Source organism: Pelophylax lessonae (assembly GCF_965119305.1).
Source record: "Pelophylax lessonae genome assembly, chromosome: 4".
NCBI classification, from domain to species: Eukaryota; Metazoa; Chordata; class Amphibia; order Anura; family Ranidae; genus Pelophylax; species Pelophylax lessonae.
Window position 1 is genome coordinate 528148124 of NC_138771.1, and position 144179 is coordinate 528292302.

The 144179-nt window shown below is 46.2% G+C and overlaps 1 protein-coding gene across 1 annotated transcript; it reads left to right on the forward strand.

Moving 5' to 3' along the window:
* The first annotated feature begins 40446 nt into the window (after nt 1-40446).
* Nucleotides 40447-100580, forward strand: SULT4A1 (sulfotransferase family 4A member 1). Its single transcript, XM_082257003.1, has 7 exons — nt 40447-40746; nt 79365-79495; nt 82727-82807; nt 84480-84606; nt 86686-86780; nt 91547-91685; nt 100036-100580. Exons 1-7 carry the CDS (start codon nt 40578-40580, stop codon nt 100146-100148), a joined length of 855 nt encoding a protein of 284 aa, XP_082113129.1. The 5' UTR covers nt 40447-40577; the 3' UTR covers nt 100149-100580.
* Nucleotides 100581-144179: the final 43599 nt, after the last annotated feature.

The following is a 144179-nucleotide window of genomic DNA, read 5'->3' on the forward strand; positions in this document are numbered from 1 at the left end:
AAAGAGTGAAGTTTTTTGGATGGGAAAGGAAGGTGAGGGGTTTGATCTCCCGGACAACTTTCCAGTGCCCCAGGAAAATATTAAGATATTAGGCATTGAATTTGGACCTGGCGATTATGGCCTCAAAAACTGGGAAGGCAGGCTGGAAGTTGCCAATACTAAGGTGGTCAACTGGAAGAGATGGAAGTTATCTCTGAGGGAAAGGGTTGATCTGATTAAGACTTACCTGATACCGATCTTCTTGTATGTCAGCCCTGTCTGCATCTTGCCAGTGTCTCTCTATGCTAGGATCTATAGTGTGTTCTTCCAGATGCTGTGGGGGAACAGACTGAACCCCATCAAGAGGAATGTTACCTATCTATCCAGGAGGGAGGGTGGCTTGGGTATGGTCAACCCCGTTCTTTTCTTTTCACTGCTATTTCTCAAGTTTAACATTGGTAGTATGCTTACAGTGGAACCTCCTGGATGGGCAGGCATGTTTAGATCTTGGTTTAGGCCTTTTCTGCGACTTTGGGAAGAAGGTGGCCAAGTGAAGAATCTCAGGGGTCATCGTGGTCAGCTCCCAGCCTATGTCGCTCCGTGTCTGAAGTTACTGCGGCAGTGGCGACTGTCGGCTGAAGATCTCAGATCCGCTCCGAGGAAAGTCCTTATGAGCCGAGTCTTGAGCGAAGTCTTTCATGACCCACTGGCCTTAAGGGATTGCCCAGGCCCAATTTTGAGGGAAGGGTTAAGACTGATTAATTTGGCTAGAGTCCCCCTTAAATTCAGGGATCTGGCCTGGTTGTGCTTCCACGGGAGGCTCTATGTTCGGGGCAATTTGAAATTCCGCAGTGGGATGGATCGTGGTTGTCCTCGGGAGGAATGTACAGGTGAGGAGGAGACTATGGACCATTTTTTGCTTCGTTGCCCTTTTAACATAGAGGTATACAAACAGGTTGGGCGGGCCCTCGGTGTTCCTTTCCTCTCCAGGCTGGGTTATGCTGAGTGGGTGTACGGAGCATTCAATACTGGTGGGGGCTTTTGTTTGGATACACTTTTTTTAGTTAGTTTAGTAGTCCGTTATTACACCTGGAACGCACGGTGTCAGGTCACCCTTCGGCGTAAAATCCTTCCTGTTCAGGTGGTGGTGTGTGACATTCTGCATGAGGTGGGGAAGATTCGGGCGCTTGAGAGAGACAAGTGGGGTCAGAGGGCTTGGCTGAAGGCGTGGAGGGGTTTCAAGCCTCCCTGACTGCCAGGAGTCTCTTTCCCGGGTGTGGCTTTCTGTCTCTTATCACCCTAGATTTTTTCTTAATGCTCAGTTTTTGATAAATGGCTGCATACATAGGTGATGGGTTGTGCCTCTTAGGCCCTCTCTGCTGCTTTATGTAAATAGTTTTCTAAAAATGTTGGAAGTGGATTATGTATATATTGTATATATTCTGCACATGGATGTGTATTCCTTTGTTTTCTGTTGGAATATTGTACTATAGTTATGTTTTTTACTTTTGTATAAAATATGTTGCTTGATTCTTTTCAATAAAAGATCAATAGTGCCCCATCATTGGTATGAGTGGGAGGAATAGTGCCCCATCATTGGTGTCAGTGGGAGGAATAGTGCCCCATCATTGGTATGAGTGAGAGGAATAGTGCCCCATCATTGGTATGAATGGGAGGAATAGTGCCCCATCATTGGTGTCATTGGGAGGAATAGTGCCCCATCATTGGTATGAGTGGGAGGAATAGTGCCCCATCATTGGGTTCAGTGGGAGGAATAGTGTCCCGTCATTGGTTTCAGTGGGAGGAATAGTGCCCCATTGTTGGTGTCAGTGTGAGGAATAGTGCCCCATCATTGGTATAAATGGGAGAAATAGTGCCCCATCATTGGTGTCATTGGGAGGAATAGTCTCCCATCATTGGTTGTCAGTGGGAGGAATAGTGCCCCATCATTGGTTTCAGTGGGAGGAATAGTGCCCCATCGTTGGTGTCAGTGCGAGGAATAGTGCCCCATCATTGGTATGAGTGGGAGGAATAGTGCCCCATCATTGGTATGAGTGGGAGGAATAGTGTCCCATTGTTGGTGTCAGTGCAAGGAATAGTGCCCCATCATTGGTATGAGTGGGAGGAATAGTGCCCCATCATTGGTATGAGTGGGAGGAATAGTGTCCCATTGTTGGTGTCAGTGCGAGGAATAGTGCCCCATCATTGGTATGAGTGGGAGGAATAGTGCCCCATCATTGGTATGAGTGGGAGGAATAGTGCCCGATCATTGTTGTCGGTGGGAGGAGCAGTGCCCCATCATTGGTATGAGTGGGAGGAATAGTGCCCCATCATTGGTTGTCAGTGGGAGGAATAGTGCCCCATTGTTGGTGTCAGTGTGAGGAATAGTGCCCCATCATTGGTATAAATGGGAGAAATAGTGCCCCATCATTGGTGTCATTGGGAGGAATAGTCTCCCATCATTGGTTGTCAGTGGGAGGAATAGTGCCCCATCATTGGTTTCAGTGGGAGGAATAGTGCCCCATCGTTGGTGTCAGTGCGAGGAATAGTGCCCCATCATTGGTATGAGTGGGAGGAATAGTGCCCCATCATTGGTATGAGTGGGAGGAATAGTGTCCCATTGTTGGTGTCAGTGCAAGGAATAGTGCCCCATCATTGGTATGAGTGGGAGGAATAGTGCCCCATCATTGGTATGAGTGGGAGGAATAGTGTCCCATTGTTGGTGTCAGTGCGAGGAATAGTGCCCCATCATTGGTATGAGTGGGAGGAATAGTGCCCCATCATTGGTATGAGTGGGAGGAATAGTGCCCGATCATTGTTGTCGGTGGGAGGAGCAGTGCCCCATCATTGGTATGAGTGGGAGGAATAGTGCCCCATCATTGGTTGTCAGTGGGAGGAATAGTGTCCCATCGTTGGTGTCAGTGGGAGGAATAGTGCCCCAGTGTTGGTGTCAGTGGGAGGAGTAGTTTCCCATCATTCAGCTTCGGGCTCTTTGGCTGTGTGTCTGCTCCAGGTGATCTGTGTGAGAGGGGAGTCTGGTAAAATCTCTCCCAGCCCTGCTGGCCCCTATCTGGGGAGGCCATGCAGGCCAGCGGGGCCTCTCCTGCTGGAAGCTCTCAGCCATCCCCTGGGCGGATAGATGACATGCCTGCTCCTGGACAAGCCATGGCTGGGGATCTCTCTGCCCCTGGTGGGGATGAGGATGCCGAGTCCATTCGGGAGCGAGTAGTGGCCGGGATCAAGGTCCTGAATAGGGAGAGAGACCAGCTCTACAAACTCAGAGCGGAGTTGAAACGTCTGCAAAAGCAGCGGGAAGGTTTGTACAGCCGCAACCGTGGATCTATGGATTCGGAAATCCGGTTGGCAAAGGTGCGGGTTCAACACCAGGAAACCATTGTGGCTATGATGGAAGGCAGAGAGGGGCCCTTTAAGGAAAAGTTTTGCAATGACCGGAGATTTGCAAGGATGGCAAAGATGGAGGTGGAGGAGGAGACCCCCAGTTCTGACCCCCTGCCCCCCCAAGGTGAGGTAAGCAGCCCATTGCCTTCTCAGGGCTCAGGAGGCATGCTGAAAGTGATCCAGGCAGTGGAGTCTCCATTACGGGCGGATCAGCTGGTGTTTGGTGAGGAGAACTTACCTGATAATGTGCCTGATAAGGTAAAGCCTAGCAAGTCACAAGTGACTGATAAAACTATTTTTGTGCCATTTAACACCTTGACTAATACTGATGGTTTGCCCAATGACACCCAGACTGGTAATTCCATATCCAGCAATACTTTGGCTGCTGATGTTTCCTTGCAGGAAAAACTGCGTTTAAAAAATGACATTGCAGCAAAGGAACGGCAAGAGCCAGAGCAACCCATTAACCCCCCTTTTGCTGAGTCAAAGGCTGTTTGTCCAGTCACAGCTGCTGTCTCTACACTGCAGCATCAGGACACCTGTGGTACTACAGCAGAAACTGTGATAATGAACAATGCTTGTGACATTTCTTCTATTTCAGGTGTTCTTAATAATCCTGCCGATATGTGTGTAATGGACAATCCTGCTGGCTCAGTACAAGCAGTTAATAATAATGATAATAATAGTAATGTACCGGCTAAAGTTACATCGGTGTGGGGCCTTGGCTCAGATAAGCCCTCTTTTGCTCAGGTGGTATGCTCTGCACCTGGTAATATTATTAAGCCAGGGCTGCAGCCAATGAGGAACCCTGCTTCCAGGAAGAGTTTTACACCACAAACTGCCACTGGTTCTGGTCTTGGGTCTCTGGCTTCTGCTGGGGGTCCAAGACGTAATGTCGTTATTCTTAAATGGGAAGGTGGTGCAATCCCTCCAGCACGGCGTGTGGTGGTGGATATGATTTTGTAGAAGGGCTTTGGGACGAATGACCTTTATGCCCTAATACACGTAGCTGGGAGCCGGGAGTACACAATCAGCTTCACCAGGCCGGAGGGTTTTGACCTGTTCTGGGAATGATATGAGGCTCGGTGCAGGTCAAGACCCGAATGGGAAGGTCTGGCACCAGTTGCTGTTTCACAAAGATCCACTGTTAAAAAAATAACCATCATCCTCAATAACGAGAGTGTTCCTGCTCGAGACCTAGAGGTCTGGTTAAGGAACTATGGTGAGGTTTTGACAAGGCTAGAAAAAATCCTTGATGAACGTGACATCTGGACTGGGGGTTGGTCAGTAACGGTTAGGTTGGCCAGGGATGGGAATGTTGTCCTTCACCTGCCCTCCTCGGCTTTCATAGGGAGGGATAGGATGACTATTTTTTTATCCTGGTCAGCCAAAGCTGTGTCACCGCTGTGGAGAAAAGGGGCATTTTAGCTCCTCCTGTTCAGCTTTAATATGTTCAGTATGTCGGGGACAGGGTCATGTGGCCAGGGACTGCACCCAGGCCACCCCTACAGCCGATGTCCGGAGGCCTGGCACAATATGGAGAAGGAGGTAGTAGATGAACTTTTGAGGCTGGACAAGATGGAGGATGAGGCCCCTGGTGTACCATCCTCCTCTGCGGTGACTGACCCCCCTGGTCCTGTTCAGGATCCCTCCCCAGTTTCTGTGTCTGTAGGTATTCCTTCTGTGGCTGTCTCTGTGTCCCCCCAGCCTACTGTACCTGCTCCTCTTGTGTCAGAACCTTCTAAGTCTGTGCCCCCCGAGTCAGTCTTGCCCCATGGGTCTCCTAGGTCTGACTTAAAGGAAGGCCCCCCCCCCACCAGGAGTGGTGGGATGTGCCAAAAAGGGTGCTGCTGCTTCTTCTGTAAAGAAGTCTTCTGCAAAGACTTTGAAGAAAAAAACAAGAGATGAAAACATCTCGGAGTCTGACCAGCAGTACCTGGAGGAGAGAAGGAAGGTTGTGAGGCAGAAGAGACAGACGGTGAGGATGGAACAGGGACAGAATGCCCCAGTGTCTGTCCCCAACCGTTCTAGGGCTTCTACATGGGATATTTCCTCATCTGGAGCTTCTTCTGAGCAAAATTCTGATTCAGAAATGGAATTGGAAGAGGCCTCAAGAAAGAGAGAGGCTTCTGGTGATGAGCAGCAGAGGGGAGCTAAGAAGCAATCCACCCAATAACCCAAATGGCGATTCCCCCTCCGTTAAAAGTGGTGACAATAAATGTCGCCAGTATTATGTCAGTAAGAGCTCGTTCTATGGCCTTCTTTTTGTTCAGCCAATTTGATGCTGAAATTTTATTTTTGCAGGAGACTAGGCTCACCTCCTTGGCAGATATTCATATGGCCAAGAGAGAGTGGAGGTATGGTCCATCTTACTGGTCTCTTGCGGCCGAGCCTTACGGCGGGGTGGCAGTGTTGTTTAAAACCGGCATGGTAACTGTCCGGCGGGTTATTGAGGTGGAGATTGGGAGATGTATGGTCTTAGACGTCCTTGTGGAAGGGCAGGACCTGCGTCTAATTAATGTTTATGGGCCGCACACAAAGTGGGACAGGAAATGCCTTTTTACAAGGATCAAGCCATTTCTTTTTACATCCCGGCAAGTGGTTTTTGGAGGTGACTTTAATACTGTGACTAGGCCCAAAGACAGGAAGGACTTCAATGACAGGCTGGGATATGATAGCGTTTTTTTAAATAGTATGGTTAGGGATGCTGGTCTTGTGGATGTGCACATTAAGCACCTTCCGGATGACACAGGGTTCACCTTTCATCGAGGTAATAGTCAGAGTAGGATAGATAGGTTTTTTTGAAGGAGGCCTCTGCTTTCTCCCCCACAGTGGTTCAGGCAGTGGAGTTCTCTGATCACTGTATGCTATCTGTGGTCTTGAATGCTTCAGACTTCCCTCAGAGGGGCAAGGGCATCTGGCGATTAAATTCGACACTCCTTGAGGAAGAACATGTTAGACAATCCTTTGAGGAATTCTTTCAGGCACAGGTGACCATCCTGGACTTTTGTAGCAGCAAGGCTGAGTGGTGGGAGCTGACCAAAAAGAGGATTGCTGGATTCTTCAGGGGCCCAGTGGCGGGTGGTGCTCAAAATTTTTTTGGGGGGGGACGCAAAAAGAAAAATGTAATAGGTATTGCTTCGTGGCAAAAAACGCGGTAAAAAAACTGCATGACTTTGAGGTCATGGTACAGGCATGGCACAGGTGATGGTATAGGCATGGCACATGTGATGGCATAGGCATGGCACAGGTGATGGCATAGGCATGGCACAGGAGATGGTACAGGTGATGGCATAGGCATGGCACAGGTGATGGCATAGGCATGGCACAGGTGATGGCACAGGTGATGGCATAGGCATGGCACAGGTGATGGCATAGGCATGGCACAGGTGATGGCATAGGCATGGCACAGGTGATGGCACAGGTGATGGCATAGGCATGGCACAGGTGATGGCATAGGCATGGCACAGGTGATGGCACAGGTGATGGCATAGGCATGGCACAGGTGATGGCATAGGCATGGCACAGGTGATGGCATAGGCATGGCACAGGTGATAGCATAGGCATGGCACAGGTGATGGCACAGGTGATGGTACAGGCATGGCACAGGTGAGGGCACAGGTCGGCTTCAATCACTTACCTTCTGACGGCGGCGGGATGGTGGGATTCCGGGAACCGAGACGAGCAGCGCCGTGGATGTCCTCCTCTTCAGTCTTCTGTCTTCAGGTCCGGGCGGCGGGAAGGAGATCGGGCGGTGACGGTGCGTGACTGACGCACGCACCGGCACCGCCCCAATTGCGAGTCAGCGATGTCCTGGATGATGATTGGTCCAGGCTGGAGACTGGACCAATCACAGCCAGGATATCACGAAGGTGGGGGTGGCTCAGCGCTTTTTCCTGCGCCCAGGTTACGCCCCTAGAAGGCAGCCAATCGGCGCCTCTTCTGGGTCGTAAACCTTACCCCCCCCCCCCCCCCCCCCATAGCCACCAGGCCCAGCGCATAGGCCTGCGAACACGATTTTTTTTTTCAAAACTTTATTTGTTCTTTTTGTAATTTTTTTTTTCTATTTTTTTTTTCTTTTTTTTTAGGGGGGGCGTCGCTCTGGCGCCCCCTATGCACGGGCCGCCACTGCAGGGGCCTAGCCAATAAAAAACAGTTTAATAGATAAATGACCTACCAACGTTTGCGGAGGAAGCTGGATATTCTTGTCTCAAGAGGAGGAGATCCTGGGGCAATCTCTGAAGTGAAAATCCTCCTCAAGAAGTGTCAGTATGACCGGCATACCTCTTTGGTTCTGGAGCAGGACTATGGGAAATACCACTCACCTGACCCTAACCAGAACTGCAAACGGTGTAGCTGTTAAGATGGTCGTTGGCCTTAAAGATAGTACAGGTTTCTTGACAAAGTCCAGGTCCGGGATCCTGGAGGTCGTGAGGTCTTTTTATGCTGAACTTTTTGGGAGGAAAGAGCTTGACCGAGACAAGATGGAAAGCTTTTTGGACTCTACTCCAGGTCTAAATGGTGGAGATGTCCCTTTGATGAATTTGACAGAAGAGATCACAGTTGAAGAGGTGACGAGGGCAATTGAACAGCTTGCCATCAAAAAGTCACCTGGACCGGATGGTCTGACGGCTGAGTTTTACAAAGCCTTTAAGTCTATTCTGGCCCCACATTTGGTAGAGATTTTTAACAGTTGTCTTGCTGAGGGGGTGCTTCCCCCTTCCATGAGACTCTCAGCTGTGATTCTTCTTTCAAAAGGTAAAGATCCTTCGATGATTGAGAATTGAAGCCCCATAAGCCTTCTGAATATCGATAGAAAGGTGCTGGCGAAGATACTTTTCTGGCACCTATCGGCAGTAGCAGAGTCTTTGCTTTCTCGCCATCAGCACTGTTCGATCCAGGGTAGGAGCACCTTCACAGCAGTTTGATTAAAAGTCTTGTATAAGGGGGCAGAAAGCTTCCCTCTTGTTAATGGTTGGGTTGGACAGTCCTTTGAGGTTGGCTCTGGGGTGCACCAGGGTTGTCCCCTGAGTCCCCTGCTCTATGTGTTTGCAATCGACCCCTTCATCAGGAGGATAGAGAGCAGCATGTTGTGTGGGGTACCAGTGGGAATCCCGGGTGAGCCGCCTTTGAGGGTTGTTGCCTATGCGGATGATGTGTCAGTGATTGTCACTGGGACAGATGAAGCGGAGGAGGTGGTCTCTTTGACATCACGGTACTCTGAAGCATCAGGCTCCAAGATCAATCAGGAAAAGAGTGACGTTTTTTGGATGGGAAAGGAAGGTGAGGGGTTTTATCTCCCGGACACCTTTCCAGTGCCCCAGGAAAAAATTAAGATATTAGGCATTGAATTTGGACCTGGCGATTATGGCCTCAAAAACTGGGAAGGCAGGCTGGAAGTTGCCAATACTAAGGTGGTCAGCTGGAAGAGATGGAAGTTATCTCTGAGGGAAAGGGTTGATCTGATTAAGACTTACCTGATACCGATCTTCTTGTATGTCAGCCCTGTCTGCATCTTGCCAGTGTCTCTCTATGCTAGGATCTATAGTGTGTTCTTCCAGATGCTGTGGGGGAAAAGACTGAACCCCATCAAGAGGAATGTCACCTATCTATCCGGGAGGGAGGGTGGCTTAGGTATGGTCAACCCCGTTCTTTTCTTTTCACTGCTATTTCTCAAGTTTAACATTGGTAGTATGCTTGCAGTGGAACCTCCTGGATGGGCAGGTATGTTTAGATCTTGGTTTAGGCCCTTTCTGCCACTTTGGGAAGAAGGTGGCCAAGTGAAGAATCTCAGGGGTCATCGTGGTCAGCTTCCAGCCTATGTCGCTCTGTGTCTGAAGTTGCTGCGGCAGTGGCGACTGTCGGCTGAAGATCTCAGATCTGCTACGAGGAAAGTCCTTATGAGCCGAGTCTTGAGCGAAGTCTTTCATGACCCACTGGCCTTAAGGGATTGCCCAGGCCCAATTTTGAGGGAAGGGTTAAGACTGATTAATTTGGCTAGAGTCCCCATTAAATTCAGGGATCTGGCTTGGTTGTGCTTCCACGGGAGGCTCTATGTTCGGGGCAATTTGAAATTCCGCAGTGGGATGGATCGTGATTGTCCTCGGGAGGAATGTACAGGTGAGGAGGAGACTATGGACCATTTTCTGCTTCGTTGCCCTTTTAACATAGAGGTATACAAACAGGTTGGGCTGGCCCTCGGTGTTCCTTTCCTCTCCAGGCTGGGTTATGCTGAGTGGGTGTACGGATCATTCAATACTGGTGGGGTCTTTTGTTTGGATACACTTTTTTTAGTTAGTTTAGTAGTCCGTTATTACACATGGAACGCACGGTGTCAGGTCACCCTTCGGCGTAAAATCCTTCCTGTTCAGGTGGTGGTGTGTGACATTCTGCATGAGGTGGGGAAGATTCGGGTGCTTGAGAGAGACAAGTGGGGTCAGAGGGCTTGGCTGAAGGCATGGAGGGGTTTCAAGCCTCCCTGACTGCCAGGAGTCTCTTTCCCGGGTGTGGCTTTCTGTCTCTTATCACCCTAGATTTTTTTCTTAATGCTCAGTTTTTGATAAATGGCTGCGTACATAGGTGATGGGTTGTGCCTCTTAGGCCCTCTCTGCTGCTTTATGTAAATATTTTTCTAAGAATGTTGGAAGTGGATTATGTATATATTGTATATATTCTGCACATGGATGTGTATTCCTTTGTTTTCTGCTAGGATATTGCACTATAGTTCTGTTTTTTACTTTTGTATAAAATATGTTGCTTGATTCTTTTCAATAAAAGATCAATAGTGCCCCATCATTGGTTGTCAGTGGGAGGAATAGTGCCCCATCATTGGTTGTCAGTGGGAGGAATAGTGCCCCATCGTTGGTGTCAGTGGGAGGAATAGTGCCCCAGTGTTGGTGTCAGTGGGAGGAATAGTGCCCCATCATTGCTGTCAGTGGGAGGAGTAGTGTCCCATCATTCAGCTTCGGGTGTGGCTGCTGCAAGGTTCTCTGGCTGTGTGTCTGGAGCTGCTCCAGGTGATCTGTTTGAGAGGGGAGTGAGGTGAAATCCCTCCCAGGCCTGCTGGCTCCTTCCTGGGGAGGCCATGCAGGCCAGCGGGGCCTCTCCTGCTGGAGGCTCTCAGCCATCCCCTGGTCGGATGGATGGCACCCCTGCTCCTGGACAAGCCGTGGTTGGTGATCTCTCTGCACCTGGTGAGGATGAAGATGCTGGATCCATTCGGGAGCGAGTGGTGGCCGGGATCAAAGTCCTCAATAAGGAAAGAGACAAGCTCTACAAGCTTAGAGCGGATTTAAAGCGCCTGAGAAAGCAGCGTGAAGGCTTGTTCAGCAAGAACCGCGGATCCATGGATTCAGAGGTCCAATTAGCTAAGGTCCGTGTGGAACATCAGGAAACCATCGTGGCCATGATGGAAGGCAGGGATGGTCCCTTCAGGGAGAAGTTTAGCAACGACCGAAGGTTTGCAAAGATGGAGGTGGAGGAGGAGACCCCATGTTCTGACCCCCTTCCCCCTCAAGGTGAGGTAAGCAGCCCATTGCCATCTCAGGGCTCAGGAGGCATGCTAAAGGTAATCCAGGTAATGGAGTCTCCAGTACAGGGAGATAAGCTGGTGTTTGGTGATGTGGAGGACTTGCCGGATCATGTACCTGATAAGATAAAAGCTATCAAGTCTCAGGTAATAGACAAAACTGTTTTTGTGCCTTTTAGCACCTTGCCTAATAATGAGGGTTTTCCCAGTGACACCCAGGATGATACCCCTGTGCTCAGCAATGCTTTGCCTGCTGAGAAAATGTTACGTTTAAAAAATGACATTTCTGCTCAGGAACTACAAAACCCAGAAGAGCCGATTAACCCTGCTTCTGCTGAGCCCAAAACTGTCTCAGTAATAACTAACCAGGACTCTACAGCGCAGCAGCAGGAAGCATTTTGTACTGCATTAGAAACAGTAACTACACCTAATAACATTGCAGGTGTGGTGGGACCCACCATTGTATGTTTAACTGATAATGCTGCTGATTTAGGCCAAGCTGAAAATAATAATAGAAATGTACCTGATAATGTGACATCAGTGTGGGGTCTTGGCCCTAATAAGCCTACATTTGCACAGGTGGTAAGCTGTGCTCCTGGCAATATCATCAAGCCAGGAATACAATCAAGGAGGAGCTCCGCTTCCAATCGGGGTTTTCCCTTGCAGGCTGCCACTATGAGCACCATTGGATCTGGTCTTGGGTCTATGGCTCCTGCTGGGGGTCCAAGGCGGAACGTAGTCCTCCTTAAATGGGAAGGTGGTGCAGTCCCTGTAGCACGGCGTATGGTTGTGGACCTGATCTTGGATATGGGTTTTGGGGCTAATGACCTATATGCCTTGATACATGTGGCTGGAAGTCGGGAGTACACGGTTAGTTTCACCAGACCAGAGGGTCTTGACCTGTTCTGGGAACGATATATGGCTCGGTGCAGGTCAAGACCCGATTGGGAAGGTCTGGTGCCAGTGGCAGTTTCCCAAAGGTCAACAGTAAAGAAAATCACTATTATCCTCACAAATGAGAGTGTTCCTGCTCGGGACTTAGAGGTCTGGTTGAGAAATTATGGGGATGTTTTGACCAGGCCAGATAAAATTTATGATGAGCGTGGCATCTGGACCGGGGGTTGGTCGGTAACGGTCAGGTTGGCTAGGGATGGGAATGTTGTCCGTCACCTGCCCTCCTCTGCCTTTATAGGGAGGGATAGGATGACCATTTTTTATCCCGGTCAGCCAAAACTGTGTCACCGCTGTGGAGAAAAGGGGCATTTTAGCTCCTCTTGTTCAGCTCTGATCTGTTCAGTGTGTCGGGGGCAGGGTCATGTGGCCAGGGACTGCACCCAGGCGATAAGGTGCAACCTGTGCCTGCGCCTTGGCCACCCCTACAGCCGATGTCCTGAAGCCTTGCATAATATGGATAGAGAGGTGATAGATGACCTCTTAAGGCTGGACAGGATGGAGGATGAGGCCCCTGGTGTACCACCCTCCTCTGCGGTGACTGACCCCCCTGGTCTTGTTCAGGATCCCTCCCCAGTCCCTGTGCCCACCCCTCCTGTATCTGTAAGTATTCCTTCTGTGTCTGTCCCTGTGTCCCCCCAGCCTACTGTCCCTGCTCCTCTTGTGTCAGAACCTTCCAAGTCTGTGCCCCCCAAGTCAGTTATTCCCGATAAATCTTCCCTTCCTAAGTGTGACCTTAAAGAAGCCCCCCACCCACCAGGAGTGGTAGAGGGTACCAAAAAGGGTGCTGCTGCGGCTTCCTCTGTAAAGAAGTCTTCTGTGAATACTTCAAAGAAGAAGAAGAAAACAAGAGATGAAAGCATCTCTGAATCTGACCTGCAGTACCTGGAGGAGAGAAGGAAGGTTGTGAGGCAGAAGAGACAGACGGTGAGGACGGAACAGGGACAGGATGCCCCAGTGTCTGTCCCCAACCGTTCTAGGGCTTCTGCTTGGGATATCTCCTCATCTGGGGATTCTTCTGAGCAGAATTCAGAAATTGAAATGGAGTTGGAGGAGGCTTCAAGAAAGAGAGAGGCTTCTGGTGATGAGCAGCAGAGGGGAGCTAAGAAGCAATCCACTCAATAACCCAAATGGCGGTTCCCCCTCCGTTAAAAGTGGTGACAATAAATGTCGCCAGTATTAAGTCAGTAAGAGCTCGTTCTATGGCCTTCTTTTTGTTCAGCCAATTAGATGCTGAAATTTTATTTTTGCAGGAGACTAGGCTCACCTCCTTGGCAGATATTCATATGGCCAAGAGAGAGTGGAGGTATGGTCCATCTTACTGGTCTCTTGCGGCCGAGCCTTACGGCGGGGTGGCGGTGTTGTTTAAAACCGGCATGGTAACTGTCCGGCGGGTTATTGAGGTGGAGATTGGGAGATGTATGGTCTTAGACGTTCTTGTGGGAGGGCAGGACCTGCGCCTAATTAATATTTATGGGCCGCACACAAAGTGGGACAGGAAATGCCTTTTTACAAGGATCAAGCCATTTCTTTTTACATCCCGGCAAGTGGTTTTTGGAGGTGACTTTAATACTGTGACTAGGCCCAAGGACAGGAAGGACTTCAATGACCGGCTGGGATATGATAGCGTTTTTTTAAATAGTATGGTTAGGGATGCTGGTCTTGTGGATGTGCACATTAAGCACCTTCCGGATGACACAGGGTTCACATTTCATCGAGGTAATAGTCAGAGTAGAATAGATAGGGTTTTTTTTGAAGGAGGCCTCTGCTTTCTCACCCCCAGTGGTGCAGGCAGTGGAGTTCTCTGATCACTGTATGCTATCTGTGGTCTTGAATGCTTCAGACTTCCCTCAGAGGGGCAAAGGCATCTGGAGATTAAATTCGACTCTCCTTGAGGAAGAACATGTTAGACAATCCTTTGAGGAATTCTTTCAGGCACAGGTGACCATCCTGGACTTTTGTAGCAGCAAGGCTGAGTGGTGGGAGCTGACCAAAAAGAGGATTGCTGGATTCTTCAGGGGCCTAGCCAATAAAAAACAGTTTAATAGATACATGACCTACCAACGTTTGCGGAGGAAGCTGGATATTCTTGTCTCGAGAGGAGGAGATCCTGGGGCAATCTCTGAAGTGAAAATCCTCCTCAGGAAGTGTCAATATGACCGGCATACCTCTTTGGTTCTGGAGCGGGACTATGGGAAATACCACTCGCCTGACCCTTACCAGAACTGCAAACAGGGTGTAGCTGCTAAGATGGTCGTTGGCCTTAAGGATAGTACAGGTTCCTTGACAAAGTCCAGGTCAGGGATCCTGGAGGTCGTGAGGTCTTTTTATGCTGAACTTCTTGGGAGGAAAGAGCTTGATCGAGACAAGATGGAAAGCTTTTTGGACTCTACTCCAGGTCTAAATGGTGGAGATGTCCCTTTGATGAATTTGACAGAAGAGATCACAGTTGAAGAGGTGACGAGGGCAATTGAACAGCTTGCCATCAAAAAGTCACCTGGACCAGATGGTCTGACGGCTGAGTTTTACAAAGCCTTTAAGTCTATTCTGGCCCCACATTTGGTAGAGGTTTTTAACAGTTGTCTTGTGGAGGGGGTGCTTCCCCCTTCCATGAGACACTCAGCTGTGATTCTTCTTTCAAAAGGTAAAGATCCTTCGATGATTGAGAATTGGCGCCCCATCAGCCTTCTCAATGTCGATAGAAAGGTGCTGGCGAAGATACTTTTCTGGCGCCTATCGGCAGTAGCAGAGTCTTTGCTTTCTCGCCATCAGCACTGTTCGATCCCGGGTAGGAGCACCTTCACAGCGGTTTTAGCTGTCCGGGAGGCCTTGGAGCAGTGCAGGGCTGCAGGCTGGGGAAAGTATCTACTGGCATTGGATCAGGCAAAGGCTTTCGATCGTGTCAACCATGAGTACCTGTGGTTGCTCTTTAGTAAGTACGGTCTGCCGGGTGGTTTTGTCGATTGGTTAAAAGTTTTGTATAAGGGGGCAGAAAGCTTCCCTCTTGTTAATGGTTGGGTTGGACAGTCCTTTGAGGTTGGTTCTGGGGTGCGCCAGGGTTGTCCGCTGAGTCCCCTGCTCTATGTGTTTGCAATCGACCCCTTCATCAGGAGGCTAGAGAGCAGCATGTTGTGTGGGGTACCAGTGGGAATCCCGGGTGAGCCGCCTTTGAGGGTTGTTGCCTATGCGGATGATGTGTCAGTGATTGTCACTGGGACAGATGAAGCGGAGGAGGTGGTCTCTCTGACATCACGGTACTCTGAAGCATCAGGCTCCAAGATCAATCAGGAAAAGAGTGAAGTTTTTTGGATGGGAAAGGAAGGTGAGGGGTTTGATCTCCCGGACACCTTTCCAGTGCCCCAGGAAAAAATTAAGATATTAGGCATTGAATTTGGACCTGGCGATTATGGCCTCAAAAACTGGGAAGGCAGGCTGGAAGTTGCCAATACTAAGGTGGTCAGCTGGAAGAGATGGAAGTTATCTCTGAGGGAAAGGGTTGATCTGATTAAGACTTACCTGATACCGATCTTCTTGTATGTCAGCCCTGTCTGCATCTTGCCAGTGTCTCTCTATGCTAGGATCTATAGTGTGTTCTTCCAGATGCTGTGGGGGAACAGACTGAACCCCATTAAGAGGAATGTCACCTATCTATCCAGGAGGGAGGGTGGCTTAGGTATGGTCAACCCCGTTCTTTTCTTTTCACTGCTATTTCTCAAGTTTAACATTGGTAGTATGCTTGCAGTGGAACCTCCTGGATGGGCAGGCATGTTTAGATCTTGGTTTAGGCCTTTTCTGCGACTTTGGGAAGAAGGTGGCCAAGTGAAGAATCTCAGGGGTCATCGTGGTCAGCTCCCAGCCTATGTCGCTCCGTGTCTGAAGTTGCTGCGGCAGTGGCGACTGTCGGCTGAAGATCTCAGATCCGCTCCGAGGAAAGTCCTTATGAGCCGAGTCTTGAGTGAAGTCTTTCATGACCCACTGGCCTTAAGGGATTGCCCAGGCCCAATTTTGAGGGAAGGGTTAAGATTGATTAATTTGGCTAGAGTCCCCCTTAAATTCAGGGATCTGGCCTGGTTGTGCTTCCACGGGAGGCTCTATGTTCGGGGCAATTTGAAATTCCGCAGTGGGATGGATCGTGGTTGTCCTCGGGAGGAATGTGCAGGTGAGGAGGAGACTATGGACCATTTTCTGCTTCGTTGCCCTTTTAACATAGAGGTATACAAACAGGTTGGGCGGGCCCTCTGTGTTCCTTTCCTCTCCAGGCTGGGTTATGCTGAGTGGGTGTACGGAGCATTCAATACTGGTGGAGGCTTTTGTTTGGATACACTTTTTTTAGTTAGTTTAGTAGTCCGTTATTACACATGGAACGCACGGTGTCAGGTCACCCTTCGGCGTAAAATCCTTCCTGTTCAGGTGGTGGTGTGTGACATTCTGCATGAGGTGGGGAAGATTCGGGCGCTTGAGAGAGACAAGTGGGGTCACAGGGCTTGGCTGAAGGCGTGGAGGGGTTTCAAGCCTCCCTGACTGCCAGGAGTCTCTTTCCCGGGTGTGGCTTTCTGTCTCTTATCACCCTAGATTTTTTCTTAATGCTCAGTTTTTGATAAATGGCTGCATACATAGGTGATGGGTTGTGCCTCTTAGGCCCTCTCTGCTGCTTTATGTAAATAGTTTTCTAAGAATGTTGGAAGTGGATTATGTATATATTGTATATATTCTGCACATGGATGTGAATTCCTTTGTTTTTTTCTGTTGGAATATTGTACTATAGTTCTGTTTTTTACTTTTGTATAAAATATGTTGCTTGATTCTTTTCAATAAAAGATCAATAGTGCCCCATCATTGGTATCAGTGAGAGGAATAGTGCCCCATCATTGGTATTAGTGAGAGGAATAGTGCCCCATCATTGGTTGTCAGTGGGAGGAATAGTGCCCCATCATTGGTATCAGTGGGAGGAATAGTGCCCCATCATTGTTGTCAGTGGGAGGAATAGTGCCCCATCATTGGTATGAGTGAGAGGAATAGTGCCCCATCATTGGTATGAGTGAGAGGAATAGTGCCCCATCATTGGTATCAGTGGGGGGAATAGTGCCCCATCATTGGTATCAGTGGGAGGAATAGTGCCCCATCATTGGTATCAGTGGGAGGAATAGTGCCCCATCATTGGTATCAGTAGGAGGAATAGTGCCCCATCATTGGTTGTCAGTGGGAGGAATAGTGCCCCATTGTTGGTGTTAGTGGGAGGAATAGTGCCCCATCATTGGTTGTCAGTGGGAGGAATAGTGCCCCATCATTGGTATCAGTGGGAGGAATAGTGCCCCATTGTTGGTGTCAGTGGGAGGAATAGTGCCCCATCATTGTTGTCACTTGTCAGTGAGAGGAATTGTGCCCCATTATTGGTTGTCAGTGGGAGGAATAGTGCCCCATCATTGCTATGAGTGAGAGGAATAGTGCCCCATCATTGTTGTCAGTGGGAGGAATTGTGCCCCATCATTGGATGTCAGTGGGAGGAATAGTGCCCTATCGTAGGTGTCAGTGGGAGGATTAGGGCCCCATCGTTGGTGTCAGTGGGAGGAATAGTCCCCCACTGTCGGTTTCAGTGGCAGGAGTGGGAGAAATAGTGCCCCAAGGGCCTGATAACAGCAAGCAAAGGGCCGCATCTGGCCCCCAGGCCACAGTTTGGAGACCACTGATCTGTAGCATACAATACCATACTGTATGTCTGAAGGATGAATGTGCTCCTGTACCTCCTGCACATTCCACTGTTACCTTCTGGTAATTTTGAACTTCTGCTTGCAGGGTTGGATTGAGATATTGGAGATCTGGGCAGTGTTGCCAACCCCCCGGAGTGAAATTTACTGGCAGAACGCCAAAATTTACGGACGGCACCAATTTTTTACTGGCACTGCAAAAAATGTACATAAAATAGCCGTTTTCAGTGCTAAACCGTGCAAATATGAATAATTAAACTATAAACATGTATATAGTGCTATTAGCAATGTGTTTAGGTTAAACAAAAGTCATAAACCATATTTCTCCATTTACATGAAGGTCAGATTAATATAACCCAGCCAGCACAGCGTTCCCCCATATATCAGTGTGTGCAGGATTCCCTTACAGTGTAACTGACGTAAAGAGGAATGCTGCAGATTTTGATTTAAGGGGGAACTCTGATGTAAGCGGGTGCTCTGGTGACCAGAAACCACCTTATATCAGAGTCCACTGCATTCCCCTTTACATCAGAGTTCCCTTTTACATCAGGGTCTGCAGCATTGCCCTTTACATCAGAGCTCCCTTTTACATCAGGGTCCACAGAGTTCCCCCTTGCACTGTTGACTGCAGACATGGCACAGGAGGTGGTCAGAGAATGCGGTCATGGTACAGGAGGTGGTCAGAGAATGCGATCATGGTACAGGAGGTGGTCAGAGAATGCGGTCATGGTACAGGAGGTGGTCAGAGACTGCGGTCATGGCACAGGAGGTGGTCAGAGACTGCGGTCATGGCACAGGAGGTGGTCAGAGACTGCGGTCATGGCACAGGAGGTGGTCAGAGACTGCGGTCATGGCACAGGAGGTGGTCAGAGACTGCGGTCATGGCACAGGAGGTGGTCAGAGACTGCTGTCATGGCACAGGAGGTGGTCAGAGACTGCGGTCATGGCACAGGAGGTGGTCAGAGACTGCGGTCATGGCACAGGAGGTGGTCAGAGACTGCGGTCATGGCACAGGAGGTGGTCAGAGACTGCGGACATGGTACAGGGGGGTGGTCAGAGACTGCGGACATGGTACAGGGGGTGGTCAGAGACTGCGGACATGGTACAGGGGGTGGTCAGAGACTGCGGACATGGTACAGGGGGGTGGTCAGAGACTGCGGACGTGGAACAGGGGGTGGTCAGAGACTGCGGACATGGTACAGGGGGGTGGTCAGAGACTGGTCATGGCACAGGGGGGTGGTCAGAGCCTGCATGGACAATGGAAGTGCCCTCCTCACCCCCTCACAGTAGTTTCTTCCTCTGTCCCCCTTAGCTCTCCACATCAGTGTCCTCCTCCTAAGTCCCCTTCACCTCTCCATAGCCATATCAGCGACATTACTGCAGAGTGAAGCTGTGTGACTCTGCCTGTGGAGAGGTGAAGGGGGCACAGGAGCTGGACACTGATGTCCTCTGCCCCCTGACTCATCTCTCTACTACTTCAGTGACAGTCTGCGCTGCTACTGCTAGCTGAGTGTCTGAGCCTCGGTGGCTCAGAACCCCACTCACCAGACCAGTCCTCCTGCTCTTCTGTGTGCTCTCTCTGCCTCTGCTGTCACAGCCTGTCTGCTCTTTCCACTCCACTCCACCATCCGTCCGTCGCGTCCGTCCAGCAGCATCTTCTAGAGTTCTAGTTATTGTCCACAGCTGCGCTGCAGCACAGACTCCACTCCATACTGCTAGCACGGCGCCTGGCGGCCGGCGGGAAAATTTAAATGACGGCGGGGGCGGTGGCAGGGGCGGGCGCAGGCGGGCCGTGGCACTCGTCCGGCAACGATCATCATCCAGTGCGAGTCTGCATCTCTCTGCGAGTGCGAGAGAGCTCGGGGATCTCCGGAACTGCGCGTTGCGCACGCGCAGTTCTGACAGTGCCGCCGCCGCCGCCGCCGTAGATTTACAGGCACTTTTCTCCTGCTACGGGCATTTACGGGCAGGAGAAAAGTGCCCTGTTTTTACGGGCTGTCCGTAAATCTACGGGCGGTTGGCAACACTGGATCTGGGGTACTGCATGGTAATTGCACAGCTCTATCACATAGCACAGGGAGGGGCCTAAACGTTCTCCACTGCAAATTTCCTTTCACTTACAGGTCTCTCCACACTCTGTGATTGGACAGTGAAAGGAGAAGCAGCAGACTGATGAGCTCATCTCTTTGTCACTCTGCTCTCTCCTCCTATCAGTATGCACTTTGCACTGGAACACATCTGATTGGCTCCTTGTATTACTTCTTTCTTGCCTTCTCTGAGCTCGGCTGTGTAATACACCTGAATGTGACATACCAGGTCGTATTCAGGTACGTAGACGTCTTGTATCTATAACGAATGCATTTAATGATTCTTATACTAATATTACTGATTACAAAGCTGCATTGATTTGTGTCCTTTAAATCTGCCTGGAGTTGAGTGTAACCTGAATATATAGTGGAGTTATCTTTCACACGGAGTGATTTGGTGACTTATCATTGTCACTTATGATTGTATGGGTTATCATTGTAATGAATTGTAATTATCATCGTCTCTGTATGTACAAAGTACAGCAGTAACTACCTAAAATAAACAAAACACTCTTTAATTGCTCAATCCTGGGGGGGGGTTATCATCTGTAGGTGACCCAGAAGATAGACAAGTCATGGCACCACCCTTACCTGGTTTTCAGTGTCGCGCCAGTCAGGGATGATTTAGTAATTAGCATTCATTTTGCAGCACTTCTGAGTTCTGAGATGATTTCCAACTATTTGTATGGGATTTTTTAATTCTCCCCATCCCTGCTGGATTTTACTTCTACAATCTAAAATAGTACTAATAGGTTAAAGCAGTATTAAACCCAAAGCCATCATTTGTTACATTGCAGCTTTCCATTTTTTAGATGTGATGGCTGGATTATTTTCCTTATTTTAGGCTTTCTTTCTTTTTTTCTCATCTGGTAATCTGGCCAGTATGTCTGTTGTTTTTCAACAGAAAAGCTCTCTTGCAGATACAGAAATAATACAAATTATTTACCACTGACAGGGGTGCTTACAATGGTCAGCTTTTATTTATTTATGTAAAACCTTTATCCCATAAGAAAAGAACTGTTTGCTGTATCTGAATTTAAAGTGCAAGCTAGAGTTCATCTTTAATTTGTTAGTGTGTTTAAATCTGCTAAAATGTCTAACACTCCCCTCCCCTCCCCCCAAGACTGACAATGCTGCTGACCAAAGGTGCCCCCTGTGCTCCTTCATCCAGAGTGGGGGGCACTCTAATACAGAAGGTGTGTTACTGGCCAGATCACCAGGTGAAAACAGAAGGGAAAAAGCCTAAAAAAAGAAAACAAATGCAGCCACTACATCTAAAGATTGGTGAGTTGCAATATATTACATTTTTGGTTTTGGGTTTAACTCCATCATGACCATGCTATACCTGAATGACAGCTACAGCACGGGCACACATTGCCGGGAGGGCGACATATGACATCCTTACATACTCGCGCTTCCTACGCATTCCCTGGGGTGCGCATCAACAGTGATCTGTGGTCGCTGCATCCTTCAGGCACAGAGCTAAGTAAAGAGCCAATCACAGCTGCTCTTTACCATTCAAGCAGCTGTGTCCAGTCATAGCCGACTACAGTGTAAACCAAATTTGCCGTTTATCGGCAATCCTCTCCTCACGCTGACAGCGTGTAAGGAGAAGAGAGCCAATAAACATAAATCCACACAGGGAATATCTACACTGATAATCAGGAGCACCGATTAGCAGTGTCTTGATGATCAGTGCAGCTGGAAAGTGCCCATCAGTGCCCATCAGTGCTGCCAATCAGTGCCCATCAGTGCTGTTATTCAATGCCCATCAGTGCTGCACTGATAATCAGGGGCACTGAATATCAGTGTCCTGATGATCAGTGCCCAGCAGTGCTGCCAATCAGTGCCCAGCAGCGTTGCCAATCAGTGTCCATCAGTGCTTTTATTCAGTGCCCATCAGTGCTGCCTGTCAGTGCTTATAAGTGAGGCCTATCAGTGCTGCCTATCATTGTCGCCTATCAGCACCCATCAGTGCCACCTATTATTGTCTATCAGTGCCATCAGTGCAGCCTCATCTGTGCCTATCAGTGCAGCTTATCAGTTCCATCAGTGCAGCCTCATCAGCACTCATCAGTGAAGGAGAAAAGCTACTCATTTACAAAAGTTTATAACAGAAACTAAGAAAAGCTTTTTCTTCCTTCACAATTTTCAGGGAGGGGAGTCTGTGCACACATTGGGAAGGGCTCCTCATCATGACGTTGTCCTTTGAGCTGCAGCCATCTAAGGTCTGAGGAATAAAGAGCACAGGTGTTTATTGGGCGCAAATCAATGGCGGCATACACGCATACACGCTGCTTGGTGTTGCCCTTGCACACAGGCACACTGCAGAGTAAACACCCCTGCATGGATATCAAAGGGAAAAAAACAGTTTCTAAAAAAAGGGGGGAATGGTAACCCCTATACAAGTATATGTGCACCCAAAGAAACTTGATAAAGTGCTTAGTGCAAGAGGTGAATATTAACAAACACCCCCCAAGGGGAAAAAAAGTGCACAGTGACAAATAAATAATGTACTTAAACGTGACTGCTCATATGTTTAAAATATTATATAAAAACTGATAACATATAAAGTGCCAGTGAAAAATGTGCAAAAAATGCAATATCAATAACAATATGCCAATTATTTTATTTTTTAGCAACACACCCTACAAGTGTAATAGGTAATGGTGAATAAGTGAAAGTTCAAACACAAAGTGTATTGTGAGTGAGGTGCCCAAAGATAGCAACCTATTGGTAACACTCTCACCCAATATTCCTCTTCTGGGCCAGAGAACTGGATATGTAGCCACAGAGGAAAAAATCCAAAGCCAGGGGTTCCTTCAGCCCTTCAGCCCGGCGAACCACGTTGGGAGCTGCCTCCCTCAAGATGTATTAATCTGTGGTGCTCAAGCAAAAAGATACGGGACCCCAATAGCATAGCAATCCATAAGAAATACAGTAGCAAGTGCAGAGAAACTTACACTTTGGACCAATCACATCAGCCGTAGATAGGACGCCGGGACGCTTCCACTTCCGCGTTCCACGGCTCCGAAACACTCAGACCGGAAGTGACGTGTGGCGTATGTAGCTCCGCCCTACGCGTTTCATCATCAGACGTCTACTGGAGCGGCGCCATCTAACGTATTCCCGGCTCTCTTATAGCCCGTAGTGTCCTAGCAACCGGTAAACAAATAGCGGCCATCTTAGTACTCTCGCAAGCAACTCGGCAGACATGTTTATCCACCCAAAAGCCACGGATTTGGTTTGCTAAGGACACAGCCTTTCTGAATTGGCTAAATTACATCATATGTGATCAGTCCGAACAACATATATAATGTAAACAGTAATATTAGAACAAAAATATGAATAAAAAGTTAAAAATTAAAAAATTGTTTTGTATGTAGATCAACGTTATTAGCGACATAAAAGGTGAAAAAAATGTGTGAATCTTCTGTTGCAAAAACAAAGATGGGAATGGGCAAAAACTTGCTGCGGTCTTATGAGGAAGGGCATTTTTATTTATAAGCCCCGGTTCACACTTGTGCGAGTGCGGGGTTCGCATGTAATGTCGGAGCGCACTGCTCCTTCATTACATGCGATCGGCTGTGCGGTGCGAGTTTAGCCATACACTTTGTATGGCTAAATTCGCACCCGCACCCGCAGCAAACTCGCACAGGACCCTTTTTGGCAGCCGCATCAGGATCGGATCGCACAGCGGTTCACACTTGTGCGATCCGATCCTGTGCGAACTGCAAGATCGCACTTCGATATGCGATCAAACTGGGGGTGTCGTTAAGATTACATTGACACCCCCAGCGTATCGCATATGGCAGTGTGAACTGCCGGGGGTGCGTGTGCGATGCGGGAACAGGCTGCGGATTCGCAGCCTTCCCGCATCGCATAAGTGTGAACCGGACCTTACTGAGCATGTAAGGTTATTGTTACGAATACATTGCAACCCAAAAAGGGGAGTGTATATATAGGATGGAAGGGTCCTGTAGATCATGCATGAGGGGAGAATGCCTGTGCATGTGGACACAAAAACGCGGATGGATGGAATAAATATGTAAAATAAATATAAAAATATATCGGGCGATTATAAATTGTACCACATATGAATAAATATAAATATAAATAAAATTTAAATATGACATGGGTTAAAATTACCTCCCAAAGGAAGGGCCCATTTTATAAATAACCACTAACAGGACCTTGGTAATGAGAGACCACTGAGAATATTAGATTTATTGTTTATTTACCCCTACATGGAGCACTCTTTTTCCTTTTTATTGGTAGCCTAGGTTATGAATCCTGCCAGAAGTGATTTGAAATGAGCTCATAGATAATATATTGTTCCAGGTTTGTCATGGTAAGCTATCTTACTTCCAACAAGTCCAGTTGGCAGATTGGCTAAAGTCCGCAAAACCTGAAAATACTGGTTGCCTAATTATACGGTCCTATAAAACCTCCTCGGCTTATAAGGAGTCTTTTTAGTAGTGATGTGTTTTTCTCTCATGTGTCATTCATTTTATTATCAATTAATAAATCATATCAAGGCAGGGCCCTCGGATTCCTGCTGTATTGAATCGTATTGTAACTGTACTGTTTGCCCTAACGTTGTAAAGTTCTGCGCAAACTGTTGGCGTTATACACTGCCTGGCCAAAAAAAAAAAGTCGCACACTCTAAAATTTCCGTTGGCTTTGATTACGGCACGCATTCACTGTGGCATTGTTTCGATAAGCTTCTGCAATGTCACAAGAGTTATTTCCGTTCAGTGTTGCATTCATTTTTCACCAAGATTTTGTATTGATGATGGGAGAGTCAGACTATGCAAAGCCTTCTCCAGCACATCCCAAAGACTCTCAATGGGGTTTAGTTCTGGACTCTATGGTGGCCAATCCATGTGTGAAAATGATGTCCGATGCTCCCTGAACCACTCTTTCACAATTTGAGCCCAATGAATCCTGGCATTGTCAGCTTAGAATTTGCCCGTGCCATCAGGGAAGAAAAAATCCATTGATGGAATAACCTGGTTCAGTATGTTCAGGTAGTCAGCTGACCTCATTCTTTGGGCACATGCAGTATTTAACTGTAGCACCTTCCTAGGTAGGTGCTAGGTAGAGAGCATAGTTTTTGGCTCTGTCTGCTTATCAAAGGAGCAGCAGGCAAATCTATATTGTTCTCTGCTTATCGGAGAGCAGGATCTGTTAGTGAGGTCTGCTCATTGTGCTCAGTATGCGATTCATTATGACTAGAGTGTGTTTTACACTGGTCCAATAGGGAGGCATGCTGGACAGTGGGAGGAAACCTGACGAATGGATGCATAGGCTTTGGTACAGTCCTGGTGATTGGCAGGGGCAGGTCGCCTCGGTGCATTCTGGGATACTGTATAAAAGCCAGGAGCATGTGCTGCGGGGTCTTTGGCTGGAGAGCAGAGTACCGGAGTCCTCCTCTGTAGCAGTGGCACATGGCCACAAGAGGTCATCCTGAGGGCCAGAGGAATGGAGCTGAACCCAGAGGTCCAGGGGAGCTGACTGAGGGGAAGACACTGCAGACCCTGGAAAAGCAGTATCATGAGTACAGGGGATCGTGTCAAGGGGCCTGACCTGAGGGGGAGCCACCCCAGGAGTAGGATAGTCAGTGTACGGGTGTAAGCACGCAAGAAGGAGGATACTAAGGAGAGTGTCCTGAAGATAAAATCAGTTCATCAAGTCATCTGGGAAAGAGACTTAAAACTAAATTCACCTCAATGGCAAGGTGGATCAACAGCCTGGCTGTACCAAGCAATAGAAGTCCTCAAATCTTGTGCATAGTTAATTCGGAGTATCCCACTATTCCCTTCTCCCAGCCCTAAATCCCAGTTCACAATGGGGCAACTTTTCAGGCAACTTAGCCGCCTGACAAGTCACGCTCCATTCAGTGCAATGTAACCGTTCTAATCAGAGAAAATCAAGTCGCTCCGACTTAGAAAAAGGTTCCTGCACTACTTTGGGGGCGACTTGCATTAGCTTCTATTAGAGAAGTCATATGCAAGCCCCACTGAAGTTGCGCTGCACAGGGCGGCTTCAGAGTCGGGCGAGTTTGAAGCCGCCCCAGTGTGAGCCCAGGCTAATTTATTAATAAAACACAAAAACAACTACATACCCCTGGATTGTTTATTGAATAGGCCAAGAAGAAAAGTGGGAGACTGTTAATGTTAAGGTTGCTAATGGTAACCCAGGGGGACCCATAAGTGTGAAATCCAGCAGTCCTCAAGGGGGCAGTGCTACATAACCAATAGGATAGTTACTGCATGCTTAATTTAGTTAGTTGCTTAGTTAATTCCAGGTGGCGACTTTTTTTTTTTTGGCCAGGCAGTGTATAATTCCTGTATAATAATTAAAATATAAGAAATATAGTTTATTTTTATGTCATATTCAATGTTAGACCCTCCATTGTATGCAAGCAATGCAGCTATTGCGATAAATATTCAGAAAAGTCTCGTCTGTGCCCCTCTCTGATTTAGTTTCACAATATTACTGGGGCCTGGCTCTGATTCTGTGACTAAACCCTGCCAAGCGTCATTCCGCTTTTCAATAACACTGTCTCAATTACCAGAGAAGAGCGGAATGGTAGTGAGCAGAAGCATTCTGACAGGAGGAGAGAGCAGAGCGGCAGAGAGATAAAGTAGTCACGGTGCTGCTTCTCATTTCACTGTCCAGTTACAGGCTGGGGGTGGGTGCAGGACAGCTGTACAAAAAAGTGGAAAGCACCCCAACCTATAACTGGCCTTTGCAGCAAGGTGCACATGGAAGGGCAATGCACATTACTGACAAACAAAAGATTTCCCAGCACATTTACCAGCCAGCCTGCAAAACAACCAAATTGGCCCTGAATAACAGTTTATGTTAAAAACAGAGGGTTTTGTTTGCATACATTTGCAAATATATGCGTAAGCAGCTGTGCCCACGTCAAGGGACCTCTGTATATACTGCCACCCTAACTAAATTTCCAGAGCCACTATAATAGGAGCACATATAAGAATGGATAGATTAAGGGCAGGAATGCCTGGAGAGAGCCCCCCTTCCTAAAGGCACAGGGACACAGGTGACAGCCAGCAAGAGTACAATGACAGCAAAGGCATCCTGCAGTCCCTGCACACAATTTGTCCAACTGTACAAAAAAGTGGCAACCACCAAAACCAATATCTGGCCTTTGCAGCAAGGAGCACATGGAAGGGCAATGCACATCACAGACAAACAAATGATTTCCCAACACACTTACTGACCAACCAGCCCTTAAAGTGATTGTAAATTTTTTTTTTTTGCAAACATGTTATACTTACCTACTCTGTGCAAGGGGTTTGCACAGAGCAGCCCTGATCCTCCTCTTGTGGGGTGCCCAGCAGCAATCCTGGCTCCTCCTTTTCATCCGGTGTCCCCACGGAGAGCCGATTTCCATAGGGGCACCTGTGTGGGCATACTCACGAGTCCCGCTTCTGCGTCCATTGACACAGACAGCGGGACTCGGCCCCGTCTCCCACTCCCATGTCACTAGATTTGATTGACAGCAGTGGGAGCCAAAGGCTGCTGCTGCTATCAGTCTATCCAATGAGGACCCAAAGCAGCGGCTCGTCGCTGGAACAATCAGGCACAGGTAAGAATAAAGGGGGGAGGGGGGGGGGTGTCTGGGAGACAGCTGCAGCACCAAAGGCTTTTCACCTTCTATGCATTAAGGCGAAAAACCTTGAGACTTTACAACTCCTTTATCTCTCTATTTTTCTATGTGCTCCTACTATGGAGGCTCTAGAATTTTAGGGTTAGGAACGCAGTATATACAGAGGTCCCTTGGCGTGGGCACTACAGAAAATGTGTGCAAACAAAACCCTCTGTTTTTCATTTAAACTGTTAGACAGGAGCAATTTGGTTGTTTTGCAGGTTGGCTGGTAAATATGCTGGGAAATGTTTTGTTTGTTTGTGGGTGCAGGGCAACCTTGGCTCAAAGGAAGGGGGATGATACATACTGGCCATCAGACTGAAGACATCTAGAGGCAAAAAATATAAATCTGTAGGGGATCTCTGCAAAATCTGTTTTTGTTGTTACATTTTTTAATGGGCCATTGTATTATTGGTTGGAATTCTGCTTTAAAGTCAAGCACAAAGTGACTGTCAGATTTCAGCTGCATTAATGTAAATCAAGCCTCAGCAAAGAAGTGAAACTAAATCAGAGAGGCACAGAAGATACTTTTAGCCCTAATAAGGCTGGGAAGAAATGCTGAGTCTGAGAGGCTGACTATCATTTTCTGAGCCATGATATGATAGTGAACTTGGATTGTGAATCTTTTATTGCGGTTATATCATTTCAGTTGATATCGCATATTGCAAGAGATTGCACTGTTTATGAGCAAACAAACAAACAACAAATCCTTGATAAATAACAGTTCTAGTTATGAAGCAATAAAACCCCTTACAGGAAAACCTCACCCTTTGCCTAGTTACCTCTCAAGACGTTCATCAGTAAATGTTTTTCCTACCTTTCAGGGTGTTCCACAGACTGTACTGCCCCTGAGAAGCATTTAGATCTGCTAATAAAGGGGATTTATCATTCCTATGTATGTAGTTATTATGCTCACAGCTGAATGAGTCAGAGGAGAACCCTACCCCCTCTTACCTCTCTGCTCTGTGCAAACAGCACTGCCTGGATTTTCAGTTAGACAGAGATGTGTATAAAGTGAGCAGCTAGTCTTAAGCTGCCCCACTCAGAGTCATAGGTATTAGAGAGGAAATAAACTCAAAGGCATAATTTGTACCTATAGGCAAGCCTATAATAAGGCATACTATAGGCAGGGCTTTTTTCAGAAGGAACATGAGGGAACGCAGTTCCGGCACCTTCAGCACTGAATGTATGTAATAGCAAGGGGTGCTGGGGTGTGCTGGAGGGTTTATTGATGCTGATTGCTGTAGGATCTATTGTCACTGGATGGGATATTTTGTTTGCCTTGGGGCTCTCTTGCTGCTGTTGGAATACTATTGTTGTTGGTGGGGGGGGGGGGGGGGGCCTTATGTTGCTGGGGGTCAATGCTCAATTGTTGCTGGGAGGTATCTATTGTTTAGGGAAAGGTCTATTGGTGCTGACTGATGGGAGATCTGTTGTTGCTGCTAAGGGTCTATTGTTGCTGGGGTAGTATTGCTTGGAAGGTTTATTGTTGTAAGGAGGATTATTGTTGTAAGGATCTGCTGTTGCTGGGGGGGGGGGGTACTATTGTTGCTGGGGGTTGTATTGGTGTTGGCTGCAGGGAATCCATTTTACTGCTTTTCTTGCTATCATAAATAAATTCCATACAAATGACTTAGCACCAAAAAATGATTATAATGGGTTCTGTATTCTCTAAAAGGGACAGTTCTGGGAGGTGGGTAGGGAGTGGAACCAAGTGACGGTGCTCAGAGGTAGGTAAAGGGGTGGAGACAAGGGGTGATTTAGAAGGGGGTAGTTTCTGCACCTATTCTCTGAGAAAAAAAAGCCCTGCCTATAGGTTCTGTAAACATCTTCTAAACATGCACTGTTTAGGAGATATTTACATTACATGCAGCCAATGATGTCATCAGCGCATGTACTCTGAAGGAATGGCCACCCAGGCCATTCCTTCAGAAACCTGTGCCATAAATGACAGCTCCCCCATACATGCATGATTGCGTGGGAGTGACGTCATCGCACCTTCAGCCAGTCACACACCTGGAGTCCACGTGTCCAGAAGGAAGACGGGTGAAGATCAACGCTGCCTCCAGCTATTACATCACATTGCTGGAGGGCTTCGTTTTCAGGTAAGTTTCACAATATGTGCTAGTATGCGATGCATACTAGCACACTATGCCTTTACCTTGCAGGTCCAAAAATAAAAAACACCAGCGGTTTACAACCACTTTAACCACTTCAATTCCGGACACTTCCACACTTTTACCAACCAGGGCAATTTTCATCTTTCACCGCTGTCGCACTTTGAATGACAATTGCGCAGTCATGCAGCACTGTACCCATATAAATTGTTGCAATTTTTTTGAGATAGATAGAGCTTTCTTTCGGTGGTATTTATTCACCACTGGGTTTTTTATTTTTTGCTAAACCAAGGAAAAAAGACCGAATATTTGGGAAAAAAAAGTTTTTCTTCGTTGCTGTTGTAAAATTTTGCAAATAAGTAATTTTTCTTCTTCACTCTGATGAGGCTGTACTAATGGGGAATAACAGGCTGCACTGATGAGCACTGATAGGCGTCACTGATGGACACTGATGAGGCGGCACTGATAAGCTGCACTGATAATGAGGGCAGGAGCGTACCAAATGGTTGGCCAAACTGGCGCCCGGCAGGGGCGCGGGCCAGGGGGGCGCAAAAAAATTTTCAGTGTTAGCGGTGCTTGTTGCGGCCTCCGCTCAGCCTGTGCCCCCGGCGCCCCAGGCAGCGTGCGGCTCCAATCCCAGAGCCCTTTGTCCACTCCAAGCGGTGTCAGTCCGGTGTTCCGTGAGAATTACCTACCCATGAGTAAAACCTACCCCACGTCACTTCCGGTTGCACGGCACTGTGTGTAATGCGGCGTTTCCATTAAAACAGCTGTGCTGCAACACGAGTGATCTCCACTCCTATCCCTGTGACTTCCCTGATCTCAGCTAGTAAATATAAAAGAGGCGGCGGGTGTATGAAAAGATAAATCACGGAGCCGCCAGCCGCTTTTATATTTACTAGCCGAGTTGAGGGAAGTCACAGGGACAGGAGCGGAGATGACTCGTATTGCAGCCGAGATGTTTTATGTAACCGCCGCATGGGTAGGTTTTTTTCACGGAACACAGTAATAATTTCATACTAGTGCGCATGCGCACTAGTCTGCTCCTCAGCTGATACATTACGTATCCGGGGCTGGGAGCATGTGCACTGCTGCGCTGCTCAGCTGTTCCTGGCCGGAAGTGACGAGGGTAGGTTTTTCTCACGGGGTAGGTAATTCTCACGTTACACCGGGCTCTCCGAATCTCTGTCTCAGCCCACACGAGGCTGGACAGCGGTCACATGACCGTGACATCATCAATCGGCTCCAGGATTGTACTGACTCAGGCTGTCAGAGGAGAGTGTACCGCCGCTCAGCACCTTCAACCTCCTCTGCGATCCTAGGACAAGTTGATCAGGGGACCCCTCTCTCTCCCTGTCACCCCCTCTCTCTCCCTGTCACCCCACCTCTCTCTCCCTGTCACCCCACCTCTCTCCTCCTGCCACCCCCTCTCTCTCCCTGTCACCCCCCCTCTCTCTGTCACCCCCCTCTCTCTCTCTGTCACCCCCCTCTCTCTCTCTGTCACCCCCCTCTCTCCCTGTCACCCCCTCTCTCTCCCTGTCACCCCATCTCTCTCTCTGTCACCCCCCTCTCTTCCTGTCACCCCCCTCTCTCTCACTGTCACCCCCTCTCTCTCCCTATTACCCCCTCTCTACCTGTCACCCCCCTCTCTCTCTGTCAACCCCCCTCTCTCTGTGTCACCCCCCTCTGTCACCCCCTCTCTCTCACTGTCACCCCCTCTCTCTCCCTGTCACCCCCTCTCTCTCCCTGTCACCCCCCCTCTCTCTGTGTCACCCCCTCTGTCACCCACCCTCTCTCTCTCTCTCTCTCTCTCTCTCACCCCCCTCTCTCTTTGTCACCCCCTCTCTCTCTCTCACCCCCTCTCTCTCTCTCTCTCTCTCTCTCTCTCTCTCTGTCACCCCCTCTCTCTGTCACCCCCTTCTCTCCCTCTGTCACCCCCCCCCTCTCTCTCTCTCTCTCTGCCACCCCCTCTCTCTCTCTCTATTACCTCCTCTCTTTGTCACCCCCTCTCTCTGTCAACCCCCCCTATCTCTCTATCAAACCCCCTCTCTCTCGCTGTCACCCCCTCTTTCTCTCTTGGGGGGGGGGGGTGGCGCCAATAAAGCTCCTTGCCAAGGGCATTGGAGACCCTAGGTACGCCTCTGAATGAAGGCACTCATTATCAGTGTAAAGAATGTACTAACTGTGCCCTGTCAGCCTTGCTGGTTACCGGCTCTCCTTTCCTCACACAAACACAGCGAAGAAAGGACTGCCGATAACCAGAAAGTCTGTTTACATGTGATCAGCTGCGATTGGACACAGCTGATTACATGGTAGATGGTCACTGTGATTGGTCCTTTACTGTGATCTGTGATCAGCTGTGTCCAAGGGATACTTTGGTCACAGAGCATGCCCGATGTGCACCCCAGGGGTAGACCAGTCTTCAGATATAATTTTCCATTGTAGCTGCATTCTTATTAAGCATTGTAAAAGCGTAATACGTCCAGGTATTTATTACCTCTTCAAGAGATCACAGTACTCTCCCTGACAATGCCTTCATCTACTTTTCTCTCCAGAAGGACAGAGCCATCTTTGTTCAGACATCCAGGGTCAACACCTACTTCCTGTGCTGAAATGCAGGCTCAAAAATTACACAATCATGTGAATCCTGATTTCTGTACATTTTGTGTTCACATAGATCAGCTCCTACTGCAGCCTCTCACCAGGTGATTTGCGATAAAGTTAAAATGTTGCAGTCTGATCGCAGGGAGAGAAGAGACTGAGGACATGTTTTTTCCTGCCTGCAGCAGACTGATGAGATCATCTCAGTTTAGGTAAAGTCTATGGACTGGAGATCATTCTGGTGTTTATTTATAAAAAAATGTGTAACTTCCTTGAAAAATAATACTGTTGTATATTGTGACATATTAGGAATTCATTCATGTAAACTTGTTACAACAGAACTAAACCCTTCTATCCTCTAGCCAAGGAAGCTGCAATTGTAGCCTCTGTTTGACCTGCAACTGCCATTGGTGCTGCACATGTGATCAGTTATGACTTCAGTTATGACTTCAACCATTTAAAGATTTGACAGTTAGGTTGACAGCACAAGCAAATGTGACAGTTAGCAGAAATTTATCTGTTTTTGAAACTGTTAAATTGATGGTTTTAGTTGCGCTTTAAAGCAGGGTTCCACCCACATTTCAAACTTTGCACTCCCCCCCCCCCCACCCTGTTCTTGATTGCTTTACAATTCCTCATTGGACACTTTTTTTTTTCCAGTAATCTATGTACCTTATTTGCACAGGGGAATGCCCGCTTCTGCTGCATGTCACAACGGCGAGGTACATCATGTCAGGCCTGCGCGTTGGCTCCTGAGATATGAGTTTCATTAACTCCAGGAGTCAATGAGCACCCTCCGCTTGTAGTATTGCGGTATTTCCTAACAGGTTAAGATAAGTGCCAGTTTTAAAAAGGGCATCCAGTCAGTTGTTGCCATTGTTAGCAGCGTCTGTGGAGAAGGGATCAGCGATGGCGGCGGCGGTAGGAGCAGCATTGGGATTTCCAGATTATAGCAGGATTGCGGCACCTGCAACAATATTCGTGCGCCACGATTTTTACAATATGCACATGCGCAAGGTCAGGAGGTGCATTCTGGGTAGCCAGCAGCGTTTTTTCCCGGAAGAAACAACTGGGCTTCAGATGCCCCCACGAAGATTAGAGCGCTCTGGCTGGGGAGAGCCGAGTATGTTTTTTAAAAAAGAAAATGAATGCTAACACATACATTTAGTAATCATACCGCAATGTATATAATTCAGTGAAAACATCACATAGGTGTTTAAAAAAAAAAGCTAAAAGATCCACTTATGTTTTACAAGTAATTCAATTGATATACAGTATCTCTCAAAAGTGAGTACACCCCTCACATTTTTGTAAATATTTTTTTATATGTTTTCATGTGACAACACTGAAGAAATGACACTTTGCTACAATGTAAAGTAATGAGTGTACAGCTTGTATAACAGTGTAAATTTGCTGTCCCCTCAAAATAACTCAACACACAGCCATTAATGTCTAAACCACTGGCAACAAAAGTGAGTACACCCCTAAGTCAAAATGTCCAAATTGGGCCCAAAGTGTCAATATTTTGTGTGGCCACCATTATTTTCCAGCATTGCCTTAACCCTCTTCGGCATGGAGTTCACCAGAGCTTCACAGGTTGCCACTGGGGTCCTCTTCCACTCCTCCATGACGACATCACCGAGCTGGTGGATGTCAGAGACCTTGCGCTCCTCCACTTTCTGTTTGAGGATGCCCCCCACATGCCTAATAGGGTTTAGGTCTGGAGATCTGCTTGGCTGTCCATCACCTTTACCCTCAGCTTCTTTAGCAAGGCAGTGATTGTCTTGGAGGTGTGTTTGGGGTAGTTATCATGTTGGAATACTGTCCTCGGGCCCAGTCTTCTAAGGGAGAGTATCATGCTCTGCATCAGTATGTCACAGTACATGTTGGCATTCATGGTTCTCTGAATGAACTGTACCTCCCCAGTGCCAGCAGCACTCGTGCAGCCCCAGACCATGACACTCCCACCACCATGCTTGACTGTAGCCAAGACACACTTGTCATTGAACTCTTCACCTGGTTGCCGCCACACACGCTTGACACCATCTAAACCAAATACGTTTATCTTGGTCTCGTCAGACCACGGGAGATGGTTCCAGTAATCCATGTCCTCAGTCTGCTTGTCTTCAGCAAACTGTTTGCAGGCTTTCTTGTGCATCATCTTTAGAAGAGGTTTCCTTCTGGGACGACAGCCATGCAGACCAATTTGAAGCAGTGTGCAGCGTATGGTCTGAGCACAGAGAGGCTGACCCCCCACCCCTTCAACTGCTGCAGCAATGCTGACAGCACTCATACGTCTATTTCCCAAATACAACCTATGGATTTGATGCTAAAAACGTGCATTCAACTTCTTTGGTCGACCATGGCGAGGCCTGTTCTAAGTGGAACCTGTCCTGTTAAACCGCTGTATTGTCTTGGCCACCGTGCTGCAGCTCAGTTTCAGGGTCTTGGCAATCTTCTTATAGCCTAGACCATGGGTGTCCAACCTTTTGGCTTCTTTGGGCCACATTGAGTGTAGAGAAATTTTCTCGGGCCGCATATAAAATATATACTATTAGTTAAGGCATATAAGTAATAAAACACCGCTGCACCCTTCCCGTGCTGCCGTGCCCCCCCCCCCCCCAGCACTAATATACCACAACTAGTGGATGATCCCCTCCGAGGCTGCCTCTGTGGCCATGCCCCCGACTCGACTTCCTTTCTCCCCAGCAAAAAATAAATAAAAATTGTCAGGGGGCAGTGGGCCGCATTGCCTGCGGTTCCGGGCCGCATGCGGCCCCCGGGCTGCAGGTTGGACATGTCTGGCCTAGACCATCTTTATGTAGAGCAACAATTCTTTTTTTTCAGATCCCCAGAGAGTTCTTTGCCATGAGGTGCCATGTTGAACTTTCAGTGACCAGTATGAGAGAATGAGAGCGATAACACCAAATTTAACACACCTGCTCCCCATTCACACCTAAGACCTTGTAACACTAACGAGTCACATGACACCGGGGGAGGGAAGATGGCTAATTGGGCCCAACTTTACATTGTAGCAAAGTGTCATTTCTTCAGTGGTGTCACGTGAAAAGATATAATAAAATATTTACAAAAATGTGAGGGGTGTACTCATTTTCGTGAGATACTGTAAGTATCACTTCATGGGCGTCCGCAGAACTTTTTTCAGGGGGCATCATTTTAAGGTCCCCCATGCTCCCCCTCTTTTCAACAATGTCATGAAGGGGAGGGGCTTAGTCATAATACTTATTTTGAGTATTTATTTTTAAAGAGCAAACAGCAGCATTTATTTTTAAAGCATTTAATAATTGATCCTGTTCCTTTAAAGCATGTTATACAGCACAGTGGTTTGCTGTGTAATTTGGCCCCTTCTATCACCTAAAATACCTGGCTGATCCTTCCTGGCTATGTCCTCCCCACTGTAAACTGACCACGGTATACCATGGCTGCTGAGCCCTGACACTGTGGTCAGTTTACGTGCCTTCATTATCCGCAGCCCTCCTGTCCTCCTCTGTCCTCTCTCCCCCCTCCTTCCCTGCCTGTCTGCTCCTGTGTCAGTGCCTGCCCCCCCCCCCTCCTGCTGCTGTAGTTTCATTTAAAGTTTAATAATCCTGTGTGCCCCTGTGTCTGTGTTTTATAAAAATAAGCCATTCTTTACAAGTTTTCAGAGTGCCACTCGTCGCTCACGTTACCTGCTGCCTCTCTCCTCCTCTCCTCTGCCCTTCCCCTCCTCCTCCCCTCCCGACATCAGTGAGGAATCCTCACCCCCCGCCCACTGCAGGCAGCTGTCAGACGGGGAGAGGAGAGAGCCGACGGGTCACATGAGCAGCGCTCAGCCCTCTGAAAACTGGTAAAGAACGGCTTATTTTTTTAAAACACAGGCACACAGGATGATAAAAAAAAAAAAACAGACAGGATAGTATAAAATGGCTTAACAACCACTTGAAAGGGAAAGTTGAGATTCCGGAGGAGGGGGGGGGGGGGGCAAATGCCCCCCCTTGCGCCTACCTGCGGACGTCCATGTATCACTTTATAAACTGTGTTATCACTTTATAAAATGATCACCTGTGCGATTTTTTATTTTTGCGCTATAAACAAAAGAAGAGCGACAATTTTGAAAAAAAAAAACAATATTTTTCATATTCTGATATATAACATTTCCAAAAAAGAAAAAAAATGTAAAAATCTAAATTTTTTTAACATTTTAAGACAGTTTGTTTCCTGCTACACATTTTTGGTAAAAAAAAAATGCAATAAGCGTATTTTGATTGGTTTGCGCAAAAGTTATTGCGTCTAAAAACTACGGGATCAGGATCTCCTGATGACGTCAGTGTTGATGACGAAACGCGTAGAGCGTAGGTACGTCAGTTCCGCCCGAGTGTATTCGTGAGACGCATATCCGGTTGGTGAGGCGCACGGCGTCCCGGAAGTGCCGCTAAACGAGGGTTTTGCGGCCCCTACTCACCTACGGTCACTACAATTTGGTTTTAAATGTGAGTACTTCTGATATTTGTTAATAAATGCAACGATTTCAAACGGTACATCACTATATAGAGTTTTTTTTCTTCATACCATCGGACATCTATATACCATTTGGAGTGTTGCCTGAGATGACATATCGTTGGTAAACATATCTATGGGAGAGAGAAAGTAGGATTAATCCCAGGAGGAGTGGAGACTGTAACCGGGTTTGGCTGAGGGATCCACCCTAAGGTTCCAACGCTGGTTACCCCTGTAGGGGTGCCACTCTCTGGTGAGTGCGGGAATTATTGAGAGGGGAGCACCGATTTCCTCACCCAGCACCCACGTTCTGAAGCCACCTCTGGGATTCACTTTTCTCCTTTAAGAAGGACTTTTTTTATCTCTGCAATCTATTATAGTTATTTCACTTATGGACTTTTTCGGATACTAAATTAACTCATATGGACTTTTTTACTGGATCACATATATTGATTTAATTATATACACATATTAATTTTTCGATTCACTATATATCACTTGTTTATTGATATTTGTTTTTTTTTGGATTTTATATCACTATTTGATTATTATCTTACACACCTCTATTTTAATTAAGTATTTTATTCACGTGGTATCAAATAATCTATATTTATTTATATATATTTATCTATTTTCCACACTTGAGATATTTCTAATTTCCAATTTTTATTAGTCACATAGCACAGAGGCGTAACTAGAACCTTCAGGGCCCCGATGCAAGAAACCATGAAGGGCCCCCCAGACCCCTGGCCGGGGGCCCTTCCCTTCAAGCCTGGGGCTCTTCCCACTAATCCTGGGGCTCTTTACTCTCATTGCATGGCCTTTTATTATGGTCCCGCATCAGGATCCTTTCACAAGTTCTGCAGTGGGCCCCCTTCCTGCAATCTTGGGGCCTCCCCACAGTGGTGAAATGCCAGGGCCCGGTCGCAAATGTGACCTTTGAGATCCTAGAAGTTCACCCACTGGTTTGCTACCGGGCCCCCTGGAGCATGGGGCCCGGTAGCGATTGCAACCCCTGCAACCCCTGTAGTTACGCCCCTGACATAGCACCACCACTGCCACGTATAGCTGCATTTTAGTTTTATGCTCTTTTAACTGTCACCAGTCACTTTAATCTTGCACTAACCCACTTATATGTATTTTTATCACAGTTGATTTCATCACTGTATGAATTTTTACCTATTTATTGATCTAGTGCAATTATCCTTATTTATTTGGTGTTTATCAACAACACCATCTGTCTATTAGCCTCGGTTCACACTAGGGCGACCTGTGAGGCGACCTGGTCGCCTCACAGGTCGCCGCAGGTCGCCTCCCATAGGGAAGCTGCGGACCCGTTCTAATAGGAGCGACACAAGTCGCTCCGACCTAGAAAAAGGGTCCGGAGCTTCTTTGGGGCGACCAGGAGGCGACCGCCATAGACTTCAATGTTATGAAGTCCGTGGCGGCCGCTCCGAGGTCGCGGCGCGCTGCTCGCACCGCGACCTCGGAGGTCGCCAGCCGAAGTAGCATCGCGGTAGTGTGAACCGGTGCTGAATTGCATTGAATTGTCTGCATTTATTTGGTGTTTATAGAGAACACATTTCTCCCATTGATTTATTTACTGAGATACTTTGTTCATGAATACAATTGTATTATCAGAATATGAGATTTCATGATGTAAAGAGCATACCTCCCAACTTTTTGAGATGGGAACGAGGGACATCCGCTAGCAAAGGTATGTAGGCGTAGGACACACCCCCTGCCACACCCCCTTAAAGGAGAATTGTAAAAAAAAAAAAAGATTGGTTAAAAACCAACAAGTGCTTTTTTTTACCACTAATAGTGGAATTTACAAATACAGCAATTTAATAATTGGATGAAAAGTTTAGCTCTGGGAAACACGTTTTGATAGGTAAATAGTGCATTTTATATACAATTATATAGATTAGACAAAAATGAGGGACAAATATGAAGGAGAGAGGGACAGAGGGAATATGTTTCATATGAGGGACAGTCCCTCTAAATCAGGGACAGCTGGGAGCTTTGCATGAGAAGTGATCATTAACTTATGATTGTGTAATGTTAAATCTAATTTTAGCGATTGATTTCAATCTACTTCCCGTGTGCGGCATATCAATCAAATGAACTGTTGACTATAGATCAATTCTAGCTATCGGGAGAGATTGATTTGAAAGGAAATTAATTATTTACCAAAGCATGTATTGCCACCATTAGAAGGGAGGCTATAGGGGGCGCTAGCAGGGACTTAGGGAGTCTGCCAAAGTCATGATCAAGGCAAGTATTTCTTCTTATCTGTGCACCCTCAGACCAGGACGGAGTACTGTTTTTAACCCTTTCAGCCTTCTTCACCACTTTAGGCTGGGTTCACACTTATGCGAATTACATTTGGGTTTCCTCGCATCCAATTTGCATGACATTAGAGTGTGACCGGCTCTTAATGGAGACAGTTCACACATCTCCGGGGCAGCTGCGTTCTGCATTTGGAAAGGGTCCTCCGAATCAGGTGCGAATTCAGGCAGAAATTCAGACCCGATTTGCACCTGAATATGTGAACAGGGACGCACCTGACCCCCTGCTGTGATCCGAGGCGGCAGCAGTGTGAACCCAGCTTTATACATATACCAAAATTCAGAGGCGTAACTAGAACCTTCAGGGCCCCGATGCAAGAAACCATGAAGGGCCCCCCAGACCCCTGGCCAGGGCCCTTCCCTTCAAGCCCGGGGCTCTTCCCACTAATCCTGGGGCTCTTTACTCTCGTTGCATGGCATTTTATTACGGTCCCGCAGCAGGATCCTTTCACAAGTTCTGCAGTGGGCCCCCTTCCTGCAATCTTGGGGCCTCCCCACAGTGGTGCAATGCCAGGGCCCGGTCGCAAGTGTGACCTTTGAGATCCTGGAAGTTCACCCACTGGTTTGCTCCTGGGCCCCCTGGAGCATGGGGCCCGGTAGCAATTGCAACCCCTGCAACCCCTGTAGTTACGCCCCTGCCAAAATTATACAGTACAGGGTCAGGACAAGGGGTGGGCGGGAGGCTGCCCTGGGCACTGTGGTATTATGTGAGGTGGGGGGCGCCACAAGGAGATTGAGTCAAGGGGATTTGTGTTGGAAGCTGGAATTTGGGGGTGCAGCATTGGGGAAGTATTGTTCTAGGAAGGGAAATTTGGGGGCTGCTAAGAGTGCTAACTTATTTGGGGTATTCGTGTTGGGAGGGGGGGTGGGGGCAAAGATCTGTGCTAGTAAGGAGGATTTTGATTTTGGGAGAGCATTTCAACTAGGGGGATTTGGGGGATGAGGGTACCAAAGATTTGTGGTGGTAGGGGTAATTTCAGCATGGGGGCAGATTTGTACTGGGAGGAGGGGGGGTTTATACTTAGGGGGTAAGCATGTAGATTATTGCTCAGCATTTTTGTGGGGGGATTTTTACTGACACATAATGTTCATACATCTTGGGGGGGCGCAGTTTGGCATGTTTGCCCTGGGATCTAGGTGACCTTGTCCCAGCATTGATACAGTATATACAGTGTGTTTGTATGTATATATATATATATATATATATATATGTATATATATGTGTATAATAACATTTTAAAGCCAGCAAAGGGAAATAAAAATAATGTATTAATAATAAATATAATAATATAATTTTATCTACATTTTATCAGTTATTTGTTTTTATTTATTTTTTTAAGATTTTTTTTTCAACAACAATAAAAAAGAAAACACACACAACATAGAGTACAGCTAGTGATTGTAGGCAGATTCAGACACATCCCATTCAGAGAAGTGAAGTCAGCTCCTAGGAGAATTCCCCAGTCTTTAATGGCACAGCAGGGAGGGGTACACATGCGCTCTGCAAGGCTGCTGGTCCCCTGTACTGCCTCTTACTGAACACTAGGGGGAGTTCGCTAGCACCGTTTACTGCATCTTCAGCATCGCATTACATCACCGTATCCAGCTCAGCCATCCAGCCCAGCATCTCCTCCACACTGGACCCCAACCTGCTGCTGTTGCTCGCCCACCAGCACCCCTGAGCATGGCAGAGAGCGAGGCAGAGACCCCCAGCACCCCCGGGGAGTTTGAAAGCAAATACTTTGAGTACAATGGAATCAGGCTGCCCCCATTCTGCAGGGGGAAGATGGAGGAAATTGCTGACTATCCAGTAAGGGAAAATGACATTTGGATTGTCACTTACCCCAAATCAGGTAAGTGCAGAAAAGAGCATCATTGGCATGTGTTGTGTGTGATGCACAGGGAGATCTGCCTGCCATGAATGCACCAGTCCTGTCTTGGTGTCTGTCTGCAGGATCTGCTTCTTGGAAACTTTAATTGCCTGGGATGTAATGAGATGTGATGTCATGTGATAAGATGTGATGTATAATGAGGATGCAGAGGGGGCACTATGTCCAGCGGGCACAGCCTATATAATCAGTAGCCCTCTCCCCCCAGACTTGGGCTTTCCATCCTGTGCACTGTAGACAGTATATTAGAATTAACCCTTACAAGTCTTCAGGAGGTTGATGAGTCAGAGCTCAGTATGATGTCATTGTTTTCTCTCTCCCTCTTGTATCTCTAATATCCATTTCTGCATGTTCAGGATCCTATAAACCAATAGGATTCTGTCTTTTAAATCTATCGTTTTTTAAATGATGGCATTATTAGATCATATTTGATTCAGCATGCATTTGTTTTATGTATTTCTGCAGTTACTAAATATTTAGGAATTTTGCAAAATTCCTAGAATCAGCTTCCTTGGCAATACAGCAGATTTGCGCCTGCAGTTCCTGGAGTGATATTAGCTGTGATTCACACATTTTCCATTACTGGGCTTCCTTCATTTGGTATACATGGACTTTTTCTGACTTGCGTTTGTGTCATTTTGAATTTTAAATTGGATCATATAGGGCGGAGTTTACTGGCATTTAGTCTATGTTTCAACCCTTGCATGTCAGGAAAGCGCGCAAATTGACACACTTTCCCGACATGCAGGGGAACACGCTGTCCTGTAGCAGATGTGCAGTGGTGCCATTAATTGTTAATGCCCCCCCCCCCCACACGCATCTGCAAACGTGCGTGTTTTAGTGCGCACCAAACTGCGTTTTTAGAAAAGAGCCAGAGACTTCTTTTCTTCTTGTGCGTAGGGCAGCCCAATGAAATGGATGAGATGAGCTACACGCAACGCGCAGTAACGCATGAAACACACCTGCGCTTGGTCACTATAGTTATAAAAAAGGCTTAACTGTTGCTTTTGGCATATCACATTGCATTTTGTCTTTGCATCTTTGTGAATGTTGCATGTCCTATTTTGCTGCATTATTACAGTTTTTATTATTCTGTGCAGGTCAATGGGAATGTAGCTTGAACTTGGGCTGGACGTATTTTAGATGCGTCTTAAATGCAAGCCCCCCAAGCTATGTGTTGTTTCTGAGTCTAGCATCCATGTACACCCATCCATAAGGTTATTTATGTATTTTAGGGAAAAATGCATCCTATTGGGTGTCCCTACATCACCCCCTTTTCATCTAAATGTGAATCTAGAAAGGTGATCAGATAAACATATTAAAGGGGTTACAACGAGTTTTGTCAGTTTACTTTTTTATAGATTGTTGTTTTGGGAGCCCTGGACATTTAACTGGTGGTAGAAAAAAAGTATTTTTTTATTTAAAGCTGGTAGATATAAATGACCATGTAATCATTAATACAATATTAATTATATTTTCTAAATGCAAGCAGTGTAAGGACCCGGTATCAGCCTATCACAGTCTCTGTACAGCAGAGCTGGAGTGTAAGAGGAGAAGAAGCACAAGGATCTTATCAGTTCATGTACTGACAAAAGCATGCTGATAGGAGGCAGTACATTTACTTCGGCAGGGCGGCTGCTCTGTGCCTGATCACAAACCGAGTACGGGATCTGACACTTCTGAGTCTAGAGCGCCTGCGCGCAGCTGCCGGTCCCGCACCTGCTGTGATTATACACAGCGGGAGCCCAGCGGCGGGTACTGTGGACTCGATGGCTGCCCTCGTCCGCCAATTAGACAGTACAGAGGTAGAACGACAATCTGCCTATATAAACAAGGCAGATTGTCATTCTGTCAGAGGGGAAGGCACTGATCCTGTGTTTCTGCTAAGCAGGAACACAGATCTTTGCCTTCCCCCAGTCAAAGCACCTCCCCCACAGTTAGTAAGCACAATTTAGGCATACATTTAATTCTAAAAAAATGTGCAGCGCTAATATAATAACGGCGGATTAAATGGTTTTGGGAACACCCCACTGAATAGTCCCAATGCTATTCAAAAAACAAAAATTAGTATGAATAAATAAATATGCATACATTACAAAGGCCTGTAAATAAAAAATAAAAAATTGAATTGTGGACAGTGTTGAAAACACATATACAGTATCTCACAAAGGTGAGTACACCCCTCACATTTTTGTAAATATTTTATTATATCTTTTCATGTGACAACACTGAAGAAATTACACTTTGTTACAATGTGTAAATTTTGTATAACAGTGTAAATTTGCTGTCCCCTCAAAATAACTCAACACGCAGCCATTAATGTCTAAACTGCTGGCAAAAAAAGTGAGTACACCCCTAGGTTAAAATGTCCAAATTAGGCCCAAAGTGTCAATATTTTGTGTGGCCACCATTATTTTACAGCACTGCCTTAACCCTCTTGGGCATGGAGTTCACCAGAGCTTCACAGGTTGCCACTGGAGTCCTCTTCCACTCCTCCATGACGACATCACAGAGCTGGTGGATGTTAGAGACCTTGCGCTCCTCCACCTTCCTTTTGAGGATGACCCACAAATGCTCAATAGGGTTTAGGTCAAGAGACATACTTGGCCAGTCCATCACCATTACCCTCAGGCTCTTTAGCAAGGCAGTGGTCATCTTGGAGGTGTGTTTGGGGTCATTATTATGTTGGAATACTGCCCTGCTGCCCATTTACCGAAGGGTGGGGATCATGCTCTGCTTCAGTATGTCATTCAGTATGGCATTCATGGTTCCCTCAATGAACTGTAGCTCCCCAGTGCCGGCAGCACTCATGCAGCCCCAGATCATGACACTCCCACCACTATGCTTGACAGTAGGCAAGACACACTTTTCTTTGTACTCCTCATCTGGTTTCCACTACACCACTTGACACCATCTGAACCCATTAAGTTTATCTTGGTCTCATCAGACCACAGGACATGGTTCCAGTAATCCATGTCCTTAGTCTTCTTGTCTTCAGCAAACTGTTTGCAGGCTTTCTTGTGCATCATCTTTAGAAGGGGCTTCCTTCTGGGACAACAGCCATGCAGACTAATCTGATGCAGTGTGCGGCATATGGTCTGAGCACTGACAGGCTGACCCCCCACCACTTCAACCTCTGCAGCAATGCTGGAAGCACTCATACCTCTATTTCCCAAAGACAACCTCTGGATATGACGCTGAGCACGTGCACTCAAATTCTTTGGTCAACCATGGCGAGGCCTGTTCTGAGTGGAACCTGTCCTGTTAAACCACTGTATGGTCTGGGCTGCTGTGCTGCAGCTCAGTTTCAGGGTCTTGGCAATCTTCATATAGCCTAGGCCATATTTATGTAGAGCAACAGTTCTTTTTTCAGATCCTTAGAGAGTTCTTTGCTATGAGGTGCCATGTTGAACTTCCAGTGACCAGTATGGGAGAGTGAGAGCGATAACACCAAATTTAACACACCTGCTCCCCATTCACACCTGAGACCTTGTAACACTAAGGAGTCACATGACACAGAGGAGGGAAAATGGCTAATTGGGCCCAATTTGGACATTATCACTTAGGGGTGTACTCAATTTTGTTGCCAGTGGTCAGGGCCGGTGCAAGGATTTTTGACACCCTAGGCAAAACCTCATTTTGCCGCCCCCTTGGCTCCGCCCTGACTCCACCTCCTTTGCACTGCATATGTATACCCCACCTTTTTAATGGTTGCTACCATTTTGCATTGCTAGACCAGCTAAGGAGGGGGAGGAGAGGAGGAGGGGAGAGAAGGAGAGAGGGGAAGGGGAGGAGGAGGAGGCAAGAGGAGAGAGAGGGAGGGGGAGAGGGTAAGGAGGAGAGGAGGGGAAGGAGAGGGGGGCGGGTAAGGAGGGGGAGGGGAAGAGGGGGAGGAGAAGGAGGGGGAAAAGGAGGCAGAGGAGGGGTCGGGGGGTGAGGAGGAAGGGGAGGGGGGAGAGGGTAAGGAGGGGGGGAGAAGGAGAGGTGGGGGTGGGGGGAGAGGATAAAGAGGAGGGGGGAGAGGGAGGGGAGGGGAGAGGGAAAGGAGGGGGGAGAGGGTAAGGAAGAGGGGGACAGGAGGGGGGTGGGGAGAGGAGAAGGGGATATGGGGTAAGGATGAGGGAGGGGGGAGAGGAGGAGGGGGGTGGTTGGAGGGGAAAAGGGGTAAGGAGATAGGGGTAGGGAGAGAGGAGGAAGGGGGTGAGGAGGAGGGGGGAAAGGAGGCGGAGGGAGGGGGAGAGGGGAAGGAGAGGTGGGGTGGGGGAGAGGAGTAGGGGGTTGGGGGGAGAGGGTAAGGAGGAGGGGGGAGAGGAGGAGGGGGGTGGGTGGAGGGGAAAGGGGGTAAGGAGGAAGGGGTAGGGAGAGAGGAGGAAGGGGGGTAAGGAGGAGGGGAGGGGAAGGAAAAGGAGGCGGAGGAGGTTCGGGGGTGAGGTAAGGAGAAGGAGTGGTGGGGGTGGGAGAGGGTAAGGAGGGGGGAGAGGGAAAGGAGGGGGGAGAGGGTAATGAAGAGGGGGACAGGAGGGGGGGTGGGGGGAGGAGAAGGGGATATGGGGTAAGGATGAGGGAGGGGGGAGAGGAAAGGGGGTAAGGAGGAGGGGAGGGGAAGAGGGGGAGGAGAAGGAGGGGGGAAAGGAGGCGAAGGAGGGGTCGGGGGTGAGGAGGAAGGGGAGGGGAGAGAGGGTAAGGAGAGGTGGGGGTGGGGGGAGAGGAGTAGGGGGGTGGGGGCATGGGGGGAGAGGGTAAGGAGGAAGGGGGAGAGGGTAAGGAAGAGGGGGACAGGAGGGGGGTGGGGGGAGGAGAAGGGGATATGGGGTAAGGATGAGGGAGGGGGGAGAGGAGGAGGAGGGGGGTGGGTGGAGGGGAAAGGGGGTAAGGAGGAAGGGGTGGGGAGAGAGGAGGAAGGGGGTAAGGGGGTGGAAGAGGGAGTAACGTGAGGAGGAGGAGGGGAGGGTGGGGGTAAGAAGGTGGAGGAGGGGATGCCATCACACATTTCAGGAATTTAGGGACAAGTACAGTACACAGACAGTTAAAAAACTCAATGTTTTTTTCTTTTTTTCAGGATTTCAAAGTTTTATTTAAATCATTTACAGAAAAGTAGAAAGAAGTCCAAAAAAAAAAAAAAAACACTCAATATGTTCTTTACTGATTACTTACCACCAAGGCTCTGCTCCCAACGGCTCTCTCTCTGTCTCCAGGGCAGACACAACAAAGCCTGCCTCTGCGGTGTCTCCAGTCCAGGCTGTGTCAGTGACACTGTCACACACACCACACTGAACCGACCCCCGGAGCGCCAGTGCCACTGTCACTGATCAGATTTTTCTCTGCAGCTCTTCAGTGCTGGCTGTTGAGTGTGGAGTGTCTGGTCTTATGGAGGATGAAGATTCGTGCTGGGAGGAGGGAGGAACGGACGATCACCGCTTCTAAAGGTTCAATCTAAGGGCACCAGAGAGTCTCTGAGAGATACAGACAGGTCACAGACTGTGACCTGTCTGTCACTCACTGTGATCATAGAGGCGCGGCGCAGGCAGCCTCTGTTCTGTCCCTCACTGCATCTCAGACTGTCAGGGACTCGGAGGGAGACCCTGACAGATCGCCAGGTCAGTTTTTAAGCATTGCCACGGCACGGACGGCTGGGCTGGCGCCTTGACAGAGACCAGAGCGGCTGCACAGGCGGCGGGGGGACTCAGGAGAGGGAGAGACTAAGAAGAAAAGCAGCGGCCAGGCGCTCCAACAGGCAGTGCGCTCTAGGCGATCGCCTAACTTGCCTAGTGGTAGCGCCGGCCCTGCCAGTGGTTTAGACATTAATAGCTGTGTGTTGAGTTATTTTGAGAGGAGGGCAAATTTACACTGTTATATAAGCTGTACACTCACTACTTTACATTGTAGCAAAGTGTCATTTCTTCAGTGTTGTCACATGAAAAGATATAATAAAATATTTACAAAAATTTGAAGGGTGTACTCACTTTTGTCAGATACTGTACATAAAGAAAATTTTCCATGTAAACAAGATCCACACTCTTCAAAATAAATTCTCATCTGTGCTCCATGATATGAAACAGACAGGTGAAGGAAAACCGTGATGCTGGACCAAGTTAGCAGCAAGAAAAGATCGTGCTCCACAACCAAGGTGAGTAATGCAAGCTACTTACCAAATAGGATTGACCACTGAATTACAGATGGTCAAACAAGGGACAAGGAAATAGGTATCCCCCAAATTATATGTGGCTCACTCTGCTCACACTGCTCCAGAAATACTCAAAAGCAAAAGCAAGAAAGGTGGTTCAATAGTGCAATACAAAGAGACCCTTTTAATAGGTAAAAGTAAAAGATTGCACTTACAAGGATTCAAAGTAAAATCAGCATAAAGTCAATCGAGACAAAAGATTTGTGGCATTCTTACGGGCTTCCTTCCAGGCACAAACATACGCAGACTAATCGGGGATGAATCACGGGATGACGTCACCGTTGCAGGCCCCAGCCTACGTGTTTCGTCACATATAACTTTGTCTGGGGATAGGCCGGATTGCAATACATTAGGCATATATTTATCTCTTTGATCAGCCTGATGTTAACCCCTTCCCTGCCAGTGTCATTAGTACAGTGACAGTGCATATTTTTTAGCATTGATCACTGTATTAGTGTCACTGGTCCCCAAAAAGTGTCAAAAGTTTCAGTTAGGTGTCTGATTTGTCCACCGCAATATCAATATAAAGACCCGCTATAAGTCGTTGATGACCGCCATTACTATTAAAAAAAAAAAAAAATCCCATAGTTTGTCAATGCTATAACTTTTGCGCAAAATCAGACTACGCTTATTGGGATTTTGTTTTTACCATAAATATGAAGCAGAATACATATTGGCCAAACCTGATGAAGAAATTCGAGTTTTTACATTTTTATTGGGTATGAATTATTGCAGAAATTAAAAATTATTGTTTTTTTTTTTCTCAAAATTGTTCGATCTTTTTTTTTGTTTAAAGCGAAAAAAATAAAAACTGCAGAGGTGATCAAATACCACCAAAAGAAAGCTCTATTTGTGTGAAAAAAGGGCAAAAAATTTATTTGGGTATAGTGTCGTACGACCACGCAATTGTCAGTTAAAGTAACACAGTGCTGTATCTCAAAAAATGGACTGGTCAGGAAGAGGGGTAAACCTTATTTTGTTATTTTTGGCTGGAGTTATGCCGCAAATCATTCGCCTAGGAGTAGTATCATCAAAGCAGCCACTACTGATTTTTTTTTTTTTTTTGGCATCTTTCATGTAAGAGGATGCTAAACAAAATGTAAGCACTGAGCTCCTAGGATTCATTGGTGGTGGTCAGTCTTTGGTAAGAAAAGAGGTGGAGAGGAGGAATAAAATAGCCATTTATTCAAAGTGATCACAGGCTGAGCCAAAGTCTTTCATACAGGACACCTAAAGGGCATAGCCAAAATGTATTTTCTTAAAAGATTGGATAGAATAGGGAATGATTAGAACTCATCAGGAACTTTTTGTTGTTAGTATTCCTGCTAAACAGATCCACCCTGTTCTGGTCTCCATTGCCTTGGAGGCAGAGAGTGATGGGAAATCCAAAATAAATTTCCTCTCACCTACTGTTGCATCATCAGGACAGGAAGTAAACAGAAACCTGCCTAACAAGAAATGGACAGGGGTGTAACCAGGGCTTTTTTTCTCAGAGAATAGGTTCAGGAACTCTTCTCTTTTAAGTCACCCTTCGCCTCTGCCCCTTACCCACCTCCAAGAACCGTTCCTTGGTTCCACCCCTTACCCACCTCCCAATACCGCCCCTTTTAGAGAATTCAGACCCAAGTATTATTTTGTGGTGCTAAGTATTTTGTATAGAATTTGTTAATGATAACAAGAAAGACAGTAAAATAGATCTAGCAACAATGGACACTCCAACGACAATAGATCCACCCCAGCAACAATAGACTCCCAACAGCCAACATTAATAGACCCTCCAGCAACCAGCAACAAATACCCCTCCCTCAACAGTACATCCCTTCCAGCAACAATTGACCCCCTGCAACATAAGATTTACCCCCAGCAACAATAGATCCCTACCAGCAACAATGGACCCCCCCCTGCAAAAATAGATCCCTTCCAGCAACAAAAGTTTCCTCAGTAGCCAGCATCAATAGACCCCTTCCTCTACAGTACCACCCTCCCAGCAACAACTTATCCCCAGCAACATACATTACATACATACATTCAGTTCTGGAGGTGCTGGAACTGCGTTCCCCCGCATTCCCGCTGAAAAAAAGTCCTGGGTGTAACTATACCCTACTCTGTTAAAAAAACAAAAACAAAAAACAGTTGTGGCTATACATACACTTTTACACTGGGCATCTGGCGCATCTTACACCAGGCCAGATCACTCCAGTGGTCCAATTTGCGCACTCAGTAATCCATGGGTTCATAACCACTAAATTGATGTCGTGAAACAGTTCTGAGTTTGTTTGTCACTGTGGCCAGAGAGAGAGACCATATTCTGGCCATTGCCACTTTGGCAATTAACCAGATTACCGGCAGTTTGCTGGTCAATTATGCCAGAAAGTCCCTTGCTGTGTGCCTGCTATTCCTCACAACCACACTGGTGTGGACTGCCATGGTTCCAGCGTCACCTTCCAAATACATAGCTCCCAACTGTCCCTGATTTCGAGGAACTGCCCCTGATTTGGAATAAAATCCACCTGCCCCCCTTTCCTCCTCATTTGTCCCTCATTTTGGTCTAATCTATATAGTTGTATATAAAACACACTATTTACCTTTCAAAACATGTTTCCCAGTGCTAAACCTTTCATCCAGTTTCTAAATCGCTGCATTTGTAAACTTCAAAAGCCAATATAAAGGAATAGTAAAGTTAAAAAAAAAGCTTTTTTGGGTTTAACTAATCACTTTTTTTGGTATAATTCGCAGGGTGTGCCCTATGCCCTCATACTTTTGCTAACAGACGTCCTTCATTTCCATCTCAAAAAGTTGGGAGGTATGCAAATAAGACAGTCCTGGCCATGTTGGAGATAAGCTGTTCTGCAGTGTATGTAGAAAAGAAGAAAAATCTTTCAATCCATCCGTGTTGTAGCCTGCTGTTCTGGAGGATGTTTGCAGACAGTTCAAAAGCGGACTTAATAGGCTTTGGAAGATAGGTGCTATCACTAGCTGTAGATATTGACCCATATAGCTGTAATGTTTTGCTCCTGGCTATAAAATGAAAAGTACAGAGCCCACTCCGTATTACTGACAACGTGTGGCTAGCAAGTAGCAGTTAGCAGTGGCGTAGCGTGGGTTGTCAGCACCCGGGGCAGGGCAAGTAATTTGCGCTCCCTAACTCGCGGGATTTTAGCACTCGAGTCTATTCCACTAGATTAGTTAAAGAAACCCTTACCCCCTAAGCACATCTATTGTTTGTTATGAAAATACTGATGTAATTAAAGTAAAATGCATCTAAATACAAGTTTGAATGACCAGCGTGCCCCCTTTCAATGCAGAGAGACCAGCGTGCCCCCTTTCAATGCAGAGAGACCAGCGTGCCCCCTTTCAATGCAGAGAGACCAGCGTGCCCCCTTTCAATGCAGAATGACCAGCATGCCCCCTTTCAATGCAGAGAGACCAGCATGCCCCCTTTCAATGCAGAATGACCAGCGTGCCCCCTTTCAATGCAGAATGACCAGCATGCCCCCTTTCAATGCAGAGAGACCAGCATGCCCCCTTTCAATGCAGAATGACCAGCGTGCCCCCTTTCAATGCAGAATGACCAGCGTGCCCCCTTTTAATGCATAATGACCAGCATGCCCCCCTTCAATGCAGAGAGATCATCGTGCCCCCTTTCAATGCAGACAGACCAGCGCCAGGCTGCTGACTCACTCGCTGCTAAACTGACTGAGCAGTGAGGAGAGGCGGCATAGGCGGGGCTTGGCTTGCAACGCCACCCCACCCTACACCAATGGACAGGTGAGGCACAGTCCAGCCCCGCCCCAACCCGCCATTTTCAGCCATAGGGCGGCCGCGCTGGACATCTCCCAGCCTACAGATGGAGGCAGCCGCAGACAGTGTGTGAACTGTGTATGTCAAAGTCAGACAGACAGAGTGACACTGCACATGCGCCCCCCCAGATGTTGCGCCCGGTGCGGCCGGCCCCCCCTGCACCCCCCACGCTACGCCACTGGCAGTTAGTAACATTCAATTGGACTTGTTCAGTAATGTCAAAGATGTTTTGCTGCTCATCCAAGCCACTTCATCAGTTCTAATGAGTCTGGGGAACATATCCCAGCATTTATTGCCACACGGCTATATATTCCTAACCAGAGGCGTAACTAGAACCTTCAGGGCCCCGATGCAAGAAACCATGAAGGGCCCCCCAGACCCCTGGCCGGGGCCCTTCCCTTCAAGCCCAGGGCTCTTCCCACTAATCCTGGGGCTCTTTAATCTCATTGCATGGCCTTTTATTATGGTCCCGCATCAGGATCCTTTCACAAGTTCTGCAGTGGGCCCCCTTCCTGCAATCTTGGGGCCTCCCCACAGTGGTGAAATGCCAGGGCCCGGTCGCAAGTGTGACCTTTGAGATCCTAGAAGTTCACCCACTGGTTTGCTACCGGGCCCCCTGGAGCATGGGGCCCGGTAGCGATTGCAACCCCTGCAACCCCTGTAGTTACGCCCCTGTTCCTAACCCTTTTTAGAGCCAAGGAAGCCACTTAGATGAGCAGTGAAACGTTCATCCAGAACAAGTCCAGTTAACCGCTTGCCGACTGCCTAACAACGATTTACGTCGGCAGTCAGCCCCTCACAGGCAAAGTGACGTAGTACTACGTTGCTAGCCTGCGAGGCTCTAGGGAGCGAGCGCGCGCCGCTGGAGGCAAGCTCACGGACCCCCCACGCGAGTGGCTGGCAGACCCGATGTCCGCCGATCACTCGCGATCGTCGGTTACAGCGGGAGAAAGGCAGGCGGCTAATGTAAACAAAGCCGCCTGTCATTCTCCCCTGTGTAACAGCACAGATCATACGGTCCTGCTATGTAGGACTGTTGATCTCTGCTGTTACATCACAAGCCACATCCAATCACAGTTGGAAGCACGCCCCTAGGGACACACTTAACCCCTCCTTCTCAAATAAAGTTAACCCCTTCCCTGCCAGTGTCATTTTTACAGTAACAGTGCATATGTATAGCACTGATTACTGTAGTAATGTTACTGGTACCCCCAAAAGTGTCAAAAATGTCAGTCAAGGGTCCGATCTGTCAGCCGCAATGTCGCAGTCCCGCAAAAAAAATCGCAGATCGCCACCATTACTCGTTAAAAAAAAAACAATAAAAATGGACAAAAATCTTTCTCTTAGTTAGTAAACGCAATAACTTTTGCGCAAACCAATCAAAATACGCTTTTTGCGATTTTTTTTTACCAAACATATGTAGCACAAAATAAATTGTCCTAAAATGTTAAAAAATTTAGATTTTTACATTTTTTGGGGGGAATTTCATATAAAAAATGTGAAAAATATTGTTATTTTTGCAAAATTGGCGCTCTTTTTTTTGTTTATAGCGCATGATCAAAAAAGCGCACAGGTGATCAAATACCACCAAAAGAAAGCTCTGTTTGTGGGAAAAATAGGACATCAATTTCATTTGGGTACAGCGTCGCAAGACCGTGCAATTGTCCGTTAAATTCACGCAGTGCCGAATCGCAAAATAGGCCCTGGTCAGGAAGGGGGTAAAATCTTCCGGGGCTTAAGTGGTTAAACTACTGTGACCAACTACTACTAGCTATACCATGATTTGGATAACTAAGAACCCTCAGAGACATACATGGGTATTTCAGAAATTGAAGTGGCTCAGTTGGCCCTATTGGGTCTGAGTGCAGGTCATATGTTTCTGAAAGCATTTAAAGAGCCTGAATTGACTTAGTATGACAGTGGTTGCATCATCAGAATCTTGGCCTGTGAGTGTTTTATTGGTAGACAATGGGTCATATTTCTGTTCTGTTTCCTGCTCTGACCCTGTGGGATTTGTATGGGAGACTAGGAAAGGAGGTATAGTGTTTCAGTGCTTTAGAAGAAAGGGTGATCATGCCTGTATAGGAACAACTGTGCTCCTGCGGTTATTTCTTCCACCTATCCCTCCCTCTTCACCATCAATGTGACAAATTATTGGTCTTTTGTTAAGAGCAGTGGGTAATATGGATAACAGAAGTAGATAATGATAAACATTCAGCAGAACAGGATGGTGATGTAGAGTCAAAGAAAAGTGCATTGCTCCAACCATCCAAGAGCTCTTTGCATTGCCTGGAATTGGGTCTTGGCTTGGAGTCTGTCACTCCACATATATTTTAGCATAAGCCAAAAGAAAAGCCGCACACTGCAATTGTGTATTCAGCTAACAAACCTCAGCACATCGTTCCTCTTCCAGAACCACTTATTTTACATATTTCAAGCAATGTGCTTAATCATAGAGGATAGAGTGTCCATCGAGTGAAACATGTCAAAGGAGTGGTCCTGGGAGAGGGGCCATGTGCTGAAGCTTGTTGACTGATTCAAGTTTTGCCAGTGAGCATATCCTCAGCGTGTGGCTTTTCCTTTGGATTATTATACTGGGTATGATGATGACGTTTGGGATTTGGAGAAAGAAGAAGGAAATAACTATATTCGTATTTTAGGACAAAGGAACGTGTTATGACATATTACAGTATATGCTGTATAAGTGCTGAGATTCCCAAATGTATGCATGGTCAGCTATGGATTAGTTCTGCTTATACATGTTGCTCATAGTGATGGGTAATAGGAAAATTTCCTGGCTGGAGACGGCACAACTTTGCCACAGATGCCACTACTGTTCTGCAGCCGGTCCTGATAACCTGTATTTAGGGTGGTGGAACTCTTGGATAAACCAGCTGTCCAGATATTTCTTGCACAATAGAACCAAGCCCTGATGAATGGAGATTTATGTATAACTCCCGAAACGCACTGGATGTCAACTTCTATATACAAGTTGAATTCTTACTGGGATGCTGTGGATGTTCAGGTAGGATCAACAAAACCAATACCCATTAATCAAGAGATCATGTCTATTGCTTCTGTGGTGATTAAAAGCGAGGTTGCTGGGACGTATCACAGGAAACGATAAGCATGCTTTGTGCACCAAAGTCTTCTGGCGAAAGGATGAAACACCTAGCATGTTGTCTGTGCCTTGGCAGACCCTTTTATAGTGACAAATAAAGATTAATATCTGAACTAATCCCTATGGCTTGGCATTCTCACATTTGCTCTTCATACAAAATGTCCTGGTAGTGTAAGACAAGATCATCATCACCTGTACCATAACTGCCCACTCTCATGCTATTGGTCAATTTCTTGCTCCATCATCCAGCCTCTTCCTTTACCTGTGTTGTTACTTCTGCAGTGGTAAAGCTTGGGGTGTGCTGATAAGAGGTGGCGTGACAGAGTTTTACGGCTTGCTGATGGCCACCCTTCTCAAGGCTGCAGTTGACAACTGGGGCTGCCTTTAAGCAATACATCTGTTAAGTGTGGCTGCAGAAATAGGAAAAATGGCAGGCAACAGCACCTCAGCATCCATGGAATCAGGCAATGGTTTCGGATCACAAGCCTTGGTTGCCCTGCGCTAGTGACGCCTATGGTTACTGCTACTTCATAACTATCATCTGACCCAAAGTCAGATGCATCATTAATAGTGGCTCTAAAGAAGATAATAAGTGTTGTTAAAGCTGATCTCTTAGGGAGAACAATTTCCCCTTTATTGCTCCATCCATTATACCTAATCTGTATTTTCTATTTTAAATAATCCACCCAAAAGCCCCAAATTACTTGCATAGAACTTAGATCACATGACAGGACAGGGTCAGGTCTTCTGTATTTGCTTCCTGGTGACATGGACGACTGTCAAAAATTCATCACTGGGTCCTTACTGGAGTCTTCCCAGGATCCTCACGGCTGTCTTCAAGCGTGATGTCACAATGCGAGGGGGCGGAGCAGTGGAGATAACTGAAAGCAGATTCCAATCGCCAGTCACAACTACCAGAAGAGGTGCTGCGGAGGATCACATAGATTTACTTACGCTGTTATGGGTTTAAGACTGGGTAGCTGCGGGAAGGGAATGAACTGGGTGTTTTTCTTCTCAGAGTTGTGGTTTAAAGAATATCTAAATCCAATCACTAAATATTCATTTAAACTTTAGCATGGTAATGTGATTTCAAAAGGTGTTTCCTATCTTTTTAAATATCTGACTTTAATGAAAATAAAACCTGATGATCCTATCACTAAGTTCTTTGCTCCAGCATTTCCTGCTATAGGTGACAACAGTTTAAATGCTCTCCTGTCATATGCACCCATAGTCACATACTTTCCTCTCAGCCACAGTGAATTTTGCTGTTTCCTGGCAAAATCAAACCCACCCCATTCAACCTTCCATACATTCACAATTTGTTTTATTTTAACCCTTCAGCTGTTTTTCTTTTAACTTACCTGAGTTCTTTGCCACTTGACCCTCCTTGGCATCTCCTCCAGTAGTGGAGAATATTCAACCCCCAGTGCAGTCCAGGCTCATAACGTCATGAAGCCACTACTTGAAGTCTTCAGCACTTGTGAGAACCCCATCTCGATGGACCCCTCTCAACCTCAGTAGAAAGCTTCCATGTCAGCAGCAGGCAATGTGGGCACTCATAAAAAGACCCTCCCAGTCCCACACTGCAGTCCAGAAGAAAGAAGACATATCACATGACCAAGGATTTAGATTAAAAAAAATTGGGGTACCAAGTTTAGTTTATTTAAATTTAATTTGGCTTTAAGTTAGCAGGGGGTGAAGTGGGTAACATTTAGTGGGGGTGAAGGTAGTTAACCAAAGATCAGCTTTATATTTATTATTGAAATACTATATCATTTTTTATTTTACCTTGCATAGAAGATTCCTTTATTCTCTGTTTGAAGCGTATAATAAAATCTAATTTGTCAGTTTTCTCCCATTTCCTGCTGCTGTCAGTAGTATTTTCAGTAAATAATTTAGTATTCTGCATGAGTTGTGCATTATAAATTCTTTCTGTTCTCTGTCAGTAAAAATACTTTAAATATGGGTGGTTTGAGCAGAGTGTGTACATAGAATAAGGAGTTTACGTATCAGGATAAAAAACTTCTTTCTTCCAGGTACCTGATGCCATAAAGTGCTGTTAATGTGTAGCACCCCTCTAGTCAGGTGCTAGGTAGAGAGTATAGTTTTGGCTCTGTCTGCCTATCAGAGGAGCAGCAGGCAAAATCTATATTAGGGAGAGACTGATTATCGGCGAGGGCCGATATGCACTTTCCCCAATATATCGGAATAGGCCCCGGAAGTTACCGATATTGCCGATATTTTCGTGACATCATTCTGCCTTCTTAGGCCGCCTCCCTTGCCTTGGACAGCCTCGTCTGGAGTCGGGACTAGTCTCGCAGGAGTGTATCACAGCCATACACCAACCCACAGCAGCCCGGTGCCAGCCAGCCACCCACATCCACAGGCCCTGTACCAGCCAGCCACAAGGCACTGTACCAGCAAGCCAGCCAGCTACCCACAGACCCTGTACCAGCCAGCCAGCCACCCACAGGCCCTGTTCCAGCTAGCCACAGGCACTGTACCAGCCAGCCAGCCACCCACAGGTCCTGTACCAGCCAGCCACCCACATCCCCTGTGCCAGCCAGCCACCCACCACAGGGTTCCAGCCAGCCAGCCACTACAGGGTGCCAGACAGCCAGCCACCCACAGGCCCTGTACCAGCCAGCCAGCCACCCACAGACCCTGTACCAGCCAGCCACAGGCACTGTACCAGCCAGCACCCCACCGGCCCTGTGCCAGCAAGCCACCCACAGCCCCTGTGCCAGCCACCCACCCACCACAGTGTGCCAGCTAGCAAGCCACCCACCACAGTGTGCCAGACAGCCAGCCACCCACCACCACAGGGTGCCAGACAGCCAACCACCCACCACAGGGTGCCAGCAAGCCAGCCACCCACCACAGGGTGCCAGACAGCCAGCCACCCACCACAGGGTGCCAGCCAGACACCCACCCACCCACCACAGGGTGCCAGGCAGCCAGCCAGCCACCACAGGGTGCCAGACAGCCAGCCACCCACCACCGCATGCCAGACAGCCAGCCACCCACCACAGGGTGCCAGCCACCCACCCACCAACCACAGGGTGCCAGACAGCCAGCCACCCACCACAGGGCGCCAGCCAGCCAGTCATCCACCACAGGGTGCCAGCAAGTCAGCCATCCACCACAGGGTGCCAGACAGCCAGCCACCCACCACAGGGTGCCAGACAGCCAGCCACACACCACAGGGTGCCAGACAGCAAGCTATTCACCACAGGGTGCCAGACAGCCAGCCACCCACCACAGGTTGCCAGTCAGTCATCCACCACAGGGTGCCAGCAAGCCAGCCACCCACCACAGGGTGCCAGACAGCCAGCCACCCACCACAGGGTGCCAGCAAGCCAGCAATTAAGCATTAAAGAAAAATAACATGTTCAGTACCAGATTTGTGTAAAAAATTGTCTTTATTGTTCAAAACTTTAAATGTACAAATTATCGGCTCATTTTGGCCGATACCGATATGCGATGCCCTAAATATCGGTATCGTCAACGAAAAATTGATATTGGTCGATCCCTAATCTATGTTGTTCTCTGCTTAACAGAGAGCAGGATCTGTGAGTCAGGTCTGCTCAGTTCGCCAAGTGTGTGATTTATCTGATCTTAGGGAGTGTCCCCAGCTGATCCAATGGGGAGGCACACAGGATGCTGGAAGGAAACCTAACCAATGATACACAGGCTTTTGGTACTGCCCCAGGGATTGGCACAGACAGTTGGTCTCAGTGCATTATGGGGCACGGTATAAAAAGCCACGGGCACATGAGGTAAGGGTCTTTTGGCAGGAAGCAGAGTCCCAGAAGGAGGGTGGAGGCTGCTTCCTCTTCTGAAGTGGATGGTGATGGTCACAGGCAGTCGGCCTGGTGAACCTACAGTGTGGAGCTGAACCCAGAAGTCCAGGAGAACTGACTGAGGAGCTGGAGCACTGCAAGACTCTGGAAAAACAGTATCGTGAGTACAGATGATCTTGCCCAGGGGTCTGCCCAGGAAGGGGACCACTCCGGGTAGTGCAGTCAGTGAACGGGTGTCGGTTAGTACAGAGAAAGGGGGTACTGGGGGAGTGCCCTGAAGAGAAACACAAAAAGGAACATTTACCTCAGCTTCATTCAAGTGCCGCATTCTCAAGATTAAAGTCCTCTGAAATGTGAATAGTTAACAGTTGAAGTATCCCACTCATCCCTACTCCCATCCCAATATAAATAAACAACAAAAACAACAACCCTTAGATTGATCATTGACTGAACCAAGAACTTAAAATATTAAGATTTCTGCAAGCAGTTGCTACAGGTAACCCAGGGGAATCCAAAAGTGTCATTCTCCAGCAGTCCTTTAGGGGGCAGTGTTACAAATGTATTTGGAAACAAAGCACATACAGTTTTGAAAGTATAGTGGCTGCAAAAAAAAAAACTGATTTAGGATATAAATATATAAAGCTTTGTGTATACTGTATTATAACAAAGAAACTGAAAACTAAGCTAACTGGTTCCTATGCATAATTCAGGTAGTTTTTCTTGTAGATATACAACTAATTGGCCCGGTGTTATCTACTATATAAAATCGGGCCAATTAGTAGTGTATCTACAATGCAAGAAAAACTTCGTGAATTATGCATAGGAACCAGTTAGCTTAGTTTTTCCAGGTCATTGTTGGGAAAAAAAAAAACAATCCCCTCTGAGTGATCAATGTACAGTGCAGGAATTAAAAAAAACTAGTAGATTCTGATTGTAGCACCCTCCTACAATAGTTTACTAGAGAGAGGCTCTGGTAACTCTAGATTTTGGCTCCTCTGGAAACATTGGAGCAGCGTGTGATTATTTTTGACTGTTCTGGATTTCACTGACTGCAGGCTCAACTACTTCTCCCTGCCTTCTTGTAGATTCTAGAATGTAATAAGTTGGAAAAGGTGGCCTGAATATTTATGTGGGTTCAGCCAATCCCTGGGTGGGAATCCCCACAAGGTGGCTGAGGAGGACATAAATCGTTTTAGGCCTGGAACAGCAGGGTTTTTGTCCAGTGGGAGAATATTCCACCCTGATGGGCTGCTGCTCTTCTGGGCAGTATAGTTGAAGTTGCAGGAGTTCATAGTGGGAGCTGGGGACCTATTTCCTGGAACCAGTTGGAGCCAAATCAAGGGGGTTCACTGAGGATCTGGCCTGGAGATACAGGAGAAGTGTCTGGCTAATATTTGAATGAGGCATCGAAGTATCCAGGAACATTGTGAGTAGAGGTCTGGATATAAGATCCAAGTGACTGTCTGCTGCTTTAACCTCTTCAGTAACTGCTCCAATGTTGCTGAGCTGGGACTTGCCCTTGCTTGGAGTTGCTTGTGATCCCAGTATCTACCAAGAGGGAGATTATCCTAAAGAGAGAAGACAGGGCAAAGAGTGTCCTCTTGTTGCTCTTCTGCACTAAATTCGCAGTATCCCAAAGCCCACCCTGCATTAAAGCATAGAAATACATCACTTGCCTAGTCAATGAGTAGTGAGACTGTCTGAATATTTATGTGCCTGGCTTCCTGTACACCCGAACAGAAAGTGAACCAAAGTCAAATCAGCGGAGCCCGAACAGAATCTGCGCCACACTACCTGTTCTTGCTCTAAAGAAATAGCTGTTTGTTTCACTGTGAATTTTTGTATACTTAACCTGAATAGGAGAGGCTGGTTCATTATAACACCTGGCACACTCTCAGTGTTCTGATGAGAAAAGTCTGCATTCCATAAGAAGTAAATTAATCCTTGTAGAGTATTTCACCAAAGCTAGAATTTCTATTGCAGGGGGTGCCTAAACTTTGACTTGAATCTTGGTGTAGACTTCCGATAAAATCAGTGAGACAATCATACAAGCAGGAAATTATTTTTGGGGATATTCTGTATAGTGTATACCAACGGTGTACAGAACACTCAGGCTTCCATATTGCATTACATTTACAGTACATTACAGCAGCTGCAGCTTGAAAAGTGGAGTTACCCTTTTTAGCAATTACATGACAGGTTTATTTGAAAAGCCAAGCTTATGGACAGAGTGGTGAACAGATACAAATTTCTATCAGGTTTTTCTTGTTTCTTGTGACCTAGTTTTGGGGAGGTTTTACATCACTTCCTGTTCCTGTGACACCTGCACAAGAAATGATTGTCAGCACAGGAAAGAACAAACTGCAATAAAAAAACACTGTCAAAAGTTTGATCTTTTCCTCACACTTTGTGCTTGGTTTTTACCCTGTGTCGATCCCTAGTGTAGATATATTGTCCTTGGAGCTTCTATTCATCCTGACTAGCACTGAAATTAAAGGATAATTTGATATTTGGGAACATGTTACATGTTTCACCCGTTTTTAGGATGAAACATGTAACATGTTCCCAATACTGTAGCCACTGCGTTTTTGAAAAGAGTCAGGGACTTTTTTTCCTGCAAAATGCAGAATTTTGCATGTAATAGTCTTCAATGGACCTGCATCCAAAACGCAAGTATTGCGTTTTTACTGCTATTTTGCCCAACAACAAATTTTCCCCCAAAAAAAAAAAAAAAACATAAAAAAAGGAAAACGTGAAATCACGGTAAAATCGCGGCAAATTGCAGCAAAATCGCTGTTAAAAACAGTGGAAAACACAGCAACAAGCATTACAGAAATAGTCAAAAGCAACATGCATATGTGTGAATCGAGCCTCTGGGTATTTAGAGGAATTGTGTGCAGGAATACTAACAATTATGTTATCATCCAAAATATTGTGGTGCTTGTTAATATTGTTACTACAGTGAGTTTGACCACTTACAAAAATCTTTTTTTTTGCTTGCTGTAGTAGTGGAAGGAGTAGGAGAGTTAAAGTTTACACTGAAGCCCTGAGATCTGAGATGCTGAAGAAGATTGGGGAGCTGCTAAGGACAGTGAAGTTAAAGGTTAAGGCCCCTTTCACATAGGCGGACCGTTCAGATCCGCCTGTCCGTTTTTTTGGCGGATCTGAACGGTCCCACCATGCATCTCTATGGGGGATCGGATGTCAGCAGAGACATCTCCGCTGACATCCGATCCGATCCGATCCGTCAAATCTGGACGGATGGAAACCCTATTTTCCATCCGTCAAGCGGATCGGATGGGACCGGATGAGAACGGACCGACGGTCCGTTCCTATCCGATTTCCTCCATAGAGATGCATGGGGAACTGACAGCTGTGTCTCCGCACACAGCGCGGAGACACAGCTGTCATCCTCGTGTTCAGCGGGGGATCGGCGGCTCGATCCCCCGCTGAGAAAAACGAAATCCATCCGACGGACGGATAGTGTGAAAGGAGCCTAAAAGGGAATTCCTTACAGTGATGTCACCCTCTTCCCTGACAACTTCTGTCCTTAGATCTGCTCCCTAGTAGTGTACAGACTGACTGACAGCTATCCTCATCCTGTTATAGACATACATTAGGTTGAGATCTAAACAGTAAGGAGGTCACCAGAGGCCCGCATTTTGCTATAGTGCCCCATAATCTGTAGTTACACCCCTGCTGTGTCCCCATCAGGAAGGTATTTATAACCTCTTACCCTAACTGAAAGTGAAGGGAAATCTCCCAAAAGGAACACTATGTGCCGTTTCACACTAATCTGACTCAAAGTCGCCCCGACTTTGGGCGACTTTGAAGTCGCCCGTGCAGCGCGACTTCATCGCGGCTTGCACACGACTTCTTATAATAGAAGTCAATGCAAGTCGCTCCGACTTCACCAAAAAATAGTGCAGGAACCTTTTTCTTAGTCGGAGCGACTTGAGTCGCTCTGATTAGAACGGTTCCATTGAACAGCATTGGGAGCTACTTGTCAGGCGACTAAGTCGCCTGGCAAGTCGGAGTAGTGTGAACCGGCTCTAAGGCTATTTCCAGAAGGGAACGTGGTCAGGAGTGTAGTAAGGTGTAGTAGGACATGGGTAGCATGAGCTCCCCACTTACTGTATTCAGTACTCGATTATGCAAAATTTAAACGATCCCTTGCAAAGTTTCCTGCAGCTGGAGATCTACTTTCTCCCCATTTCTCCACCAAAACGAGCATTGTGGGTGAGTGCAAAACTCAATAAATTCTGATGCCAATACAAAGATGGTGGCCCTCCAGCAGCGGCAGAGGTTGATCCTGCCACCCTGACTCAGAAAAATACTGCAGAGGCTAATAAAGTCTTGGAAGCTTTCTTGCTTTGTCAATGCACCCTGACCAACAAACTAGAAAAAGTGCAAGTGGATTTTTCCTTTACTAGACAGGACCGGCAGAAGTTACATGACGTGGTTACTGAAACTGAAATGTGCACTGTGGAGGATCAGTTGCCACCCTTATAATGAACCTCCCAGCAACAACGCTCTCAACTTTAAACCCTTTTGTAATGCCAAGATGACCTTGAGAATAGGATGTGTAATGGTGCCACTTCAGGTTCGTAGGCCTCCCAGAAAGGGCAGAAGGCTCAGATCCTATAGGCTTCACCGAAACTCTTCTACCCCATTGGGAAGGGAAAATGATTTCTATGAAAACCTTGTATCTGGAACAAACTTGACCCCAGCACGTTATGGTAATTCATAATAAAACGCACACTTTACTTCAGGACATGGCAACACAGTATATTTTTATTGGCATTCCAGTGCACAACCAGAACACATTGCAACAATCTGCATTGTGTTGCGAAATATGTAGCATACTCTAAACTAGTCTTTCTCAACCTTTTTAACACAGATGAACCCTTTAAATAACTTTTCAGTCTCAATGATACATAGTGTGATGGTCAGTGGATAGAATGCTCCTTAGGGCCCTTTCACACGGGCGCTCCGTATGTCCGCAAATCATCCTATTCTTTTTCGGATGATTTACGGACATAATGTAAGTCAATGGCATTGCGGATGTCAGCGGAATACCATCCGCTGACATCCGATTTTCTTCCTGTCAGTTCTGTTCCGTTTTTTGGAACGGAACAGAACCCTATTTTTGTTCCGTTCAAAAAACAGAAAGGAAGGAAAATCGGATGTCAGCGGTGTCATCCGCTGACATCCGCAATCCCCATAGACTTACATTATGTCCGCATATCATCCGCAAACGGATGGGATGATATGCGGGCACACGGAGCGGATGACACGGAGCGGATGAAGCGGCCGTGTGAAAGAGCCCTTAGACTTGTGGTAATTGAGAAGAAATACTCCCTTACAGATAGCTAAAAAGATCAATATTGTCAGTGGAAACTTATGTGAGAGGCAGAAAGTTCTCATTGCTCAAGGAACCCCTAGCAACCTCTGGGGGAACCCTGGCTAAGAAACCCTACTCTATAGCCGAATTTAAACATGTCCCTCTGTGAGTTTGTGTGCGTCCCTGTTCACTGGTTGAATCGGACCAGAAGACGCACAGGACCCTTTTTCAAACCGGACTGCGGCCGCCCCAGACCTGTGTAAACCGGCTCCATTGAGAAACCCACATCTATTTCGCACATGTGTGAACCCAGCCTTAATGTTTGTGCAATGAGGTGTGTTACAGCCCATTTATTTTCAATGCAGTTCATTGGGATCAGAAGTAAATGGTAGTCAAACTGCAGGCTCAGATGGATGTCATTCAACCCATGGACCAGAGTTGTATCAGAGGTGAGTCTCAAGCCCCGTACACACGTACCGATCGTCGGCCGTCTTTTGTCCAGGGCTGTCGGTGTCTGTTGAAAAGTGCAAAAGACTGCACAAGAATTTTGTCTGCCGACTACAGCCGACTGCAGAAGTGATGTCATGTAATGGTTAACTTTCCCTGTGTTTTTTCTTTTCTGAGCATGCCCAGTCTTGCAAATCTGCTGTCTGTCGGCCGAATTCTGTACTGACTGGCGAACAATCGGCCGCTCTGGTGTCGGCATACAAAAATTTTGCATGCTTGCAAGACAGATTCTTTTCGGCCGAAAGTGCGCTGTCGGCTGTCGGAAGCATCATACTAACAAGCCGAAAATCGGCCGATCGTTCGGCGGCCGAACATTTTCGGCCGACAATCGGTACGTGTGTACGGGCCTTCAGGGAAAAGTGATGGGTAGGAGGCAAGCTAACTTTAACCTGCAAGGTTCTGCTGTTAGATTTTATCCCACAAGACTTGTGTTCAAGGCTGATTATCCACCTGCTACTGATTCAGTTAGCTATACGCCCAGCCTAGGCAGGCCATCTCCTTTCTATTAAGGCCCCTTTCACACTGGTGTGCTTTTGCCACGCTTTTCAAGGGCAATAAAAATGAAAACTATTCCTCATTAAATCCCTTGTAACTCTTCACACTGCAGGTGCACTGCACTTCGAAAACTCCTGCATGCTGCATTGTTGGTGCAGTTTTTCAAAAGCATACCAAAAAGGCACCTTCCATTGTAAGCCAATGGGAATCCAAGTAACAGTTAGTATTCCTAGTGCCAGGGGCCCCCAGTGATTTTGCATTTTCAAGAAAATCCCTAGTGTTCCCAGTGTTTGTTAGGGGAGACGTTTCCTAGTGTACCTGATGGGCTGAGTGACCCTATAATGCTTAGTTTTCTTGTAGATGGATCCTCCTTGTTCCTAGAATCTGTCTGCAAGGCAGCACCTCCCAGTATGATCTCAGCATCCCCAGTGTTTCTAGTGTTATCCAGCCTCTCCCCAGTGACTGTGTTTCTGCTTGCAACCTGTATTCTTGCACCTGTTGTGTCCTTTGAGCATTCCAGTGTTCTTATTCTCAGTTTCCCTTGGATGCCTTGCCAGCTTTCAGCCGCCCTTCACCTTTGTTATCCCCTGTGAGTTTCAGCCTGCTATTTTTTAGTATCACCTGTGTCTGAAGTCCGCTTCATTGTCTCCCTGTGTATTACTACTAGTCTGCTTTCTGCTCAAAGTCCCTGTGGACTTTAAACTGCTCCTAATCTTTCTTCTTTGTCTATGTGCTTTGTTACTTAAGCCTCGTACACACGCAACGAATTTCCGACGACCGGTCATCTGTCTTTTTTCCAGAGTGGTGTCTGTTGGTTGGAATGTGCTCTAGACTGCACACAAATTTTCCCGCACGACAGAATTCTACTTCAGATGTGATGTCATGTGTTGGATTGCTTTCTTTGTGTTCTTTCATCTCTGAGCATGCCTAGTCTTGCTCATAAGATTTTTCCCCATCGAAATCTGTACTAATGAGACGAAAATCGGACATGTTTTGATGGTCGACAAAAACTATATAGCCTGCACACCAGGATTTTTTCGGCCGAAAAGTTTGAGTCGTTTGCCGGAAGCACCATACTAACATGCCGAAAATCGGCAGATCGGTCGTCGGACGAAAATTCCCTGCCGAATTTCGACTCATGTGTACGGGGCTTTAGTCCTTGTCTCTTTGCATTGCTATCTGTTCCCTGTGTCTGTGTTTCCATGCCATAGTTGCCAACATTTAAAAAACAATTTCCAGGGACACTTTGCAGCACAGCTGTCAATTACCCACCACTACCACTTCCCTAAAGCTCCGCCCACTCAGCATAATTAATCTCCGCCTATTTATCATCAGATTATAGGGTCTACTCAATAATGAGAGAAGTACAGAAACTACTGTTGGGAATCGGTGCAACGTTGCACAGATGCAGACGGTTCCATTGCATTGCATGTCAAATCAGACCAATGTGAACGTGGGCTAATAGAGGGGTGCTCAACTATTTGAAAACAAAACAAGTCACATCTGGGTCAGCCAAGATGGTTTTTATAGAGAAAAAGGTATTTATTCAAAATTACCCCATTAAATACATGGCAGTTAGGGGGATAGAATTGTTGCCAAACTTCACAACTTCATTACAAACTTTGCAGATGATTGTTTAGTAAATAAATATCTGACCCGAATAAGAAGCTGTTTGAGAAAGCAGCTAATTTCAGCAGTCAAATAAGAAGCTGGCCGAATAAGGAGCCAACTTCAGCATCCTAAACAAAACATGAGGCCTCTGCATTGTAAGATCAGTGATGAGAGAGATGACTTACCTGAACTACTTACCCATCACCCCAGCCCTGACCTGTGACCCCTCCAGTCACCCCAAACCTAACCCCCCCTCAATCACCCCAACCCTGACCTGTACCCCTCCATTGCTCATCCTTGACCTGTGACCCCCTCCATCACCCCAACCCTAACCTATAACCTCTCCATCGCCCCATCCTTTACCTGTGATTTCTCCATCACCCCAGCCCTGTGACCCCCCTCTGTCACCCCAGCCCTGAACTACCCTTACCTGAACAGTGTGGGGTGATCTCTCTGAGTCGCATATATACGGAATTTGGGACCCTTTCACACTGAACACCATTGACTGCATTTTGAACTGCACTTAAACTGTAAAGATAGCCCAAAACCAAAGTAATCCTATGGGCATAGTTCAGGAGGACATGATAGAAGAGATGATCAGAGACTGAGGACATGATACAAGAGATGGTCACAGACTGCAGACATGATGGAAGAGATGATCAGAGACTGAGGACATGATAGAAGAGATGATCAGAGACTGAGGACATGATAGAAGAGATGGTCAGAGACTGAGGACATGATAGAAGAGATGATCAGAGACTGAGGACATGATAGAAGAGATGATCAGAGACTGAGGACATGATACAGGAGATGGTCAGAGACTGTGGACATGATACAAGAGATGGTCAGAGACTGCAAACATGATACAGGAGATGGTCAGAGACTGTGGACATGATACAAGAGATGGTCAGACACTGAGGACATGATACAGGAGATGGTCAGAGACAGAGGACATGATACAGGAGATGGTCAGAGACTGCAAACATGATACAGGAGATGGTCAGAGACTGCAGACATGATACAAGAGATGGTCAGAGACTGCAGACATGATACAAGAGATGGTCAGAGACTGCGGACATGATACAGGAGATGGTCAGAGACTGAGGACATGATACAAGAGATGGTCAGACACTGAGGACATGATACAGCAGATGGTCAGAGACTGCAAACATGATACAGGAGATGGTCAGAGACTGCAGACATGATACAAGAGATGGTCAGAGACTGCAGACATGATACAAGAGATGGTCAGAGACTGCAGACATGATACAGGAGATGGTCAGAGACTGCAGACATGATACAAGAGATGGTCAGAGACTGTAGACATGATACAGGAGATGGTCAGAGACTGCAGACATGATACATGAGATGGTCAGAGACTGCAGACATGATACATGAGATGGTCAGAGACTGCAGACATGATACAGGAGATGGTCAGAGACTGCAGACATGATACAAGAGATGGTCAGAGACTGAGGACATGATACAGGAGATGGTCAGAGACTGCAGAAGAGCACAGGGCAAGCAGAGAGCAAGGGCACGGGGGGGGGGGGACTGAAGAGAATTAAGGTGGGGTTGCAAAGCATTGCAGGGGGGTTAGAAGGCGCAGGAGATGGAGAGCACTGGGGGGAGGGGGGGGGACAGGTAGCACTGGGGGGGGGGGGCAGGCAGGGAAAACCAGGTGGATGAAGAGCAGGGGGGAAACTAGAAATCACAGAGGGTGGAGCCAGGGAGCACAGGGGGGATTAAAAGCACTGGGGGGGCTAAAGACCACTGGCGGGGGGCTACGGGCATTGAGGGGAGGTTAAGAGCATTGAGGGGGGGGGGCTGGAGAGCACTGGGGGGGGCAGCAAAAGAAGTTGTACAGGAGGGGGATGGGGCAGCTGCATATGGAGGAATTGATCTTTCCCTATTCTTCCTGCAGCCACAGAATACTGCAGGAAGGATAGGGAAAGATCAATTCCTCCATATGCAGCTGCCCCATCCCCCTCCTATACAACACACACACTGACTCGGGCACTCATCTTGCTTGTTCTCGCTGCGGCTCCACCCATCACCCCCCCCCCCCGACTGAAGGAGCTGTCACTGCAGCCGAGCTGCCTTCACACTGAGAGATGCCGGGATCTGACAGCGCTCCCCCGCATTGGCCCTTACTATGCAGAGGGACAGATAGACACACAGGAGAGAGAACTCCTCACACAGCTCCTTACCCAGGGGGACAATAGCAGACTTTGGGCGGAAAGAAGGGGCGCATTCTCGGCTCACAAACTTTCATTCAAATTAGACTGTAGCCTGAATCTCACGATACTACACTGCAGCACCGCCCCCATGAGAGCTATAATTGGTTGTGATTAGTCCTGCCTTATGCCCATTTTCTGTGTCCAATGAGGTTTAGCAAACTACGGGCAGCCCGAGGCAACACTGATATCCCGGGACTAGTCGGACTAGTAGGACTAGACTAAATTACACGGGACAGGGTCCTACTTGCCGGGACTGTCCCGCCAAAAACGGGACAGTTGGCAAGTATGCCATGCACATCTGCCAGCTTGGCCTGTACTTCCTACTGTTATGTGACCCTTAGAGCTGTAAGCGATTCTTATCTGCTTATCAGCCCCTGGTTCCCAGTAGCTGTTTGCTTGGGTGAGTCTGAGAACCACAACCTGGAAATAGCCTGCAAAACAAGCCATCTCCATCTTCAAGAACTCTGGAGAAGACAAGGAGGTTTCATAAGGAAGGCTTTGCATTAGGAAATTTTATTTTCTTCCACAGGTGGAAGAAAAGAAAATTGCTCGATTCCCTCTTGCACTGCTATCGTGTTATTCCAGTGGGAAGCCTATGATAGATCAACTTTAGTACAAACAGCCGCTCACAGTTGCATCAAAATGCATCCAGTTCCTGCTGAACTGCCTGAATGGCCGGCTTTAGACTTTGTGCCTTGGCCCTTCCAAGAGCTCTAATTGTGATGTGTGGACAAGTTGAGTTTCCCCCTGACAGTAACAATAGGTATCTTTCCTGACCTAGACTTCTCGTTTACCACAACTGTATTCCTGCATTTCCTGGGATCCCTGTGCACCTTGGTGTTCCACATGCATATTGTTACTCCTGTGTCCCTGTAAGCTCAGCATCCTACTAATGTAAAATATACCTGTACCCTTGTCTTTCTGTGAGCCCTGCGCACCAGTGCTGTAAATGTCTCTTACTTGTATTCCATGCCCAGCCTGCCTATAAGACCACAACCCGTTTTTTTTTCTGCATTATACTCCTGCCATTCCTGTGAGTTCAGTTTTCCATACTTTCCAAGATCCTCATCTCTGTGCTTCCCTGTACCAGGTCAGCTGTAGCCTGCATGGGTACACTGTCCTAGCACACCGCTATACAGTTTGAAGGTTGTATAGAGGGTCCATGATTCCCCACCATATGTGAGAGCCCTGACAAGCTACTCATGTTTTATTTTTATATTAAAAGTTTAAACAACAAAGGCTAAAACAAAAACTGTAACATTCCAGAAGCCATAAAATACATTATATATAGTGACAATCAGGGACAATCCCAGAAATAAAAAATCCTGGGGAAATAAATGTGAGAATTTAGGACACTAAACATAAAGGTTTTTTTGTTTAGTTGCTGTCTTTTCTTTTTTTTACAATGGGGGAAATTTACAATTTTTAGATTGCCTGTGGAGGGTAGGGCACATGAGTGCCCGAGTAATTCCCCAGGGTGATAACCATGTTTTGCCATAGTTAGCCTTTAAAGTATGATCAGGGACCCCCTTTTAGTGAGTAGACAGTGTAGTACCATAGTATTTGTAGGATGTGACGATATAGGAAGGTAGTGCCAGCTCTGCCCATGCCAGTGTGCGACATGTTGGGAAGTTGGGCCCTGTTATAAATAGTCTGATGAGAGTCTGCATGGGGTCATTAATAGGGATGATCGAACGGTTCGGGTCGACCATCGGTTCGACCCGAACATTGACTGTTCGAGGTATCAGCCGAATTCCGAACTTTTTGCTGAAAAAGTTCGGAATTCGGCAACCAGAACCGACCAAAATGCAATGGGACAGGAACTGGGCTTTAAAAGCCCGTGATTGGACCAGAACCATCAGTAAAAGCCAATTGAGGGGGGCTTGAGAATGCTAGGAATGTGATTGGAGTGACTAGGGGGTCCAGAGGCCAATCATTAGTGCATACGCCCCCCAGTATATAAGATAGCCCCGCCAAATCTCTACCATTTTAATACAGGGCTGTGGAAGAGAGTGGAAGCAGTTCTGTTACTTCTGCTTCAAAGTGTCATTTAGCAATTATTAGTGTGAGGAAAGGGATATCTAGTGTACTTAGGGTGCTATTTTCCACTATAGTTAGATTAAAAAATCTCGTTTCTGTAGGGAAAGTGTTAAGTGTCAGGGTGACCATAGTGTAGTGTAGGGTTAACTGACTCTGACTGCTATGGCAGGGTGACAAAACCCTTCCATGTCAGGGTGACCGCTATAGAGAAAAGATCGTTTCTCTTAGAACACTAATAGAACCGGATAGTGGCTTCGCCCCTGTCACCCGGCTTTTTGTTGCAGGCGTTTATAGGGCTTTTTTGAGGACATGTTTGGAGTCAGGCATGACATCTAAACTTCTGTGTAGGGGTATATATACACACACACATGTATGTATATATACACATACACATATATAGGTGTGAAAGTAGCAGAAACCTATGCTTGCGCTAATGAAATAATTAACACCCATATGGCTTCTCTGCTATAACACCTATATATGTGTATATATACATACATGTGTGTGTGTATATATACCCCTACACAGAAGTTCTGATGTTATGCCTGCCTCCAAAGACCCCCAAAAAATGCCCAAAAAAACGCCTGCTACAAAACCGGCAAGGTGTGAAAATAGCGGAGCCACTATCTTGTTCTATTGCAATTCTAATACAAACAAACTTTTTTATTCTGGTTCTGGGCATGCTACAGAGCTGAAACTTCAAATGTACACTTTTTAGACCCCCTAGACACTAAATCCAAAGAAATCTCATTTTTTTTTTAATAATTTTTTCAATAATTGGCTCTCTATCAAAATGACAATTTTTAAGAACTTTTTTTTGTGTGATTAATAGTCCCTGGGGCATGACCCAGAACCCTAGGCACTTTTTAGTTTACCGAAGTTCGGGTCCCATTGATTTCAATGGGGTTCTGAAATCCGGGCCGAACTTTCGGGAAGTTTGGGTGTTCCGGTCGAACCGAACTTTTGAAAAGTTTGATCATCCCTAGTCATTAAGTGTCTTCAAGCTACAGCAGAGACTTAAGCTGTGAGACTATATATGTGAGCCTCCCTTAGTGGGGAAGCAGGGAAGGAAAGGTGTAAGACTACTGGGATGTAGTCCCAATAGTCCTACACCTTTCCTTCCTGGGATTTCCTACATGGGATTTAGGAACATCTTAAAAGGTACAGACCACTTGAGTCAGCCCTGTTTGCAACCTTAAAAAATTTACCATAACCATTGGAATGACTGAAGTATATAAAATATGAAAATCAACTGGTTCAGTAAACAGTTGAAAGGTTTTCATTATTTTTTTTTTTTTTCCAACAGAGAGTTTATTGAAAAAACAAATGCAGTACAAATAGGATAGCATATAGAAAAAAAAACAGTACGGTGAACAGCGAACAGCATCAATCAGGTACAACAATACAGACATTTCACGTTAAACAATTGTCGTGACATGTGAGGGATATATACATCTAGTATGTCAGGTACAGTCCACTTTTGCCCAGCAGCAAATACCAATACAATGACAGGAGAACGTGTAAAATCAGAACCCAGCGTGGCGAGGGCCGTAACCAATGCAATTCTATATATTCGTGTCCGGGCAACTTACCCACCTGTCCCAGATCTTATCGAACTTGGCAGGGTTCCCCCTATGCTTATAAAGTAGTTTGTGGAAGGGGACTATGGAGTTAACCTCACGTAGCCATGCACTAAAGGTTGGTGGGTCACTACGCATCCATGTCCTGGCTATTAATTTCCTGGCCACAAACAGCGTCTGCTGCAGGAAAATATTCATGAATTTATTCATTTCCCCATCTGGATAAATACCAAGGAGACACTGCTTGGGGTCCAATTGTACAGGGGAGCCCATCTTATCATGAAGAAAGGCTACCACTTGTTGCCAGTACCCCCCAAGACGAGGACAGCTCCAGAGTAAGTGAAAAAATGTACCCGCATCCGCTCTGCAAAGAGGACAGTCTGGGTTCGGTGCAGATTGGAACCTGGACAGTTTGATAGGTGTGAGGTAGGCCTGATGGATAATAAACGTTTGGGTAAGTCTATCAGACAATTTCGGTGACACCTGCTGACAGGTCTCCAGCGCCTCTCCCCATTCCTCATCTTCTATAGGCCCTACCTCCCTAGTCCATCGGTCCTTTAGACCATAAGCTATCACGGTAGATGAGGGTTTGTGCAGCTCGGTGTAAAAAAGGGAAATTAAGTGAGAAGGTTCTTGGCATTTGATCAGTTCTAGTAGCAACACAGGCTCCAGGCTCGGCGAAGCCCCGGGGAACTGGGCGCGGAACGCATGGGACAGTTGTAAATACCTATAGTACATATGGGCAGGGAGGGAGAACTGTTCTCGCAGGTCGGTGAAAGATCTCAGGGCTCCCCCCGTCATTATATGTCTCAACAGGAACACACCCCGTCCGCTCCACAGAGAGGAGTCAGGCAGTGAGCAGAATTCCTGAAGTGACCTATTGTGCCACAGTGGGGTGTAGTCATGAAGGGAAGGGCCCTGGAGCCTGTGCACCACCACCTCCCAAACCCGGCTGTAATGGAAGAGCAAGGACGCAGGGTCCATTCGCTCCACCGCTCCCCGTGTACCTCGCAGTATGGCAGTCAGTGGGTCCTGGGAGTGATGAGTCCACGCCGGGCATAACAAAATCAGAAACCGTTCTCTATCAGTCTTGTCAATATGGAACATCTGGGATAGCTGCGATGCCAAATAGTACAGGTTGAAATCCGGGAGCGCCAGGCCCCCCAGATCTGTTGGATTTTTAAGCTTCCTCCAGGAAATCTTATGCCTACTCGATCCCCAGACAAAGGCCTTGAGGAGCGACTCCAGTTGTTTAAAGTGTTTCAGGGCTAAGTATACTGGGGAGTGCCACACAGCGTATAACACTTTAGGGAGGAGAACCATTTTAACCAGATTTACTCGACCCACCATCCCCAGGGGTAACTTGGACCACACCTGAATTCTAGATTTGATCAAAGGGAACAGAGGTTGGATGTTGTCCGCAACATAGTCCCGCGGGTTCTTTGTCACCTGTACCCCAAGATATTTAAAACAGGGGACGCATTTAAGAACTGGGTTCGCAGGGGTCACCGCGGAAGGGGCAACGTCCATAGGGAGTACCTGTGTTTTATCCCAGTTGATCTGGAGGCCGGAGAATCTCCCAAAGCGTTCAATAAGGGAAAGAGCCGACAGCAGGGAGTTCTCCGGGTCCTCCAGGTAAAGCAGGGTATCATCAGCATACATACTGATTTTTTCCGTGAGGGAGCCTCTACGGAAGCCACGGATATCAGGGTGGTCCCTAATGGCTATCGCCAGAGGCTCCGCCGCCAGGGCATAGAGCAGGGGGGACAAGGGACACCCCTGGCGGGTGCCCCTGGAAAGGGAAAACTCAGACGAGGTCCAGCCATTGGCCAGGACCTTCGCGACTGGCGCACTGTAGAGTAGCTGTACCCATCTCGTAAATTTAGGTCCAAAGCCGTACCTCCCGAGACATGCCCACAAGAAGGGCCACTCAACTGAATCGAAAGCCTTGGCCGTGTCCAGTGTCACCACAACCCTCCTCCCTGAATTGTCATGTTCGGCTTGAAGGTTCATGAAGAGGCGACGCAAATTAAAAGAAGTATTCCTACCCGGCATGAAACCTGCCTGATCGGGGTGGATGAGGGTCAGTATAACCTGATTGAGGCGGATAGATAGAATTTTAGCGAGAATTTTTACATCCACCTGGAGGAGGGAGATGGGGCGATATGACTCTGGGAGGTGGGGATCTTTACCTGGCTTAGGGATTAGGACTATCAGCGCCTCTCTCATTGTCAGGGGAAGCTCTCGATCTTCAAAAAGTTGGTTAAAGAGTGCTAGAAGTCTGGGTAAAAGGAGCTCAGAGTATTGGGCATAAAATTCCACTGGGAGTCCATCAAGCCCTGGGGATTTCGATCTAGGGAACCTGGACACAGCCTCCGCAATCTCATGCTCGGTGAGCGGCGCCTCCAGCAATGCCACCTGTTCAGGTGACAACTGCGGGAAATCGACTGTCCGTAGAAAAGAGTGCATGTCCGAGTGGTCAGCAGGGGCACGGGAGGTATAGAGGTCACTGAAAAAAGTGCGGAACCTGTCTGCAACCTGCGGGGGGTCAGTCAGGGGGGCGCCGCCATCCGTCGTCAGGGAGATTACAACCGGGGGGCGATCCTCACAGTGAACTAAATAAGCAAGAAGCTTTCCCGCCCGTTCGCCATGGGCGAACAGTCGTTGTTTCTGAAAGAATAACTTCGTCTTCGCTCGTTCATACTCTAACTGGGCCACTATCTTGGATGTCAGTTTGTATTGTGATTCATTGGCCTGAGACGGGTCCGCCAAGAACGTGCTCTCAGCCGAGGCAAGGTTGGCAGTTGCCCGGGAGTAGGCCGCCGCTGAGTCTGCTTTAATAGCCTTGACTCGGGATTGTAGGGTGGTTCTGGCGTGCAACTTGAAGGCTTCCCACACTGCCCCCGGGGAGGCAGTGTGGTCATTGTCAGCGAAAAACTGGTGCCAGGAGTCCGTGAGCCCGTCATCCTCAGCCAGCAGGGTCAACCACGCCGGGTTGAGCCTCCATGTCAGCGGCGGCCGACTGTGGGGCATAGACAACACCACCCAATAAGGACAGTGATCCGACAGAGATCTAGGGGCGAACCCCGCCTTGAGTAATCTAGGGAGCAAGGGCCGGGACACCAATATCAGGTCAATTCTGGACATGGTGTGATGGGAGGCCGAGAAGCAGGAGAACGACCGCTGGGAAGGGTACAGTGCACGCCACGTGTCCTGGAGACCAAAACTATCCATCATCCTAGCAAATCTAGTGCCACCCACCGGGGCCTGCGGCTGGAGCGCGGCACCCAATCTATCCAGCGTCGGATCCAGGACATTGTTGAAGTCTCCGATCCACACAGCCGGCAAGGCCGGGTGCTGAGCCATAAAGGTAAAGCCCTCCAGCAAGACAGAGCCACGGAACGGGGGCGGTATATAGTAAGCCAATATGAGCATAGGTTCACCAAATATAGAGACCCTTAGAAAAACGTATCTCCCAAAAGGATCGACATGAGACTCCAGGAGCTGAAAGTGAACGGGTTTCGCCACCAACACAGCCACTCCTCGGGAATGAGAGGTGTAAGCCGAATGGTAAACCCACCCCACCCATGGGCGTTTGAGTGACAACTGCATGCTCCCATCCAAATGTGTCTCGACCAATACCAATATGTCCGCCCGCAGCTGCTTGAGGGTGTTAAATACAGCCGTCCGCTTAATCCTATCCCTCATACCCCTCACGTTCCACGTTGAAATTTTCAAGGTGGCCGTACCCATTTAACCAGACAGAAAAATATTTGAGCTCCCGGGGTCTCAGTCATACCCTCGTCACACATAAAAGAATCGCTGTAGTCTAAGAGCCACAGAGGGCACATCTCGATTATGACAAAATACATAAGTGGTACCTTAGCAAAAACATTAATAACATGTCCGTACTGGCATATAGAAAATTGTTGTACTAACTGCAAAACTTCAGCCCCCCACCCTGCCCTGCACCATCCCCAACTCGTGCGAGCTTGGATCCCCAAAAAACCCAACAAAAATAGAGTCCCTGAGACAATCTTAGCACAGCATAAGAACAAAAAAAAGGAGGAGAGTTGCAGAGTCCAGCCGCCCGTCAAACATAGTCCCCCAGGAGGCGCTGTGCACAGAGGGACGGCACGACCAATTACAAAAAGGGGCACACTAGAGAGTAAAGAAAAATGAAACAGGGAACATACACCTGAAACAACAGGTGCTAGGGGCGAAAAAAAATTCGCTGGGCAGCACAGTCCGTGAGAGATGTCCACTCCGCAGGAAACGGAAATGATAAAAATAAAAAGAAAAAGCAAATGGAGCATAGGAGGGGTGAAAAGAAAAAAAAAAAAAAAAAAAAAAAAAGGTGAAGGGGAGAGAGAAAACCAAAAAAAAGGGCAAACTTGGTGTTGCAGTGCTCCGCCGGAACATGCGACTAATCATGGGTCCGCAGGCAATAACTGGAGAAGTACCGGGCGGCAATGTTGGACCTCGTCAGCAAGCCGGTGGCTCGCCGAAAGGGGCCAGATAGTAGGCCTGGTTCACAGGAAAAAGTTGACATGATGAGGGTATGCAGTTCCAAGGATGCGATGCAGGATACTCCGTACAGGAAGGTGCCAGGCAAGAGATAGGGCAGTTTACATCAACCGAACAACATCCCAGGGGAAATTCGGGTGGAGAAGGCAGCGACCCCCTCATCCGCGAGCTTCAAGGTGCTCCAGCCAGGTGATGACAGACTCCGGATCCTCAAAAAAGTGCACCCTGTCTTCTCCTTCCACCCTGAGGCGAGCTGGGAACATCATGGCATATTTCAAATTCTTAATACGCAGTCTGCGTTTGGCCTCCTGGAAGCTTTTACGCCGCCTCTGAACCTCCGCAGAGAAATCCGGGAAAATCGCGACCCTGCCATTTCCAATCGGGATGTTACCCTTCACCCGTGCCAGTCGCAGGATAACGTCTCTGTCCTTAAAGTTGAGGAACTTCGCTATGAATGTGCGAGGCGGTGCTCCCTGGGGCGGCGGGCGACCCGACAGACGGTGGGCACGCTCCACCACAAAGGTGGGCGAGAGAGAGTCCCTACCGTAGGTTTGGATCAGCAGGTTTTCCAGGTAGGAGGTTGGATCAGCGCCCTCCGATCCCTCAGGCAAGCCGATAAACCGTAGGTTACAGCGCCGCAGCCTGTTCTCCATATCGTCTTGCTTCTGGAGGATTTGATGCACTTGCTGCTGCAGCCTGTCTGTGGAGTTCTGTAGGGGGGGGGAGGGAGTCTTCAAGCCCGCTGACCCTGTGCTCAGTTTCAGTGACACGCTCCCTTAGTTTCTGCATGTCTTGCCTAATTAGGGATATGTCAATCTTGACCTCCTCAATCCTAGCGGTGAGGGTAGTCTGGCAGACCGAGATTGCTTCAAGCACCCTGGCTGTGTCTTGTCCCGCCGCCGCTCCCGCCTCGAGTTCCTGGGCAGCGCCATTTTGGGATGCAGTGTCCTTCTCCTGGCGGCGGAATTTATCAAGTTTTGCCACAGTGTCCATAGGTTTTTTCGGCGGGGACATGTCGCCGCGGGTGCCCGGAAGGTAGGTAAGTAGAATCGGGGTGTTCAACGGCCGTGGGACCCCAGGATATTCAAATTAGGATATCGATCCGGCGGAGCTCGCTTCACCAGCGTCTCACTTCATGCTGCGCCAGGCCACGCCCCAGGTTTTCATTATTTAGACTCTTCCTTCTCCTAACCTCAAGACAAGGTGCTGGTCAGACTGGGCCGAGAGCCTCACAGACCATGCTTGTGTATTGACAGGTTCTAAGGGATAATCTGAGGAGAATCCCATGCCCAAAGTGCCATGGTAGGCCTAGGATACCATTCTATGTCTGGGCAGGCATGTGCTCCCCCACCACTTGGTTAGATGTACACTTGGACAACATTCTGCTCCCATTACACGACACTTGTAACACCATCTTACATATGGCCTGCACAATTATGGCCACATTCAGTGTGCAAGCAGGTCCAGGTGCCTTATATTTGTAGGTAGGTTTAGATTGTAAGCTCCTGTGGTGGACAAGGACTAATGTAATGGAATCTAAGAACACTGTAAAGAGATGCGTAATATCTTGATGGAATAAAATAATGGTAAATAAATAATAAGGAATCACGGAGCTCAGTTCACTTCAGCTTTGCCTCTAATAATGTTACAAACAGACACAGACGAGGGGAGGAGGGAGATGTCTGCAAATCAGTATCTGTAATCTATAACAGACTAATGAGTGACATAAGAATCAGCCAATGCTGCATGACACAAAGGACAAAACTCATCTTTGTCTGCTTCTCCCTTCTATATGGAAGAGCACTGGGGCCATCCTAAAAGAAATTTATGAAACAAAATTCTGTTTTTCAAGGTCAAAAGTCGAACTTTAAAATTCTGAATTCTGAATCCTACGCAAGAATGTTTAAATTTAAGCCTCCTACACACGCGTCGAAAATTGGCAGGGAATTTTCGGCTTGTTAGTATGATGCTTCCGACAACCAACTCCGACTTTTTGGCCGAAAAAAATCTGGTGTGCAGACTATAAAATTTTTGTTGGCCGTCAACACAACGGCCGCTTTTCGTGCAGTCAGTACAGATTTCGACAGGGAAAAATCTGATGAGCAAGTCTGGGCATGCTCAGTGAAGAAAGAACACAAAGAAAGCAAGAAGGTTGGGCGAGAAAATTTGTGTGCAGTCTAGGCACATTCCAACCAACAAAATACAACTCTGGACAAAAGATAATTGTTGCGTGTGTACGGGGCTTAAGTCTCAGAATTATGACTTTAGTTAAAGGATTTCGAGTTTTCATCAAGTCAGAATTCTGAGGTAATAAAGCTGGGATTCTAAATTTTAGGCCTTGTGCACATGGACGGAGGTGTAAAATTCCTGACACTTTCTAGTCCCCGGGAAACTGCATGTGCCCCGTACAGCCATCAATACAAGCGAATGTCTGTACGTAGCCATGCTAGGGTAGACATTGATGTTTCTGCATTGGCGTCTACTCATGTGTACAGTACTTCTCCCTAAAGTGCGCCACTTTGGCATTTGTGGAGAAGCGACATAGGCACATGTGCAGGTAGATGTCCATAGAGAAGCAATCAGTTTTCACCCAAGCATGACTGAATACAGTCAGTCACTTGAATTGATGGCTGTCTATGGCACATGCGGCTCCCCCATGTGCCAAAGATTTCACACCTCAGCACACAGGGGCTACTAAGCATTTATGCGTATGAGACCTTAGTCTCAGAGTTTTAACTTTCAAATTAAGGCCGGGTTCACATATATGCGGCCGCAGGTTCGTACCTCGGGTCCATCTGTATACCAATTCAGGTGTGAATAAGGTCTGAATTTTTGCCTGAATTCGAACCTGAACCGGACCCAAAAACGCACAGGACCCTTCTGCAATCTGGACCGTGGCAGCCCCGGGCCTGTATGAAACGGCTCCCCTGAGAGCCAGCCAAACTTGCCTGTCACGCAAATTAGATGCAGTGAATCTTGCATCCAATTCGCATATATGTGAACCCGGCCTAAGAGTTTTTACTTTTTATCACAGAATTCTAACTTTTAAAAACAAAATTCTGACTTCAATGTTTAATAAATTTCTTTTAGTATAGCTCCATTCTAGATCAGGAAAAATGTGTATAAATATCAAGGTGAAAACCTGTAACAAAAAACTCGTGCTGGCGATAATGAGCCGTCTTCCAATACTCTCAGACAGAACCACAAGTCAAATTGATCGTCCTTCCTGGTAGAGCTTTTTAATACCTCAAAATTCATCTCTGACAACTTCATCTGCTTGCCAATGTACAATACATGTCATTTGTGTTTGGGGGAATTTTATTTTGCAGGGACAAGCTTGCTGCAGGAGATCGTGTATCTAGTGAGCCAGGGAGCCGATCCTGATGAGATAGGACTGATGAACATTGATGAACAGCTGCCTGTCTTGGAGTATCCTCAGCCTGGACTGGATATCATCAAGGTATTGTTCAGAGTATTTATAGAAAGGAAAAGCCTTGTCCATAGCATTTAATCAATTTCAGCTAAAAGCAAGCATCTGATTGGGATTGGTTCTTAGACATGATTACAAATGGCTAACAAAGAGGGTACTATGGTCATGATTATGCTATGAGTAAGGCTCATGCCGAAATGCGTCAGCATTTTACCATGTTGTACACTGCTGTCATGCTGGAATAAATCGCATCAAAAGGAAGCATTCGTATGCCGGCTTTTCTTGTTATTATGGTCATGATTTTGGTCAAATTAAGGATAAATGGTGGGACTACAATTTCAAGAATGCCCAATCAAGGATCAAGCTATACTTGTATGACTATACTATAGGTTAAAGCGGAACTTCGCTTTCTCAATCAACATCGACTATATTTAATCCTTATGCTGCTAGTATTAGTAAATTGATAGGAACGTATATCATAGTTACTTGTTTTAAACTTCTTTTTTACATTTCGTCAGTTACTTCCTGGTTTCCAGGACTAGGCAAATGATGTCATACATCCCAGGAGTCTTCAGGAGGGGAGGAGGGGTTTCTTAGCTGAGCACACCCTCCTGCCTGTGTTCTATCAGAATGCCATTACCCATCAGATTGTGCAACGGAAGTGACGCTCGGACCAAAAAACACTTTCTGCGCATGCGTGATGACAAGTCTGATAGAACACCCAATATAGTATATTGATATCTGTGATGCTGTTTGGATGTTTTATTTTGAAAGCAGGAAGTGTTAGCGATGACCAGTGCGGGGTGTACCAACATGTTCTCCACTACCTTCCTACTGCTGCCGTCAGGCGTCTTTAAAAATGTGACTTTATCTCTGGTTTCGGTACCAGGAAAAAAAAAAATTAACATCAAAACAGCATCACAGATATCAATATACAATATATATATTCATATACGCTCAGTTTATTGGTAAAAATACTCAGAAATTAAAGACACAGCTGAGTGTAGTAAGATGTCCGCATGAGTGTTCTGTCAGATTACCGCTACCCGTCAGATCATGAAGTGTTTGGAACGCAAAGGACCATGGAATGCATGGTGGAACGCATCGTGCATACGCAGTAAGTGTTTTTTGGTCTGAACGTCACTTCCGTTGCACAATCTGATAGGTAGCATCGTTCTGATAGAACACCTGCATGCCTGAGCTAAGAGCAGAGGGATTCCAAGAAGTAAATACTACATGAATCATCTGCCCTTAGTCAAGATGGTCACGTCCAGAAATGCTGGGAGGGTGTTTTTCAAAGTGATTTCTTAGCAAAATAAAACATGGAGACAAGGACGGATGAACGATTTTGCTTTGAATATGTAAAATTAATTAAGTAGCGTTTTTGGTTTTTGATGCTCAGCACTTCTTCTTTAACCAACCTTAACCAGATGATTTAATTTTTCTTTATGTCAAGTACCACATGACAATCTTTAGGGTAGTGAAGTGCCTTTGCTTGGTTATCGTGTGTTTTGTTTTTTAGTTTTATTTTCCTGACAAATTAAAATTATTTTTTTTTTCTTCTGAACATAGAAAAATAGGTAAATGGCATTTGTAAAAAAAAAAAAAAAAAAAAAAAACCTAATACATTTACTTCAAAGTTTTTTTTTTTTTTTACATCAGGCAGGTGACACAGGAAGCTGCAGAGTGAAACAGGAAATTGAGATGTTACTTGCCTAGCTGTGGAGTGTAAAAGCAGTATGTAAATCACAGGACCAGCTGAACAGAATTGGAACTGTATTTATTAATACTTTTAGGCTGTGCCTAGCTTATCGTCACAAATTCATCATCAAGAGGCAGTTGGCGAACCGTCAGCAGGCCAAGGAGTAGTAGCAGAAAAGCTTGACTCAAATTGTTTAAAAAAGTTGTATGGCAAAAACGACATGTATTGAATCCTTCTAATGCTAATAATATACACCGGTCAGCCATAACATTATGACCACCCACTATAACCCATGGAGGCATGGACCTCTGAAGGTATGCTGTGGTATCTGGCACCAAGCCACCAGTAGCAGATCCTTAAACTGCTTCCAGGCCGCCCGCCGCCTTTTTACTGACGTAGACCTACAACGGTCGTGCAGAGGCAGCTAGGGGGCGAGTGCGCGCTGCCAGTGGGGCGCTCCCGCCCCCACTCAGCAGCAGGGAAGCTGATGCACGGGCAGATGGCCCTGATTGCTGCCTGAAACCCGTGATCGCTCCCCGCTGAGAGAGAAGAACGGTCAGCTGTTGTAAACACAGCTGACCGTTCTTCTCCCTGAAATGATCATAGAGCTCATGTGATCCTTCTATATAGGATCACAGGTCTCTATGATCATTTCACAAGCAACGCCCCCCACACTCCCCTAGGCTCACATTTAACCCCTTGATCACCCACAATGTTAACCCCTTCCCTGCCAGTGTCATTATTACAGTAACAGTGCATATTTTTAGCACTGATTACTGTAGTAATGTCACTGGTCCGCCCAAAAGTGTAAAAAATGTCAGTCAGGGGTCCGATCTGTCCGCCGCAATGTCGCAGTCCCGCAAACAAATCGCAATCGCCGCCATTACTAGTAAAAAAAAAACAATAAAAATTACATAAATCTTTCTCATAGTTAGTAGACGTGATAACTTTTAGGCAAACCAATCAAAATACGCTTATTACCTGTCAGCAGTCATAATGTCATGGCAAATTGTTGAAATTATTGTACAGTATTAGAACTCACTTGGTACAGAAGGTGTAGCTGCTGTTTATTAAGAAGTGGTACAGTGAAGTGCAGAAATGTTTAGGCTACGTTCACATCACCGCGATTCTGCCCGCGATCCGGAAATCATTGCAAATCACGGGACGCCTGTGCGTTGCCATTGATTTGCAATGGCACCCCAAACGCTGTGCGATGTTGCAGCGATTTCCGCCTGCCGAATGGCGGTAACGTCGCGCAAACAAAATCGCGGGTTGCATGATGCCCTTTGCTTCTTTGGGGCGTCATGCAACCCGCGATTTTGTTTGCGTGATGTTACCGCGATTCGGCAGGCGGAAATCGCGGCAATATCGCACATCGTTTGGGGTGCCATTGCAAATCAACGGCAACGCACAGGCGTCCCGCGATTTGCAATGATTTCCAGATCGCGGGCAGAATCGCTGTGATATTGCCGCAGTCTGCTACGCTAACATGTGAACGTAGCCTAAGTGTTACATTTCTTATTATATAAATCATTTGACAGCGTATGTTTTTGTTGCAGGAACTGACTTCTCCACGACTAATCAAAAGTCACCTACCCTACCAATTCCTGCCAACCGACCTGCACAATGGAGAGTCCAAGGTAACTTTGAAGAACAAACAAGTAAAGTTGGCCATACATGTTGCAAGCTTCCAGATATTTCAACCTATTTCGATGGAGCTAAAATTCAATTTCTAAGCAATTGAACACGGAAATGAGTGGTTTTGATCAAGCACAAGATGGTATGGAAAATGCCTTGATTGAATCCAACACAAAAATCCAGTCTCTATCAACAAAATTCAGGCTCCTTGCTCTGCAGCCTAATAACTGGCTCCTTGTGCTACTTCTCCCTCTCCCAGTCTTAGCACTTTAAAGGGACTGCGAGAAGCTACTACCAATTAAGATTTGGCAACGTACACTGCTTACATTCAAAAAAATATAGTGAGGATGTATTAATAAGTACATTAATACACTTACATTAATAAGTATAATAATCAAAATAAGAAGAATAATTCATTACATATGCTGATACATTAACGCTAAGGTCAGAAGTGATTTTTAAAATATATCCTACCCTTCTATATGAAAAAGGACAGTGTTATGAATTTGCAGACAGCGTGAGTTGGGGGACTCACACCCACAACCACACAGATATGAGTAGTGGTTGAGGCGCTGTTAAGAATGGATTTATATCAACCATGAACTCCTAATATGCTAAGTATTGGCGCAAGAAAAAATTAGGTGAACTCAAAAAATGAATATACAAACTCAAAATAATTCCCAAAAAACATAATAATGTACAAAGTTTCAATGTTCAACATTGTCCATAGAAGCTCAATCACCACGTGTGATATGTGCTCTGTATTCCTCTTATATATAGGTGCTCCTCCACCTGTTTACAAAAGGGCCGCTCACCAGATAGCTGAGGGCCACCAGGACCCGCACCACATTTAATAGACTCCCTTTTCTCCAAGGCCAACTTAAATGCCTTTCAGTGTGAATCATCTAGAAACACTATATTGCCTCCTAGGTTTGATGATAGGATGGAAGGATGTCCAATCAGCAGCAATATCATTTTTATTAAGATAAAAGTTAAAAACGATTAGTAAAAAAACTCACATATGGTTGTGCCTACAAGCGGCACCCACTAGAATTGCCTATTTTGTTTGGAACTGCCGCTCCGTGCCCCGAGTCCCGAGTAACATATACAAACAACACTTTGCAATAAAGTGATTGTGGCTGCCCCAGCATACCTACATAGAGAAGAGTCCATGGATGACATCAAACTCCGACTTTGGTATGGCACTGGAAATCCAGATTTGGGCAACAGTGACAAGTCTTAGTAAGACAGAATGGGCCAGACCAGAACTGTGCTAGGCAGAGAGTGTGCTGGGATTCAGGCCTCTGTCTTTTTTATAGTACACAGGACTGGGGGATCAGACCCAAGATAGCCCGCCAAGAAAAACCTGGGAAACACAATTAACTCCAACCTTCCCAGCTGGGGCACCCTTAACCACTACCTGCCTACAGACTGACAGGATGGAAAGCATGCGATACTAATGACAGCACTGGTATTGCAAGAACTGGTATTCACATACACAGACTTTCATTATAAGCCCATACCTCCTGGTTACAAGTGCAGGTGCTCAGATCTGGAGCGGTTGTTTTGAGATATTGCTGTCCTTCTTATGTCTTAGGGTGGAAAGGCTGGAGGCCTGGAGGCTGGAAAGTCATTAGTATGATCAGCTCATTGTAAACTTATCTTCTACTGCAGGTCATCTACATGGCACGAAACCCAAAAGACCTGGTGGTGTCCTACTATCAGTTCCACCGATCCCTGCGGACTATGAGTTACCGAGGAACATTCCAGGAGTTCTGCAGGAGGTTTATGAATGACAAATGTAAGAAAAAGGTTGACAACTTTCAGCTGAAGGTCATCTGAAATGTCTCAAGCATTCACCCTGCTGTGACAAATTTTCCCTGTGTTTTTGTCTAATAGGTAATTTTCCTATTTTGTCTAATAGGTTCATCAAGCTCCATTTATCTGATTGAAGTATTTCAAGAAAATGCTGCATTATAGCCACTAGATGGAGCCAATATGCATAGGAATTAAACCTATTAGACAAAATATGGGAAAAATCATGTTATGGCTGGGTGAATGCTTGTGACATTTGGGCAGCAATCTTTTTTTTAAATAAATAGACCACTTTAAATTCGTCTTAAACACATCCACTTCCTATGTTGATTTGTTTGTCTGCTCTTATACCCACACATACCTACAGACTGCCATTTTTATAAAGGGAACTTGTCACAGTTAAAGCTTCCATCCAGTGCTAGTAAAAATAGACAGGTTCACTTTAATGTGATACAACTTGATATGTATCTTCCAAGGCCTTTTAACAAAAATATGGCTTTCAGAAATGTTTTCTTTATCTCAAAGCCCGTCTTATAATTTTCTGTAACCAGTAATATAAAAAGACAGGACAGACAGAAGACATGGTGTAGATAGTATACTAATCTATTGCATTCAATCAGATACAACCCTTCCATAGTTTAGGAGTAGCACCCTATATTGTGCTAAAAGTATAGATATATATTTTTTTCTGTAAGTGTAGGTAAATTAGTGCAGGCTTGTCTGTGTTATTTTCCTGGGTTGGGCAGTGATCCAGGGAGAGCTGGATGACTCACAGGCAGCATCACTAAGACCTCCCCCCTACTTCTCAAACTTACTGGAAACTTCCAGAAGAATGGGTGGGGAGGTAAGGTGGAGCTGCCTGGAGTATTCTGAGGGCCCTGACCAATCCCCAACCTGGGTTGGCAGGGGGCAGGCCCCCTCAAATATTCTGGGTCAGCCCAGCTGAGGAGTAGTATGTTCGGGTGGAAGATGGAGATGGAGTGTTAGTCTGTCAATGGCCTTTGAGGGAGCTTCCCAGTTTCAGGGTGATGAACTTGGGCCTGGGCTTGGGTGTGGACAGGACCCTCTTCAAGATACACAGAGGTGCAAGGTGAGGACAATGTGAAAACACTGCCAGACAAGTCTCCAGGAGGACAAGGAACAGCCAATAGGGCTGGTGAGTGACACACAGTCAGGGGGACTGGGAGCATGCCTGAGAGGACTGGGAGGGAGTAGTCTTGGATGGGTGCAGAGCCAGTCAGGAGGACTGTAGTGGCACAGGCAGTGGAAAGGGGCAGCTGCAGCCATGGAGGGCTGGCAGTGCCTGAAGTAGTGGTTCTGGGAGCAGTAGCCACAGATAGGACAGCTAGCACTAAAGTCTTCCATTTTGCTATACCATAGGGGTCCACGGTCCCTGCATGCAAAGGGCATTTCTCAAGACTCATCTTAGATTGTGCTAAGTCTGAAACCTGTGGTAGCCGGTCCTGGGAGTCATAGTCTGCAAGTGTGTGCTGGAGGTAGGAGAGGAGAGCATGTATATACTGGAGTGTATATAGTTCAAACCCCTACAGAGTTTCATTGATTAAATGGGCGACCCATATGCACCCTTTCCCATCCAAGTTCAATTCCCCTAAATAAAACAAAAACAAACAAATCTACAAGGACTGCTTGTCTCTGAGTGACTGGAAATTTGTGTGCCTGGCTGTGCAGGGTGGGAGACGACCCCATTCACCAGCAGCCCTTACGGGGGTAGCGCTACATAGAATTTCCAGAACATTTACACTGTGTTTGGTTGCTATGTGTTGTTGGGTTCAGCATTTTGCTCTGTGGCTTGCTTGACTCATCGGGGGAGATTTACTAAAACTGAAACGCTAGCCAATCAGCTTCTAACTTCAGCTTGTTCAATTAACCTTTGACAATAAAGCCTGGAATCTGATTGGTTTCTATGCAGAGCTGCACTAGCTTTTGTACTCTCCAATTTTAGTAAAACTTCCTCACTACATTCCTTATGAAGACACAAAATGTTGCAAACTGTTTCTGTTGGATATGTAAAATCTCTTCTCATCCTTACTTTTTGTGATGGCAGTGGGCTACGGTTCATGGTTTGACCACATCCTGGAATTCTGGGATCACCATTTGGATTCTAATGTACTTTTTCTGAAATATGAAGATATGCACAAGGTGAGGCCACTTTCTGTCCATATTCAGAACCATTTATATAAGTTCCTGTCCCAGAAGAGCTCAGGGTCCACCTATTGCCCATGCTGTAAATTGGACCTAAACAGAAGTGTCAACACAACATCTTGCTAAATAAAGAGTCGGACTGGGTTCACATATACGAATATAGAAAAAGGGAGGAGGGACTGGAGGATTTTCTTGGTACCAATAGACACATAAGGGGTTGGAGGATTTTCTTGGTACCAATAGACACATAAGCCACATAAAATCAATATAATTTTATTACAAACATAACAACATAACAAAAATATTTGTACAAAATAAGAATGTGCTTTAAAAGATTACACCCATTACAATGACTCAAATGTGCTTTAGTCTATTGTGTCCAGACAGTATAAGATGATACTATATACCAATAGGAGCACAGCTGGCCAATACTCAACATGTTTCGCGGTTGCCCGCTTCTTCAGGAGTTTCAGGGGTGAGACAACAAGACATTTTTCTATAATCAAAAATATATAGTCATTAGTATGGAAACCTATACACATATAATAAGATATATATATATATGCAGTTTAAGGTACACAAAAGACACTTGGCACTTACCCCTGTGTGTGTGAGCAAGATGGTGTAGAGGCAAAAAGTATAGGGGCACCGGTACCAGTCTCCGGGCGAGAGTGAGAGCAGACAGGGGCTACAACTGCAGATATATCTATGTATAATCCATATATGGGGAAAGGCAAAATCAGAAACGTTAAATTAGGCTCTGTCACTAAGAGTGAACGTCTCATAAAAACAGACATAGCACACATAGGTGGAGTTGCACACACCCCTCTATGGTCGTCAGACATATGTATTATAGAGGATTTGTTAGTAAAGTATTCAGCCTTTTAACTGGTTCCAATATGTGGAGGTACAGCTTATTGAATATGCCCCCCCCCCAACACAGGGGATACCTGTAACCAATGCATAAGAAATATTAAAAAGATTTGCGAATAGAATAAATTAGGATGCACCAAGGGTTTAATACATGCCACGATTGGTGTCCACTATCCCAGAGCAGGCAGTGCCATTAGATCAGTATGGTATAGTGGATGGTAAGTAGTAATTGGATATAGTGTGATTTACTGTGTATCAGGGGCTTTGAATGCTGTTCTGGGGTATTTTGTCCTATGAAAAGTGTATATAGACTTATTATTATAGTAAGCCTATAGAGCTGTAAGTTAGTAAACATGTACGCTAGTTCCTAATGATAGAACGAGTACAAACACATAGCATACCAATATTCAGAAGTTGTAAACTAAGCTGGCTTCAATGCTCATGGATGTGAAAGGACAAGGTGTAGTAAACCTACAAACAAACAAACTATCATCCAATAGCCAGTGACAAATGTGAGCTTTATCCAAAAATAGAAGGTTTGGTATTTTAAATTCAAGGCACAGTACCTGTTTTAGAGGACTCCATCAGCATGGCCCATCATATCTCAGGGCCATCTGTGGAGAAGCAGCCCCTTATTACTGCTCAAATCCGGCGTGTCATCATGGTGCGACGACCAGAAATAACATCAGCCAGACCCTGTCCTTAACTGCACATGCGTGGAAGTTTTGGCGCATGCGCAGTGCCGCTTGGAAGCTAATAATGAGCCTGGCAACCCAGGCTCCCGGGCTAAGAAGCAGCAATTGGATACCAAAAGCTGTGACTACTTCTCGTCCAACATTAGTGCCTGACCTCATAAATGAACTTCTGGAAGAATGGTCAAACATTCCCATAGACACACTCCTAAACCCTGTGGACAGCCTTCCCAGAAGAGTTGAAGCTGTTATAGCTGCAAAGGGTGGATCAACTCAATATTGATCCCTACGGACTAAAGGGCCATACACACTATAAGATTTTCTGAAGACTTTTTCCTTCAGATTTACCTTTTCTATGTAGTGCAAGGGCCTGCTAGATTCAATACTAATTGAAAGTGTTTAAGTTTGACCTCATATTATCTGGTTTTGGTAAATCTAAAGGAAAAAGTCTTCAGAAAATCTTATAGTGTGTGTGGCTCATAACACTGGGATGTCATTAAAGTTCATGTGCATGTAAAGGAAGGTGTCCCAATACTTTTGATAATGTAGTGTATCTTAAAAGTGGAACTTAGTCATAGCTTTTTGGTTAAATTCCCCATTGGGGATATTTCCTAGTATTCCTTGTCCCATTGACAATATTGCAAGGACACAAACCATCAAAACCTTTTATTAGAAGATTACTTCCTGACTCAGTGACAATGTTGTCACTGGAATAGAAAGTAAAGAAGAAAATAAAATTGGCAATTGACAATTACAGTTGACATTGGTAGCACTTAAAAGCTGAGAGATGCTCTGTAACCATTCCCTGTATATGCTCATCCAGCGTCTGGCTGTAAATATTAATGTTGGATCTCTGTGATCGCTCATTATCCATTGTCACAGTTTTTCTTGTTTCTTTTTTATTTTTTCCTGTGTTGGAGAGTCTTCTCTTTCACTACTGCTGCATTGATTTTTATTTAAATTTGAATGTGCAAATGTTTTTCAGAAAAAAAAAAAAAAAATATATATATATATATATATATATATATATATATATATATATATATATATATATATATATATATATATATATATATATATATATATATATATATTTAGCTTTTTTGCATGATCTGCTAAATCAAATAAAAAAGTTAGATTACACCATGCACTGCAACTCATTATAACAAACTGAAGATTTTCCAAATGTATAAATTAAAAAAAACTAGAAGCTAAAAATATATTTATTTGATTAGTTCACATATCTGTTTTAATGTAAGAAAGCAATGCAAAGGCAATTGCACCCCCTAGTGGTATTTGGGCAGACATGTACACACAATTCTAAATATTTTGATGGTAAAATAAATTTCTATGTAATCTTGATAATAGATTACATTTTGTATTTATTATGTGTACACTGATATACTTGCAAATCAGACTCTCCCTTTCACTGTCTAACCTGCACTAAAAAAAAAGGTTAACTATAGTTTTTCTTTTTGAAGATGAACAGCTTATTGCAAATAATTGCTTTTACTCTATATTAATGTTTTAAAGGTACATTTTTTGTAGTTTATTGCACAACTTCGTATACAGTAGTACTGAACAATGGTTGTGGCTTGCTGAGCCTCTTGTATCTCTGCAAGGTTAAAAATTGACTGCAGTCTCTAATATCATGAAACACCCTCAAAGCTGCCTGTACACTATGGAGTTGAATTACTAAAACTGGAGATGGCAAAATCTGGTACAGCTGTGCATAGAAACCAATCAGCTTCCATTGTCAAAGCTTAATTGAAGAAGCTAAAGTTGTAAGCTGATTGGCTACCACGAGCAGCTGCACCAGATTTTGCAGTCTCCAGTTTTAGTAAATTAACTCCTATGTGAGCTAGGCAGGCAGCTGGGGAAGAGCAGTTTTCCTACTTTCTTGGCAATATTAATAAGATATTCCAATCAGAAACTAAACTGGTAATGGACCTTGTTGTTGTGTATTGAAACAACCAAAGAAAGGCAGCATGTTTATTAGGAAAACATAGGGCACCAGCTCCCCAGTTTCTAGTGTGCATACAAATACAAGAACACCATACTTTCTGGAGGCAGTCTTGCCTATTATTCCTGAACTGCAAGGCAAACAGGATAATGTGGTGGAAATTAATGGGGTTTGGAGCATAGAAATTAGCTTGGTGCGCTGACAAGCGCACTTGCGGATATTAATACGCACCGAGTGCCGTTAATCCCTTGTACCGAAAATTACAATGTACAGCTCTTTTATATAAAGAAATCCTAGCGCGCTCAGCGACAAAGAGAGAAACAGACAAAAAGCTATATCACGGTCAATGTCCATAGAAGCAGTCCTGCCCAAGGCAGCACTCTTGTTTATTTTATAGTCAGAGAACAAAAAGGGTTTTCAAGGGGAGGTGGCGTCAACACAACCAATCATAGACATACTTTCAAAAGTACAGTAGGAAAGGGGAGTGTATGCTTATGGACAAGCCCGACCGTGTGCAAGAGTCCCCAACTGTCAAGTGAAAGCGAACAATGCACTATTGCTAAAACGGCTGCCAAACACTAACGTGGATTCTTATGGACTCGGCCACGCTAATTCATAAGCAGGCACTCCCGTCATAACCTGCTAGAGTAAATCCTATATAATATAGTTCATAAAAACCATATTTGACAGTGATTATGCTATTTTTCCAGTAAATGAGACTATATCTGCAAAAGGAAAATAGCAGCAGTATTTCAATCATGCGGATCAAGCATAACAGAACGCTACCAGCCATTACTCCAGCAAAAGGGCAGATATTTATCAAAACGAAAATAATTCCACATCACAAACATATCTTCACCAGTGAATACCAGGGCCCCGAGTGGCTGATATACATTTGTGCGGTGGAGCTCGCATCGCACTGCCATAGATCTGGTCCGGAGTTCTCTCCAGCGGTAGCCGCTCAGAGCGCCCACCGTTCGGGAGATCAGGCGAGTGGTATGTAGTCTCCATTTAATGGAAGGTTTCCACAACTAGCAGTCTGTCCTCAATGCCAGTTAAAGTCCTATTCGCTGTGCATAGTGGATACCGGTAAACCGACACTGAGATAATGGCAATTTAAAAAAAAAAACACTTCCTGAAAAATGTCCACACAAATATTAATACAATTTCCACAACTCTAACCACTGAGCTGATATACTAAGCACTAGAGATATACTGCTTTTGTCTCCCTTCAGGACCTTGGCACAATGGTGGAACAGCTGGTGAGGTTTCTGGGAGTGTCTTACGATAAGGCCCAACTGGAGTGCACAATAGAACATTGCCATCAACTTATTGACCAGTGTTGTAACGCAGAGGCCCTTCCTGTGGGTAGAGGTATGTGTAAGATAGATCTCAAACTGTTCCTTATGGTAGTCCAAGGAAGTATCCATTATTACTCTAAGCAGGAGCATTCAACAAATATAGAGGACTTTTTTGTTGATTGTGAGAAAGAGCAACTTTGAGCAACAAATAGTCAACCAAAGGGCTAGAGATGCTGCCCAGTAACAATACAGCTATGCTAAAGTCACAAAGGCCATTACATTAGCTTTTCCTATTGCACTTCCACTTTAAGGTTGAGTGTCTTCATCAGGATTCATTTTGTCTCCTCCATGGAGCCCACACAGCACAAGTTTATAGGAAAAGGCCCTCCTGTTGTGTAGCTTGGGCTGTCATTTATATTTAGTAATTGAAGAGCAGTATGAGGTACTGGCAGACACTAACCTCCACACTGGAAAAATATTGATTGGAGGGGGTTTCTAACGTACCAAATTATTTTTACTTACCAAGAACAGTCATGTTCAGGATGCCTATGGTGGCCATACACGTAACAACTAGGGATTAGTCTGGGTATGAGCAATCCCAGACCAACTTTTTTACAGGTGTGGCTTTTTTTTTGTTTATTTTATCTTTATGTTAACCTTTATTTTATTTTCTCGCCAGATATTTGAGTTTGATACATGTTTTTTGTTCTGTTGACTCTTTTTCTTTTTCTTTGAATGTCATGTATGTTTTCAGTTTTATTTTTGTTTCCTTTTAGTGTATTGGTTGTTTTCATTCTGAAGATGTGAGCAGGCAGTTCATTAGCTTGTAATTCATGTGCCCCAGTTACAGGATCGCAGCAGGGGGCATCAGGTGGGTGTCTCATTCATAATGCAAGGTTGTCTCATATAAAATACAGCAAGCTGCAGTGCTGCCCGCAAGACGATGGCTATCGGAGGTTATCTTTGTTGATGATTTAGCTTTCACAAATTGTTTAACAAGGTTCTTGCTATGTATTAGGGGAGATTTACGAAAACTGGTGCAGCAGTGCACAGTGACCAATCAGCTTCTAGGTTTTAGGCCCCTTTCACATGAGCGCCTCCGCTAAGCGGAATCCTCTTGCTCAGCAGGGGATCTCTCCATGGATCCCCGCTGAGCAGACGGATGACAGGTCCGTGTCTGCTCCGCTATGCAGAGCAGACATGGACACAGTCCCGCTCTCCTGTATGAGACAAGCAGATGTAAATGGACCGCTTGTCTGTTTCCATCCAATGGCATCTGATCTGCCAGTGTGAATGAGGCCTTTTGGTCCTTTTACACGAGCGGTGTGCCCGATGGACTCCATTTTGCTCAGGGGGGGGGGGGGGGGAGAGATTTATCCGCTGATCCCCGCTGAGCAGCTCCGTATCCGCTTACTTTGCAGAGACAGAGCTGTCAGAGCCCCGCTCTCCTCTATGGGAGATCAGATGAAAGCGGATCCTCCAGACGGAGGGAAAATAGGGTTTCCATCCATCTGGATTTCACGGACAGGACAGGATCAGATAGCAGTGGGTGTCAGTGGAGATGTCACCGCTGACATTCGCTGCTCCATAGGTCTGCATGGAGCATCCAATCAGGTCTACCTGAAAAACTGAAAGGCGGACCGGATCAGAAAGCCTGTGTGAAAGGGGCTTTATTGTCAAAACTTAATTGAACAAGTTGAAGTTAAGTTGGGTACTATGCATGGCTGCACCAGATTCTGAGTGCTCTAGTTTTAGTAAATCCCCCCCCCCCCCCATTGGGTCATTGTGGGTGTTTTCAAGTTCATGTAAGACATGAAGCACTCCAATGGCACAAGCGTCACCTCTTCTTTCTCTTCTTTTCCATGCTTTGGTCCAGCAGTACCCATTTCATGTGCTGATTAGCTTATAGTGGTTGAAAGGAGCTCCGAATACATTTTATGATTAAAGTCAGGCATTGACACCTCACATTTTAGCCATTCAACTTGTAAGAGATTGAGAGGAAACCACTTGATAACCCCATTCGTGCTAAACAGCATGGATGGATGGATCTCCATTGTTTTCAGGAAGCTGTGGCTCTCGTGGCTGCTGGCACTGCTGAACATGAACTGCATCTGATAGAATGATACATCTAATAGGACACAGTCACTGCTGGGCTGCTAATGCTCCTCCTGGCTCAGTTGATTTTTGAATCAACTTTGGTTGAGTCCAGTGGTGCTTGCAAAGATACCCATGGCTCAAATGTCCTCTGATTCAGAAGGAATTGGTGGGAAGCCCACAATGATTACTGCTGATGGCTATAGCTTCTGGTAGTGATCAAATGTAAAAAAATCAGACAGGCTGGTTGTACCCAGGTCCCTGCTGAACCAGCCGAATTTCGATCTATGTATGGCCAGCTTTATGCAGACTGTCACCCTATTCTTCTAGCATTTTGTTTTACGTGTAAAATAGGGGTGAGCAGGTAATACACAGTACGACTAACAAAAATGCACAAAACAAACTATTAAAATGATGCTTGAGACAATTTTTTTTTTGTTAAATTAAAAAAGAGTTTGTACTTACAGTGCATCCGGAAAGTATTCACAGCATTACACTTTTTCCCCATTTTGTTATGTTACAGCCTTATTCCAAAACAGTGGCGGCTGGTGCTCAAAATTTTTGGGGGGCGCAAACAGAAAAATGTAATAGGCATTGCTTTGCAGCAAAAAACGCTGTAAAAATTGCGTGACTTTGAGGTCACAAAAGTGTGAAAGGGGCCTTCAGTAATCAGGTATAGTGTGCCCCCTTCAATGCAGAGTGACCACAGCGTGCCCACTTTCAATGCAGAGAGACCAGCGTGCCCCCCTTTCAATGCACAGTGATAAGCGTGCCCCCATTTCAATGCACAGTGACAAGCGTGCCCCCTTTTCAATGCACAGTGACCAGCGTGCCCCCCTTTCAATGCACAGTGACCAGCATGCCCCCCTTTCAATGCACAGTGACCAGGGTGCCCCCTTTCAATGCAGAGAGACCAGCGTACCCCCTTTCAATGCAGAGTGACCAGCGTGCCCCCTTTCAATGCAGAGTGACCAGCATGCCCCCTTTCAATGCAGAGTGACCAGCGTGCCCCCTTTCAATGCAGAATGACCAGCATGCCCCCTTTCAATGCACAGTGACCAGCATGTCCCCTTTCAATGCACAGTGACCAGCGTGCCCCCTTCAAAATAGTGACCAGCGTGCCCCCTTCAATGCAGTGACCAGCGTGCCCCCTTTCAATGCAGAGTGAACAGCGTGCCAAGCCCCCCCCCCCGAGACCTGTGCACCAGGGTGGGGTGGCAGTAATGGGGGTTATATATGATCTAAGGGGACAGTTGATATAATACATAGAAGGATGAGGGTATATATAGTGGAGGTGGCAGTAATGGGGGGATATATATAATATGGGGGGGATACCTGAAGCTGGCGGTCTCTGTACCGTTCCTCTGCCATCCCCGGGGTTCCCGCAGCACCGCCCATAGGACGGTCTTGTGGTCGGGGCTCCGCTGAAGATGCAGCACAGGATGGACACGGTGAGGGCAGAGGCACCCAGCGGGCAGCGGCTCCGAGGGCCTTTCCAGCACAGCATCGTCCTTCACATGGTCGGAGCCAGGGGGCCCCCAGGGCCCTAACAGTGTGCTGCCGGCTCTGCAGCTTCTCCATCCTCTCCATCAACGGCGGCTCATGGCTTCTCCGGCGTGGCGGCGTCTCCTCCCCAGCCAATGGCATGGGGTTTGCTTTTCGGCCAATCAGGAAGCGCGTATCGGACACGCTTCCTGATTGGCCAGGAGGAGGATCCGTGTGACAATAGCGAATTTTTATTCACTATTGTCACACAATGGGTGGGCTCAGGGCGCACTGCTCTGCGCCCCGGGTCCACCCTTTGATGAAGCCTATTAGAGCCTAGAGTAGATTGGGGGGGGGGGCGGCGCCCCTGCACCCCCAAGACACCGGCCACCACTGTTCCAAAATAGATTTTTAGCACTGCCCCCTTGGGAGCTGCTGAGAATGGATTCCCCTGGGTTACCCATAGCAACAACTTGTAAATTCTTAGCACTTTAAGTCCTTGGCTCAGTCAGTAAACAGTCCAGGGGATTTGTTTTTTTGTATTTTATTTGAACTTGGATGGGAAAAGGGATACTCCAACTTGATAACTATGCTGAATCTTGAGGACTTCTATCTGTATTGAATGTGGCAAGGCTGCTGCTTGACCCTGCCACTGAGGGGAAATGTTGAAAGGAAAACTATGCAGTAGATTGCTCTTCAGGGTCTAACTTGGCACCCCCCTTTTTCCTGACTGTGTGTGCTGACCTTCTATCCACTGACCTCACTGTAGTGGTCTTTTCCTGGGCAGACCCCTGGAAAGCCCCCTGGTACTCATGGACACCGTTTTTCCCAGGTAGCTCTGCCTTCAGCTCTACTGTCAGTTTCCTCAGGACATCTCTCGTTCAGCTCCACACCTGGCTCACTAGGCCGACTGCCTGTGACCACCTTCCTCTCTGACAGAAGGGGAGACAGCCATCACCCTCCTCCTGGGACCCAGCTTCCTGCCCAAAGACACCCTGTCACATGTGCCCTTGGCTTTAATGGTCAATCCATAAAAGAATGCACTGTGGTGGTGTCCTCCCACTGGGACTGCCACAAAAGCCTGTGTATCATTAGCCATGTTTCCTCCACTGTCCAGCAGGCCTCCCTATTGGATGCAGTGGGTACACTCCCTCAGACCAGATGAATACACACTGAGCACAATGAGCAGGTATAACTAAAGATCAGGCTCCCCTGATAAGCAGATGGAGCAAACAAATGCTTTTACCTAGCACTTTTCTAGGAGGATGCTAGAGATTTAACCTCTCTATTTTCCTCTAAAGTCTACAAACAATACCCCATAATGACAACATGAAAGAAGTTTGTTTCAAATCTTTGCAAATGTATTAAAAATAATAAATGAAAAAAAATCACATGTATGTAAGTATTCACAGCCTTTGCCATGACACTAAAAATTTAGCTCAGGTATATCCTGTTTCTACTGATCATCCTTGAGATGTTTCTACAACTTGATTGCAGTCCACCTATGGTAAATGCAGTTGATTGGACATGATGTGAAAAGGCACACACCTGTCTATATAAGGTCCCACAGTTACCAGTGCGTGTCATAGCACAAACCAAGCCAGGAAGTCCAAGGAATTGTCTGTAGACCTCCAAGACAGAATTGTTTTGAGGCACAGATCTGGGGAAGGGCACAGAAAAATTTCTGCAGCCTCCATCATCCGTAAATGGAAGAAATTTGGAATCACTAGGACTCTTCCTAGAGCGGGCTGCCCGGCCAAACTGAGAGATCGGTGGAGAAGGACCTTAGTCAGGGAGGTGACTAAGACAGAGCTTATTCACTCTGACAGAGCTCCAGCATTTCTCTGTGGAAAGAGGAGAACCTTCCAGAAGAACAACCATCTCTGCAGCACTCCACCAATCAGGCCTGTACGGTAGAGTGGCCAGACGGAAGCCACTCTTTAGTAAAAGGCACATGACAGCCCACCTGGAGTTTGCCAAAAGGCACCTGAAGGAATCTCAGACCATGAGAAATAAAATTCTCTGGTCTGATGAAACAAAGATTGAACTCTTTGGCCTGAATGGAAAGCGTCATGTCTGGGAGGAATCCAGGCACCGCTCATCATCTGGCCAATACCATCCTTACAGTGAAGCATGGTGGTGCCAGCATCATGCTATGAGGATGTTTTTCAGTGGCAGTAACTAGGAGACTAGTCAGGTTAGAGGAAAGATGAATGCAGCAATGTACAGAGACATCCTTGATGAAAACCTTCTCCAGAGCGCTCTGGACCTCAGACTGGGGCGAAGGTTCATTTTCCAACAGGACAATGACCCTAAGCATACAGCCAAGATAATAAAGGAGTGGCTACAGGACAACTCTGTGAATGTCCTTGCGTGGCCAAGCCAAAGCCCAGACTTGAACCTGATTGAACATCTCTGGAGAGACACTCCCCATCCAATCTGATGGAACTAGAGAGGTACTGCAAAAAAGAATGGGAGAAACTGCCCCAAAATAGGTGTGCCAAGCTTGTAGCATCATATTCAAAAAAGACTTGAGGCTGTAATTGGTGCCAAAGGTGCTTCAACAAAGTATTTAGCAAAGGCTCTGAATACTTGTGTACATGGGATTATTTTCGTTTTGTATTTTTAATAAATTTGCAAAGATTTCAAACAAACTTCTTTCACATTGTCATTATGGGGTATTGTTTGTAGAATTTTGAGGAAAATAATGAACTTACTCAGTTTTGGAATAAGGCTGTAACATAACAAAATGTGGAAAAAGTGAAGCGCTGTGAATACTTTCCGGATGCATTGTACCCAGGGCCGGTGCTAGACTATTTTATGCCCTAGGCAAGACCAGCTACTTGCGCCCCCCCCCCCAAAAATAAGGGAAGGGGTTAAAAACTCCTCTATGTGACCCTGATCTGATGGTTTCTCCATGTTATGCTGTCATACCCAGGGACCCCCATATTCCTCCATTTCACACCGGGGACCCTAATGTCCCTCCACGTCACACCCAGGGACTTTGATGTTTTTCCATGTCACACCCTGGGACCCCAATATTACTCCATGTCATGCTGTCATACCCACTGACCCCGATGTACCTCTATGTCAGATCCTGATGTTTTTCCATGTCACATTTGGGGACCCTGATGTTCCTCCGTGTCACACCTGGGGACCCTGGTGTTCCTCCGTGTCACACCTGGGGACCTCAATCCCCCATGTCAAACCCAGAGACCCCAATTCCTCATGGCACACCTGGTGACCCAGAACCCCTGTTAAACGCGGTGGCTCCTGGTGGAGGGAAAAGCAGCAGTCAAAGAGCTCCGCACGTCCTTCATCACCAACCTCCTCAGACCATTCTGGTGCCTCCTTACTTCTGCCCCAGTAAAGGTTCCGCCCTCCAGTGCCGAGCTCTGGCTCAGGTTCAGCTCTCCTCCGCTCCCTGCTTAATACTGACCCAGGAAAATAAACGGCTGCCCACTAGTTCAGTGCAGAGAGTCACTTCCTGCCCGGGGTTAAGCTCAGCTCCACCTGAAGAGGATCATCATGCAGGCAGCACTCTGGGGGGCTCCCTTCTTGCCTTTTGGGGCCCCTCCAACAGTGGTGGAAAGCCAGGGCCTGGTAGTTCCGCCACTGCCCAAGACACTTGGCATCTTCCGCTGTCCCTCCCCCCCCCCCGCCTCCGCCCCTCGCCTCAGCTCACAATAATCATTCATGGTGGAGAATTCATGATGGAGAGAGAGTGCTGACTCCTGGCTGCGCCCCTAGGTGGCAATGCGCCCTAGGCGGCTGCCTAGTTTGCCTAGTGGAAGCACCGGCCCTGATTGTACCTGCTTTGTACAAAGATATTGCAAAGAAAGGTTGCTCTCTCCTCTTCTGGCAGTCCTCCACCAGTTCTGTCACCTTCTTCCTCCCCTGAGTGCTTCCTTAGCAAGCCAGGTGGTAAGGAGGCACATGTGCGTGCATAATCTTAAGTTTTGGACCCTTTTGAGGAATCCTTGGTGTGCTGATGACATTTCTTCAAAAGCTGATCGCCGGCTGCTGTCAGAAGAATATCGGTTCCAAAGAGGAAGAGCCACTGCTGCCGCATGTGTACACCAGTGCCACCTACTATTGCCCACCGGTGCAGGTCAGTGCCACCTATCAGTGCCCATCAGTGCCACCTATCAGTGCCCACCAATGCCACCTATCAGTGCCCCATCATCAGTTCTATGGCCTATTAGTGTCACCTACCAGTGTCTATCAGTGCTCATCAGTGCCACCTATCAGTGCCCATGAGTGCCACCTACCAGTGCCACCTATTAGTGCCCTTTAGTGCCACCTATTAGTACCCTTCAGTGCACATCGGTGCCACTCATCAGTGCCACCTATTAGTACCACTTTTTAGTTCCCATCAGTGCCGCCTTATCAGTGCCCATCAGTGCCCATCAGTGCAGCCTATCAATGCTGATCAGTGTCGCCTCATCAGCGCACATCAATAAAGGTGAAAAATTACCTGTTTGCAAAATTTTATAACAAACTATAAAAACCTTTTATTTATTTATTTATTTATTTCAATTTTCAGTCTTTTTTTGTTTGTTCATCAAAAAAAAAAAAAGCCCAGTGGTGAATAAATACCACCAAAAGAAAGCTCTGTTTGTTTGGAAAAAAAAAAATAAAAATGTAATTTGGGTACAACGCTGCATGACCGCGCAATTGTTATTCAAAGCGCGACAACGCTGAAAACTGAAAATTGGCCTGGGCAGGAAGGTGGTTTAAGTGCCCAGTAGGCAAGTGGTTTAGCACTCCAGCAATATTTAGATTTTTTATTAATAGTCAAAGGTTTTTTGTATTTAAAGACTGTTTTTATATTTCTCCTTCAGGAAGGGTCGGCCTTTGGAAGGATATTTTCACCGTATCAATGAACGACAAATTTGACCTGGTGTACAAGCAACGGATGGGGAAATCTGACCTGACCTTTGACTTCAGCTTATAGGAAATGCATGCAATGATTACCCATGTATTAGCTAGACAAGCTTATGGCCTCTGTTTCTATTGGCTGCACAATATACTGTAATTATCCTGTGTAATATTCTTCCCCCCCCCTCGGGGGATGGCTCCCAGACAGCTGCCTGTCTCTCAGTATTTCATTGCTTCTTTTCAGTTAACTCTTGCAGTGTTGGAACGGTGACCACTGCGTTGTCGGGTCCTTGGTGTCAATTGGAACCTCAGAGCTGAAGATCTTACAGGGAATCCTGGGACAGCGCTGAGCTGCCTTGGAACCTCGGAAATGTAACGGCTTGTACACACAGGCTCCAGAACAGAAGTCACTCTGTGACGCTTCTATGTTGCCTGATGGTGGAAATGCATTAAGCCATAAGATTGTTAACGTTATGCAGCATAAAATCTGAGTTATGAACTACCCTCCCCGCCTTTTGTTGGCTTTTTAAAGCCCAATAGTTCTTATTGGGGAGGTTTTCAACAAGAAGAAATGTAAAAGGTCCCCTCATAACTCCTATCCTTAACCTGACCCCCACCCAAGTTCTAAATCTTAACCCATATCACATGTACCCAAAATTAGCACTTAAAGCAACTCTGTTACTAACTAAAATTCCTCAGAAGAGCTGTACCTGTGAAATAGGATTAAAAATACTTACCTCTTCTACTGCCCCTGCTGATAGACACCACATTAATGAACAATCAAGATTGGTGCAAAAAACATGTGTAACAAAACAGTCCTATAAAAATCATCACTATGGGGTTTATTTACTAAAACTGGAGAGTGCAAAATCAGGCTCACTTCTGCATAGAAACCTCAGTCTTCCGCAATAAATAAATTATTATACAGGATTGATATAGCGCCAACAGTTTACGCAGCATTTTACAAAGTGAGGGCAGACAGTACAGTCAGTTACAATACAATTCAATACAGGAGGAATCAGAAGGCCCTGCTCATTAGCACTTACAATCTAAGAGATGACCCAGAATACCCTTAGGGTGCTTTCATACGTCCTATGTCCGATCAGGTCCGCATGTCAGATTTTCAGGCAGGCCTGATCGGACCCTCCATTCACCCATATGGAGCGGTGGATGTCAGCGTGGCATGTCCGCTGACACCCGCCACTATCCAATCCGACCCTGCCTGCCAAATCCGAGGATCGGATCAGATCGGAAAAGATTTCTCCTATAGAGGAGAGCAGGATTCTGTCCGTCACTGCTCTGCACATTGAGTGAAGACAGACCTGTCATCCACCTGATCGGTGGGGATCAGTGGAGCGATCCCCCGCTGAGTCTGCCAAGCAGACTGCTCATGTGAAAGGACCCTTATTCTTGGAAGACCTTAACATCTTAACATGGAATGTCCTTAACATCTTGTGGCAGAAAGGATTTACTGCGTGTGTCAACAGGGGCAGAGATAAACTTTTCAGCCTTAGCTGCTTTTTTATATTTTACACCTCCTGGAGCATCAGTTTAAAATCAGAAAAATTTGCCCTAGGTTGGGATTTAAGCCATTGCACGAGCCATCAGAAACACCCCAAACACAAAAAAATTGCAAATGACAAAAAAGATTTAACAGAAAACTATTTCTGCTACATACCGTGTTTCCCCAAAAATAAGACCTACCCCGAAAATATCTCTGTTTTTTAGGATGGCTGCAATATAAGCCCTACCCCCAAAAAAAGCCCTAGTTAAAATCCTTGTAAAATCATGTAATCCACACTATAAAAGGACTATATAATGTGCAGTGTGTCTTTTTTATATATCATTATTGTAGAAAATACCTTATTCACAGCGCTGCTGTGCGCTCATGTGACCCACCAGAGCTCTCATCCTCCTCCAGGCTGATGTCAGTGGCCCCTCCCTCTGCAGTACTTGAAGCAGGGCTGACGTTAGCAGGGGTCTCGGCATCTCCCTCTGCAGTACTTGAAGCAGGGCTGACGTTAGCGGGGATCTCTGCATCTCCCTCTGCAGTGCTTGAAGCAGGGCTGAGGTTAGCGGTGATCTCTGCATCTCCCTCTGCAGTGCTTGAAGCAGGGCTGACGTTAGCGGGGATCTCGGCATCTCCCTCTGCAGTACTTGAAGCAGGGCTGACGTTAGCGGGGATCTCGGCATCTCCCTCTGCAGTGCTTAAAGCAGGGCTGACATCAGTAGGGGTCTCGGCATCTCCCTCTGCAGTGTCTAAAGCAGGGCTGACATCAGCGGGGGTCTCGGCATCTCCCTCTGCAGTGCTTAAACCAGGGCTGACATTAGCGGGGGTCTCGGCATCTCCCTATGCAAGGCTTGAAGCAGGGCTGACGTCAGCGGGGATCTCGGCATCTCCCTCTGCAGTGCTTGAAGCAGGGCTGACATCAGCGGGGATCTCGGCATCTCCCTCTGCAGTGCTTGAAGCAGGGCTGACATCAGTAGGGGTCTCGGCATCTCCCTCTGCAGTGCTCAAAGCAGGCCGACATCAGCGGGGGTCTCGGCATCTCCCTCTGCAGTGCTTAAAGCAGGGCTGACATCAGTAGGGGTCTCGGCATCTCCCTCTGCAGTGCTTAAAGCAGGGCTGACGTCAGCGGGGGTCTCGGCATCTCCCTCTGCAGTGCTTAAAGCAGGGCTGACATTAGCGGGGGGTCTCGGCATCTCCCTATGCAAGGCTTGAAGCAGGGCTGACGTCAGCGGGGATCTCAGCATCTCCCTCTGCAGTGCTTGAAGCAGGGCTGACGTCAGCGGGGATCTCAGCATCTCCCTTGGCAGTGCTTCGGAGCGGTAAAGAAGAGCTCCAGCGGGTCATGTGAGCGCCCAGAGACACTATAAATAAGGTATTTTCTTCAATGTTACAAAAAGACACACACACACTGGTTATTACCCATTTACAGAGTGGATTAAATGATTTTACAAGGCCTTTAACTAGAGTTTATTTTGGGGATTACAGAGATGCTGACTCCTGAGCTGACAGGGAGGGAGAGAAGACAGGGGAAAAATTAGACATCCCCCGAAAATAAGCCCTATGCATTTTTTGTAGCCAAAATTAATATAAGACTTTATTTTTGGGGAAACACGGTATCTTCTCCCACTTATGTTCACTAATGCAACTTTCTATGCTAGCTATGCCCAACATAGATCCTGGTCCTTCTGTAGGGACTGGCGAGTGTCCAACCCATTCTCACTAAGCCTTGCACTCTTGTGTATTATTGCAATATGTTATTTTGAATGGGCTGGGCTGTTAATTCACCCTAAAGCATGAAAAAAACAGATATTACTTTTTTTAAGCAGCATGTGTGTTGTACTGCGCTGCAGTGTGGGTGTCTGCTCTTTTAATATTGTGTTGGTATGTTATTCAAAATGAAGGAAAAAAGCATTCATTCTGTGAAGGCCCATCAATGTATGAGGGGACCTGTAGATAAAAGGGTCTACATACACTGGGACTGCAATTAAATCATCTCCCCTAAACAGACAGGCACTACACATTTATCCTCACACTCGTCTGTTACCAAAACACGTTTTCCAGTCTGGATCTTGTGTGTACAAGCCCCTAAAGCGTGTCTACTCTGAGTCTTTTGATCAAAGACATCTGAAGATGGAGAGGTTCTTTTTACCAAAATCAACCAATCACCTTTTTCAGTTCACTCTCCAACATTTGCTAGAAACACAAAAAAGCGATCTGATTGGTTGATGGTGGTTTCTCCAGATACTTTGATCACGAGTCTCTCTCTTTCTCTCTCTTTCTTATGTGGAGTAATAGTTCACTGTATTTTCTAGCGCTTTTAAATGGAAATTATTGTCAGAATCTTTCATATATCTGAACCCAAACATGGAACGGACGGTCGGCGAATCGCCAAAGCTGAATGTTGTGTGTGAAACGCATCTCAGGGCTATGTTGTCGCAATGGTTGTATGATATGTGTCATCCTTCAATCAAATAAATTCCTGATCTTATATATCCATCCTGAGTTCTGGGTTATTTTTCTAGGAAAGAAATGTTACATTTTTTAAAGTGGTACTATAGAATAACAATGTAACATTGATAACAAGTAGGCGTATACCGAAAAAGAGGATCTGTATGTTTCTTCTGCAGTAAAATTCCAGGCAATTCTTTATTCACATGCAGTGGGGCTGTGCTCGCACTGCATGAGTTAACTGCTTGCTTTGGTCTAGGCCAGTTTACCAGGGTAAGTACAAAATGCTCTGGCATCATTGGGAGTAAACAATGCCCCATCATTGGCATTAGTGGGAAAAATAGTGCCCCATTGTTGGCATCAGTGGAAGGTATAGTGCCCCATCATTGGTGTCAATGGAAGGAATAGTGTCCCCTCATTGATGTCAATACAGTAGTGTCCCATCATTGGTGTCAATGGAAGGAATAGTGTCCCCTCGTTGGTGTCAATACAGTAGTGTCCCATCATTGGTGTCAATGGAAGGAATAGTGTCCCATCATTGGTGTCAATGGAAGATACACAGTAGTGTCCCATCATTGGTGTCAGTGGAAGAAATAGAGCATTGTCAGCAGGAGGAATAGTGCCCCAAGGGCCAGATAAAAACAAGTAAAGGGCCACTTCCCATCTCCAGGACATAGCTTGGAGACCACTGGTCTAGAGGATTGGAGAGCCAGGACATACCTAATCCTCCAATCCTCCCAGCACAAGACTGGTCCCTGCGACTTCTGCCTCCCTGCAGCCTAACAGTCCTAAGGCCCGTACACACGATAAGAAAATCTGTAGGGAAAATTTGTCCGACGACCAATCTGTCGATTTTCGGATTGTTAGTATGGTGCTTTCGACAGCCGACTTCAACTTTTCGGCTGACAAAATCCTGATGTGCAGGCTATAACATTTTTGTCGTCCGTCAAAACAACGTCCGATTTTCGTCTCATTAGTACAGATTTCAACAGAAAAAAAAATCTTAAGAGCAAGACTAGGCACGCTCAGAGATGAAAGAACACATACAAAGCAATCCAACACATGACATCACTTCTGAAGTAGAATTCTGTCGTATGGGAAAATTTGTATGAAAATAACCTCTTCACTTTCCACATCAGACTAGCATGCCACAAAAAACTGACGACAGAACGTTCGATAATCTGATCGTGTGTACGGGGCTTTAAGCAGTGGAATTTTCCTGACGTCATCATGCCCATTGACCAACTCTGGTTGTGAAGATGTCAGTCACAGCCCATCATTGCATGTAGGAGAGCGCTGTTTTCCAGAGGATCGAAGGATTGGGTGAGTGTAGGCATGTTCAGAAAAAATTAGTTAGCCCCCACTGCATGGGAGAAAAAAAATTTGCCTGGAGTTGGGCTTTGAAGAAAAAAGTGCATACTCACAAAAGTCTGAGGCTGATAAGCAATGAAACCAGACCCAAATGGCAGGGTGTCCCTTATAAGGGGAAGTATCAATACACCATGGTATCACTGACACATGCCAGCTAACGCATTTCCAGGGAGGAACCTTCTTCATCAGAGCATCTGATAAAGAGGGTTCATCCCTGGAAATGTGTTATAATTTAGGAAGAAAAATTTCCCCGCTAAATATGACAAAAAAGTTGAAGTGATTGAAAACAGTGGTGAGCAGCTAGCACAAAATCAACTAACAGTGATTCAAAAAATGCAATAAAACCAAAAAGTGCAGCGCTGAAATCAGTGTACAATTGAAATGCTGAAAAGCTTTAAAATAATATGAAGGGAAAGGGGTAGTGTCCAAATGAATAGTCCCAATAACAAGTGCAGAGATATGAATCCAAGTGCAAAATAATAGGATTTCTATTTGTCCCGATGACCATTGTCAGCATCTCAGGGCTACGTTATTGCTAGAATAGGAAGTGAGGGGAAATCTTCCAGTGGGGACACCTGTTCTGGTGACAACAGTCTGAAGGATTGTTCACCCACACCTGCCTCTGCATTGATTCCTCTTTCTCAGTCTGTACAGCTCTGATTGATTCCTCTTTCTCAGTGTGTACAGCTCTGATTGATTCCTCTTTCTCTGTGTGTACAGCTCTGATTGATTCCTCTTTCTCAGTCTGTACAACTCTGATTGATTCCTCTTTCTCAGTCTGTACAGCTGATTGATTCCTCTTTCTCAGTCTGTACAACTCTGATTGATTCCTCTTTCTCAGTCTGTACAGCTGATTGATTCCTCTTTCTCAGTCTGTACAACTCTGATTGATTCCTCTTTCTCAGTCTGTACAGCTGATTGATTCCTCTTTCTCTGTGTGTACAGCTCTGACTGATTCCTCTTTCTCAGTCTGTACAGCTCTGATTGATTTCTTTTTCTCAGTGTGTACAGCTCTGATTGATTTCTTTTTCTCAGTGTGCACAGCTCTGATTGATTCCTCTTTCTCAGTCTGTACAGCTGATTGATTCCTCTTTCTCAGTCTGTACAGCTGATTGATTCCTCTTTCTCAGTGTGTACTCCTCTTTCTCAGTGTGTACAACGCTGATTGATTCCTCTTTCTCAGGCTCCATGCACACGGGACGTTAGAAAAAACGTGCTGCAAGGCTAGTTTTGATGCCGGGAAAAAACAGCTGTTAAAAGTGCTTTCTGTAGCTTTTTCCATTGGCGTTATTGCACGTTTGGCCACGTTTGCTTTTAGCAGCGTTTTTTCTGCCTCCATTCAAAATCAATGGTTCCCTATGGGAGCCTATTGATTTGAATGGAAGACGCACCGCAAGTCGGATCAGGATGATCCGACTTGCGGTGCGATGTGACAATCTTGAGGGGGAACTCCACGCAAAAAATGGGAAAAAAACTGTGTGGGGGTCCCCCCCAGGTTCCAAACCAGGCCCTTTGGGTCCGGTATGGAATTTGAGGGTAGCCCCACGCCAAGAAAAACGGCGTGGGGTCCCCCCCAAAATCCATACCAGACCCTTATCCGAGCATGCAGCCCGGCAGGCCAGGAAAGGGGAGGGGATAAGCAAGCGGCCCCACCCCCCCTGGACCATACCAGGCCACATGCCCTCAACATGGGGGGGGGTGTTGGTGCTTTGGGGCAGGGGGAGCTCTGCACCCCCCACCTCAAAGCACCTTGCCCCCATGTTGATGAGGACAAGGGCCTCATCCCCACAACCCTGGCCAGTGGTTGTGGGGGTCTGCGGGCAGGGGGCTCATCGGAATCTGGAAGCCCCCTTTAACAAGGGTGGCCCCCCAGATTCCTCCTCCTCCTCCTCCTCCTCCTCCTCCTCCTACTCCTCCTCCTCCCGCAGCTTGTTATATAGCCATTGTGGGCGTGGCCTCCCGATGACATCACAGGGAGGCCACACCCCCTTATGTCACAGATGACGTCATCTGTGCCATAAGGGAGCGTGGCCTCCCGGTGATGTCATCGGGAGGCCACGCCCACAATGGCTATATAACAAGCTGCAGAGACCGGAGACTGGCATAATCGCCGGAGACATCGTCGGAGGAGGACTGGAGGAAGAAGAAGAAGAAGAGGAGGAGAAGAGAAGAGCCGAGGGCAAAATAGCAGAAGATTGGACAGCAAGAAGAGCGGACAGCAAAAGAGCAGAAGACTGGAGAGGGTCCGGGATCTGGGGGGCCACCCTTGTTAAAGGGGGCTTCCAGATTCCGATGAGCCCCCTGCCCGCAGACCCCCACAACCACCGGCCAGGGTTTTGGGGATGAGGCCCTTGTCCTCATCAACATGGGGGCAAAGTGCTTTGAGGTGGGGGGTGCAGAGCTCCCCCTGCCCTAAAGCACCAACACCTCCCCATGTTGAGAGCATGTGGCTTGGTATGGTCCAGGGGGGGTGGGGCTGCTCGCTCGTCCTCTCCCTCTTCCTGCCCTACCTGCTGCATGCTCGGATAAGGGTCTGGTATGGATTTTGGGGGGGGGACCCCACGCCGTTTTTTCGGCGTGGGGCTACCCTCAAATTCCATGCCGGACCTGAAGGGCCTGGGGGGGACCCCCAAGCCGTTTTTTTCCCATTTTTGGCATGGAGTTCCCCCTTAAGATTCTCACAGCGCAAGTCGCCGCCGCAAGTCGGATCATCCTGATCCGACTTGCGGTGCGACTTCCATTCAAATCAATAGGCTCCCATAGGGAACTATTGATTTTGAATGGAGGCAGAATAAACGTATAACATGGCTGAACGTATGTTCATCACGTTCAGTCACGTTTGGTCATGTTCAGCCGCGTTTCTGCATTTGAAACGCCGGGAAACACACGTTCGAACGCAAATAATTGCGTTCTAAAAAACGTCCCTGAACTCAACTGCCTGCAAATGACTGTAAACGACCCTGTGTACATGGACAGATAAGATAAAATGTAGATGGGTTCAGGGGCTTCTAAAAAAAAACGCCCAACTGCTCCTAAACGGCCATTTCCAGCGTCCCGTGTACATGGAGCCTTAGTCTGTACAGCTCTGATTGATTCCTCTTTCTCAGTCTGTACAGCTCTGATTGATTCCTCTTTCTCAGTCTGTACAGCTCTGATTGATTCCTCTTTCTCAGTCTGTACAGCTCTGATTGATTCCTCTTTTAGTAGCTAACCGCTTCTGTTCTTAGAAAAGCAACAGCCCCTTACGGACTAGGAACTCTCACTCCCTCTAGGAAGTAGCACAGTGTGTTGTGAACTGAATCCTAGCGCACCTCTTACACCCTTATAGACACTAGTCCCAGCTCTACCACAGCAGGAAATGCTAGCCCACCTAGCTTCTTCTCCACCAGCCCACCTGGCTGCTTCTTCACCAGTCTACCTGACTGAATCTCTAGTCTTCCCCAGTCCACCGAACTGACTGCTCCGGAGATCTCCCAATCTCCCAGGGTAAGGTTTGGGAAGATTTAAGAACACGTTATCTTCCAGAGAGACCTGCCACATGTGGCAGTCCCCCCCCCCCCCACCTTGTAAGTCCCTGCATCGTGCTGTAGTCCTCCTTGCTCCCACTGCCTGTCACAGAAGACTCCTTCAAGCTTCTCCTGTCATCAGAATCCTCCCAGGCCAGCACCTGAGCCCCATCCCAAGGAAGAGCAACCCCCCAAGATTGGAGGGTTCGCCTCAAGGGCCACTGACAGTCCCCCCTTAGCAATCCATCTCCATCTTCCGACCGACTCCCCCTGCTGGCATGACTCATTCATATTTAAGGGCTCACTTAGTTCCCTGCCAGGCCCACCTCCTGGGGATTGGCTAAGCCCCCCTAAATATACAGAACAACCCTCCTAGCCACCAGCTTCTAGAAAGGTCTCCAACTTTCCAGAACCAGGGGATGCACCAGAGAGCTGCCTGCATGAGTCATCCAGGCCTGAACTCCAGTAAACCCTGACCAAGATTTAGATACAGGTTTTAAACATGAGTCAGAGTATACATTTTCCTGCACTCACACTAGTAGAATACTAGAGGGTGCTACATGCAGCTGCATGTCAGATGCAGTGTGGCCCCATCTACTTGAATGAGTTGCAGTTGGTGGTGTAACTGAAGCAAAGCATTGTTGTCGCGGCATGTGTGCCCCCTCATTTGGCTCCATTGCATCTTAAAGTGGGTGGTTGGGGGTGGCTCAGCTGCCTATTTTTACTGCCCTCTGGCTGCAAATGTAAAAAAAGCTAAAGAGGGGATCTACCCTTATTTTTGTTTTTTTTTTATTTATAATAAACTCAATGGACACATGCCTTTTTTCAAGCTAACTGTGTACATTTCCAAAAAAAAAAAACATTGGGTATAGATGGATACATTATAGGCTTTGTTCAAATCGGCACTGGCGCCCATTCTTAATGCAGGCTGTCTTTGTTTTTTGTGCCCGCATTCATCCTGAGCTGCATGCAGGCAGTATATAAAGGTGGATGAAGGCACAGAGACTGCATGGACACATCTGCATATCAAAGTTTGACAGCTGTGCAGGGGAGATTGCATGTCACACTGTCTGCGTTCGAGGTCGTACATCCACTCATTCATGGCTGTCAAATTTTGACATGCGCCTATGCACGTGCAGCCTCTGCATCTTCATCCACCTTTATAGACTGCCTGCACCCATGCTCAGGGCGGATGTGGGCGCAAAAAAAAAAAAAGGCAGCCTGCATGCCGAACTGATACCAGCATCTAACGGAATGAAGTCCTAAACTCATTGTGGACTTTATTTGTAGCTTACTGATGTAAACCTACTCCCTTGGAAGCTGCTGGTTACGGGTTCCCCTGGGTTACCATTAGCAACAGCATGACAGTTCAACATTTTCCCAAGTGTTTTGAGCTCAGTCAGGAAACAGTCTAGTAGCTTTGGTTTTTGTGTCTTTATTTAGAACTTGGGTAAGAGAAGGGAAAGAGTGGGATACTCCAACTTGTATAACTATGCACAATTAGATGGGACGACTCATTAATGCTGAGTAACGCTGAGTAACACTGAATAATGCTAGTCACGGCTAGGCCGCTGCTTCCCCTTGTCATAAGCAGCAAAATAGAATTGAGTGAACTTCCTGAGATAAGCTGTACTGTACTGCAGAACAATCTTCAGGGCCCTTCCTGGCACCCCCTTTGTTCCTATTCTTCAGGGTCAACTACACGGCACCCTCTTTACTGTTACACTTCCTGTGTGAGCTAGCTCCTTGATCCCCTGACTTCTCTGGATTGGTCCCCTCTCCTAGGCAGACCCTGTGGCGAATCCTGGAGTACCCACGCCACTGTTTTTTCCTGAGAGACTGCCACCAACTCCACTGTCAGCAATCTGGATCCTCTGCAGCTCAGCTCCACACCCGGTTCACTAGGCCGATTGCCTGAACCACTTTCCTCAAACCTGCAGGAGGAGAGACCAGCCGTCTACCTCCTCCTTGGACTCTGCTTCCCGCAAAAGATGCCACATGTCCGTATTTATGGTCAATCCCAGGATGCATTGCAGGAATGCCCTCCCACTGAGACTGCCATAACACACGATGTGTCACTGGCTGGGTTTCCTCCACTGTCCATCAAGCTCCCTCATTGGATACAGTGCGGACACTCCCTCAGACCTAGTGAATCACACCTGGAAACATGTGACAGGCAAACTAATAGATCAGGCTCCCCTGATAAGCAGCAGGAGTAACAGATGCTTTTACCTAGCACCTACCTACCTAGGAGGGTGCTACACTGATTTCAGGGGGAGATCTGTCCCCATTCAGGTCTGTACTGAGCTGCTGTAGCTCAGAAGAGGAAGACTCATAGCACCTGTAATACTGCTATGTGACCTTATCCTAACCTGGGCACATAGAACTGATGTAATTGATGTCATTTAAATGGTCAGTCTACCGAAAAGTGATATTTCGGATGTAGGTGATCTCCCTGCCTCAATTTCTGACTTTGTCCCTCTCCACCTGGGAGTTTTCAGTGTCTCTGCTTACTTTTGTGCATTCCAGGTTCTCCTGTTACCTTCTTTATAATATAAAATAAATAAAAACTCCTGCAGGTAGGAACCTACTGTAATGGGCACAGCAGGTGTACAGACCCAGGATATCAATGCAGGGAAGGAAGGTGGGAGTCCCTCTTAATGGGCACAGCAGGCGTGCAGATCTGGAAACGCAATGCAGGGATGGTGGAAGTCCCTCATAATGGGCACAGCAAGTGTACAGACCCAGGAAATCAATGCAGGGATGGTGGGAGTCCCTTATAATGGGCACAGCAGGTGTACAGAACCAAGAAATCAATGCAGAGATGGTGGGAACCTCCTATAATGGAAACAGCAGTTGTGCAGACCCAGGAACTGAGTACAGGAATGATGGGAACCCCTCATATTGGGTATAGCAGATGTGCAAACTCTGAAACTCGAAATCTCACCAATACAGTTTCTGGGAGATACAGTGGAAGAAACTGCAATGTTTGGATAACTCTCCAGCATCTACAAAACCCTGAAATATAATTTTTTTGTCTCCTAAATAAAAAGTGCTGTTTTTTTTTAAATAAAGAGGATATGATATAATATGATATTATATGTTTCTATTAACCACTTTACCGCTGCTCACTAGAACTGTACTGCGGCAAAGTGGCTCGATAACGTCTGGCGACGTAGACCTACGTCGCTAGACATTCCCCTCTCTCGGCGACACGCGCGCCACCGGAGGCTCGCTCCCGCTATATTCAGTCACAGCGGGAGTCGGGCCAGGGGAGGAGCAGCGGTGATCTCCGCCGCTCTTCCCGATCGTCGGGGAATCGAGTCTGGAGATCCGCCCGCTTGTGTAAACAAAGCGGGCGGATCTCCTAAGTGACAGGCTGGGTCAGATTGCAGGGTTCAGCATAGCTGAACCTGCGATCTGTCCCTGTGTCACTCAGTCACCTCCCCCCACACATGTCAGTAAGCACCAGGCATACATTAACCCCTCCCCCTCCAATAAAATTAAACCCCTTCCCTGCCAGTGTCATTTTTACAGTAACAGTGCATATTTATAGCACTGATTACTGTAGTAATGTCACTGGTACCCCCAAAAGTGTCAAAAATGTCAGTCAAGGGTGTGATCTGTCCGCCGCAATGTCGCAGTCCCGCAAAAAAATCGCAGATCGCCGCCATTACTCGTTAAAAAAAAAAACACCAAAAAATGACAGAAATCTTTCCCTTAGTTAGTAAACGCAATAACTTTTGCGCAAACCAATCAAAATACGCTTATTGCGATTTTTTTTTTTACCAAAAATATGTAGCAGAAAACAAATTGGCCTACAATGATAAAAAATTTTGATTTTTACATTTTTTGCGGGGGGGGGGGGGGGGGGGGATTTCATATAAAATAAATGTGAAAAATATTGTTATTTTTTCAAAATTGTTGCTCTTTTTTTGTTTATAGCGCAAAAAGTAAAAATCGCACAGGTGATTAAATACCACCAAAAGAAAGCTCGTTAAGGTACAGCGTTGCATTACCGCGCAGTTGTCAGTTAAAGTCGCACAGTGCCGAATCGCAAAAAGTGGCCCAGACGTAAGACAGCAAAATCCTCCGGTGGTAAAGTGGTTAAATCAGAGTTAACAGAGTATGTTAAAAATTATTTACAATTATATGCAGAACTACCGAATATAAAGTGGCAAATGGTTAAGGCTGCTTCAGACAAAGGGCTTGTGCTATAAAAACCCTTCGGAGTTCAGATCTGTGCAGCATGTACGTTTTTTTTACAGATCTGACCAAAGCAGTATTGTACAGTATCTCAAAAAGTGAGTACACCCCTCACATTTTTGTAAATATTTTATTATATCCTTTCATGTGACAACACTGAAGAAATTACACTTTGCTACAATGCAAAGTAGTGAGTGTACAACTTGTATAACAGTGTAAATGTGCTGTCCCCTCAAAATAACAACACACAGCCAATAATGTCTAAACCACTGGCAACAAAAGTGAGTACACCCCTAAGTGACAATGTCCAAATTGGCCCCAAAGTGTCAATATTTTGAGTGGCCACCATTATTTTCCAGCACTGCCTTAACCCTTTTGGGCATGGAGTTCACCAGAGCTTCACATGTTGCCACTGGAGTCCTCTTCCACTCCTCCATGACAACATCACTGAGCTGGTGGATGTTAGAGACCTTGCGCTCCTCCACCTTCCGTTTGAGGATGCCCTACAGATGCTCTAGAGGGTTTAGGTCTGGAGTCATGCTTGGCCAGTCCATCACATTTACCCTCAGCTTCTTTAGCAAGGCAGTGGCCATCCTGGAGGTGTGTTTGGGGTCGTTATCATGTTGGAATACTGCCCTGTGGCCCAGTCTCCGAAGAGAGGGGATCATGCTCTTTAGTATATCACAGTACATGTTGGCATTCATGGTTCCCTCAATGAACTGTAGCTCCCCAGTGCCAGCAGCACTCATGCAGCCCCAGACCATGACACTCCCACCACCATGATTAAATGTAGGCAAGACACACTTGTCTTTGTACTCCTCACCTTGTTGCCGCCACACAAGCTTGACACCATCTAAACCAAATAAGTTTGTCTTGGTCTCATCAGACCACAGGACATGGTTCCAGTAATCCATGTCCTTAGTCTGCTTGTCTTTAGCAAACTGATTGCAGGCTTTCTTGTGCATCATCTTTGGAAGAGGCTTCCTTCTGGGACAACAGCCATGCAGACCAATTTGGTGAAGTATGCGGTGTATGGTCTAAGCACTGACAGACTGACCCCCCACCCCTTCAACCTCTGCAGCAATTCTGGCAGCACTCATACGTCTATTTCCCAAAGACAACCTCTGTATATGACGCTGAGCACGTGCACTAAACTTCTTTGGTTGACCATAGCGAGGCCTGTTCTGAGTGAAACCTGTCATGGTAAACCACTGTATGGTCTTGGCCACCGTGCTGCAGATCAGTTTCAGGGTCTTGGCAATCTTCTTATAGCCTCGTCCATCTTTATGTAGAGCAACAATTCTTTTTTTCAGATCCACAGAGAGTTCTTTCCAATGAGGTGCCATGTTGAACTTCCAGGGACCAGTATGAGAGAGTGAGAGCGATAACAAACTTAACACACCTGCTCCCTATTCACACCTGAGACCTCGTAACACCAATGAGTCAAATGACACTGGGGGGTTGGGGGTTAATAGCTAAATGGGCCCAATTTGGACATTTTGACTTAATAGTGTACACACTTTTGTTGCCAGCGGTTTAGACATTAATAGCTGTGTGTTGAGTTATTTTTGAGGGGACAGCAAATTAATTTACACTTTTATACAAGCTGTACACTCACTGCTTTACATTGTAGCAAAGTGTCATTTCTTCAGTGTTGTCACATGAAAAGATATAATAAATATTTACAAAAATGTGAGGGGTGTACTCACTTTTGTGGGATACTGTATATTGTGGCCCCGCTGTGTGCACAGCTGCATTGCGCTCAGTAATCTTGCCCAGCTTGTTCAGCTGCCTAAAACCAAAATAGTACATTCTGTGTCCACAGTCAGGATTTCTGTATGAATTACATATAAATGCATGTATGCTGGGAATGAAAATGGACCCAGAATAATGGAGGAATAATTTTTGAGCTGTGAATGTTGTATGGACCTTTGCACGCCTAAACACATGTAAACGAAATCACTTTATGGACCATTACATGCATTTTATGCAGGATCCTGCTGGCATATATCAGCATTTTATGTGCAAAATATATTACAAGCGCAAAACAGTAAACAAAACACAGCTTTCTTAGGCTCCGTTCACATGTCAGCGTATGGATCGCCGCGATCCGGAGATTATTGCAAATCGCGGGACGCCTCCCGCGATTTTTTTTTGTGCGATGTTACCGCGATTCGGCAGGCGGAAATCGCGGCAACATCGCTCAGCGTTTGGGGGGCTATTGCAAATCAACGGGCAACGCACAGGCGTCCCGCGATTTGCAATAATCTCCGGATCGCGGGCGGAACCGCGGCGGTTCTGCCCGCGATCCATACGCTGACATGTGAACGGAGCCTTATAGTTTAATCAAAGAGTAAATATTTATTGATGACTGTGATATTTATGCTTTTATATTGTAAGCTCTAACGAGCAGGGCCCTCTGATTCCTACTGTATTAAAGTGTATTGTAGTTGTACTGTCTACCCTCAAGTTGTAAAGCGCTGCGTAACCTGTTAGCGCTATACAAATCCTGTATAATAATACTACTAATAATAATATAACTAGCACAATGAACAAAATAATAATTATGTTGATCTATTCATCTGTTGCCACTAGATGGCAGTACATGCACATGTTAAATTCCTTATTGTGCCCCTGTGTGTAACAATTTCCTGCAAGATAAAAAAAAAAAAAAATATTTGGACTAATATAAGATTGGTAAAATTAGTTTTCTTCATGTGTATAATAAGGATTAACATACAAAAGGTTGTAGCGCTATATAAATCAATAAAATGTAAATATAAGTGATAACACAAATCACAATTAATGTCCAATGAATGAAATATAAGTTAAAAAGTCCAAGTGAAAGAGAAAAAGCTATAACTCCCAGTGTACAATGGAATCTCAGGTGTCACCCATGTTGTCTTTCCTTCACCAAATCACGTGTTGCATTATGAATGTGTTGCCTCTCTGGAAATCTCTGTTTGAACCGACAAAACCAATGGTACTCCCACACATTCAGGACGAAGCCATCAAAGAATATTCAAATCAGTCAAGCAGGATGAATCATAAGGCATGAGAAGAGAGTAATTTCTCATAGTGTAGTAATTTAATAAAAGGCAAAATAGTAAAATAAAACAAAAATAAAAACAAAAATAAAACCATGGACTCACGTGAGCCAAACACCAGATGCTTGCGATAAAGTGCAATGAACAAGGTCCATATAGTCAAAGATGATGACATAAGGGGTGGGGTCTCCAGGTGACGTCACCGGGAAGCCATGCCCCTAATGGCTATATAACAAGCTATATAACAAGCTGCTCGAATGGAGTGAATGGGCAGGGGTAGAATGTACCCCATACTCATTCACATAGGGAGGGGTCCAGGATCTGGGGACCCCCTTGTTAAAGGGGGCTTCCAGATTCGGATAAGCCCCCTGCCCGTAGACCCCCACAACCACTGCCCAGGGTTGTCGGGAAGAGGCCCTAGTCCTCATCAACATGGGGACAAGATGCTTTGGGGTGGGAGGTGCAGAACTCCCCTGCCCCTAAGCACTCACCCCCCAATATTGAGGGTGTGTGGCCTGGTATGGTCCAGGGGGGGTGGGGCCGCTCGCTCGTCCCCTCCCCTTTACTGACCTGCTGGGCTGCATGCTCGGATAAGGGTCTGGTATGGATTTTGGGGGGTCCACACCGTTTTTTTCCCATTTTGGCGTGGAGTACCCCCTCAAGATCCTCAGAGCGCAAGTCGCAACACAAGTCGAATCATTCTGATCCGACTTGTGATGCAACTTCCATTCAAATCAATGGGCTGAAAGCTGTATCAAAGGCGACTCCTAGGCAACCACTGATTTTGAATGGAGGCAGAAAAACGCTGCTATAAGCCAACGTGGCCAAACGTGCAATAACGCCAATGGTAAAAGTTACTAAAAGCATGTTTTTACAGCTGCTTTTTCCTGGCGTTAGAAGTGGCTCTGCAGCTCGTTTTTTCTGATGCCCTGTGTGCATGGGGCCTTATATTCGGTTCATTATACATTGATTGTGATTTGTGTTATCACTTATATTTACATTTGATTGATTTATATAGGGCTGCAACCTTTTATATTGTGATTGCTTTGGTGTTGGTATATTGGCACTGTTTTGCATGCTGCTGACTTTATAATATTTGGACGCTGACTTTTTCACTTTTTTTTTATACTTTTATAATAAGGATTATTTAATGCTTCGTTACAAATAAAAAGGAGAGATCCCTGTTGAGATCATGACTCAAAAGGACCTGCATTTAAAAAAAAAAAAAAAAAATTAAAATTCAGCAGCTACTAATACTAATTACTAAGCCATGTAATTACCAGTGCCTGGAGTTCAGTGCTGCCCTCCCACAGATGGTTCTTCTTACTACTGAAGGTCCCTCGGGTATGAGAGCTGGCTGTGATTCTGCAGGAATCACAATCGGCTTCCCACTGTGCATGAGCAAGAGATTCTCTTCATTAAGGTAAAAAATCTTCTGTGTGCTTTTTCACAGCCCCTTCCTTATATTTACCTTATCCTGATCTCAATCCAGCGATGTTGCAGTGGTTCCCTACGTTCTCTCTCCTCACTGGGTATGAAGGAAGCAGCGGGAGCCATTGGCTAGTACTGCTGTCAATTACAGCCAGTGAGAAGAGAGCGGGGGGTTTGGCGGCGTGTGCCAGTGGACACACACAGGATGGCTTGAGATCAGACCCACACAAGTGCTCCCATAGCAAGCAGGGGGGAGGAGCCAGGAGCGCCAGCGGGGGACCCCATAAGAAGAGGGTCGGGGATGCTCTGTGCAAAACCGTTGTATAAAACAGGTAAGTATATTTGGACAAAAAAAAGTTTACATTAACTTTAAAGGCCCGTACACACAAGAAAATCAGAAGTAAAATTTCGTCTGACGAACGATCTGCCGATTACGAATTTTTGTTAGTATGGTGCTTTCTACAGCCGAGTACAAATTTTTGAATGAAAAAAACTGGATGTGCAGGCTATATCATTTTTATCGTACCTGAACACAACGTCCAATTTTTGTTTAATTAATGCAGTTTTGCGTCCGAAAAAAAATTGTAAGAGCAAGACTACACGTGCTCGGGAACTAAAGAATACATACAAAACAATTCAGCACATGACATCACTTCTGAAGATGAATTCTGTCATACGAGAATTTTCATATGAAACTAATCTCTTCAATTTCCATATGAGACTAGCATGCAACAAAAAACTAAAGAACATTCGTCCCATAATCTGATCCTGTGTACAAGGTTTTAGGCTAACGTTGGTGCTCAGGATTGCTAAGAGACTGTCTGCCAGTCCATATGAAACTATTCCTTCACTAGTGGGATGTCACTTCCACCACTAGCTATCAAGATTTGGTAGCATTTGGGGCCAATGAGGAAGCAATTTTGTAGAGGTAAGTAGAAAGCTCTCCCATGTGTCGCTGTCAACGTGTCAGTCCCCATGTGACCATGTGACATCATCCCAATAGTTCTCAAGTGACAACATATACTGTAAACCAGGGTTTCGCAACATTTTTTCAGTCAAGGCCCCTTTAAAATTATAGACAATCTCGAGGCACCCTCCAAAATTATGGACAGTCTTAATGCACCCCATTCTAAAATGTAAAAACGATTCTAATAGTTTTACATGTAGCAATATTTCCAGGCCTTGAGCCTGATGTGGGTCTGCCATTGTTACCGGTGACACTTCCAACACATTTAAGTTGTGAACCCAAGTGTGAGAATTGATACATTGACCACTCCGGCATCTTTGGTTTGTTTTGTTTATTGTATTTTGGGGATGGGAGAAGAGAATGAGTGGGGTACTCCTCTGGCTCAACTAGGTTAACTTGGGTTTGATACAAAAATGCCCGTTTGGCGCTGTCTTGATGCCAGCTGAATGCCGACCAGCACTTCCTGACGCTTGAAAATACTGTTTTGCTGAACTAGTGCTGGAACCTTGACTTTAACTTGTTTGTTAACTCAGAAGATCCAGGACTGTAGAACTCTTGACTCCTGACACTCGATTTAGCTCAAAAGTCACTTAACAGCTTCCTCCAACCCTTCACTGGCTGAGGTAGCTCCTTGTCACTGCTTGTGCTGTTGCAACTCTTAACTCTGTACACTGCACACATTAGCTCTTCAGGGCCCAACCGCTGGCGCCCCCTCTAATACTTCAGGGTCCTCTGACTAGGTACCCCCTCTAACACTTCAGGGTCCTCTGACTAGGCACCTCCTCTAACACTTCAGGGTCCTCTGACTAGGCACCCCCTTTACAGCTAGCTGACTCCTGGATCCATGGAACCTTCTCTGGAGTGGTCCCCTCTACACTTGGCAGACCCCTAGGGGCAGTTCTCAGTACTCACGACCTTGGCAGGCTTTCCTGGAACTGAACCCCTCTTCCTCCACTGGTCCTCGGCACACCGGATCCCCTCTGCAGCTCAAACTCTGTGTTCTCTGGATTTCCAGGCAGCCGCTCTCTGTCCTGGGACTCTGCTTCCCGCCAAATACGCTGCGTCATGCATTCCCCTCAAACATATACCCACTCCCAGAATCCTCTGCGGTAGAATCTGCCTTCTGGGGTAGATACAAGCCTGAATGTGTCTCTGATTGGATTTCCTCCACTGCCCAATGAGAATACTCTCATGAAGCCAGTGGGGAGACTCCCCTTTCAGCAGACACACCTGGTAGACATGACAGTCCAGCTAAAATCATGGCCCTGCTGCTAGGCAGCCAAGGCCCACTATACTTTTACCTAGCACCTACCCTGTGTAAGATCCTGGCACTCTCAGTGCCTTTCTATCACCTCACTTCCGGGTTGCGTTCCACCACTCAAGTAGGTGGAACGCATATAGGTGTGTATTCCTTTAACAGTGCTGACATCATCATCAGGCGCCGCACTGAGCGGCTATTTCAACTGACAGTCTGCACTCACACATGGTTCTTGCAACCGCTCTCAGCAGTGGTTTATCCCGACGCTGCCGAATCTTCCAGCTACATACCCTATACCTGTATTGACCGGAGCTTCTGCCTGTAACCCTGTACCTCATTGCTGGACTGACCGGAGCTACTCTGCCTTCTGCTAAACGCTGCTGCTCACTCCTATGAGGATAAGTACCCCATAGGGGCCCCCACCTTATCAACAACACTTGCTACCTAATGCCTAAACCTAATTGCTAGCTCTTGTGCTTACCGCTTGCTACTACCTATCACCTGCATTACCAAACTAGATTGCTAGCTCTTGTGCTTACCGCTTGCTACTACCTATCACCTGCATTACCAAACTAGATTGCTAGCTCTTGTGTCTACTGCTATCTGTTACCCTGCAACTCTGTTTTGTGCATACTTCTGAACACCGCATCGGCTACCAGCCTTATCCGATTCTCACATCGGTTACCAGCCTATCCGATTCTCACATCGGCTACCAGCCTATCCGATTCTCACATCGGTTACCAGCCTATCCGATTCTCACATCGGTTACCAGCCTATCCGATTCCCACATCGGTTACCAGCCTATCCGATTCTCACATCGGGTTACCAGCCTATCCGATTCCCACATCGGTTACCCGCCTATCCGATTCTCACATTGGTTAACAGCCCTATCCGATTCTCACATCGGTTACCAGCCTAGCTGATTCTCACATCAGTTACCAACCTATCTCCACACACCTACAAAGAGACTAACATACCTGTGTAACTATTACTTCTACCTATCATCATCTACTACCACTCCTGCAACATCACTATCTGAGTGCTTATCATCATCTACTGTCACTCTTCAAAGCCTATATCCTCAGTGTAACATTTCACTGCTACCTGCATAATTACCTATCACTCCTGCAACATCATTATCTGAGTGTTTGTGTATGTGCATACTGAATCAGGCTGAACCACTGTGATGAGTCAAGAGAGTTGGATCAGGGATTTAACATATCTCTACAAGACTACTGAGTGGAATTCTGCAGCTGTAGATCCAGCCCCATTGAACTAAGAACCCAGAGCGTTACAGATTGCAAGAACCTTAAAAAATGGATTCAGCAGAAATGGCCCCTCATGTGATGCACCTCACACAAAAAGTAGAAGCATTAGTTCATACTCTTACTGAAGTACAAAAAGAGAACCACACCCTAACACAGCAATTAGCTTGTCTATCACAGCTCACTGCTGCCCAACCCTCAGAACCCTATGTCCTGTTACCTGATAAATTTGATGGTTCCCGTTCCGCATTTTCAACTTTCCGGATGGATTGTGAGCTCCTGTTTGTTCTTAAGCCCAGGACCTATTACAATGATTTTATCAAGGTTCATGCTGCTATTAATTTGCTTTCCGGAAAGATGAAAACATGGGCATACAAAAACCTGCAGGAGAAAAGTCCTATCTTGGACAACGGAGTCATTTCTAGCTGCTATGGACTCTCAATGTTTTTCCTCCCAGAAAGTTAGTGCCAAGCCTGCTCCAGGTTCCCGCAGACCCCGGGTACCTAGGGAAAAAAGAAAACCAAATAAGTATAGTGACTCTGCCTGGTCACGGTACAAGCCTGCCTTAAACAGTCAGCCATGTCACTCTGACACACCTTCTTTAGACCCTGATCCTCCAGAGGTTGATGAGGAGCCTATGGAGATTGGTGCCGTGCATACTAGGTTGTCTTTACAGAAAAAAGATCACAGGAGAATCTGTGGCCTTTGTTTCTATTGTGGAGAGGGGGGACATTTTATTACATTTTGCCCAACTCGTCCATCTAGGCCTAAGGCTCTCCCAATGGAGGCCAAGCACATTCGTGCTGTCTTCCCTGATAAACAGCCTGGAAATCGCCAAGGCTGTTGCCAGCCCTGTCCCCGTTCTATATCAAAAAAGGGTACCCAGACTTTGGCAAATGTTGGAATAGATACTCCTGTGGAAGCCCCTCCTTCAGTACTCTGTACCTCGTTCTAAAAACCCTCCTGTACCTCTTTCTAAAGAGATTCCTGTTTTGGTAAGCACCCTTATTGCTTCCAATCAAAATAATGAAGTTCTTACACCTGACTGCACACACGCTTCTAATGGCACAGTGGTACGTAAGGAGGATCTGAAATTGTTCGAAGAAGCATTGAAAGCTATGACTACTACTGATGTTCATGCGTCCGGATTTACTTGGGGGTCCTATAGCAGACACCCTAAAAACCAGCTTTAGAGGCCTTCTGGAGCCGGCCTTACGGGGGGGGGGGGGGGGGTACTGTAAGATCCTGGCACTCTCAGTGCCTTTCTATCACCTCACTTCCAGGTTACACCCTGTAGGGTGCTACATACATAATGCAGCAACATCCACTCATAGGACACCCAACGTTCAAGGTGATTTATTCTTCCAAAGCAAATACACTTTTGCAAACAGGTACTGACTAGTATTCCAATGTTTCTCTTTTCCCTCAGTTCTTCTCCATCATGTAGCTAATGAGACCCCAAAGCTGATGGAGAGAGGGTCAAACAAGGATACAGGCAACTGACATCCTCCTTAGCAACTGATGATGTCATCGGTTGTTTGGCAGCTAGAAGGTTGTAATGGTGCACAATAAAAACCTGTGCCTTTTCGTAGCTAAATGGCAGATTCCATCCACCCACTGGCTTATACACAATTCTGGGACAATTTTTAGGCATTTTGTCAAGGCATTCCTAAAGAAACCTCAAGGCACCCTAGGGTGCCTGGGCACCCTGGTTGAAAAAGGCTGCTGTGAACTGACAGCACATCACAATAAGACACAAATCTTAAAATGTCCTCTGGAACTCTTAAAACTGTTGTTTTCTGATATGTAAATACTGATTTTTGAATGTGAGTCAAGATGAAGCCACTCCCTCCCACTACCTTCACATCACTGTTGAGTCGTAACTATGCTGTACGGCCCCACTGACCAATTCTGAAGCATGGTAGGGGACAGGCCCAAGCTTGTTTTCTAGAATTGAAGCCAGTGTTTGAACAATAGAGTCTCAGATCTTTTGGGGCCCCAGGACACTCTGAAAACCACCCACAGGCATATACTGTAAGAAGACCTCTAGGTATTCATCTCTTGCTGTAGGCTGAGCACAGGTTTATGCTAAAAATATGAGATTTTTTTCAGCATTATTAAAGCGGAACTTCCGCTGATCTGCTTCCTCCCCCCCGGTGACACATTTGGCACCTTTCAGGGGTGAGGGGAGAATAGGTATCTGTTTTTGACAGGTAACCTTCCCCACATGCGGGAGACCATGCCGCGGTGCCGTCTCTCAGAAGTTCACCTCCCTCCTCCTCCCCCCACCGCCGGGCCAATTAGAAAGAGTAGCGTGGCAAGGAACTGGCTGTGAAGCCGAAAGGCTTTACTGCCGGTTTCACGTATAATGAATGGCGGCGGCAGCACCTGACAGCCGTTCCGAAAATCAGCTGGGGTGCCGACATCATGGGCTCCCCGGACAGGTAAGTGTCTATATATTAAAAGTCAGCAGCTACAGTATTTGTACCTGCTGATTTAAAAAAAAAATTTCCCCAGCTGGAACTCCTCTTTAAAGAGTTATTTCACTTAAACAACATCTCTCCATCTTCAATCTATTGTCTGCTGATCAGAAATAGGATTGTTAGATGAGGTGCTTGTTCTATCCAAATATACACAGGTGGCTTTTCACAGCTGGCTGATTCCATATATTCTGAGTCTGGTCTGGAAGAAGAAACTCGTCAGCGCTTTACTAAAATTTCATCAACTGCCCAGAAAAAGCATTTTCTGTCAAATATTATTTCCTTTAAAGATATATTAAATCTCCCAGAATAAATTCATGAATCATTTTATGCTGCCAGCAAGCCTATCAGAGTTCCAAAAAAGTTTAATAAAAAAAGTTTTAGCATTAAAGTGGAACTAAATTTGAAATGTAAAAAGCTGCAGTGTGATAGATATTTATGGTGGAAAAGACACTGCTGTAAAATCTTTCTCACTCCCTGCTGGTTGTTTTCTTTAGGAATGTAAAAACCACCCTTAGTGCAGTGCAACTAATTGTATTATTACAAAGCAGCAGCACTCCCCATACAGTGGAATATCAAAACATATATAAGTGCAAAGAAATGTGTTGCCTGCTCCTTTAAATCAATCTTTTCAGATAAATGCAATCATAAAAAATATAGTCATACAGTAAAAAAAACCTCAAGTGTTCAAACACATGACCAGATAGGTGATTTTAATAATTATATATATATATATATATATATATATATATATATATATATATACTCACATTTTTGTAAATATTTTATTATATCTTTTAATGTGACAACACTAAATAAATTACACATTGCTACAATGTAAAGTAGTGAGTGCACAACTTGTATAACAGTGTAAATTTGCTGTCCCCTCAAAATAACTCAACGCACAGCCATTAATGTCTAAACCGTTGGCAAAAAAAAGTGAGTACACCCCTAATTTGAAAAGTCCAACTTGGGCCCAAAGTGTCATTATTTTGTGTGGCCACCATTATTTTCAAGCACTGCCTTAACTCTCTTGGGCATGGAGTTCACCAGAGCTTCACAGGTTGACACTGGAGTCCTCTTCCACTCCTCCATGACGACATCACAGAGCTGGTGGATGTTAGAGACCTTGCACTCCTCCACCTTCCATTTGAGGATGCTCAATAGGGTTTAGGTCTGGAAACATGCTTGGCCAGTCCATCAGCTTTTACCCTCAGCTTCTTTATCAAAGCAGTGGTCGTCTTGGAGGTGTGTTTGGGGTCGTTATCATGTTGGAATAATGCCCTGCGGCCCAGTCTCTGAAGGGAGGGGATCATGCTCTGCTTCAGTATGTCACAGTATATGTTGGCATTCATGGTTCCCTTTTTGAACTGTAGCTCCCCAGTGCCGGCAGCACTCATGCAGTCCCAGACCATGACCCCCCCACCACCAGTTTAGACCCCAGAATATAGAAGGATTTACAGCACTCTGCAATATCCAGTGTGTTTGGGGTCGTTATCATGTTGGAATAATGCCCTGCGGCCCAGTCTCTAAAGGGAGGGGATCATGCTCTGCTTCAGTATGTCACAGTATATGTTGGCATTCATGGTTCCCTTTTTGAACTGTAGCTCCCCAGTGTCGGCAGCACTCATGCAGTCCCAGACCATGACCCCCCCCCCACCACCAGTTTAGACCCCAGAATATAGAAGGATTTACAGCACTCTGCAATATCCAGTGTGTTTGGGGTCGTTATCATGTTGGAATAATGCCCTGCGGCCCAGTCTCTGAAGGGAGGGGATCATGCTCTGCTTCAGTATGTCACAGTACATGTTGGCATTCATGGTTCCCTTTTTGAACTGTAGCTCCCCAGTGCCGGCAGCACTCATGCAGTCCCAGACCATGACCCCCCCACCACCATGCTTGACTGTAGGCAAGACACACTTGTCTTTGTACTCTTCATCTGGTTGCCGCCACACATGCTTGGCTCCATCTGAACCAAATAAGTTTATCTTCATTTCATCAGACCACAGGACATGGTTCCTGTAATCCATGTCCTTAGTCTGCCTGTCTTCAGCAAACTGTTTGCAGGCTTTCTTGTGCATCATCTTTAGAAGAGGCTTCCTTCTGGGTATGGTCTTGGTCTTGGGTATGGTCTTGGTCTTCCTTCTGGGTATGGTCTTGGCCACTGTGCTGCAGCTCAGTTCAGGGTGTTGGCGATCTTCTTATAGCCTAGCCCTAGGCCATCTTTATGTAGAGCAACCATTCTTTTTTTCAGATCCTCAGAGAGTTCTTTGCCATGAGGTGCCATGTTGAACCTCTAGTTACCAGTATGAGAGAGTGAGAGCGATAACACCAAATTTAACACACCTGCTCCCCATTCACACCTGAGACCTTGTAAAACTAACGAGTCACGTGACACCAGGGAGGGAAAATTGCTAATTGGGCCCAATTTGGACATTTGCACTTACACGTACTTGGATGTACTTACATTTCTTGCCAGCAGTTTAGACATGAGTTATTGTGTGTCGAGTTATTTTCAGGGGACAGCAAATTTACACTGTTATACAAGCTGTACACTCACTACTTTACATCTTAGTAAAGTGTTTCTTCAGTGTTGTCACATGAAAAGATATAATAAAATATTTACAAAAATGTGAGGGGTGTACTCACTTTTATGAGATACTGTATATATATATATATATATATATATATATATATATATATATAAAAACAAAAATCAAGAAACCCAGTAAAAAACCCTGTAAAATCTGTGACCACATTCCAAGCAGCTGGTGTTATCTTGAGTGAGAGAATCTCCAGTGCTCCAGCACTTTTTCACATATACATTATACTGCTTACCAGAAGTTTAGACCCCAGAATATAGAAGGATTTACAGCACTCTGCAATATCCAGTATAGTAATAGTAACCTGAATGAATCTCTCCCCATCCGGTTTTCCTGTGATAAATACTCAATAGTAGCCAGACATGTGCAGTTCATTTAGTTCCAAATCAAATTTTGAACAGATTTTTCGTTATTCTGAAATTCGGATGTATCTGAATTTCTGAATTACGCTAGTAACTAATTTAAACAAATCCAAAATAATGAAACAAAAATTTTGAACGAAATTCAAGTTTTAATAGCTTTTTCATTTAATTCAATTGTTTTCGAATTGAATTCTAAAATTTTTTGAATCAAGTTTGAACTGGAATTTCAGAAGAGAAGAAAATAGAATAGAAAATAAAGGAATAGAATAGAAAGGAATAAAATAGAATAGAAAATAAAGGGATAGAATAAAAAAATGAAAGAATAGAAAAGAACAGAAAAGACTAGAGTAAACAGAACAAAAAAGAATAGAAAATAAAAGAACACAATAAAATTAAATAGAAAAAAAAAGGAATAGAATAAAAATAGAATAGAATAAAATAGAAAGATTATAGCCATCTTCGAATCATTCGAATTTCAAATAATATACATTTGAATTCAAATAGAATAGAAAGGAATAAAATAAAAAATAAAATAATAGAAAATAATAGAATAGAACAGAAAAAACAATAGAATAGAATAGAATGAATATAACAAAATAACCATCTTCCGAAATTCAAGTTTCAAATAGAATAAATTTGAAAAGAATAGAATATAATAAAAAAAGAATAGAATAGAAAACATAAGAATAAAAAAGAATAGAATAGAAAAAAACAATAGAATGGAATATAAAGAATGTAACCATCTTCCAAAATTTGAATAGAAGAAACTTGATTTTGAATGGAATTCAAATTCAAATCAATTTGAATTTTTCTATTCGACAAAATTTGGAAAATTCTAATTGATTCAAACTCGTTTATTCGAATGAATTCCAAAAACGAATTAAACGAATTTAACTAAACGTATTTATGTAAAATACACACATTTTTTCATTCTGCACATGTCTAAGGCTCCGTTTACATCTAGGTGCCCCAGATTGCGAGCGTAATTGCCGTGATTCTGCCTGCGATCACGAATCGCTGCAAATCGTGGGATGCGCTTGAGTTCCCTGTTCCTTTCAATGGCACCCGACTTATTGCGATAAAATCCCGCAAATAGAATCCTGGGATGCCTGTCGCCCCCAAAAGAAGTTCTGGTACTTCTTTTGGGCCACAGTCGTCCCTCAATTTTGTTTGTGTGATTTTACCACGATTCGTCGGATGAGAATACCAACAAAATCGTGTCGCAATCGGGGTGCCTTTGGAAGTAACGGGGATCGCAAGCGATTTGTGGCATCTGAGGAGTGGTCATGGGGTTTCTAAGGTGGTGTGGTTTCATGGGGTTTTCATGAGGTCTCTAAAAGGTTGCCTCCATCTCTGAATTCTTTTTACGATCCCCATTAGTTCTGGGTAGACGTGTGTAGCACTACCCCGTAGGAGCCACCAGAATACTCTCTTGCTTTAACTCTTCAGCCACACACACAGCCAGGCATACACTTAGGCTTGATTCTCGAATAATCATTCTAGGGATGATTATGGAATTCCTACATCAAAGCAATATGAACTCTTGAGCAAGTCCTCTATGAGAAGGATAAGCTATTGCTCTCTAGAACACCAGCGAGTATTCCCCTTCTGCTCTACCCAGTAGCTGACTTTCCTAGCACAGAGGGTGAGCCTATAAAAGAACAAGCCCCTAGATCTTTGGTCTGAATTCACATGAGTCGCATCCCGATCCGCTCAGGCCTGGCTCCCCTCAGTCAGCTCTTCAGAACACATGGGTCAGCTCTCCAGCTTCCAGGCCTCCAGCCTGAGGCCACATGGCAGCAGGTGCTGAGGAGGACAAGGTATATATAAATACCATTTCCCAGCATGCATAGGGGTTGCTATGCCTGTATTTGGCTGGGATGGCATTCATATTCATGCTACTGATCAGCTTGATGTCAGTTTTGTCCACCCAGCAATTTCCAAAACTGCATGGATACAAATGAGTCAATGCAAATACAGAAACACTTGTTAAGCACACAGGACTCCCTGGTTGTACCAATTCAGTCTCTCTGCAGGAAAACTACCTTTTTTCCCTTAGTTTCCTGTTAATAAGGAGATCACACTATTCTAACTATATACATCCTGGCAATCTAGCTAGGAGCGTACTACACTCACCCCCCACCAAAAATGCCCATGTCCTCACTGGTTCGTGGAGTATCCCACAAACTGGGAAGGGAGCAATAGGGAGAATAACAAAATACCAGGGCCATGGGGCATACCCCATATGTGGCCAATAAATACAAAGGTGAAACAATATATTGTATCTGTTGTATATACAAATGTGAAACCTAACCCACTATGCACATATTTACAGGGTAAGTTGGTAGAACGGTGCGACTTTAATTGGTGCCCCCCACCAAAATAGAAGTAGAGGTTGAGATAAAACATAATCTCAGCTACTCCTAGCTAGCCGTACATATGATAAAGAGCAACCATGATAGTGGAAATGTCCCAGCTGAAGCAGGATCAGTCTTTGCAGCAGATCTTCCACAGACTGCCCCCTAAGTGCAAACTTCTTGTCACTTTGCTTTCTTCCAGGGCCCTGAAACAGAAATACAGAAAGGGAAGACCATCCTATCTACCTAGCTAACTATATTATTTTAAATGTAATCAGAACAACACAGTTTTCTTTTTAGATAGACCCGAACTGGGCTTTACCATCATCCAATATTCACTCAGGGGACTTTCCTCACCACTGGAGTGTAACTGGACAACTAGCTCCCTCCTGGGAATTGGATGGATGTCTTCGCAAAGTGTCCATGCTGAATAACATCCTTTGCAGTGTCCATATTTGACAAACATCTTCACAAAGTGTCCATACTTGGCAAATATCTTCGCAGAGTGCCCATTCTCCCTGTTTCTACATTCAACATGGGCCAGGAACTCCCCTCCCTGAAGCAAAGAAAAGTACAGTTGGCTTTACTTTGCCCCTTAAGGCCAAACTTTCAAGGAACAAGACCGAGACCCCTTTTTGCTTGATGTACTTGGATTAAACAGCTGTTCTCAGGCCACAACAGACGATTAGATTTACCATAAGCCTCAGCCAATCCTATAGGTGAAAGTGGAGCTCTCTTCCTGCAGGGATGTAAAGGAGGCAGAAGAACAGGCTTGTAAAGGAGGAAGAATAACCCCTTAGGTGTCAGCACTTCACTGGCTATTTAAACTTGGCCGTAGCAGCAGCAAAGGAGGGGTCTGGTTCATGATCTATAACAGCAGCAGGATGATGACAGCAGTGGTTCAGCAATAGAAGTCTGGATTATGAATTCTAATCGCTCCTTTTGCGTCTTGGCTGGTAATAGACCATTCCCTGTCTGCAGGCGGTTTTCACTACCAACACTTTATCCATGTATTTTGAATGCTCCAGACTCCAGTTCTTTTTGATAGACAGGAACTGCTGCCATAATTCAGGATTGGTTTGATTTCTGAAGGGCTTCAGAATATGCATGACATCCCACACTTCTTCACACCATGAGACCCTCTTTGCCTTGACTTCTTCCATGATTTCCCTGGGAACGTATGCAAAATCATACCCATACTCCAGGGCTACTCACCTTTGGGCTATCCTCTGGAAATGGGAGAATCTGGGCAACTCATCGCAGACTCACTTCCTTCCGTATGCAATTCTTGCATGCTTAATTCTTTGCTTGTACCTTGCAAAAGGTGAAATGGAGGGGCCAATCCAGCCTTCTCCCACATAGGCCTGGCAGCACCCCAGGTTCTTGGCACACTGAATCAACTGGGCACTGTGCTCTCTCTCTTCACTGCTTAGCCTTGAACACTGGGAATCACTCTCGGTCTCCCAGCTCCATCTAGATTTCGTCACCAAACTCCAGTCTCCTATCCCCTCCTCTAGGGATCGGAAAACATTCTCGAACCTCTGGGACTCCGCATTCATGATTCCTAGCTCCCCATCTCCTGAAGAGCTGACAGACTTCAGACTCTGGACCTTCTGAATCTCTGAGGAGGATGCTGCAGCCAATTGACTGGGTCTGTGACACTGGTTACAGGCTGCTGACTACTCTTCATGGTCCAGATGCTCCTGACTGCAAAGGTGCACATCTCTTTGGTCTATCTAGGAAGGTGCTACACGTGTAATGGCATGATATGTATTCCTAATGGAGTTAATTGCCCTACAAACCATGGGTGACAGAACTGAAGGATTTTGTTATAGTTTTACGGTAGGTCACTCACTGTCACGTACCTGATCCGAGGCCGAGATGCAGAGAGGGCTCCCCTTGCGGCTGAGTGCGGCACACCCCTGGGGTTGAGACAGAGGGTGTAGCGCCCACAGAAGCACTGGTTGCCGGCAGAGTCCAGATGGTAGACAGGCGGTCTCTAGCAGAGTGCTGGGCAGGAATACACTGGACAGTCCAAGGAGGAACCAGGAACAACCAGGCAGTAGGTGTAAGACCGGCCGGGGGTCAAACACAGGAAGCTGCAACAGGTGCAAGCCAAACGTATAGTAGGAAAGCCAGAAGCAGACAAGTCCGTGGAGAAGCCAAGATCAGGTACTGGAGGGCAGGTAGACAGGAAGCAAGTCCGTGAGCCAAGCCGAGATCAGATAACGGGAGAGCCAAACTGGAGCAGGGATGGTCAGACGGAGCCGAGGGTCAGAGCCAGGAGAGAGAGCAGACAGGTCAGGAACAAGCCGGGTCAAACTGGAATCCAGGAAGTAGCAATGCACAGGAAACAGGAAGAGCTGAAGACAATCCAGCAATCTGATGGGCTGAGCAGAGCCCTTTTATAGGCCAGTGAATTAGTCTATGGCCTGAGTCCATTGCGGCCATGGGAAGTACTGGCAAAGTTGCCAGTTTGCAGCACAGCCATTTCACTGACAATGAGTCTATGGCCTGAGTCCATTGCGGCCATTAGAAGTACTGGCAGAGTCGCCAGTTGCAGCATGGCTGTTTCTCTGACAGTGCCCCCCCCCAAGGGGCAGCCTCCGGATGCCCAACCGGGCAACGCTTCCCGGGAATCTCCTGTGGAATTCCTGTACCAGCCTGGGGGCATGCAGGTTACTAGCGGGTTCCCAGGAATTGTCTTCAGGGGGGTAACCTTTCCATTTAATAAGATACTGAGTTTGTCTCCCTTTCTTTCGGCAATCCAGTATGGACTCAACTTCAAATTCCGTCTCCCCTTCGATCAAGACAGGAGGTGGAGGTAGCTCGTCTCTCCCAGGAAATGGACTGGGGACAACTGGTTTGAGTAAGGAGATATGGAAAACTGGGTGTACCTTAAAGGAGTCGGGAAGTGCCAGCTCAAAAGCCACAGGATTGATCACCCTCTTGACTTCAAACGGACCAATGAACCTTGGCCCGAGCTTCCTGGATGGGCATGAGAGTTTAAGGTTCAAGGCTGACAGCCAGACTTTGTCTCCAATCTTGAGATTCGGACCCTTCTTTCTTTTACAGTCATGAAACCGTTTATAGTCCTCCTGGGCTTTACGCATGGCTTCCTGTAGGGTTTGATAGTTGGTTTGAATGAAGCTGATCCGATCTTGGACAGCAGGAACTGATGCTTCCGGAAGGGTGTTAGGCAGAAAGGAGGGATGAAATCCATAATTTGCCCAGAAAGGGGACTGGTTGGTGGATGCATGAAGAGAATTGTTGTAAGCAAATTCCGCACAGGGGAGGAGCGAGACCCAGTCGTCTTGGGAACAGGTGCAAAAGCATCGTAAGTATTGTTCTAAAGTTTGATTAGTCCTCTCTGTTTGCCCATTGCTCTGAGGATGGTATGCAGAAGAAAGAGAAACTTCAATGGACAGGGATTTACAGAGATCCCTCCAGAACCTGGAGGTAAATTGCACTCCTCTATCTGAGATAATGTTGTCTGGAAGGCCATGTAGCCTGACTATCTCCCTTATGAATATGTTGGCCGTGTCCAGGGCTGAAGGTGTGCCAACCATGGGTAGAAAATGGGCCATTTTGGAAAGGCGATCCACTACCACCAAGATGGTGGAAAATCCTTCTGAAGGGGGTAGTTCAACAATAAAGTCCATAGATATCTTTTTCCATGGTTGCTCAGGAATGGGAAGTGGTCTTAGCAAACCCCAAGTCTTGGTACTTGACCCCTTGTTACGTTGGCAGATGGTACAAGAGCCGATGTAATCCTTGCAATCCTGCCCAAGGTTGGGCCACCAAAAAGAGCGTTGGATAAGCTCCGAGGTCTTCCGCACCCCAAAATGCCCAGCAAGTTTACTGTCATGAAATATTTTAAGAACTTGAGGTCTTACTTGGGGAGGGACAAAGATTTTATCCTGATGCCACAGCAACCCTTCCTGTTTTTTCAGGGAGGGTACTTCAGGATCCAAGCGAAGGGCTGAGGCCTGTCGGATTGCCGTCATCAGGTCAGGCTGGATAAGGAGAAAATTATGGGCAGAAAGGATGGTATCAGGTTCTGCTGTTTCTGGGGTATCCGGAAACATCCGGGAGAGAGCATCTGCTTTTCCATTCTTGGAGCCAGGTCGATAAGAAATATGGAAGTTAAACCTGGAGAAAAACAGCGCCCATCGGGCTTGTCTGGGTCTCAACCGTTTGGCAGTCCTGAGGTACTCCAAGTTTTTGTGGTCCGTGAAGATCATAATAGGATGAGTGGCTCCTTCCAATAGATATCTCCACTCTTCAAGTGCAAATTTAATGGCCAACAGTTCTCGGTCGCCAACGTCATAATTCTTCTCCGGAGGTGACATTTTCCTAGAAAAGAAGGCCACAGGATGGAGAAGAGATTTGGGCCCTTGACGTTGCGACAGGATTGCCCCGGTGGCCACTTCCGAGGCATCAACCTCCAACACATAGGGCAGAGCCGGATCAGGGTGTTGTAGGACGGGTGCAGAAATAAACAGCTGTTTAAGTTTGTCAAATGCCAATTGGGCCTCCTGAGACCACAGAAATCGGGACTGATGGCGGGTTAACTGGGTGATGGGGGAGATGATGGAAGAAAAATTTTTCACAAAACGCCTGTAAAAATTAGCAAAGCCCACGAATCTCTGAACGCCTTTCTTGTCACAAGGAGCAGGCCAATCTAGGATCGCTTTCACTTTTTGTGGGTCCATAGCGATCCCATCGGTGGAAATAATGAGTCCCAAAAACTGGATGGACCCCTTTTCAAAGTCACACTTCTCCGCCTTGGCATAGAGTCCGTGTTTTCTCAAGGTAGAAAGGACTTTTTTAACGTGAACCCGATGGAGTTCCAGTGAGGCAGAAAAAATGAGGATATCGTCAAGGTATACGATGACGAAGTGGTCAAGAAACTCCCGAAAGATATCATTTACCAGGTGCTGGAATGTGGCTGGGGCATTACACAGGCCGAAGGGCATGACTAGGTATTCATAATGTCCAAAACGAGTTCTGAATGCGGTCTTCCACTCGTCTCCCTCCCGTATCCGGACAAGGTTATAAGCTCCCCGCAGGTCTAACTTGGTAAAGAGTTGGGCGGTCCGGAACCTCTGGAAGAGTTCGGGGACAAGGGGGAGCGGATACCGGTTTTTGATAGTGACCTTATTCAGCTCTCTATAGTCCACACAGGGTCTCAAGGTGCCATCTTTCTTTTCCACAAAGAATATACCAGCACCTGCAGGAGAAGAAGATGGGCGAATAAACCCCTTTTTCAAATTTTCATCGATATAGACCCGTAGGGCCTCCAGTTCCTTTTCAGAAAGGGGGAATATCCTTCCAAACGGGATCTCGGCTCCGGGAAGCATTTCTATAGGGCAATCGTAAGGCCGATGGGGAGGAAGGACCTCGGCTTTTTTCTTGTCAAAGACGTCCCTGAAGTCCTGGTAAGCAGGTGGGATATCCAGGAGTGGCTCAGGTGTTGGTTGAACAGACAAGCAACTAGCAGGCCCACTAGGTCTTTGAGGGAAGCAATGCTGCTGACAGTAGGCAGAAGAAAAGTTGAGTTCCTTCTTGGCCCAATCGATTTGGGGGTTATGGGCTTGCAGCCAAGGAAGTCCCAGTATGATGGGAAACATGGGGGAACAAAGGGCATCAAAACGGATGAACTCCTGATGACTGGAGTCTGCTGTGGTGAGGATGGGTCCAGTCTCTAGGATAACTGGTCCGGAACTGGGTAGGGACCCATCGGCGAGATGGACCTCGAGCCTTTGTGTCTTAGGGAAAAGAGGAATATGGAGTCTCTTGGCCAAAGAAATGTCCAGAAAACAGCTGCAGGCCCCGGAGTCAACGATGGCTTGTAGTTGGACCTCCCCTTCTGCCACCTGTAAGGAGACCGGGAGAATAAGGTGAGAGAGCGAAAGCTCAGAAACTCGGCAGTTAAATGGGGGCTGAGAGTAAGGCTTACTGGGTCTCACGGGGCAGTTCCGAAGAAAATGTCCAGCCCCGCCGCAGTAGAGGCATAAGTTGGCCTGCCGACGTCGTAGTCTCTCATCAGGAGTCAGGGAGGAACGGACCAGGCCCAGCTGCATAGGTTCCCCTTCAGATGCTGCCATGGGGGAAGAGACCGGAGGTGCAGGTGAAGCAGAAGAGATCTTGGGAAGCATCCAGGTAGGCCGGAATGTTTGGAGACGCTCCGAGCGTCGCTCCCGCAGACGTCTATCAAGTTGAATGGCGAGTTGTATGAGACCCTCAAGGGTAGCGGGGGTCTCCACTCGAGCCAGCTCATCTTTTAATGTCTCAGAAAGTCCTTGGCGAAACTGATACTTGAGAGCAGCCTCATTCCAATCAGTGTCAGCAGACCATTTACGGAATTCAACCGTGTAGTCCTCCACTGGGCGCTTGCCCTGCAGCAGGGAGTGTAGGGCGACCTCTGCGGTGGCCGTGCGCTGGGGGTCGTCGTAAAGCTGAGCCATAGCCTCAAAGAATGTGTCCACAGAGTCCAGAACGGGGCTCTTCTGTTCCATTAAGTTATGAGCCCAGGTTTGGGGTTCTTCAGACAGCAAAGAGATGATGAACCCCACTTTCACAGAGTCCAGAGAAAAGGTCCGGGGTTGCAAGGCCAAGTATAGCAAGCAGGCGTTCTTAAAGGCCCTGAACTTCTTTCTATAGCCAGAAAATCGCTCAGGCGTGGGTACTCGTGGTTCAGGAGGCGGGACTAGCATGGAGTGGGCGGAGCTAGCGTGTCCTTGTGGTAACGGGGATGAAGAGGTGCTGGCAGGCGATTGATTGGAGTCTGTAGGAGGCGAAACGGCCAGGTGTTGCAGGCGACCTTCCAACTGGAAATAACCCTCCTGGAGTCTTTGCACTGCCTGAGTGAGGGCGGTGACTTGCTGGCACAAAGCCTCAATTGGGGAAGCACCTCTGTCGGCCTCTGACATGGCTGGATTGTACTGTCACGTACCTGATCCGAGGCCGAGATGCAGAGAGGGCTCCCCTTGCGGCTGAGTGCGGCACACCCCTGGGGTTGAGACAGAGGGTGTAGCGCCCACAGAAGCACTGGTTGCCGGCAGAGTCCAGATGGTAGACAGGCGGTCTCTAGCAGAGTGCTGGGCAGGAATACACTGGACAGTCCAAGGAGGAACCAGGAACAACCAGGCAGTAGGTGTAAGACCGGCCGGGGGTCAAACACAGGAAGCTGCAACAGGTGCAAGCCAAACGTATAGTAGGAAAGCCAGAAGCAGACAAGTCCGTGGAGAAGCCAAGATCAGGTACTGGAGGGCAGGTAGACAGGAAGCAAGTCCGTGAGCCAAGCCGAGATCAGATAACGGGAGAGCCAAACTGGAGCAGGGATGGTCAGACGGAGCCGAGGGTCAGAGCCAGGAGAGAGAGCAGACAGGTCAGGAACAAGCCGGGTCAAACTGGAATCCAGGAAGTAGCAATGCACAGGAAACAGGAAGAGCTGAAGACAATCCAGCAATCTGATGGGCTGAGCAGAGCCCTTTTATAGGCCAGTGAATTAGTCTATGGCCTGAGTCCATTGCGGCCATGGGAAGTACTGGCAAAGTTGCCAGTTTGCAGCACAGCCATTTCACTGACAATGAGTCTATGGCCTGAGTCCATTGCGGCCATTAGAAGTACTGGCAGAGTCGCCAGTTGCAGCATGGCTGTTTCTCTGACACTCACTTACAATCCCCCCTAGAAAGTGATAAGCTATAGGGTTTGATTACTAGCAGACCCTGCCAGATCTTTGGCTTAAGTGGAGATATGTAGTAGAAGACATTATCACGCTCTGACGAAACGCGCGTCAGGTGGAACGCACGCCGCCTACCCGGTAGCTTGCTGGAACGCAGCTCGGTAACTACCGCTCTCCATACTACAGACTTCAGGCTAGCGGGCGCAAATTACATTTTAAACTCACTAAGGGGGAGATTTACTAAAACTGGAGAGTGCAAAATCTGGTACTGCTGTGCATGGTAGTGTAACGCTCCTGCGTTTTACGTATGATGTGGATTTTCAGCTGCAGAAATATTCCACTTCAGTAGTCATGTAGAGAAACGCTGAGACACCATTCCCAACTCTCAATGACTCATCATGTGTGGATGATCTCAATTCAGCAAGTAAATACACACACTCAATAAGATGTTTCCTAGAGTGACTTATGTATATAGTAACACAGTGATGATAGGCTGAAGAGACAGGTTGGGTAGAGATGGTAGATGACAGACACTTGAAAGGAAATGTTCTTGAAAGTAAGATAGTAGCAGATGGGATGCAGATAGGTTTAGCAATCATGTATGGTAGTAGATGACAGAGTAGCAGGTGGACATACAAGAGAGATCAACCCAGTGCAAGAACAGGTGGTAGTAGGCTCAAGAGCTAGCAATCTTAGATAATGCAGATGTAGTAATAGTCCTTAGTATGCAGAGCTAGATAGTGTAAGCTTTAGTATAAAGGTTATAGAGGTTTCCCCTGTGGGGTACTTATCACTAATAGCAATGTAGCAGAGGAGAGGTTCGGCAAGAGCGGATGATCCGGTAGCGGGATACAGGGATCAGCGCAGCGTGGTTCCGACAGCAAGGTATGCTTGCAAACACGAGAGCTTCAAGACAGGTTAGCATCAAGGCACAAAGCAGTTTGAACGAACACATGTGAGTGAGAGCCGGCTATCTAAATAGCCATCCAGTCCGGCGCTCAGTGATGACAGCATCAGTCTTAAAGGTGTATGCGCACCTTACCAAAAGAGAATGGTGGGGCGCATACACTTATGAAAGAGTAATTAGGGTACCCAAAGGTACCAGAACATTACAGTACCCCCCCCTTAAGGCCGGCTCCTGAAGGCCTCTGGAGCTGGTTTGTCTGGGTACTTCGCATGAAAATTGCGGATTAATCTAGAGGCATGTATGTCAGAGGTGTTTAGCCAGGTGTCGTCTTGGGGCCCATAGTTCTTCCATCGAACCAAGTACTGAAGTCTTCCTCTGTGGATACGAGAATCCAGAATCTCTTTTATCTCATATTCTTCTCCACCTTCAACTTGTACAGGAGGAGGAGGTGGGATAGTAGGCCTTATTCCTTGGTCAGGAACATGGGGCTTCAGTAGCGACACATGGAAAATGGGATGTATTTTGAGGTCTATTGGCATTGTAAGCTGTACTGCAGCTTTTCCAATAAGTTTCTTGATTGGGAAAGGTCCCAAGAACAGAGGTCCAAGCTTTTTGCTAGGGATTTTCAGTCTTAAATTTTTTGTTGAGAGCCAAACGAGGTCCCCGATAGCGTACTGAGGAGAAGGTCTTCTGCGAAGATCATAGTACTTCTTTTGTTGACTATGAGCGTGTGCAATGGTAGTATTAAGCAAACCCAGAGAGTCCTTTATTTGGGTAAGATAGTCTGAGGCTACTGGGTTATTTGAAGGAAGGATGCGTGGTGGAAGAATAGAGGGATGAAACCCATAGTTCAAGTAGAACGGACTCTGCTTGGTCGTACTGTGGGTTGCGTTGTTGTAGGCAAATTCTGCCAGAGGGAGAAGATCCACCCAATCATCCTGTTGGTAAGAAGTGTAACAACGTAAATATTGCTCGATGCATTGGTTGACTCTTTCAGTCTGTCCGTTGGTCTGCGGATGGTAAGGAGAAGTGAGCTTCCGCTCGATCCGTAGTATGTGACATAGTTCTTGCCAGAACTTGGAAATAAATTGTGATCCACGGTCAGACAGAAGAGTTTTTGGGATACCATGTAACTTAAAGACATGTTTCATCAGGAGTTCTGCCGTTTGTTTGGACGAAGGTAGTCTGCGAATAGCAATGAAATGTGCCATTTTTGTCAGATGGTCCACTGACACTAAGATGGTATTAAATCCTTTGGAAGGAGGCAATTCCACTATAAAGTCCAAGGACACAACTTCCCATGGAGTTTGGGGTATTGGTAGACTGCATAGTAGACCGGATGGTCTCGTAGTGTCAATTTTGGACCTGGCACAGACATTGCATGAAGAGACAAATTTTTGTATAGATGTTTTCATGTCAGGCCACCAGGATTGTCTGGTAATCAGATTAAGAGTCTTTGTCATACCCATATGTCCTGCCATAGGCACATCATGCGATAATTCCAAGATCTTGGTGCGTATGGTAGGTGGTATATAAAGTTTGTCGTTGTAGTAGAGGAAGCCTTCTACATCAGTATTTAGTTGTGGTGGGGGTGAATCCAAACTTATACCATGCAAAACCTCTTCCTTCAAGGAACGGACAACTCCAATAATGCGTTTGTGAGGTATTATAGGAACGGAAGGGATTTCGAAGTAGTTTTCTTCAGTTAGTCGTGATAGTGCATCCGCCTTTTTGTTCTTATCTGCAGGTGTATAGGTCACTAGGAAGTTAAACCTTAGAAAGAATAGTGACCATCGTACCTGTCGGTGAGAGAGAGTTTTGTTAGTCTGAAGATATTGGAGATTTTTATGGTCCGTGTATATAAGTATTGGTAATTGGGTGCCTTCGAGTAGATGTCGCCAATTCTCCAGAGCCAATTTTATAGCAAGCAGTTCCTTTTCACCCACGGGGTAATTTATCTCTGGACTGCTTAGGGATTTAGAAAAAAAGGCGACTGGATGAAGTGGTGAAGTGTGAGTTGGTCGTTGGGAGAGTATTGCCCCTACTGCCATGTTTGACGCATCTACTTCCAGAATGTATTGGTGGGATGGGTCTGGATGGCGTAATATGGGAGCAGAAGTAAACCTTGTCTTTAACAGGTGAAAAGCTTTATTTGCTTCATCTGACCATTTGAATGTTTTTTTAATGCTAGTGAGCTGTGTGAGGGGTCTCACAATGGCAGAGAAGTTTCTGATGAACTTCCTGTAGAAATTCGAAAATCCAAGGAATCGTTGTAGTGCCTTGCGTGTGGTTGGTGTAGGCCAATCCTGAATGCAGGATATCTTACTCATGTCCATCTCGATTCCTGTTTTGGATATGATGTAGCCTAGAAACAGTACCTCTTCTTTATGAAACAAGCATTTTTTCAGTTTCACAAGGTTGTGTGCAAGCAATCTCGATAATACTAGTCTTACATGTCTTATGTGTTCAGACAGGGATCGTGAATATATAAGTATATCGTCCAGATATACCACAACACAGACATCTAGTAAGTCTCTGAAAATATCGTTTATAAATCATTGAAAAACTGCAGGGGCGTTGCATAGCCCGAATGGCATTACAAGATATTCGAACAATCCGTATCTGGTTCTGAATGCAGTCTTCCACTCGTGTCCAGCACGGATTCGAATGAGATTGTATGCTCCTTTCAGATCCAATTTTGAAAAATAGGTAGCTCCACGCACCTGCTCAATGAGCTCAGGGATAAGCGGTAGAGGATAGCGATCTTTTATTGTAATAGCATTCAATTGCCTATAGTCGATGATAGGCCTGAGACTTGAGTCCTTATTGCGGACAAAAAAGAGTCCTGCTGCTGTGGAAGAAGTGGAAGGTCTAATAAAACCTTTCTTCAAATTCTCATCCAAATAGTCTTTGAGATGGGAAAGTTCATCCTGTGAAAGAGGATAAACATGACCGAACGGCAATTTGCTATTTGGGAGTAGATCAATGCTACAATCATAGTCTCGATGGGGAGGTTGAGCATTTTTCTCAAGAAAAACCTCAGAGAGATCCTGATAACATAGTGGTGCAATCTCATCTGTCACCACAGACAGGATCTTCCCGAAAGACGGGAGGTTACACGTACCCTCGCAATAGCAAGAGAGGAAGGCCAGGGTCCGTTCCTTCCAATCTATGGTTGGTTGATGTGTGTGCAACCAGGGAAGTCCCAACACAATGGGAAAGTGGGGTGAAGGTATTAGATCGAAGGTAGTGGTCTCCATATGAGACCCGTTAGTAGTGACTAGGAGTGCCTGTGTCTGATCAGTGATCGGACCAGAGGATAAAGGAACACCGTTAATAAGACTCACTGAGACAGGTTTAAGTTTAGAAATAATAGGAACTTTATTTAAAGCAGCAAAACGTATGTCAATATAATTTCCACAAGATCCTGTGTCAATCATGGCCTTAGTAGTAATCCTGTTCTGGTCCCACTGTAATGTTAAGCAAACAGAAAGGTAAGGGTTAGTGATTGAAGTTGTCAATCCCCCTAGGAGGACATGTGAACACTCACCCTTCTTTTTGTAGACTAGGGGACAGACGTTTATCTTGTGATCCGGGGATGCACAGTACAAGCAGAGATTACCAGATCGTCTTTTGGCTCTTTCCATAGTTGATAGAGGTGGGCGTATGGTTCCTACCTCCATAGGAACGGGGTCAACGGCCAAAATCCGAGAAGAACTGGATAATGGCATTCCCATTTTCTCAGCCTTTCTTTCTCGTAGTCTTCTATCTATGGTGATACTGAGTTGTATCAATGCATCCAGGGTTTTTGGCAGATCCGCTCGGGCGAGCTCGTCTTTAACAGCCTCTGATAGGCCAAGCCTAAATTGGGTTTTCAGAGATGCATCATTCCATTCTGAATCAAGGGTCCATCTCTTGAATTCTGCGACAAAGTCTTCTACAGGTCTCCTACCTTGTTTCAAGGATCTTAATTGAAGATCGTCAGTACTCTGCCTATTGGGATCATCATATAGGCTAGTGAGTTCTGCTAGGAACAAGGCATAGGAGTTGAGAAGCTGGTCGTTTTTCTCAAAAAGAGAGTCTGCCCAGGCCCGAGGATCGCCTGTTAGGTAAGAAATAATAGTACAAACCTTAATGTGATCAGTAAGGTAGGTACGGGGTTTTAGCAAGAAAAGTAACTCACATGCGTTTTTAAATTCGCGAAATTTTTTGCGATCGCCTGTAAATACCAAAGGAGGATTTATTTTGGGTTCAGGGGACTGAGCAGTGGTAAGTTGTGTCAGTCTAATTACCTGCTGCGACAGAGCCCGATTGTCTTCTTTTAATTCAGCAAGTGCGTGTATTAACGCAGTTACTTGCTGTTTTAATTGTGTCATCTGAGTGGTTATTTCTGCTGAATCCATTTGTGGTTCGTTCAATCTGTAACGCTCCTGCGTTTTACGTATGATGTGGATTTTCAGCTGCAGAAATATTCCACTTCAGTAGTCATGTAGAGAAACGCTGAGACACCATTCCCAACTCTCAATGACTCATCATGTGTGGATGATATCAATTCAGCAAGTAAATACACACACTCAATAAGATGTTTCCTAGAGTGACTTATGTATATAGTAACACAGTGATGATAGGTTGAAGAGACAGGTTGGGTAGAGATGGTAGATGACAGACACTTGAAAGGAAATGTTCTTGAAAGTAAGATAGTAGCAGATGGGATGCAGATAGGTTTAGCAATCATGTATGGTAGTAGATGACAGAGTAGCAGGTGGACATACAAGAGAGATCAACCCAGTGCAAGAACAGGTGGTAGTAGGCTCAAGAGCTAGCAATCTTAGATAATGCAGATGTAGTAATAGTCCTTAGTATGCAGAGCTAGATAGTGTAAGCTTTAGTATAAAGGTTATAGAGGTTTCCCCTGTGGGGTACTTATCACTAATAGCAATGTAGCAGAGGAGAGGTTCGGCAAGAGCGAATGATCCGGTAGCGGGATACAGGGATCAGCGCAGCGTGGTTCCGACAGCGAGGTATGCTTGCAAGCATGAGAGCTTCAAGACAGGTTAGCATCAAGGCTAAAAGCAGTTTGAACGAACACATGTGAGTGAGAGCCGGCGATCTAAATAGCCATCCAGTCCGGCGCTCAGTGATGACAGCATCAGTCTTAAAGGTGTATGCGCACCTTACCAAAAGAGAATGGTGGGGTGCATACACTTATGAAAGAGTAATTAGGGTACCCAAAGGTACCAGAACATTACAGGTAGCCAATCAGCTTCCAGGTTTTATTGTCAAAGCTTACTTGAACAAGCTGAAGTTAGAAGCTGATTGGCTACCATGCACGGCTGCACCAGATTCTGTCTGCACCAGTTTTAGTAAATCCCCCCCTATGTGTGTAAGTTTTACTTCTGAACTCCAATAAAATCCTTGCTAAACGGTACTACACCATCTGGAGCAAATTCTTTTATCTTTCCCAAACCGGACCTGGAGGATATCGCTTGCCCAGGAAGGGACCTCGGTCAGTGGGGGATAAGCCCAGCGGGTACCGGATCTGAGGCCAAGAGGGCCACTAAGCACGATTGGTCTTCTTACCGTAAGGTAACTTAGACCCTTTACTTCTGGTAAGCTTACATCTTATTTACCTTAAAAGCCACTTCACTCAACTGGTTAACGGACCATTGGAAGATTTAGCACTGAGCACTTTGTTTTGCACTGAAGTGCAATCTACTTTCACCAAGTCACATATGAACTTTGTCGGACTATTTTTTGGCACTAATATGCACTTTTGACACTTATTTGATTTAATATATATTTTTTTATGTCATTTATTGGGTATATTATTTATGAATTTTAATTATTAATGTAATTTTTAATGAAATCTTAGTGATATTTTAGTCTATATGAATATTTATTGTTCATTTAATATCCCCATTTCCTATTAGCAAGCGCTATTAAATCCCAATTCCCTTTGGGATTTATTTATTCATTAAGTGGAGATAACCCGTTCTTTAAAATTCATCTAAAAGGCTATGGAGGTGCATTCCTAGGTATTTGGTGCTGCAATGTGGAACTGTTCTACAAAAACATCATGGGCGACCTATGATTCCTGAACAATGTGGCCCAGTACGTCATACCATTACATCTACTGGTATGGGCGCTTACATGGGGGATGATATCATGGCATCAGCCAGCCCCTCTGTGTTCAGGCCTGGTAATTAGCCATTCAAACACTGTCACCTAGGGGAGGTCACGTGCTTCCTCATGACAGCTATTCTCACTATTGAACAGAGTGGTGGTAGAGGAAAAGGTAATTATTTTCTTCTGGGGGTGGGAGGATTAAAGCAAACCTGTTGCATTGCTCAGAATAGGAAAGTGCTGGCTTGCTTTAAATAAAATAAAAGGCCTCGGTTGCCTACAACAAGGAATCCATATACCTCTAACAAGGCTGGAGATATGAATATGTGAGTATATAGATAACAGCAATGGCTTATTTTTGTGGAAATCATTGTTTTTGGAGAGAGGAGGGAGGAGGCCCGATTCATTAAATGCTCCAGTCTCTGTTTTTCACATGCTTCTATACTTATTAGGTTGTATTCATCATACAGTAAGTCGAAATGTTTCCATATTGTAAAAATGTGATCAGTAAGAGGCAAAACCATTTTATTAGATTATCCGAAGAGAAATAGGAATAAACATCTTGCCGAGCTTCAT

What these genes read in the sequence shown, in the direction of transcription:
- SULT4A1 (XM_082257003.1), top strand. Translation starts at nt 40,578, where the DNA reads ATGGCAGAGAGCGAGGCAGAGACCCCCAGCACCCCCGGGGAGTTTGAA. An exon ending in TGTCACTTACCCCAAATCAG is followed by an intron (nt 40,747 to 79,364) that starts GTAAGTGCAGAA and finishes TTTATTTTGCAG; the next exon opens with GGACAAGCTTGCTGCAGGAG. An exon ending in GGCCCTTCCTGTGGGTAGAG is followed by an intron (nt 91,686 to 100,035) that starts GTATGTGTAAGA and finishes TTTCTCCTTCAG; the next exon opens with GAAGGGTCGGCCTTTGGAAG.